Source organism: Thunnus maccoyii, chromosome 18 (genome assembly GCF_910596095.1).
Source record: "Thunnus maccoyii chromosome 18, fThuMac1.1, whole genome shotgun sequence".
Taxonomy (NCBI): domain Eukaryota; kingdom Metazoa; phylum Chordata; class Actinopteri; order Scombriformes; family Scombridae; genus Thunnus; species Thunnus maccoyii.
In genome coordinates, this window is record NC_056550.1 from 19,104,646 (window position 1) to 19,245,412 (window position 140,767).

The following is a 140,767-nucleotide window of genomic DNA, read 5'->3' on the forward strand; positions in this document are numbered from 1 at the left end:
AAATACATACAATACAAATCAAGATAAAATGAAAAGAAAATAACAATGGACACTTTTTAAATTCATAAAGAAAAAAACACAAAAAACGTAGGTAAAATGGTAAAGAAGATAAAACAAAAAAAAATGCCATCTCTTATTAGACAATAGAGAGGCTAGCTTGTGGATAACACCATAGTCATGACACTACAGGTGATAGAGGCTAGATAGTCTCTAGCGCATCGTACAATAATCTTATTATAATACTATGATGATACATAGCATAATACTAATCAATATAATATAGTTTATCTACACTGATCTGTATCAACCATTCTTTGTAATTTACTGAAAATTATTAAGATGGAACTTAAGCTGTTTTTTTTTTTTGTTTTTTTTTTTTTTAATTGCATTCTGCCCTTAATTTCTATGCATGCGGGAAGTAAGGAGATCCATATTAACATATCTCTGTACATAATTATTTCCTTCATTGCGTTAGATTTAGTCATATGCACTGTAAAAAGCTCCATTATCAACGGCCTGGTAGGATAGTTATGTCTATTACGAGTATAATGAAGTAAGGTTGGGAAACACTGCTCCAGTGTAGGACGACTCTTTCCCCTCTCACCTCTGCAATATCGGGCATTTTCCTCATAAAACAAAGCAAAAATATAATTAACAATTTATACTCACGTTCTCATCTATGAAATTTTGTTTAAAACTCAGCATAAAAAATGCAGGACTCCCGGGTAAGTTAGACAACTAGAAGTTGATTTGAATTGCGAAGATATGTTAAAGCTCATTTCTGTTGTCATTTTCAGCCGTAACTGTAACGTTTAAAGATATATATAGTTAAACACAGTGGTCCGACCTATCAGGCGTTTCTTCTGTTCTTATTTTATGTACTGTGTTGCTTTGCTGGTGTTTTTGATAAACCAAACCTACCCAACAGCGACATCTGGTGGCTGCTTTTGTCATAGTGGGAACCGCCTTATCACTGCTATATTCATTCATACTTAGTTATGCTTACTTTTAATTGCTTTAATTTAATTGCTCACTGCTTATACTTACTTAAACTTATTTATATACGCTTCTTTGTTTACTTCTTTACTTGCTTAAACTTGTTCATCTTTTCTCCGCGCCGTTAAATTGTATTTACGTGACGAAGGGGGTTTCTACCCGGAAGTTATCGTAAACAAATATTGTGATTGGTTCTATACTTTCATCGCGACGTTGACGTCGCGGAAGTGTGTGTAGCGGCTCGGCTCTCACCGCTCCGTTCTTTGCGGTCCTGAAGCTAAGCTAGCTGAGAGGATGCCGTCGATTGAATACGACGAGTGAGTGTTTTTTATAAACATCTAATTATAACTGCTCACATTGGAGGCGTTTTATAGATCTAATATTGCATTTTAATCTCTCCCCCCCTAGCTCCAAGCCCAGCTGGGCCGACCAAGTCGAGGAGGAAGGAGATGAAGGTAAAGAGCTAGTTAGCTAATGTTAGCATGTCTCTTGTAGGCTAGGCGGCTTTCATATCCACGTGGTTGTCCGGCGCATTTCTCGAGCTAAACATATACATATCTGTGACGTTTTGGATATCTAACCTTTTAATGTCGCGAGACATACGTTTGACTGGTTGACATGAATGGACTATGTATTGATCAAACACTATATCGACATATGCTTTGGCCTGTGGGCAGTGACGTAAGCAGTAGCATTCACCAGAAAGACAGCACAGCTTGCAAGCTTAGCAAGGTAGTTTAGTATGTTAATAGTTAGAATTCAATGCAGTTAACGTACGACAAACTATAAATAATTGTGACCAATGCTGAAATGTTTCACTTCACCAATGCACACAGTTTAATTCAGGTGTAAAGTGAGTCCTGGACCAAGTCAAAACTGGAGATGTGATGGAAAGGTGGTGACAGCATAGAGTAGTAAAGTGTTCATGCCCAAAAGGAACTTGTATTATAATCATCAATGTGTAACTATGAAAAGTGTCCTTGGTGGAAAAGGTTTAAGTGTCCCAGAAACCGTTCTCATCTTTGGTCTAAGGCTGTTTGTTCATTTTCTATTGGATCGGAAAAAAAACAAAAGCCCCCACAAAGGAGGCAGGAAAGAGTTTCTTTACCTTACTGTCTTCTGTCGTTAAATCTAATTTGACTGAATGAACTGAATGTAATTTATTTTATATTCTTCTGGCAGGCACACTACCACCCCCCAAGGAAACCATCAAAGGAAATATAAAAACCATCACAGAATACAAAATAGACGATGATGGGAAGAAGTTCAAGGTAATTTTTGAGTCTTATTAAAGTAAATGTTGCATCTGTTAAGATTGTTCACAGTGCTTTCACCTGCAGGTTTGTATAGGGCTCCATCCCATGAGTGCAGCTGCGGTGGCAGCTTGTATAAAGGTTTAGAAATAATCTTGGCTTTCAGAGTACATTCATCCATGCTATGAGACTAACATTGTGGTACAGAGACATCTATTAGTTCATCTTTTGAACATCTGGACTTTAATAGTTAACCTCATACTTCATGCAGTTTTTTTTTTGGTTTTCTCTGTTTATTTACTTTATTCTAAGTATTGTAATTATCTATAAACTTTTGTTTTTGGCTTAAAAAACTACAAAAGCAACAGATTTAGTCATTAATGGATCTGTATATAATAGTTTCTCCACCACTTTTTTTTTCTAGATTGTCCGGACCTTCAAGATTGAGACAAGAAAAGCCTCCAAAGCTGTCGCCAGGAGAAAGGTCTGTTTTTAAATCAAATCTAACTGTAGCTGCATTCATTTGGAAATGAACAAGTAGAAGACTTTGGATAAAGTCAGGTGTCATGTAATGTATTGCTCTCTTATTTCAGAACTGGAAGAAGTTCGGCAACTCTGAGTTTGATGCACCTGGTCCTAATGTTGCCACCACCACAGTCAGCGACGATGTCTTCATGACTTTCATTTCCAGCAAAGAGGTGAACTTCACTTTTTTTCTGCTGCTGTACATGATGTGTAGCAATAAACATAATGCCTGCAAACATCCTTTAACAGTGGTATCTGTAATTAATGAGTACCTCGTCTTACCTCTTGCAGGACTTGAACGCCCAAGACCAGGATGAGGATCCTATGAACAAACTGAAAGGACAGAAGATTGTGTCTTGTCGTATTTGCAAAGGCGACCATTGGACCACCCGCTGTCCGTACAAGGACACTCTGGGCCCCATGCAGAAGGAGCTGGCTGAACAGCTTGGGCTTTCCACCGGAGACAAGGACAAGCCTGCTGGCTCTGGTATCATCAGCACACAATTCACACCATCAGATTTTGTTAGACTTGGTGGTTGGATGTTGGATGTTCTAAATTTTCATGACTGATGGCCTGCTTTTCTTCTCTTTCATCAGCGGAACCAGAGCCTGCACAGCCTGCGCAGAGCAAGACTGGCAAGTATGTGCCCCCGAGCCTGAGGGATGGAGGCACGCGAAGAGGGGAGTCCATGCAGCCTAACCGCAGAGGTGGGTTTAAGTTGCTGTGCTTGCTAGCTCTGTGCATCCATGCTGTACTGGAGTCACTGTGCCGCAGCAAGATTGTTCAGTGAAATCTGTAATGTAAACAACTGTGTGTGCTTGCACCTGACAGCCGATGACAATGCTACCATCCGTGTGACCAATCTGTCTGAGGACACCCGTGAGACAGACTTGCAGGAGCTCTTCAGACCATTTGGCTCCATCTCAAGGATCTATCTGGCCAAGGACAAGAACACTGGACAGTCAAAGGTCAGTGCTCATGTTGAGAATGCTTCAGTGATATTAAATGCAGTGTTTTGATACATTTGTCTCAGAAAAACAAGTTACAAAGACCTGAACACTTGAGGAATTGATCATTCTCAATTCTTAGACCAGAGAAAAAAAGTGCAGATGTTATGTTGACTGTATTTTGGGGGTTACACAACTGCTTTTGTATCTTTTTAAAAGTAAAAACTCCTCACTTTGTTTCCTGCAGGGCTTTGCCTTTATCAGTTTCCACCGTCGGGAAGATGCAGCCCGAGCCATTGCAGGAGTGTCAGGATTTGGATATGATCATCTTATTCTCAATGTTGAATGGGCCAAGTAAGTACCAGTAATCATCAGTTTTGTCAATTAAATGTAAAAGCCTGCTATTCATTCTTGCTGCCAACCTTTCTTACATCTCTTTGCAGACCGTCTAACAACTGAGGAAACTACCAGAATATTCCAGCAGGATGCCAGATTTTATTATGGTAAAAAATGGCTGTTACCTAAATAAAGACTCAATGTTGTCACGATTTACTTGTCATTGTTTTCTCTCTAGTTTGCACAACTTTCATATTTCCAGGTAACTTTTATTCTGACTTGAAACTAAAACTGTGAAGTCCTATGAAGACTTGAATGTCAATTGAGACGAATTGAGAAAAGGTGGAAGGCTCCATGAAGAGATGTAAATTTAATGTGGGGCACATTGAATTCTGATCACTCAAGCTACACCTGGATAAAGTCAAGGATGTATGCATGTATTAAACCTCCTGAAGAATACCTTCTTGGTGGTGAGGTGAGACCTCTGCACATTTCATATGTACATCATGAATGAGCTTCATTCTCATTTTTCTTGATATTCAACAGAGACACTGTTTGGCTTGTCCAGTTATTGAAATACGTGACAAGGTACTTCATAACATTTGATGCAAAATCTTTTAAATTCAACATTAACAGAAGGCAGTGTTTCTTACTGATTGTATTGACATTGCCCAGGATGGCCTAATACAACCAGAGATATTTAAGGAGATGCTACCTTTGTATTCTCACCAAGTGGACAAAACTCGACTTTATCATAACCCTGCTTGGTGTTCTGCAGTAGTTGCCATTTCCCACAAAAAAAGTTAATCAGGGAGATGCTACTTTTAAGCGGTCACTCCACATGCAGGTGTAAGCTGCAGCTTTCCTTAACTAGATTTAGATAACATGGATATTAGATTACAGTTCTGATATTGGCTAAAATTCTTTACTTAACCCTTGTGATGGACGGATGAAGTCGTCTTTAAACTCCACAAGCACATTAACATCTGGTGGTTTGCAAAACCAGCAGCCCTCCAAGTCTGAGGCTGAAGCACTACAACACTTCAGATGTTTAAGTTTCAACCTCTTATGTGTGCAATAAAAGTCAAAGAAGTATGTTATGTAAATCAGTAATACTTTTGATTGTAAATGCATATTATTGTGCAATATGCAACAGTAAAATAATGATGGTGTCCCAAAAAGCCGACAAACATTTTCGACACAGAAATGAATGTACCTTATTGGTGTGGTGTAGAGACATTGTCACACTGTGGGTTCTTATATTTTACCTTCACGGTTGATGTTAATGTGACATTTCATCAGTTGCAATGTGATGAATTGGAGAATAATATTCAAAATATTATATATTACTTGGTTTCAAGTGGAAATGTTCCCATACTTTAAGTGTATGTCACCATATTTAACAATTTTGCTCCTGCCTTTTCTGCAAAACTTTTCATGTGATGTTTGCATCAGACGTCATCGGTCACGTGGTAGTATTAATTTGACACAAGCTTCGTGACAACATATTAAACACTGCGTTCCAGAATTAGATCTTCTGCCCATCAATACTTGACCCTTAATACCATTTTACCAGACTTGACATAATCTTCCTAACAGTCCAGTGTTAATTATACACACACAAATCATCAATTTCATAAGAGCTTTATTTGAAATATTACATATAAAAACTACATACAATTTATTCCACATTAGGCGAACATTTCCCAACATCATGATTAAAGCACATTTAAAACTTAAAACATGGAATGGCACTGCACAGAATGTCCACGGTGGCCACTTAGTGACACAGTTGACTGCCAGCTTATTTAAAAGAAATGACTGCCTGACATAACAGCATCAGGATTTATAGATCCGATTCTTGCTGGGAAAGGAACAAAGGACTAATCAGAGACCTCCATCTTCTCTTGTTTGATTTTCTCTGTGGAGGAGAAAGATAATACGCATTAGTATTTCTGCTTATTCTATTGCTTGAATTAAAACATCATGTTATTCTTGAATGACATTGAGACAGATGGGAAAGTCACCTGATGCTTGGTCTTCCTTCATCCTCTCCAAGACACACTTCTTAATCTCCAGTCCTATGGCCCTGGAGAGTGGAGGGGGGACAGCATTTCCAACCTGGGAAACAGGAAGAAGCAATCAGGTCAATCAGGTCCTTAAAATTTCAGACAGACAGACAACACCTGCTACATCTCAGCTGTGGCCACTTAGTAGTAAAACATGTTTGGGGATCCTTAAAAAAAAGAGCCAAGTAGGTTGGCAAGTAAACCATGACACTGGCAGCCCAATGCAATGTGGTTACCTGTCTGTGTTTGTCCAGGATGTTTCCAAAGAAGCGGTAGGTGTCGGGGAATCCCTGAGAGCGTGCACACTCCCTCACACTGACCACTCTGTGCTGCTCAGGATGCAGAACACGGCCCTGAAATTAAAATGCAAGGATTAAGATCCAGATGCAGGAAATCTGTTAGACTGGGTTTGAAGGCATCAATACGGTTGTTGTCCTCTTAGTGTACATTTTTCCAACCACATTATAAGTCAGTTGATTTGAGTTAACTTTATAACATTCAAGCATCTCCCGAAATCTGGGGCAACTGAAATTTGTAACCAATGGGATCTTTGTGACCAGTGTGATTCCTCGTCTGATTTAATTCTGTCTGAAACTGTTCAGTCGGCTTTTTTAGGCAAATAGGATATAGGGAGGGATGTTTCACAGTATGAAACAAAGTGAATGATCTCTAAGCTAGTTTGTGTCAGTTAAGCAACATTTTGGCTGAAAATAGTTTTATTCAGAGAGTTCATGTACCTGTTTGCCCATTGGTTCAGGGTTGGTAACAGTTGTGCTGAAGAAGCCGTCCCACTCCAACCTGCCGTAGAGTCCGGCCCAGTGGTTGTGGCGGTTCCCAGTGTGAGGCAGACACCAGGGGATCAGGGTGTTAAACTGCCTGTCTGCGGGGTCGCAAGGCTTCCCTATGACGAGGCATAAACACAATCAGACATGTCTCCACACTCGAGATGTAGGTTCTGTAATTTCCACTACAAAAGTACTTGACTAAAGCTGCCTACCTCCTGCACAAGTACATACGCCTCTGAGAGCACCAGTGCTGCTGCGTCCGTTCTTTTTATCAGAGTGTGTGTAACGGAGTTTCTTGGTCATGGTGCTGTCTTTCAGCCGAACCTCAATGTTGGGTAGATCCCTCCAGTCAGAGCCTGGGGCCAAGGGGATGTGACGCATCCGAGCTTCCACCAGAGCACTCATGTCCTGAGAACACAAAGATCTTCATCAGTTACAGAAGTGGCATTTGCATTTCAGTCCTACATACTGGTAAACACAGTACATCTAGATCTGGTTACTATGTCACTATCGCTAAGTGTGGGACAGCTCACCTTGCAGATGTGATCTTTGAGGATTGGCTGATACTGTGTGCCTCTGATCTGCCTCTGGAACCAAGACTGAGGCTCCCCATTATAAGAAATCTCCAATGCCGCTGCACCATTGCGAATCTCTGGCAGATCTGACATGGTGTCTCTGACAGTGATGGTTCTGTAGATTCCTCCATTACCCCTATTGGAAGACAGGAAATTTAATCTAGTCGACAGTCACACTGAAGCATTATTAAAACCTGTTTGAGGGACTGAGGAGTGTGTGCTGTATTGGTATGTGATCTAGAATTACAGATCAAGAAAGAGGAAAGTGGATAATGTTCACATTACCGTGTGACATTACTGACGTATTTCTTTTCATCCACCACCACGCTCAGAGAGCAAGCTCTGGGAGCAAACACATGCAGAGGCTCAGGATAACGAGGCAGCTTCTCTCCAGGAGCAGCAGCCAGGATGATTGCCCTGCGGCGGGTCTGGGCAACACCATACTGACCAGCCTGATAAAGAGGGAAGCATCAAGCATGTTACCATCTAACAAAGCAGACTTCAGTCATAAAAATATGAGCATGTAGGGCTGTATTTTTTTTTCCTTGTAAAATCTGTCAATTTCATCTCTTCATGCCTCTAAATTATTCATTTCAAAACAATCTGGGAGGAACTGCTTCCTGTTCATATAAAAATACTGAGAAGGACTGCTTTGGGGAGAATATAGCCATGAGTCTCCTCCGATACACACCGAGTTGCCAGGCATTTTTATTTGCAGATGAGGAATTTTTTTGAGCATCACACATGCATATGTCCATGCTATTCACTCAGATCCCACACCTGATGAGAAATACAATACCGAGTAGAGTCAGACCCACCTGAAGGACACCAAAAGTACACTGGTAGCCCATTCGTACAAGACAGCGTAGTGTCAGTTTCAGGACCATGGACCTTTTGAATGACACGAAGTTCCTCACATTCTCAAGCAGGAAGAATTTGGGCCTGTAGTAGTCGCAGTAACTGCAACAAAGAAAAACTTATTCCAATTAGGCACACTTACATGGATATGTATGGTCTACAGTGCAACAGCCTGTTACTGCAACTCTAACAAGATAAGAATCTGCTCTTACAAACACTCACCTGAGATAGGAGACCACAAGTGAGTTCTTGAATTTGGAATAGGTGCGTGAGTTGAAGCGGTTCATCCCACTGAACCCTTGGCAAGGAGGTCCTCCACACAGCATCTCCACATCACCCTTCTGAGGCAGCTTCTGGCCAAGAGAGTTGGTCTTCTCTCCAGACATGACCAACTTCAGCAAGACGTTGCAATCTTCAGTGAATACTGTAGTGCCGGGGTTGTTGAGCCTAAAGGCCTGTGCTGCAGGCTCCCACATCTCTATGGCCCACTCAGTCTCAGAGATACCTTAAAAAAAAAAACAAGCCAGTCATAATTTCAGCATTGCATTGAAAAATAAAACCGAAGCTTTCCATATATGCCGACATTTGTGGATCAGAGAACTCATTTTATGGGTAGCATGGGACAAGCATTTACCAGCCTGGTGGAAGCCTTCAGAAAGTCCTCCGCAGCCAGAGAACACGTCCAGTGTGCGATATTTGAGCACTTTAGGTGTCTGTGGTTCATTCTGGGGTTCCTGTGTTTCCTGTACTGCTGAAGCTTTTCCCTTGCCCTTACCTTGTAGAAAATAGTAAAGTTGATGGATTAGTATTTTAGTGACCCTAAAAACCTATTTCAGTTTAAGAATATATTCAGTTTTTTCATGTCAGCATTTTACCTTTTCCTTTGCCCTTTCCTTTGCCTTTATTAACAGCAGAGCGAGCATGATTTGGAGGGTCTTCAAAGCTTTTTGATTTTGCATTATAGGCCTGTGACAGGATTAAAGATTAAACATGTTAAGATTAAACACAGCAATTAAGATATTTTTAAGTGTGGGCATTATGTTTTCCAATTTTCATTTTAGATGATACACACAATACTGTAGGAACAGTGTAAATAGCTGTACCTCCAGGAAATAGAAGCGATCAGGTCTACCACTGGAATAGTCCTGGACTGATTCATTCAGGTCTTCTGCATATTCTACTTCACAGCGACCGAGCACCTCAGACATGCTGACAGTTACTTCTTCATCACTCCAGTACAGCTGATTGATGTCTGTGTGGTAACTGCCTTTGACACCTTTGTGAGTGTTCTCAGGCCTGGGACATGAGAAAAAAAAGCCAGTTAATTTAAGAGTTGCAACAGTCACTTGTTACAGACTAACCTCTGAATGACAAATCAGATTCATTGCAATGCATTATACCTGTAGAACTTGTAGAGTCGCAGTTTGACCTCTGAACTGTCTGGTTTCCCATTGCTACGTCTATGACAGAAGATCTCCTTAATGCGCCCAATGCGGAAAGGCTGTGGGGCATCCAGGTTTGATCCCTTGATGTAGTCCGAGGACTTCCTGTAATACTCTGGGTACAACTCCTCATCAACGTCATCTTTCCGATGGGAGCGCTTCACTGGGCTAGCTGGTTTCACACTGAGAGCCAGGGACAGAGGCAGTGAGTATCACACATTTCTTGATTGTGCAAAGTTGACTTAAAGTTCACTTCACTCACCTGAAATTAAAAGCGTCAGGAGGCAGGTAGACACCGTCTCCCACCCGGAACTGCTCCCCTTTAAAGCAAGCCAGAGCATACAGAGCCTTGGAGTCATTGTCTTCATCATCCAGAGGTTCAAATGCACGAGGTGTTTCCTGTTCTTCCCCTTCTTTTGTCCTAGTACAGCTGCCACAGAACCTGAGAGCAAAATGGAGCACATTCATTATAAAAAGGTTAGAAGAGGAAACAGAGAGACTGTCAAATGTGCAGTATATGTGTGGGTGGTTCTTACTTGAACTTGCAGTCTTCTGATGGAGTGGTGTTGGGAGGTGTCACAAAGCGGGCAAAGTCTGTGTCATACCAGAACTGATAGAAGAAACTCTTCCCGTCATCCTCAATCACCTTGATGTCAACATCCATGCCACCCTGAAATAAAAAAACGTAACAGTGAAATGAATTTAAGAAAACCAAACAAAAACATAATATATTACAAATTAACCTGCCATCAATTTAACCTACCTCCATAAACCAGTTGTTAGATGGGGCCTTATACATGACGTTTACTTTGCCAAGCACGTAATTGAGCAGCATGTCTTCACACTCGTCCACAATGAAGAGCTCCAGCGGATCAGAAGACTCTCCCAGCACTGTGTGAATCCCACGAAGGAACCAGTGGGCATGGAACATCTTTCCATTGTTGTCCTCCCATAGTGCTGTGATCCTGATGGATGAAATATGTCATTAGGTTAATACGAGCCACTGTGAAAAAATGTTTTCAAGGAGTGTTTTTCAAAAAAAAAAAAAAAAAGAAAAAAAAAAAGAGCCATACCTCGCCAGATACAGAGGAATGGATGGGTCCTCTGACGAAACTGAGACACAGTCTCCCACTTCCAGCACTTCATCATTCACACGGACCTTACTGTAGTACTGCTTCTTCCCCTCAGTCTGAAGGGAGCAGGAGACAAGTTTGAGTGTGTGCATATATAAACCTCAATCCTCCAATAACCAACAGGGGCAGGAAGCAAATACCTGAACAGGCTCTCCAATCCATGACAGTTTGCACTGGGTCTGCTTCTTTCTCTTTGCTTGAGAAATCTTTTTGGGCTTCTCCACTGGCACATCTTCCTCTTCAATGTTCTCATCATCTTCAGCCTCCTTTACTGCAAGGTTTGGGCATCTAAACAAAAGGAATCAATATTGGATTTTGGCAAAAGTGAAATTAAGGACGGAAGATGTAGCTGTATCATGCTTGAAAAGTTCCTGAGACATTAAACATTTGTCCCTCTTCTTTTCCATCTTCAAGATGATGTTTGCTGGATTATAGTGTTATAATTTACACAATTCCCAATTCAACTTTGAGAAAACTCAGACTACAAAACCCTTTGTGGACATACATTCACAATGCTACAGACTAAATTGCTTAGAGACATCCTCACCTTCGCTGCTTACAAGCCTGCTTGCTTTTGCCACTTCCTCCAAATTTGATCATGTCCTTGCAAGCTGCACACTTGCCACAATCAGGAGATTGGCAGACCTGAAGACACAAAGAACAGCATGTATTTCCACTGTTGAACTTTGCAGAGCACATGATCTGTTGACTCACATGTTAAAAATGCTTTCTAAACAATGAGGCTTCACTTTCAGAATCACTCACCTCACACACACCACAGCGATGTCTTTTGACCCCTCCGCTTTCTTTATCATTCTGCTCTATCTGATCAGAGAAGAAGGTATCAAAGATCTGGTAAACCAGCTTGGTGGTAGTCGCTTTAGTTGGCCCCTTGCTGTCCTTCTCGATCTTTGTTGGGTGACGAATGGCCTGCCTTCTGGCAGCTCTCCTGTTAAAAAGAGTAAAGTTTGCATTCAGACGAGAGGTCCATTTTAATCAGCACAAATACCTGATGATATGTGGAGCGATAGCATTATGAAGCCCCTGGCCGTCAACACACCACAGCATCAGGCCATGCAACATAATAACAAGCAAACAAAACCAAAACAGACACATTAAAAGATGTACAATGCAGAGTTCCCGTTAGATGCAACTGGCTGATAAAATTCTTCAACATTCTGGCCTTTAGAGATAACAACAACACACTGACTCACACTTAAAAAAGGTTTAGTAAGTGTGCTTTGAACTAACCTGGACAACCAAGAAGTTGTTTTTCCCAATAAAGTCCATCAAGATGATTCTTCCACTCAGTTTTATAAATATTAAATGTTGTGAACATTTAACTCCACCTTCAGTGTTGGGCGTTTGTCTCACCAAATGTCTCCTTATTGACACGCACATAGGCTACAAAAAGGTTAGAATAGCTTAATATACTGTACTGCTGGACTGATAAATTGTTACCTAAAGCCCTCCACTGTTTCAGAAAGGGTGCAGGTCTTTTACAAGAAACTGGTTAACAGCCCTGTGGCATCATTCATCCTCTCCTCTGCCATCTTCTCTGTGGCAGTTACTGCTGGTAGAAAGGAAGCACTGGCTGGTTTCAACCAAGTCTACGAGAATTCAACTAATTTTGAGATATGTGGCTTATTTCAATCATTACATACAATTCGCAGTTGTCTTTAGCTTGTTCATAACTATTCTCTTTTAGCATAACAAGGACTGTATGACTGTAAAACATACTTGCTGTAGATAAAAAGGGGAGCAGGAGTTGACTGCTGGCAGAGCAGTTGAAGATGTCGCATTTCTGCACTGAACAGAGACTTCAAAGTAACTGTAAGTAACCCTAAATCCTACCAAACATTTTTTTGAATAGTGAATTGTGACAGAGTTCAAATTATGTCAAGATGATTTCTGGACATTGGTCCACAAATACACACAAAGTGTTTGGCCTGAATTAAGATATGCCAGATAACAAAAATAAACTACAATGTAAAGCCAAAAAACAAGAAAATTCTAGCGTGAACTCTGGTATGATGTTCTTGTCCATATAGCTTCTAAATGCTTCTCACTAAACACACCATACAAGCTAAGGATGCATTCACAACAAGGCCTACCTACCAGTACAGCAGCATGCTGCATTAGGAAATGTCAAAGGAATGTTAGACATTAGGGAGAACAAGGAGCGAGGAGCAGTAATACAGGAATACAAGCAAAATAAAATGGATAACTTCAAAAATCCAGAAGCATGTGTTGCCGAGGAGCTGCTGCTAAATAAATTCAGTGAAGCAGAGAATGGGGAGTGTTCATGTAATTTAAAAATATGTAGCATGTGCTCTGCTCATGTTTGTTTCCACTTTGAGTTACAGTAGCTATGGAAGACTTGCTTTTATGAATGATACAATAAATTGATGGTTTCAAGTATTTAGAGTCTGCAAACTATTAAAAGCCAATAGTCTGCAGGTTCACAAGACTGACCCTCCCCCCCTTTGACTACTTCCGCTGACATCACTTCATGGTAAGGAGGAAGGGGAAAAAAGTTTTAAAAATTAAAAGAAAGAAAAAAAAAAAAAAAAATCGTACCTCTTCCCTAGTGTGACTCCTGCAAGCTTGATCAGGTCTCTCATGCAGGGAGTAACAATGATGGGCTGCTCATCGGAGTCGCCAGCCTCATCATAGCTCTCCACCTGCTCCACCACGAACTGGGCATGACGCAGTAGTGTGTCTTCGGTGAAGCAGTTGAAGTTTAGCCCTGCAGGAGGCACCGTTGTCTGAGGGCGAGACGAACAAAACTTTCAGTCCAGGGGCCGTTTTCACAAAATATCCTAATGCGCTCCTAAAAATAAGAGGCATGTCACTGCTAACTTTACATAGCATTTTATCTCTAAAAAAGTAGCCCCTAAAAAGTCCTCCTGAAAAGTTAGAGGTTGTCCAAAGGACTTCTAAAGACCTGCTCACATTCAGTCAGTTGCTGCAGGTAATGCCTGATCGCATCACTGTTTTGGGGAAAATACAACGATACTGAACTTTTCAAAGTATATTTTGATTGGGGACACCCAGATTAAAAGGCATTGTAGCAGTGATCACAAATAATCCACAAGAAAAACAGAACCATGCTGAATATGGCAGAAATGTTCAATTCGCAAGTAGACAAAGACACTATTTCACACAATTCCTCACCTCAATCTTGTTGAGAAGGTCCTCATAAGTAGCGTCAGGGTTCTTCTGGAGGAATTCAACCACAATCTTGCTCATATAGATTTTCTCCTGCATCAGTGCAAAGATGGGCGCATACTCCTCACTGGAGTGCATCAGGATGTAATCAGCAAAAGCTGGATAATTGAGACATTACTGTTAGATCATGACATGGGTAAAGTGAATTCAAAGTCAGAGGAGAAAGCTTAAACTGTGTTACCTGTAGTGAAACCAATTAAAGCCTTTTCTCCACCATCAAACCCAGTGATCCACCAGGCATTAATGGGTCCAAGCTTCTTGGCAGGAACACCACCTGAAGGAAAAAAAAAATATCACAGGTATTCAGCTTCCAATTGGTTGTAGTGGTTCAAGGAAATAAAAGTGTATAGTTATCATGGGGTTTCCATGATTTAAATGTGAATTTTCTTACCATCCATGCAAGGGTTGTCATCATAGATGGGTTTGACAACACAACTGAAGTAGAGCTCCACATTCTTCTCAATCAGTCCAGAGTCGAATGGACAAAGGTGGCCACGCTTGTCATACACACTGCAAGACAAAACAGTTAATAAAACTGACACTGTGGTGATAATAGTAATCATACTTGCTTCTTTAGGATAAGCCATCAGTCTGAGGTTATTTTAAACTAGACAGAGAATCCTCACCTGAAGTTTGTAATCTTGTGCTGGGGCAGATCCTCATAACTCTCAAATCCATCCTCATTTGAGTCAAACAAGGAGAGGCGCTCATCTGTTAACATTTCTGGTTCATCCAGCTGAAGATGCAAACAGCAGAATTGTTTCAGTAAACAAAAGTAATTACATTAACATCTTTAAAACCTTTCACTTCTTGAAGGTACTCACTGCGTTATCAGGATCCCCTTGAAAGAACTTGAGGTCTGAGTCATCCAAGTATTGTCTACAGTCTGGACATTTGGGGGGTGGTGTCTGGGAGAAAAAACAAAAGACAAAAACAACAATTATAGACGGGCAATTATGCAAGTAGCATCAGTACTATGCATTACAAAAAAGTGCACAGCTGAATGACCCAATTCATTACCTTTGCAGCAGAAACTGGCTTAACCATCTCACTCTTTGATTCTTCTGGAGCATCACTGCATAAAGAAAAGTATTAGTGCGTCCACTTGTGCAAGTTCCATCACAATTATTTGTTTAAAAAGGGCAAAAGACTTACTTTTCATCTGACTCAACTTTGAGACGCTTCTCCTCCCGAGACTACAACAGATTTGAAAATTGAATTATGTGGTTATGTACCAGATACTGAGAATTATACAAGCTCTGACTGACATTTAAACATCATGAGTACATCCCAAAAAAAAAAAAAAAAAAAAAAAAAAAAAAAAAAAAAAAAAAAAAATTACCTCCTCAACATCCTCTTCCTGTTTTTTCTGCTCATTTTGTCCATTAGTGGCTTCTCCATTCAAGTCCTCAGACTTGCGTTTTTGACTGCAAGAGATTTACTTTTAAACAGAATGCAAGAGACTTTGTGTACATGAAAACTTTATCTTCTACTTAAAGAAAAATGTGAATGGAAAAAAAGAGAGACATATACGCACACTTTAGAGAACATTGACAAGATGGTTGGCTGTTTCCCACTGTTTCTTGTAACCCTGGTACTGACTGGAGACTCTAAAAAGATGATAACACGAGATTAAGTTCAACATTGTTTTTAAAAAAATTCATTTGCTGGTCATCTCCATCTTAGAATACGGTTATATGATAAATATTAATAAGGAACACTACATCACACACACAACACCAGTGCAAACACTTATGTCCTTTATGTTTGCACTGATTCCATCAGCCTGGCCGTGTGGTAATAAAAGAAACTTGAAATTTGGAAGGAATCTCAAACTAACTTTTAGTGTCAGAGTTGGCCTTGCTCCTGCGCCCACCCTTCCCTTTAGAAGCAGTTGGTGACTTGACAGCCTCCTCTTCCTCCTGTACGTCCATGGTTACATCCTCACTGTCCTCGTCTTTGTGGGAACCATTTGTGAAGCCATTAGTCTTTCCGTTCTGCTCCTCATCATCAGCATGTGAGCCATTTTCAAGATGAAGCTCCTTTCCCAGCAAGGCCTTTACTTTAGAGATGTAGACCTCCTGAGGAGTACACGGTGAACTAATGAGCAACAGTGTTTCAGAATTTGTAGTGTTTCACATATTGTTAAGAGTCACTAACCATTGAAATCTCTGAACTTTTCATCTTCTCCTCGAGGCTGCTCAGCAGGTCCTGAGCGTCAACGTGCAGGAACTCCTGCACCAGCTTGAGCTTCTCCTTCACATGATCCTGGAATAGCATTTTTAGGAAAAAGATGTACTCAGCAAGGCTTAGTTTGCCTTCAAGAAAAGAGAACCTTTAACTGTTTAAGGCCACGCTAACTTGATCAGTTGTAAAATAAACGTGTATTCATGATGCATGCTTAAAAAGTACAAACATACAATATATTGATTTTTTTTAATGTGTTGACAGACACTATTGCCATAAAATGCATCCTATAACAGAATCAGAGGCCACTTGCAGCTGGATTTTTTTTTTAATGTCAAACTGGTTGATAGTTCACAAACATGCAAAACCTAATAATCCCATGACAAAACACATTTTAATTGAAATGTCACTTTTTCCCTTTGAGTCACAGCTGCAAAGATGTCTGGACACATGCTTACATAAAAATCTGAAGATGACAGGATCAAGACTTGATCCGATGACTTCTTCACATGACACTTTTGGCAATTGGCTTATTGATAGTGTTTGACATAATTAATCCATTAATTCGGTAACATTCAGGGCACCTGTGGAGCAGCTCGGGTTAGGGGGTCTTGTGTCTAGATGGCATCATCTGTACGACTCCTCTCTTTAGCATTTATGTCACGGAGAGACTCAATCAAAATCATAGATTACAGTTGAGCAAGGCAACACTACAGATTTTGGATAAGGGGAATCTAATTGAGGCTTCTCTTTAACAGAAAGACACTATATTATGACCGTACAATCATGACTTAATAGTCGTCGGCAACAACAATTAACGAGCAACTGCAGCAACTAGATAACTTGCAGGTTTTCACGTGTAAGTTATCAAAGTAACGTTAAACACAGAACTCACCTCGTCTGAAAATCCATCTTCATCCAACACCTGCAGCCTGTGAACAAAGAACATGTCCAAACAACGTCAGGGTAAATTAGATTAAGTTAACTAAGGAGCTACATAGCGCAAACTATCTATGAGCATTATTTCCTGCGACCGGTGCGACAGGGAACAAGCAGAAAACATAGAAAGCAAAACTTTCAGAGTGGCGCCAAATCTCCCACGCCCCTCCATCCATTAAGGGGCTACGGTGCTAACTAGCTAACGTTTAATGAACGGGGCTAACGTTAACGGTATCGGTGCTGACTGTCAGGTGGCAACAAGCTAACGCTAGCTGCAACTGTCTAGTATAAACGATAGATTAAAGTGATAACCGCCAAGCCCAATCCCAAATGCACCCAGTTATCCGGGGTTTACTGTTACTATTATCGGCTTTTGAATCACGACAACAAGCTGCATGCATGCTACATCTTCAGGACATTATTAGCACTCCGGTTATTAACGACAACGTACCTTTTCCTGACATCCTCTGGCAGAGACAGGGAAGTCCTGGCTGGCATGGTAAACAGCTATCTAAACGTTCAAGACAAAAGAGATAAAAACGACTTTAAAATCCGTTAAAACCCGCCGCTGTTGACAACAGTGCAGCTCTGCCTGGCGCGTGCTGTTTCTGCCAATGGATGCTATAAGCAATTCGGGCGCGCGGGCCGTCTTTTCGCGCGGAAACCCGGGTGTTGTGGACTGTACCACTGCAAAGATCTATGGGTAAAAACAGTCGATCAAAGGGTTATAATATAACGCTGCTGAATGCCTCGTTTTATAATACGAAACACATTTTGTATGTTTTATATTTATAAACTATAACTATGACTGATATGTGGTTGTATCTTAGGAAATGTAATTTTCTTGAAATGTCAAACTAACTTCACCTACCCCTACTGTTTGCCAGATGTTGTAGACAACTGACCAAGCGGAAGCAAATCTGAATGTTGTTTACTAATGAGCAATATTAGCAATAAATCTCTGCCTTTCAGATATTGTCTGTATTTACGATTGAAAGCATTTCATATATGACGCAATGCTTTCAGTGAATGACGGTGTAAATGTGTTAGTGCATGGAGACAGCGGTAGATAACTGTATAGTGTGATGTGTGTTTATGATTCACCTGGCTGGGTAATGTTATCTCTCTATCTCTATCTTTTATATGTAGTATATATATGTATAAATTTGAGCGATGTTTATGATTTCATTTGGCAGACGTGTAGTTTTAAAAGTATATGGAGCAAAGATCCTTCAGATATGTCTAGCCATGTGACTTTTTCACCACGAGGTGGCACTATGTCATCGATAACTTGAAAACAGTGTGAGTCTAGCTTTCTCATGTTCCCAAATCATGGCTTTGAATCGTCTCCCTCATATTGTCCATGCAAACCCAAATATGAATACGTTTACCATCATTTTCCTTAAGTAAATTCAATCTACAGACCTACATTAACTGAGCCGTGATCATTCTTACAGTTTATTATAGTTAATTCTCATACTGGCCACTCCTTTAAAGGAGTACCTCTTGCGCTTGTGTGTATGTACTATATATACATAATCTAACAGAAATTATTAAGTGTGTTTTTTTTTTGCTGTAAACTATGAACTTATAAACTCACATTGGTCTAGTGTGCCATCTGGCTTGAATGTTTTTGTGTATACAACTTCACCTACAGGTTTCTGAGTCTGATGTCACATCCTGCAGGGCACTGGAAAGACTTGGCAGACTTCCTAGCGGCGCAGCCTCCTGGGGCTGATTCAGCCAATGTTCCCACCCAGGAATCCTGGACGTCTGACAGAAAACAGACCCAACTCTCCCAAGGCCACTATAAGTCAGCCTCTCCCCTCACTCCAAAGTCTCCCCCTTATCCGAAAACCTCTCCCGGGGCCTTTCTTTATGCTTCTCTCAGACAAACTATCTTACAAATAGACATGCTTCTTCACCGCACCCCATGTTCACTCTCCCTGCCCTCTGCCCAGCTTCCCATCATAGCCTTGTCTTGCTTTGGCCTTTGAGCAATTGGGACAATTTTATTAGGTAAGACAGCCATGATTAATAGCCAAGTAGCATTTGCATGTACAATTTCAGGCTTTCATGTTGAAGCTAGTTGTTTTCTGACCTTGTCTGAGCATGTTTGGATTAAATGCTTCATCTTGAATACTTCTCAGATGTCAGTACAATAGGGAGTCATTCCAGGACCTGCACATATACTACAATTAAATGTTTTTAGGCTTTACAGATCAGAAGTACTAGTAAACTCAAACACACAAAAACAGATTCTGTCAGTATTTTTTTTTATTTTATAAAAAGGGAATGCAATTAACAAACGTTTATGTACCTACATTAGTGTTTCAGATTGTACCGATTTAACACAGGCAGCGTGCTACTGGACACACAAGGCTATTGCACACAGGACATTTCATACAACACAAATTATACAAACTGTACAAAGATACGTACAACATACTTACAAACATACATAGTTATTTATATATTTATAATAAAAAAACATAGTCAGGCAACACAATGAAGTGATAGGTACACAGATTAAAACACCTCTCCATCTGAAAAAAAAACTGGGAGAAAGCAAACGTCACTGAAGCTGCCAAAGTGCTTTTCACCATTTCTACTTGGCCATCTAAATGTAAAAGTCAACAAGAAAACACTGAGGAAGAGAAGAGTTTTTAAATGTGTGTCTACAGGAAGAAGGCTAGTTTAACCCTGAACAACAGGAACCGGACAATGAAAAACAGGACTTCCTATGACTGAAGGAAGTTGCGTGTTGTAGGAAGTCAGAGAATGAGGATGAAGCTGACCTCCCAGGGGGCAGACCCCCCCCCCCCCTTTGCCTTGCCTTTGAAACCGGATCTTCTCCCATTTTGTAGGCGTCTTTGGAAAGATGAGACGTATTAACACTTTTAGCTGCACAAGGCATATGGCTAGCAGATTAAACCAGGATGTTCAAATTCAACAAATTATTGTTTGTGGTGCTATTTAAGACTTCACAGTGAGATTGACGGACCCTGTTCATCCCACTCTTTGCTCACTTGGTAATTCAAAATGATGATCAATAATACTGTCAACAATGGAGCGCCTGCCCCAAACACTTCATACATACATTCAGCCTAATTCCCCAAGAGGAAGGCACAAACAGAAACAGTACATTGCCAGTACGTTGCTACAACACTGTCAGGACATTGGTCCCATTAGTCTGGACAACTGTCATTGAGTAAAATTCATCAGTGCCAACTCACTTCAGGAAATGTGCTTTCTGATTAGGCCTTCCTCAAAGGAAACTGTTAAGATACAAAAGACAACAGTAAAAGCAAGAGGGACAGATTATGAGGACAAATGAGGGAAGGGGTGTTAGTGATGGAAGCTGGAGCTGGAATATATCTTAAACATTAGCACTAACAAATGAGTTAGAATTTCATGCATTAAATGTAAGCAGATTATGTAAGTTTGTTGTACTTAATCAAATGATTTTAAGCAAGGTTATATAGGGAATATATAGCCCTGGTTTTATTGAGGGAGTAATAATTTGGCTTCTATGGAATGCAGTGCTGAGTGAAGTTGATCACTGCCTCCGGTTCTGCAAAGAATTAGTGATAAATATGTAGGCCTAATGTATACATATATCAGTGAAAGAGTACTGTGGTTAATTCTTATAAAGGACAACAATCTCTGGAGAAATCTACAAAGTGTGACTTTGCGACCTTTGTACTGATGCAGATGCATAGGCCCAAAATAGTTCACCAGAGGTGTGATATCACACACATTATAATTCTGTTTTTTGGCTTCTAATATGGGTTTACATGTTAAGAAAGAAAAACAAAAGCAAGACAGGCATATACATGAAAATGGTTTGCAACTCCATGTTAATTTATCAGAGTACCCATGACAAAGCTATTTTCACATTTCTGAAATTTGAATGTTTTTTACTCCCCTGCATGGGTGAGTCGATTAAACGCTGATTGTGGATTCACACAGTTTTGATTGTAATACGAAAAAGTCTGGATTGTAGAACACAATGCCAGACATCTTTGTTCAGGATGTGCTTGCTTCTTTTTTTTTATATCTCTTTGTCTCATCACAGTCTCTCTACTTGATACACACACACGTGCACACATACATACACACACGCGCACACAAGCACCCTGATGCGTTTGCACCACATCAGACACAGGTGGTACAATCTTGCATGATGGGTGTGGTCTGGTGTTCATGTTTGTTGGTGCAGTGTTCCAGAGAGCTGGAGCTCCTTAGAGGGACCAGACAGCGGTCAGCTGGTCGTCCACTTTGCAGCACCCCCCAGCAGCACAACACACGCAGAAACTCTTTTCTCATGTCCTTACTGCGCAGTGTGTAGATCACTGGGTTAAGTGCTGAGTTCAGAGTGGCAAAGCCAAAAAAGATGTCTGCTTTGGAGAGGATAGGGCATAACTGTATCCTGCAGGATGAATCTAGGAGGAGGATGGTAAAAGCAGGCAGCCAGCACATGATGAAGACACCCAGCACTATGGTGACTGTTTTCAAAAGGGCATAGGCCTGTGAGTTGGTCGCTTCCTGGTGGCTGGAGCGTACAATCAAATAGATCCTCACATAGAGAATGAGAATAGAGAGTAGTATCAGGCTGAAAATGGTGACAACAAAGAGGATGTATTTCTTTGAGTAGAGTGGCAACACGGCTGAGCATTCAGGAAGGTTGTTAATACAGTTCCAGCCGATGATGGGAAGTCCTCCAAGCAGGATGGAGGTAACCCAGCAAGCTCCTATAAGGAGGAACATGCGGCACGTTTTGTTGGAGCCATACACCTTGACCTTGGTGATGGCAATATATCGCTCTATAGCTATCGCCAGCAAGCTCAAGACTGAAGCTGCCAGAGCAATAAATGCCGTGCCCTCCCGGATGAACCACTGCACGGGTACCAGCTCAAAGGTCTTTGACCCAGATAGAAAAATGTTGGCTATGTAAGCCGAGCCTGCCAGCAGATCTGAGAATGCCAGGTTGCCAATGAAGAAAAACATAGCAGAGTGGAACTTCTTGTTGCGGCAGACAGCAATGAGGACCAGGAGATTCTCCAGAATGATGATGGTGCAGAGTACCACGATGACAATGTTGAGGTTGGTTAGCACCTTTTTATCCTCACTGCGTTTGTGCAGGTCCTGGATGGTCATGTTTTTAGCAAATGCATAATAAGAGGGGATCAGAGTCCGATTGTAGTACTGGGAATACTTGTTCTTCATGGTGACAGGGTGGTAGAGCACAGCGGCTTTACAGCAAAGATTCATTCACACAGTGGAGTTATGCACAGTGTCTAAGCCGATAATCATTGCCTTTAAGGAAAGGACAGGAAGAGGGCCAAGGCTGGGAGGGAGACTGCCTGTCCCACAGTCACGTCTCAGGAGCTCTATGTGGGTCACCTGCAGACACACAAAAAGGAAGAAAAGGCTTAGGTTACTGACAAGGGAAATTTTGTTGCACTAATGAAATAAACAGTGACAAAGCAAACATACATTTTTAGTAAAGCAGTGTACTTGCCAAAGTCAGTCCTCTAGCAAAACAGAGTATCCAGGCAACAACCTATTCCTCAGTACTCTGTAATCTGTACTCTGTACAGTGGAAACTTAACATATTTTTAAATGTACTTGAAGAGGACTCCATTGTAATGACCCAAAGTGAAAGGGTGGAGGAACAGCAATAGAGCAGAGCTGAAAAACAAAACCCCCTTGATATCATATGTCCTTGAGGCAGTTTAACAGATAAACAGGTTTGAAAGATTTGGCATTTACATTTATAGTAAATCTCAAACCGAGCACCCACACAGGAAGATAGTTGCAGCTTGTTGCAGTCTACAAGGAATGGAAAACTAATTATTCATTGGCTTACAAGAAATTTGTATTATTATCATAAAAAATGACTCTGGGGGGAAACTTTATTTTGCTCTGAGGGTAATCAACAATCAAAGATCTTCCCTGCACAGGCAGAGATCATCTTCAGGTAGAAGAATAACTGCTCTATGAGGCAGAGTGCTGGTGCTTAGACAAACGGCTCCACTCGCAGACTGAAGAGGACATTCCACTAACCCTGTCCGAGCACTCGGCTGTCAACACACAGCATTGTTGCGGGGAGCAAACCATTCCACTCCAGTGAGCTACCTCTTGAAACTTCAGCATAGCTTGTGGATCAGCCACATCTCTTCATCCTGACCTGCCCATTTCAGCCGGTTCACAAAAGCAAAGTAACAGCAAATCAAATAGATACTTGAGAGGCAAAGGTGGGAACTTCTCTGACAGCATGATCATAATAATTCCTACACACACACACACACACACACACACACACACACACACACACACTCACAAAATTAGATTATGTATTCTGGTGCTTTATGTTGTTATAAACACTTTTTAAAAATCATCAAAATCTACAAGCAAACAAGTACATAAACAAGCTTACAAGTGTGAAGCCAATGCAGGAAACCTTTGACCTAATAAAATGTAAACTTATATAATTACACAAATCTTGTGAATCACTAATGTGGCTTCAAATTACTGAGACAACTGTTTTAAAAAGGAGAAACCTATAAACCAAATGAAATAAAAATGGACTGCAGCTACAGGGCTGAAAACAAAGGAAAGTTGGAGGCTCTGGAAATCTAATTAGAGGTGGAGCTGGTGTTTTAAACCTGTCAAAAGTAACAGGATCCCTCTGCAGGCTAGCTCCAGAGGTAATTCAACACTGATGCTTCCACTGCTTGTCTTCACAGCTACACTGGATGGCTGCAGCAGCTATTAACAGGAAACCTTTAGTCAAAACTGCATGCTGCATGAGGCAGAACCTCTACTCTGTCTGTTCTGCTAGGCTTTGACTCAAAACCCGAGAGACTGAAAGATGGAGAGGGAAACGAGACAAAGCCAGACAGAGAGCATGCATGTGGAACGGCATCTGGACACAAAGGCAGGAATCTGAAACATCACTACCATGACGTGCCCACACACACAAACTCATCCATGTGACGTGTGGCACCACACAGAACTTAACTCTACACGTGCACAGACATCTCTTTTTCACACCTATTGCTAAATGTGACAGATGTAGACTAGTGTAGCAAAGCCCCTGCATACAGGCGAATTCAACACACAGCTGTTATTGGTTGCCAGTAATAAGCAGCGCACTGTTTCCTCAAGCAGGAAGAAAGAACAATAGTCTCCTTCAGCGTGCAAAGCATTGCCCTTCAGCCTTAATAATGGGACAGCACACTTCCATTTGGCTGCTGTGTCTGTATCATAGCAGATATTTATTTACAGTTGAGCTCTCCCTTATCAGAGCTCCTGTATCAGGACGGCTGGTCTACCCCCCATCCTCTTAGCTCCATTAATAGACACAAATAGCAGGCTTGAGGCTGAGCACATGTGCCAGCTGCACCAGCGTAATTACATTAGGTTGCATTATTGCAATGTGTAATGATTTTATTAATGTAAAAGTCATCTGATATAGACCAGCTCTGTATCTCCACAGTCCCTGCTGAGGGAAAAACACGCTGGATTCACTTCGTTTATATTGGTTTTTCTCTCAGCTCTGCCAGGTTTTCTCAGGAAAGTGGACTTTCCATGTGTTGTGTAGACAGCTTGAGGTCCTCCTTTCACCAAGGAGTCCTTGCAGTCTGTCATCAAGGGATTTCACAGTGTGTTTGTATGTGTGTGTGTGCATGTGTGTGTGAAACCTGATGGGCTGGTTTGCCTAGAGCACTGTCTCGTCGCAGCCCTGCCCCTCTACCTGCCGTGTGCCATTCAGATGTTTCAATGGTGATTGGCTGACAGAAGTGTAGACTTCCTGCTATGTAACCCCCCTCTTTCCAAACCCATCCACAAAATTGTGCCCTGTGTTCGACCCAGACATCACTGTCACAGTTCCACAATAGACATAATACATTGTCAAACATTTTGTCACACTGTGTCAACCAATGACTATTTCCTCACTAAGACAATGGACAACAACAGCAGTGCAAATCCAAAATAACCTCACTTCACTATATCAACTACTTCAGGTATTTAAAAGAAATTGTATACTACTGCTACTGTTTATAGAATACTAAAAGTATACTTAGTATTTTATGAAGGTATTATTTCAAAAAGAACTAAAGGTATTATTATTTTAATTATGAAAAATTTTGCACCTCAAAATTGCTCAAAAGTACATTTAAATAAATTCATACATTTCATATCAAATGCTGTGTCTCATAATTATTTTTGGAACTTTCTACTGTATATGCTTTTGCATTTAATGCATATATGCATTTAAGATATACTGTATTTCAATGTAACTTAAATATAATTTATGTGCAATTAGGTTGCATTAATAGTTTTTAAAATTAGACTTAAACAATACTTGAAATGCATTACTTTGTGACAGCATATATAAGCGCAGCTTGATTATTCAAAACTGGAATTTGTTCTCAAGTTGTTCCATAATGACTTAAACATCATGTAAATATAGCATTTACATAACCATAATAGAGCAATGCATTTACTAAATATATTAAAGTTGTATTAAGTTGTTCCAAAGTAATACATATATGTAAGCATATAGATGTTGGAAGTGAATGTATTTAAAGTACTTTTTAAAATTGCAAACAGGAGTTTTGTTTGTTGCACAAATGTCATAGCACTGTGATGTAGGTGGTAGTGTAGGTGGTTGTGTAGACGTTTAGTTTCACAAATAATACAATATCCTGTCAGGATTTCATAGCAGAGCTTAGGTGCTGTAATAGAACATGATGAAAGAAATAACTGTGGACAGGAAGTTCAAAACGGATGACAAAGAGACAAAGGATGTTTAACAAGAGATACGGATCCGTATCATAATAAAATCTGCACCTGTTTGTCATCATTTGAGAAATAGTTCAGAGATACTCTTGTAGTGCAGGTTCACATGAACACCATCTACCAGCTTCACAGCCATGCCTACTTTCACAACCACATAAGCGTTGCCAAACATGGAACCACAGTTGCATAAAGGTGCATATAGTGCACATATGTTTTTGCAAAAACAGACCCAAAAACAGATCCAAAAACAATTGATGGTTGCTGCTGAAAGCTGACCCTTATTCTTTCATAATCCTAACAAGAGACAGAGCTCCCCTCTCCATCATGGGAGTGAGGGTTGCACAAAAGCCACAGGTGTTTTTCTCAGAAACACCTGATAAGCCCTAATTAGCAGAATGTCTGCTCACCAAAAACCAAGGCAACGCTGTCCCACTACAACACCTGCTACCTGTCACACTCTACTTAAACCTGGCTCTACTTTCTCTGGGGGAAAGCACTTAAAACAAAGACACAGCATGCATGCCCATATTTCTGTATACTAAAACATTTTGGTCTACACTGTCATAAATTGCTGGAAAAATAAGGCCAAATTCTAACAGTAAAGTACCGTTTCTAAATATGGTAAAATACCGTAAATTTTGATGGTTTTGTAGCCAAAACCAATAACAGATATTAACAGTAGGCTACTGTAAGATTTGACAGTAAAATACAGTATTTTCATTTTCACTACCGCAGTAATGGAGGGACAGAAACCACATTCAGCCATCAACATCATTTCATCACCATTCATCCCCCTCTGTGGTATCAAATAAAAAGGTCAGGAACATCTCACTCAGAAAACAGAACTACATTTGTTCATCAGAAAATTTTCATGTAGTTTTCTTCAACAGCTGGAAGTTTGAATTACTGGTATTTAAACATTATTTTCACTGCTGTTTGCAAGTCTAGTTTAAAGATTATATTTGGATGACTGTTTTCTCTTACACTACATATCAGTGAACGCTAACGTTAGACCAGCCTGATCTATACCTATACCTTGTTTATCCCACTTGCATTTCATAATTAATAAAAGATTTCTATGTAAAGCTCATAACAGTTGAAGTTGATTCAAATATGAAACCAATTTGGTTAAGATATTTTGGCTGCTGAGCCCCGAAAGACAGAGTGGAGTGGTTATATTGGTTATTTTAGCTCAACCACAAGTGTTTTTACGCTGTTGCTAGGTCGCTGAAAGGATTCTGTAGTTTGTTGCCAAGCTGTGCTAAAACCTGGGGCATAATAGGTGATTTCCAGGCAATACTGTTTACTCATACAAGTGTTACGTGTTGTTTTCAGGAATTTCAGCGCGGGAAAGTCATTCCTAAGAAGACAAACAAGCTCACAGTGAGCTCATTACCACTCTTCTAAAGAACTTCAGAAAAAGTTTGTTAGGTAACCTTTTGTAAAATATTTCTCTCTGCCATTAAATTGTTTAATTTCTCCTTCTATGGCTCTGTGCTTGATTTTTTCTCACTCAGTGAGCTGTGAGCCTGGAAACCTGGATGCTGACCTTCTGCCAATTAAAACAGAGGACATGTTAAGGCATTAGAAAATTTTTTATCCTGCAATCTGTTTATTTGTGCTTTTAACAGTAGTTTGCAAAGCAGTTTCTGTTGATGTTTTGCTGGCAGCTCAGGATATTCTAATTAACAGATTTACATTGAGAATTATATTTTTAAACATACTTAAATATACTTGACATATTTGAAAGCCTTTGAATAAATGTTCATTTCCAGATGTTAAGGGTTGCGCATTTTTAAATGGAACACTGAGCTGATCTCATTACTGGACCATCAAGATTGAAGACATATTGTTAGTTACAGTATTTGTCTGCAAATAATAGTTGTTTTTATTAATATGAATAAGAAGAAAACCTTTCAGTTGTTTACTGTAACATTTACAGTAAGAAACTATTAATGTAGATTACAATACAACACTGTAAAAATACTGTATATTACTGCAGGCCCAGCTACACAATCAAACTGTAAACCTCATATTCCACAGCAGAATACTGTTTTGACAGTAACTAAATTACGGTAGTGACATTGTAAAAAAAAAAAAAAAAAAGGTACAACACTGGCGACCACAAATGCCAGCTGTAGTTTACTATAACTTTGTGGGTAAATTTGTTACTGTGATAAGAGCGGTGCCAGTTTACAATAGCTTATCTTGTTTCCATTTGAATTTGTTTGCTGTTTGTATAAGCAGAAGAATCACTTTTGAGAAGCTTGTGGTCTGGAACATCCTGTAACACATCTTTTTCCATCTGCCCTTCACACTCCATGCACAGAAGCCGCTGTAGTGGCAACATTGTGAGACAGCATGGCCGAGTGTTTCTTCACAGAGCGTGCTCTAAAATGTCAGTAGCATGTGACTATAACAGAAATGTCTTTGTTAGGAAAAGTTAATCATATATTTAAGGAGATTTAATGACTTCCTGCACTCTCTACGAGACAGTAGGCCTTTCTTGGAATAGAGACTTCATCTCTCCTCGGTTTTGAGAGCAATAGATATAGATCATGGATACACAGAAAGCATCTGCTGCTGTGATTTGTCCTTTCCTGTTCTCCTCTGCTCCCAGTATCCACCATCCTCTAACTGACCTGGCCACCAAAGGACACACTGTGGGGTGCTGCTCACTCAACCATAATGACCAGCACTCATATGAGGAAGAAATATAAAGACTACAGGGAGATTGCAGCTGTGTGTGAGGCATGGAGATTGTCTGCTAAAAAGCAAAACAATGCTTTAATTCTTAACACTAAAATAGGATATACTTTTAAAGATGTCCTCTGGGGTATTCCCACTGAGGTAAACCAAAAGGTTTGAATGTATCTACATATAGCAGAAGTACAGCAGAAGAGCTGAACCTTCAGAGAGGAAAATTCCGTATGCAAAAGACAGCAAGGTAATCAGAAAGTTTCCCAAGTCAAGTGTTGACATGTCAGACACACAGGAGACAACACAGGTAACTATTTCCACCACAAAGTTTCACCACCGCTACCACAGTAGCTTCATTTCTAAGGAAATGATAATAGCGAAAGATGCAACACCCACAGCTTTTTTTTCCTCTTCACTTTTCTGTGTCTCTCACTTTATCAGTGTTGACATACTATACCTTCTTATATTTAAACAGCCAGTACAGCCCTCCACTAAGCTGTCAAACGGCACTGCATACATGGATCTGTTAAGGAAGGCCCTATTTTGCATTGAGTGGCTCCATGCAGTCATGCTGAAAACATAGGCACGGACTGTATTTGCTGGCAGGTGGCTACAGCGTCTCTCTGCCGCTGTGTCTATCGCTGAGCCCCGGGGCTCTGTGTGTGGAATCTTTTCACATTAGCACAGCAACACTATTGATTGACCGCAGTCAATTTCCAGGAAAAAAAACATTAATGTTTCCAGACCTAGTATAACTGGGATGAAGAGGATTCATGTTGCTGCTGTGACATGACTGAGCACAGACTAAATAGTCACACGTAGTGTCTCTCATTTAGTAGTGTCTCTTCAGTATGGTCGAAAAAGGCCCCGAACAGTCCTCACATCCTCAGTCATGACTGTTGAAACTTATCTTGAGCTGGCTCTGTTATCTATGTTACGTGCCTCAATGCAGACAAGCGCACTGATAAAACTGATGCCAAAATCAGTAACGATAAAAAAGGACAGCTGACATTAAAAAACAGTATTTTTAAAAACAAATCATGTTTGAGGTCAAACTGAAAGCATCAGCAACCTCAACTTCCTACTGTGGTACAACGTACCATTTGCTATTCAGAGTACAAATACACGCACTTCAAGACCTCAGGACCCAGACCGCTTCATTACCAGCACTACGGTACTGTACTACAGTACAGCACTACTACAGTCATCCACAACACTAAATGCCTCAAAAAGCAGATTCATAAATGCTCTCTTTAGCAATGGACAGGCAGCATTAGAGCAAAGAACTTCTGTTCTTCCTCATCTGTTTGACTAGATAATTACAGGTGTTTACTCATATTTTCTGCACACAGGAAATCAAAGTAGTAAAATCTAGAGACACTGACAAATTCTGGCAGTGATTTCACTCACTGCAGCCTTGTACTGTAAAAAGGAAAGCGTGGGCAGTGTGCGGAGGAGTAAAAATACTGGCATATACGTTGGTACAGTCTGTTATTTTGAAACACCAGCAGTTTATGAAATCACCAGACAAATAAAAACTAGGAGTTTCAAGGGGAAGTGCAAACGAGAAAGACGAAAGCCTGTTTTAGTGTCGCGCTGAGACTTGCACAGTCGTGAGGCAGGACAGACAAGAGAGATATGAGATGGGGGGCCTGCAATATCTCACAGTTCCTAGCTTGGAGAGGAACTGAACAGGGGGAATAACAAATTTAACAGAAAAAAAAGACTTGGCAAAGAAACGTCTGTAACTTGCCAAACCATGTCCCAGACATACACAAATCAGATCCTTTTTTGTGACTTCAAAAAAATATATAAATATATAAAGAAGTATTATGCTATCACAAATTTGCATCAGTGTCATGATAACAGCATCATGGCATGAGATGAGCAGCAAAGAACAAACAGTTCCTTTTTATTGACAGAATAAATGGTTCCCTCTTGTTTTTTCCACTCTGTTCTAGATTTAATTTTAGCATCAAAAGCAATCCCTCTTCTGTCTTTGTCCGTTATATGCTAACACAATCATGCTTCATTAAAACTGTGTATAAGCTGCTAGATATAAGGGGAGTGGGTGTCCCCAATACATGTGGTTTCATCATATAATTAGGGATTACCCTTTTGCTCGTCAAACAGTTTGACAGTTTGGGTACAGCCTCTCGTGAGGGTCCAGTCTGTCAACACAGTTCTATCATCAACAAAAATGTTTTTTATTGTGTGTTTCGTGGTGACTCATCTCGTCCTCTCTTCTTCTCCTCAATTGGTTCATCTCTGCAACTTTGCAATGCATGTGTTTATTTATGGCAGCTGTTCATGTGCTGTGGGGCTCTTAGAGTAGCGGTGAGAGGAGCTGCAGACAAAGAGCTGCATAAAGAAGGGCATCATAGAGCCTCAGGAGCCAAAGCCCGCATGACCAGCAGACACCCTCCTCCCCCCCCCCAGTCTGTCCCACTGGGGGTGGGGGGATCTCCAAGAGTGGCGCCTCAGAGGCAATTACTATAATATCTTCACCCTCTGACCATTTCTGTCAACTTAAAGTCACCGGCTTCCAAATTATTCATGTTTTTTATATTGCTCTATTTTGCATATTTCCCTTTTATGCTGCTCTTGGATTTGCAGAGCCACACCGTCCTCACTCTAACACCCCCTCCTCCCCTCGTATATTTTCAACTTCACCACAGACATCAAAAGACAAGGCCATAAAGATGTCATTAAAACATCAAAAAGGATTTATTTAGCACACATCTGGGGCAGACATGTTCTTATACTCCCCTATTAAAGACTTCATTACAGCACATGCTGTGTGCAATCAGCTCTCCATTCAAGAAACTCTGGAGCTCTGCAGCAAGAAACTACTGCATGTGCATCTTAAATCCTCTTGTCAAAATGTGCAAAAATGTGTGATGTTTCATGCAGCTTTACTAATAATTTTTAAAAAAAAAAAGTATGATTATCATCCCTATCATTAACGCCTGAAGACACATTTATGTATTTCTACAGCATGCAGAATGTGTAACTGATGTGCAAACTGACCTGAGATTTTCTCATCACGAAAAGTGAAAGGTTCTCAGAATTCAAGCTTAACATGGTACAGCAGTAAACCGCACATAAAGATGCTCTGCTGAGAATCAGACGGGTTTGCATGTGTAAAGGTGTAAGCTAGAGTTAACCACATGGAGCCCTTAACACTGGTACAGGACATGTGCACACAAACTGTTATGATGCAAAAAGAAGTTGGGTCAGGTGTGGCTTGCCTGCATTAGAAACCTCAGGTCTGAGGGCTGACGTGTGCTTGATTCAAGTTTCAGTCACAATGTCCTTCTCACACCTTCCCATGTTCTTGTCTTTACAATGAGGTCTCCCCTAATGAATGGCTTTGAACCCTCTGTTAGGTCTCTTTTGTCCTCCTATTCTACTCTGTAGCAAGACCTTGAACTCCACCCCTTCTCATGTTCTGTTGCCTTGTTGGAAAACTGTGAGGTTGCCGTGAGAGAGCTTGTGATTGTTTGTTGCAGGCCGTGTCAAGAAACACAAGACATGACAACATATATCCATGCAACTGTGTATGTTTGTAGCGAGGAGAGTTGCTGTGACTGTGACACTCAAGTTTGTTCCACTCATGTTGCTGTGATTTCCAGTGGATCGTGACAGAAAGTCACAGGACAGCATGGCAAAATCAAAGACATAGCAGAGGAGAGGGCAGGAGAGAGAAGACACTGTCGACAAAGCAAAGCACCACACAATGGAAAACGATACCATCTACACAGGCTAACACACAGGGGGCACAAAGCCGCCCTGACTGCCTCTGCCTAGCACCCGCTGATAAGATGTTAAATTGATGGAGGCCCTCCATCTCTCCTCATGGTCCAGCATAGAAAAACAGCTCCAGACTACTCTGGCAAACACAGATCCATTAAACACAGCTCTGTTGTTGGAGAAAAACATGGTTGCCTGGAGAGGGAACATTGTTGTGTCCACACATTTCACAGTGTTTCCTCTATATTTTATACAATTTAAGGATTTCTTGCTTTAAAGAGCAAATTTATTTCTTGAAAATCTCTTGTGATGTCAACATTCATAGGTCTCTTTGTGAATGTAAATATAATATATTTGCACACAGTTACGACTTGCACTTAAAAACTAGTGACTGTATGCATGAAAAGAGACCTGAGGGTATTTAAAGTTCGAGAGTTTTGGAGGCAACAATTTTCCTGGCAACATTAAGTGAGTAAAAAAAAAATGTAAAGAATTGGGCCCACAGCAGCTAACTTTTTTGTGCGGATTCACTGTGCCTTATGCAAGGTTTGGGTAGAGTGACTTGCCAAGGGACATTTTGCAACAATAACTGGTCAAAAGTGAGTATTGCTGTGTGGCTTTTCAGTGGGTATGAGAGAGCAGCTACTTGACTTTGACCGAGGCGCGGCTCATCTGAAATGTTTGAGCAGTTGTCATATTAGTTTAAAGTAAACAGCATCCACTTCCACTCAATCTGTCTGTTCCAATGGAGCAGTCTGGCCTCTATCATGACCCGGCTTGTGTTTGGCTGGAGGTTAATTCCATCATGTCTTTAAGCTTGGAAAGACTAATGCCGAGGCATTTGCAAGATAAACAATCTCAATGGCTATTTCTAACGAACAGGCTATCCCAAAACAAGGCTTATTTTTAAATCTAAAAGAGCTTGTTAGAAGGAGAGATGTTAACTTTCAGCAATTTCCACACGAAACGAATGGCTTCAACAGGCCCTTTAGACCTCTGAGCTCCAACTGGCTGCATGGGACAATTCAAAATCCAAGAAAACTGTTTCCAGCTTACTCCTGGTTTTTTGGGGAGGTGGGGTGTTGAAGTAATCCTGTTGAGTTTTCCAGCTGCACAAACAAAGCTGACTGGATAACAAAGGCTTCCAAGAGAGAAAAAGAAAGAGGAGGAGGAGTTCTCCAAAACCACAGCATCTCCATGTGTACCTGCTCCAAGATTGCTCTGGGGTGCAGCGTTGAGAATGACCAGAAATAAGGAAACCACGACATGACCACACTGATTAAGCCCGCCGCTAGAACAGACAGTATGAGGTTGTTCCCATCCAGTTCATAAATCACACTGTATAACCCAAAGAGAGGTTGCAAAGTGCCGTTGATCCCATCCAAAGCCACAGTAGTAACCAGAGACCTTCTATTCAATGTATTTGTCAACTGTATGAAAGATTATGTGTAACATATAGAGCAACGTCGCAAAAAGCAAAATGCCAGTCAGAGCTCTACAAACCATTTTCAGCATTATTTCCAACTGGCAGCATTTCGGAACAAGAGCTGGCCCAAGCTTGAAATGTGACAGAAGAAAAACAGCCTTATCCCCACTTTAAAAAGCATCAGGAAATCCTGGCATGCTGCTACAAGCATCAGCGCCTGGTCATGGGGGGGTCTTATAGTTTGTCCAAGTCCCTCAAGTGGAAAAGGAATGTAACAGGAGACTTTAAAGCTAATGGAGTCTTTCATTGGGTAAAACACCTTCCTAAAAAAAAAGTCCACCAAGTATCAGCTTATGTAAATGTTTATATGATAATCCGAACAGAACTGACATCATCTTCATGCAATTCAGAAAGGTTGTTTTGAAAAGGAGAGACAGATAGGTTAAGTAAGTGTGCATATGTATTCCTTCTACCTGCCAGCAAAGAGCAAGCACAGTCTTTAGTGACATCCTTTTCCTCAACCGTGTTCACTTTTTTTTTCAAAGGAGATATTCGCATATCTAACTATCTCAGATGCAGGTGCCTTGGAAAGTATCACTTCAGTCATGGGAAAAGGAAGATTCTGCACCCTGCTCTTGTTCAGCATATTAATGTTTCAGTCCCTCTGGACCTTCTTCAAGAGTATTTGAGTATAGAAGAGTTCCTTTCTCAAGACTCAAGCGTGTTCACAAAATGGGTAAAAAGCAGCAGAGGACGCCATATTTATTTCTCCGCTCTGAGACACTCCCAGCTCTTGGCTGTGAATCAGAAACTACATGCTGTCAGCTGTGTGTTGTGACTTGCGCTTCGGCAGCTTGTGAACAGAAGGCGTTTATTTTGCTCCAGCTGCCACACCCAAGGAAAGTGTTTTTCAGGCTAAGGGGGGAGTACCAGCTAGAGCAACTCTTGAGCCTGTAGAACACAGATGGCTGTCCAGGCACAGTACTATTAATATCACAGAGAAAGGGCCAAAAGCAATGTAAAAATATCTTCATTGTCTCCTGTGATCTTCCATGCTTCCTATTCTTAAGTTATGTATTGACCTCTGACTGGTTTCATTTAACCAGGTAAAAGCCAGGACGCCTCTGGCAAGTCACTCCTCTGATCTTTCAATGTTGTTACCCCTCGGATCAGGCTGAATAAAGTGGTGCGTGTAGACAACAAAAGAGAAGTCAGTCTCCCTATGGAAAAGCCTTCTCGCTGCTTCCTATTAGCAGACCGCTCCCAGGCCCAAGCTGAAACCCGAGCATCCTTCAGGGATCGACACCACCCACCCGCCACCCATCTCCGCCTTCAACCCCCTAGTGACCTGTCCCAGTAAAAAAAAAAAAAAGTCCCACAAATCCAGTTCCCACCATAGAATTATCATTAATTTATTTATCCATCCATGCACTTACACATCTATTTATTTATTCAACTCATCTATTTGTCTCCATTTCTCACGCTATCCCTGGCAGTTCCCATTGACAAGGGTCTGATTACAGTCATCTCGTAGAGGAAAGCGGGGCCACTGAGCACAGTGAGCTGGGTCAGCAACACACAGATCCTCAACGCATGATGTCATGGGCCGCTGGAGTGAGCCAGTCTCCCTGTGCCCTGACAGAAAAGATTTTAGAGTTCCTCTATATAGACTAGTAAGACTAAAACCATGTGTGCTCCCCAACTCTGCGAAAGACTTGCATCTGCCTGGAGCTGTGGGGTGTCTGGCCAATAAGGCTGCATGGATCTATTCGCAGCACCCTGGGGTTTCTCTCATCCTGGCCAAGGATGGTGAAGAGTGTGAACGCGTGTGTGAAGAAGCCTAGCTGTGGTCAGGCCTGGTGGAGTGGCGGGTGTTGTTCTGGTGCAATGAGCCATGTGGTCACATGGGCCAAATGCAGACGGCCGGCTGGCTGTATCATGCCCTGTATCATGCCCTGTCTCCATCCGGTCCAAGGCATGCTGGGAGAAGCACCTGAGTCCCAAGACAGCCGTGTACACCCCAAACAAACCAAGCTGCTCTCACCCAACACTGACATCAGTGAACCTGCTGACAGGGCCTTCTGCACTTGATAGTTCTCTCTTAACACTGCTGAGCATGCTTCCTCTCCTCCCCCTTTCATGATGTTATCAAAGATAACAAGATACTTGCTAGTCTAAATTTAACAGGCTTTGTAGCATCCGTCTACATTTCACAGTCTGATTTCTCACCCACTAACCTCAACCAGAACTTGAGATAATGTCAGCACATTCGCAAGCCTTACTGCATTTAAGACAACCTGCTTATGAGTTCCACACCATGCAGGCTGAACCAGACCAACCACAGGATAAAGGATGACGGATGGAGGCTTTTATCTGGGCAATAAACATTAGTTCCCCCACCTTATCATCTTATCTCACCGTGACTTGAGGATTCTCCAACAACAGGATGCCTCACTGGACTGCTGACACCTACCTCTCTGCAGGGTTTACTCTTTAGGAAACACCAAGCAGCTGTTTAGTCAGTATGACCTTATAGTGGTGATGAGATACTGAACTGGGAAGAGATACAGAAAAGTTCTGCAAATATTCGCAACAAATTTAATTTCAATACTGTAAATATACAACTACAGCACATCATTATAATAAAAAAATGCATTGTATTTAAAAGGTGTATTCAATTCTTTTTGCTGGTGTTAAATCTCTGACAACAATATACTGTAATCTCTTAAGACTTTGCATGTTAAAGCTCTGTGCTGCCTTTCTCTGGGGAGCCCATCTCCAACCCAAGAGATTTACTTCGGTGCATGAGGATAATGGGGGCTTTTGTCTTATTAATACATCCTTTCAAAACAATGCCTTCTTTAGAGTGACGGATGAACAAGCCTCAACACCATCGGAGGGGTCAGAGCGGGGGGGGGGGGGGGGGGGGGGGGGGGGGGGGGGGTGCACAGCATGCTGCGCAACGGCTCTAAGGAACTATGTGTGTGTGTGTCTGTGTGTGTGTCTGTGTGTGTGTGTGTGTAGTGTGTAGTGTGTTTGGAGGCCCCTGCGAGGACGCGCCTGCGATGCACGCAGCTCACCAGCCTCTGACAACATGATGCAGCAGACTGCACTGACCCCACCGTATGATCTGTGCTATAACCCCTGGGTGTTAATATTTAACACCGCACTATGTTATTCATTAAAACACACACACTGTGTTTAACAAACGCAGCTGTCACATCTGAATCCAAATATTCACCCTGGCTTAAGGCTGCAGTGTTTCTACTTGTGTTGCCATCCCGCTGTCATGGGTGCTTGAGAGTCCACGGCACATTTTTGAGTTTTTGAGCGTCAATAAAGACATTCACTTTATTAGTTACTGGTCGTTGATAGCCTTATCAGGGGGAACTTCATAAAGCTGACGTGTAAAGGTTTACATGCTTGATTGAACAAATTAATAATAAACTGTGTACGTTTAATAATTTTTTTTTACAGTAATACGCAAGACGCACTAGATCCTTTTGTTAGGTTGCTGCAGCACATGTATATACACTGTCATACACAATATTTTTGAGAAGGTGCCATTACTTACCCCATGAGAGATACGGGCTACTACAGCAGCGAATATACTCTCAGACAAATGTTTGTCTCCAAATGTCCTCACATGTGGTCACCGGTTTCCACATAAAGTTTAGCGCTTTCCCCTGCTCCGGTCGAGAGGCACCGATGACAATCAAAACTTTGGTGGCGGACTAGACGGCGTGTCTTGTCTAGTCAATGATAAATCCATACCGGTCTGTGCGCCACCGCGGAAACAAAGCAAAAATCACTGAAAGCTCGAGAGAAAAAAAAACCCAAGAAAGTAAAAAGTGGATGTGTGATGATCGCACTTTCTCTCTTCTCGCTCTAATCCAGCAGTCCGTCTGATTGTCCTCCTGGCTCTCTCTGGGAACAACAGCTCCACGGGGCTGTGGAGCGTCGGGGAGGCGCGCACACAATACGCGGTCACACACACGCACACACAAACACACACACAAACACACACCCACACACACGCGAGGCACAGTATGGAAACGTCATAGCCTATGCCCATAAATCGCCTCAGCGTTTAAAATCTAAGGTTGATGCGGATTTGTGGACAACAATTAATATGGAAAATAGTTTTAAGCCTATTTCTGGACCGTTCCCCCCACTTTGGAGCACACAAATGAAGTCCAGATGTTCCACCTCCACACTTCCTCTCTCTCTCTTAGCAGCATGAACCAGAATCCTCACTTTTCAACTCATCCTGGCTCAGTTTCCCTTGTGAGCAGTGGCCAGCTGTAAATGCATAACCTACCTATAGCTCCATGACAGAAATAAACATCAGCATTTAACCTGCGCCTGCTTCTTTAAGATTTTTGTTTTCCTAGCTAACCACAATTTTATTTATTGTTTCTGATGAGTCATTCCTGTAATTTCTACATTTATCCCTCAGGTCTGGGTAGCTATAATAATGAGGGGTGAGGTGAAGGTAAGTCAGGGCTTGTTAGTCATCAGGGCTGCACCTAGACATACAGCGGTGCAGGTGCTGGATCTTGTGAAAGAGCCTCTGTCCAACCCCAGAGGAGGTAATAATGTCTTCACAGTCATTACGCTGAAAGCCAAAGTCATCCCAAGTGGCTATGATGTCATGTGTCTGTGATAAGAAGATGGAGCTGTGTAATGTTGTTATAGTTTATTACTTAGGCTGTCTAACAAAACATATAGGAGCTACCTGGCTTCTGTGTTTAGCAACATTTATTATGTGAGCAAAAGAAATAATCAAAAAGAAATAAGCGCTATTAGATTTTAATTAGGAATTGTGTGCAAATTTGTGTTTTGTTTTTTCAATAATGGACAACTCATGCTTGAAAAAAAGGTGAAAATGAGAACGGAAACTGGAAGACTTTGATGAAGCAGTCGGCTGTGATGATACAGAGCTGAACTTTTTGATATCTGTCCTCTTACGATGACCACAGTCAAAAGAGCGAGAAGCAAGAGGGACTTCAGATTCCTACATGTAGCCTCTCTGAATGAGAGCAATTACCGACGGGAAAACACCTCACTGCTCATCAGACAGTTCATTTATGAGAGTGAATGACATGAAACATCCCCAATAGCCCAATAGAAATAACCAGTAGTTCCCAAATGAGTCTTGGCGCGTCTGGTCTCCACTGAAGAGTTTCGACCACTTTGACTCATGTCTGCTGGTGGTTGACAAGGGTGAGAAAGGACTGAAGATTGTGAAATCCACTGTCATCGCACTCATCTCTGTTGTCCCTGCAGCAGCTAGTATGTGGCAAGTACTCATTCTGAAGAAAAGAGAAGAACTTTTGGGGGAGGAAAAAAAATCATAATCTTTGCACTTTTTCTGTTGCGGTTAGCAAAATTTGTCAAACAGCACTTTAATGGTGCGATGTTTTTGTTTTCTACACTCTGTGCTCTCAGCTGAAGTGCTGGCAGGTTGAATAGGCAGTGTGTAATGGATGTGTATCAGACAGCCTTTATGGACTGACTGCTCACTGTCAGCAGTTTATGATGGGACACTTTTCAGAAGCCGCTCCATTAAAGCTGCCCCACTGCTGTGTCTCTCACCAAGTTTAGGGGAGGGGTCGAGAGCCCTGACCTCACTTCCTGTAGGGGCTCCTCACAAGCATTCCATTGTCTGTGAGAATGTGCACGGGCTCAGGGGACTCTGCACATCTGGCAGCTGTTATTAACAACCTCCTATACCCGCCCCCTCACCCCCTGAGGAATATTACAACATCTGCTGGTGGATGTGCACCCCAAAATGCACCTCAAAATAAAGTCTCTCAGATGCTATTTTTTCATGAGCCTCTGCTCAGGTAGAAAGCTACATTACATTCTAGAGATTTCTAAAGCTTGACACCAAAAGGAGCAACATGAAAGCAATAGTTCAAATACATTTATTCGCTTTCTTGTGGAAAGTGAAGTGAGAAGACTTATACTTCCTCACTGTTTTAGAGCTGTATCAATTTTCTCATTTCACTTGGCAAGAAAGAAATCCCTTCCAAATGTCACCTTTACACCACACAGCCTGCGAAACGGCCTCGTTTACTAGACGCATACAGACAGACAGACTGCGTTCACATGACCTTGGTTTGAACTTACCGCAAGTGGGACAGTAAGCAGATTTTAAGTCAGAGAAATGAAAGCAGTGACATAAAGTAGGTAAAGTAAGTTGTACATCAGATGTTCAACACATAAAAAGACATTACTATTCATCTCTATTGACCTTTTTTTCAAAGAGCTCAAGACCCAAAAAGGCAAAGCGGTCTAAATATTCTATGTTCCTACTTTTAGACACAAGATTACACTGGGAAAGTCATTAACAGTAAACTCTAAAGTTCTCAGGCCCTGTGTTTTGTAAGCTGGGAAATTTTAATGCACAGTAAGCTATCCATTCAAAGCACATCTAAAGATAAAACTGTTTCCATTTCAGAACAGAAATACATATAGAAAGCGAAGGGGAAGATCTTCCTTTGCTTCCTCTGTTTCTGTTTCCTCTTTTCCACACAGATGCTTTGACCAAAGTTAAAAGAGTATTTTTAGCTCTGTAAATGTTCTTCAGGTCATATGCATCAAAGTTGTCCAAACAGTCAGTCAGAAATGATGTGATCCAAATGACTTGATTCTCAGAGGATTGTAGGTCACGTCAAAGGAAATGAAATATGCTCAGTTCGCATCTGTGAAGCTGTTGTCACCACTGTTTTCTGCAACACAACGAGAAAGGTGTTGAGAGGTTTCTTTTTTTTGATTCAAAAGATTCACACCAAACGCTGTCTCTGCATTTAAATCAGCATTTGCATTTACTGAGAGTTGGTGATGAAACAAAAACCTCCCTGCTGTGTTAAAATAATTAAAATGCATAATCTGGGGCACTGTGCGTCGAGCTAATTGGCACAGACAGTGCTTGTGGCGGTAGAGGTTTGGTTTTCTATCTCAAAACTGAAAAGCAGGAGTTCTGCCTCTAGTCATGATGGCTTATCTCTCTCTATACCTCAAACAGTGGGCTTAAATGCTGGCTGTGCCACATGTCTCTCCTGTTCACAGGTTTAGAAGAAATCCGTTCACCCTGCATTCCCTCCCCCCTGAAACCTGCAGTGTTATTTTACCGCTTATCTCTAGACCATCTTTTTTTTTTCTTCCTTCCTGCACAAAAGAAGTCAAATCCTTTTTATATTTGATCTGTTTACTGTGCAGAGATTAAGTTTGAATCACTGTCAGCATTCAGGTCACTCACAGAAAATATAGGACTCATGTGTCACTAATGAATAGCCACTTGATAGAATATCTTTGTGATCATTTAAAAACCATTGTGATTTAACTCTCATCACTGGAATCTTCCTATGTGGAATTTTACCCTGGGTGCCTATAACAAAACATATTGTCTTTTGGATATGACTGAATGTCTCTACGGTGCTTTTACAATATTTCATTGCTCCACCCCTCTACTGAGGCGTCTCTCACAGGAGTATAGAGTTACCTTATTTTTACAGTCAGGCCTGAAAGGACTGCTCCCATGGTCCACTAATGCAACCGTCTGTGTACTGGTTACTATGCGTGAGTATTAGTATTGAGTTGTGTTCACTGTCCTCTGCTCTGCCGAGGGGTAGAGTGTTAGTGGATAGTAAAGTGCGGGGCCCCACATGGTTGGGGGGGACGGGGAGTCATGACTTCTGTGGCTTCCTGCAGATTAGGGCAGTGTTTATAGAGACTTGCTGAAGTACCCTTAGCAAAACATATTCAAATCCACACATTCATTATTAGTCTTTTCCATTAACATTAGAACTGAGAGCGTGTGTTTTTGTAGCAGCCATAGGAGAAGTGATGCAACTGCTATCAGTTCTGTGGTAAAACGGTCATTTGGCAGTTGGAGAGGTGGCAGTTTAGTGTTGGGCAGAGCCACAGGTAGTATCCCTGTCATTTAATCTTCAATCTGTTGTTTTGATCTGAAACCAAGGCAGCCATCAGTGGCAAAGAAACCAACTCTGACATTTCTTCATTTCTTGGTGATTAATTGACCAGAAAGTAAGTTCAAAAGGTTAGTCATAGTCGTGCATGTGCACATGTGCGTGTGTGTGTGTGTGTGTGAATCTGTATACTCAGATTGTATAAGACAGTCATGGGATGCTGTTTGCTCTTCTGTTACATCTGTAATAGCTATATAACATCTGCTTTCACTCTTTGACCTCAGCGGTTTGCCGATTCGTGCAGTTTCGCAGAGTGCTACGTGCTCGTCGAGGTAAGAGTGAGAATTAGTGCACAGATGTTGCACAGCAATCACTCAGCACAACAGGAAAAACAGACCTGTTCTTTTTTTTTGTGTCCGTTCATGAGAAACACAGGAGACAAGGTAAAGGAGTCAAGAAGGAAATAGAAAATGGATGGTATGTGTGTAAGCAGAGGAAGTGAAATGAAGTTGGTCAATAGAGGGTAAAATAAGCTTTCAGTAAGCAGGTCAAGCGTGCACCTATTGGAATCTTGCCTGGAGAAGCTTGCATGCTAGCTGTTGGTTGTATGACGGAGAAAGGGAGGCCAGAATGAGTTGATCTCAGTGTATTTTTGCTCGAGGCAGAGCGCTGAGTATTTGTTTGTAAAAGTATGTTTACAAAAGGCTGTTAGTGCTAACACATGCGTCAAAGTTGCACATTTCTCTCCTCGAGCAGAACTTATCTTCTCTTTCCCAAAGGGAAACTGGCACTTGGCTGCTGGGGTCAATGCTGGGGGTCATAAGATAAGAAGGATCAGGGTCAGGCCGTATATTTTAATCCAACTGTTTGTACCAGCCTCTCTCGTGATCAGGACTTTTCTCCATGCGCTCGGTAAAAGAAGACCGTCCACAGAACCAACATGTTGTCAAAGTGGTAAAATGTATAATAAAAAGAAGAGTGTGAGGAGAGATGGCAGGAGGGCAGCAGGGGTCTAAACCTCACACTCTTCTGATAAAGCCTGAAGCACAAACACACACACACACACACACACACACATAGATCATGACCTTAGGCCTGGATGTGGCCTAGACAATCATTTGGTCACGGAAGTGGGAGACCAAAGTTTCAGCAGGGACCATGACAAATTTGCAATGCCGGAATGACACAGAAGGACTTAAAAAAAAGAGGATAAAATAATAAGAATGTAAATTAATAAGAACAATGAACAGTGAACTGCAATAATATGTTGATAGTGTTTTATAGTGTTTTTTATTATGTCATTCCGAGTCACCTTTGAACTGGTGAGAAACCCACCCAAGTTTATTGACTGCACACTGTTGTGTCCCCTGTGGTCAAGCTCCACACACCACCCGGGAAGTGATGCTTTGATCAGCACACTGAACACATTCTTCCCATCACCATCTCACTTCCCTCCCCGGTGTTTATTATTGGCTGCAGCTGGAACACCTCCAGTCACTGAGACCTCACTCCACCAAGGTCGTGCTAACAAAATCCCACTCCGCAAAGCTGGAACAGCCCACCTCTGTTTGACTTTAGCTCAAGTTATTATATGCAGTCATAGCAACACGGAGGAAAGTTTCTGTACAGGTCCAGATCAAATGTGTCATTGCATTGTTTCAAGAAAAAGTCCATTTATTGTAACCTGGTCAGTACATTGCACGTAATGGGAGATCATTTCTTCCCCTTTCCACTAATATTTTCAAACAGTTTTGCTTACCTGTTGCTGCAGCCACTCATTTCCTTTTTCCATGACCTCTGACCCATGTGTGTGAAGGGCAGCAGTGATAAGGCTCCAATTGTGAGTGATCAAACATGTTATCTTCATGTTTAACTAGTGTGAAAGGAAATAAAGAAAGAAAGAAAGAAAGAAATGAACAAACACACAAAAACATAAGGAAAGAACTGCACTACACAGTCGGTGAACAACCCTGTGTTATTCTGAGTATTATAGGTTTCTTACATAGTTCATCAGCTACTCCAGTCAAAGTTTACAAAACACACTCATTTCATGCTTCTCTCTTCTCACGGTATCTGAGTCATTTCACATTTCAGTTTTAAGATGTTTAAGCCTTGAGCTCTATTTAGATACAACTAATCCAGTGTTGCATAACTGCACAGTCAAATTAAAAGCCCTGCATACAATCAATGTTTGAACATTACTATAAGCACTCAGGATTTGTGTTTCCAAAAAGAAAGTTACGTCACAAACTGTACAGATAAGTTTGTGACATTTTGGCATTGTTTTCTCGTAGGTGTTATATATACATGCACTGGGTTGGTGGGTAACTTGAAAGTGCTTCAAAGGAACAGCAACACAAGATCAGCAGCAACTTTCCCACTATAGTAAAAGGTTAGAAGGTGGAAAGGAAAATTACACTGTGGCCAAGAGAGATTGATGATATTCATACAACTGTTCATACATACATTCATACATGATTACCTCACTGGCCACAGCCAGTCCAGTTCAAAATTACTTATCACCCGCAGCCAAATCTATAATAACCATAGCAATAAAAGGAAAGTTACCAGACACCATAGAGAGGGAGCCAAATTGCAAGTTAATTCTTTCATACACTGCTGTAGAAACACAACATAAATAATACTTTAAAAGACCATTAACTCCAGCTTCAGATTCCACAGACTTGCTTAAGAGCTGGCAACTCATCCCACAAACAATATTTCATCACAAAATAATCAAGACGCTTGTTAATGACATCCAGCTGTCACTTTTTCCCCGCTGAAGTCCACAATGAGCCACGATGACTAAAGTGCGCCGCCCTCTACTAGATTTCTCACCAAATAAATTGCAAGGAGCCCTAACATCAGTGGATCTGTCAGCCCTTGGTACACATCTGTGACTGAGGTTTTCACATGATGATGAGTGTTAGCTCATGCTGCTGCTTGCCAGCTGGGCTGGTTCTGCTTGAAGATGTATGAGTCATACCATTCGAGTTTAAAGTCTGCCTGGTGGAACAAAGAGTCTGCTGCATCATTACCAGACTAATCAGACTGCAGGTTTGATAGGGATAGCATCCGCTGTGAAAAACATATAAACAATCACCCCTCTGAGCGATTAAATGAGCAAGAGTGGATGATGGGAAATACAAAGACGGAGGTGCGCATGTATACATATGTGCGTGACTTGGTTTCCACATTCGAGCGCTCAATACTAAAATGCAGAATTTGGCAACATCGCGGCTGCCACAGAGAATGCTCCATAAAACTGACGACTATCGCTGCTGGATAACAAAAAAGAAATCTGGCTTTAATTAACAGCTCACACGAATTCTTCTATGACTGGCAATAATCTTGCTAACCTTAAACAGATTGACTTAGACTTTCTTTCTTATGATGAAGCAGCAACAGGACAACGGTTTTTCTATATTTGAATATTGTTACTAATCCAGACCTGTTACGCACACATGGACAATCAAGTATAATCAAGTATACTAATCAAGTACATGTGCGTATAATTTTCTAAACCAAGACTTTCAATTGTTTACAATCCTTTAAACACTATCACATGTTTTCATTTTGTGGTGCTAAATATTTATCCAGTCGAGGTGTCATTTCTTAAAATGGTTATTATTTAATTTTTCACTGAGGCTACTGAAATAAATTCACACTGCTCCCGGTGGAAAAGAGCAGGAGGGTCACTCATACTAACTGTGGGGCTTTTATCACTGTTTAGACAAACTCCTTGCCCCTCAGTTCCAACTTTCTTCTTCAACATTGTACTTCGGATGAATGCTATTCACTCAATGAGTTCCAATAACATGGCAAAATTGTAGGTCTCCAGATTGGAGAAACACCCTTTCAACCTCCAGGGACTCAGACAGGCCTTGTAAGTCAAAGAAAGTTGCAAAAGGACAGAATGTTCATCGGTTCTCTAGCTTGGCTCCTACTGGAGGTGAATTGATTTAACGGCCTGAGTGAAATATTGCTCTTATCCTAGCCTTGGACCACTCTTGCCCCCTAACCCTTTCCACAGCCCACCCCCCCCCCCACCCCCCACCCCTTCAGAACAGCCCCGAATTCCAGGAAAAAGTTGCAGCAAAGTTTCTGGCTCCTATAAATCACTGTTCCACTCCCCAGCCGCTCCCTGCAGAGCACCGAGGGAGAAACATCATCCCCTTCCCTTTCCCTGACCCCCTACAACTCCACCCCCCACCCTTCTCTGACTGTTTTACAGCAGTGTAGAGTGGCAGATGAGAACTTCCTCACCATTTTACCACAACCTCAACAGGTCTCTGTTTCTCTTGACTCACTCGCTGTGCGCTCAGATCTTTATGGCCCCGTCTGTCACACCACAGTGGCGTCAAAGTCATGCTGCTTCAATCAGTCTCCATGCTTTATTTACCTGTTAGCGTTTCTGCATGTGGTCATGGTGTCGTTAGGCTTTTATTGCCCACAATCCACAACAACGGTGCCAGTCAAGTCTGACTGCCTACTAACAGTAGTTTTTACAGTGAGCACAGAGGCAAACGACAAAAAAAAATTGACCAAAAACCCCTGCAGCAGAATTGCTAGAGGGAGGCTTGTGTTGCAAAAATTATAGAAATAACTGACAAAGACAAAGCTGCAAAATGTTCCATGACACAACACACTCTAATGGAATAAAAATGTGTTACACAAGCATTGTTTTACGGTACTGGTGGAAAAGCTTTTCATTGATTAGTCTGCGATTATGCCTAAAAAGAGCGTGTGAGTGCAGCGCTGTAGCCCAACCCATGTGAGGGATAGACCTGTCTTTGCATGCCCATTAGAAAACAGGAAACCTGATTAATACACAAGGTTGAGTTTGCATATGAATGACATATCCATCACATGACAGGGTTTCTGGGACAGTCAGGCCAAAGGTTCTGACAGGAACTCTTGACACAGCTCTCATGAATAGCACATAAACAGAGAACATCCGTAAACAGTTTAGAAGACCCGTTTGGACTTTGTTCCAGAGGAGTGGGTGGGAAGGAGGGATGTAGAAAGGGGACTGGGACAGGAGGGGTGAAAGAGTGAAGTACTGCAGCTGATATTCCCTCTATGGCGGCCAGTTGGGAGGAGCAACATCAGGCTGCCTCTGTTCTCCTTTGGGACGTTCCGCCTGTACAAACAAACTGATCCCGGGCCTCTGGTCTAATGGGAACCAGACCTGCTCAAGGACCAAATCCCCTCTTTCTTCGTCCCTCCTCTTCTTCTCTCTCCCCCTCTCTCTGTACCGACACACACTCCAGCTGAAGGACGCACTTCAATTATCCCAAACAGACCTGAAAATATTCCCCTGTTCTTTTTCTCAGTTTTCCCACACAGCAACGGTTCATGACGTTCCACATTTCTACATCAGCGCTGACCTTCTTGACCTCGGAGCAGCCAGACTCCTGTGACCCACACTTATCTCCATGGACACACTTTCTCTCACTTTCAAATGCTTTCACTATCACTCCTCCTCTCTTCCACTTTATTTCCCCTCTAAATGACACACAAAGCCTTGCATTGACTCATGTTGAGACCTTTCATTTTTTTTCAGATCAATCCATATCTCTATATCTTTTCAACAAGCTCTGTTGAAATGTGTTATTTTTAACCCAGTTTCACATGACAGTTAGGGGCATTTTCCATAGAAGTACCGGCATAATTAGATCTCGAAAGTGTCCCTAATCTGTGGTGTAAAAACGGACTGGAGGCATCATGGTGACCTGCTGGGTGCTGAGGGAGAGTAGCTCATCCCTGGCTACAAAGTCTAAATGTTCTCATTGTGAAGGTTCAGAGTTTATCAGTGAATGTCCTCCCAGTCTCACTGCAGTCTCTATCTGAATGTTCTGTTTCACGAAAGTATGAATATTGGCATAGAGTCAGACAGAGAGGAAAAAAGGCTCTTAAAACACATAGAGCCTCCACATTGACGGCACGTCTGAGACAGAAAGGCTGATTGTGATATGGCCTGGTGACAGTGGGCCTCACAGACATGTGGTGCTGTTTAAATTGCATCACTTTATCACTACATTCTTTTTCCTGAATGATAAGTCCAAGATAAAAATACATGTTAACGCTTCCTTCTGTTACAGCTTTTACAGTTTTTTTTTTTTTTACAGTGCACGGCTAGTGTGCACTAGTGTGTGTGCGCGTGAATGCTATTTTCAAGGCCAACCTTTTATATGTGCGTGCAAGAATCAGTGATCAAGTCACTGACGCCAAGGTAGCTGGAAGCCTGGAAGTATGGCAGATTTATTTAGGAGAATGGACCGTGTCTGAAGAGTTGGAACAAATTCACAAACACTGGATAGCTCTGTCTCCCTCCCACACATCTGGGCACAAACCCGTCAATGTTCCCATAGGCAAAGATCTCTGATGAGCTGAGTTGCTGCCCAGCACACAGTCATTTTACATTCATCAACCCACCCCCCCCCACACACCCAAACCCTCCATTTGTTTTTTGCCTGGTCTTGTGAGCTCCTCCAGGGTTCTCTGTATTGCTCTTTTTCTGCGTGGAATGGCTGTGGGCTTTCTGGCAGTGCTTACGTCTTTGTGCCGTGCAAGCCGGGAGTGGCCAAGCCCAGACGCAATCCTCTGGAACTGAAGTGTTTTTGTGCAGAGTCAGCACAAACCTAGACCTGCCGGTAACAAACGTGTTGCAACTCACTCACTTTTGGCTCCCTGAATGAGTGGGAGGTGTGTATATGAGATGTGAAAGAAATTAGTCTCAAAGTGTGTTTTCAGCTGTGAGTGCTTGGACAACATATTGTATGTTGGGACTAATATATAATCTGCATGTGCTTTTGGTAGTGTGCATTTGTGAAACTGTGTGTTTGCATGATATAGCTCCAGGATACATTAAATTGGGGCTTCATTGATCCACTGTAAACATGTACTCACATGCCACATGTTTGAAAATGGATCAATACAGTAACAGAAACTCCCTGAACAAAACATGCAGCAGTTTTTTGCTCTGTACTTAGTGTTTATGTTTTGTCACATGTGGCTTTGCCTGTCTTTACAATTTCAAAAAAACGTAATAAAATCTTACAACATAACCACAAAAAAATAACACTAGTAGTATGCTAGCCTTGATAGGACCAGGTGGGTGTGTCCAGGCAGGAGTTGGTTTATATTCTCACTGATGTCATTTGTTGAGGCAACAGTACTTTGGCAGGAAGGGACTGACAAACAGTCAAGGTCATTGACCCACTTCAGGAAAAAAAGCCACCAATCTGTTTGCGTGTCCCTGATGTTTCAAATTAATGATTATTCCCTGATGTAGGACCACAGGCAGGGGAACAGAGCAGTCTTTGTCTATTAATGGTCATATACATATACCACATCTTTGTCCATTAATGGTTAAATATACACAACCTCTTTCGTCATTTGTTAAAAGATCCTTCCTCTTCTGCCCTTTCTTTTCCAATCTGACCTCTTCCTCCACATTGTTCCACTGCCACGTTGCAGCCATTTGGAGCTTGGGAAGTAGAGACACCTGGATCTAGCTAGTTTTCCTCTGAGATTGTTCTCCTTCCAAGGTAGTATAAGCCATAGTCGGTGGTCATGTGATGACAATGATGATGTGGCAGGGTCTGATTTTGAAAAACAAGTGAGCATGGGGACTCCACACCCCCGTAGCCCCACAACGCTCTTCACTCTGCTGAATCAAATATGCAGAGATGTGTGGGATTACTCTCACAGGAGGAACTTGAACCCCCTGACTTCCTGCCCGCTGATGAGGTCACTGGTCTCAGTGGGAGTGTCTGTGAAATGCCTGCTCAATAACAGCCGACTGATGGTAGGGCATGGTGGGAGAGGAAGGGGGGACAGAAAGGAGGAATGGGACATGTAGTGGGGGTAGGTTGATGTAGGGGTAGAGGAGCAGGAGGAGGGGGGAAAGGATCATCCAGTGCCTGTCTCTAGTGAGCCTGAGGGTGTTGGCGAAGCACAGCATGTGTTCATGATATGGAGAGGACTCAGCGCTCTCCCTCATAAAAAATTGACAAAGGGGGTGGGGGTGTGAAAACTACACGGCCAGGAAAATCTCACAAAATGACTAAGAATGTTCCCGTGCTGTCTGACAAAACTGTTTTTCATGAATCACATATGGACCACTTAGTAATTGCTATCCTAGGCAGTGAATAGACCTAAAATCTGACTTTCTGTATTAATCTGTGACCTCAGATAAGGATCAAGACTTCATATGCCAGAATGCTCAGCTTTGCCCTGAGGCGGCATGGCCTCATTTATGACCAACAACATGGCCATAAATGAACCATCAACAAGCCAGATGAGCATTTACAACAGTTGTACTGTCACAATATATTTTTGCACAAAAGGGGAGAGTCTTATATGTGGCATAAGGAACGTCAAACTTGTGGTAGCACATGCTGCTCCCTGTCAGCTGGTCTGTCTCTCTCTGGCTCCTGGCTTATGTCAGAGCACTCTTGATTAAAGAGCAGACTGTCTTTAGTCCCAGTGAAGGTCAGGTTGCGCTGAGGTAACTTCTTCTCCCTATAAGTAACAGGATTTGAGCTGCTGTGAGGATAACGAGGGGGAGCACCTGGTACGCAATGCCTGAGGCTGCAGCCCTATAGGTAGAGGTCAGGGGAAGGAAGGGAGGAGCAGGATGGCGATCACACATACAAAGCCATCTTGTTTTAGGCCAGACTCAAATGGAGCTGCTCTGTTGCCAAGGGTCCAGAGCTCTACATCCTGCTACCCAGTGAAAGACTCAGTCTTCAAACAAGTTGCATGAACAAAGAGCCATACAGGCTGTGTGCTGTGCCGCACATATAAGCACCCATACACCACCCCTCCACCATGAATAGAAAGAGTTTGCTGTGTTTCTCTATCTCCCTTTATCTTTGTTTTTACTTCCAGATGCCACCCTCATTCAACTCCAAGTATTTCTCAAGAGGTCACGGTTTCATAAACCTAACTCTCACAAAACAATGTAATTAAGTCATTCTCTGTAAAACACACACAGCTTGGTCAAAACACCCCCCCCCCCCCCCCCCGTCATCATTTCCCTGTGTTTCACCCTTGGGTAGGAACAGCATAATGCCTTCCAGATGTGCAGATGCTGTACTCTACAGCCTCACCAAACCTTGGAAGTCAGTGCCCCTCTCTCATGGTGTTAATGGTGCCCAGGAGGCCTCTGGGGGTGGTGGGTGGGAGGGTCACAAGACCTTTCAAGCTCCTACTGAGCCTACAAAAAGAGCTTGGCATCCTTTCCCTTTCACAGGGTAATCGCTGATCTGTCTCCTCTTTTTCACTGATCAGCAGGGTTTCCAGTGAAAAGCTGCATAAGGACCATGGGTGTGGTTTAAAAAGACATCCTGGTAATGTTTGAGAAAAGAACATGTGCTTACAAACAGGGTAACAAAGTCCTTTGCAGCTGTTGTCCATCCAGATGGGTAGTGGTGGTAAATAATATTAGGTTTCATTTGTCTGCATCTTCGGGTTGGGTCTGTGGGTATCTTGTGTCAGCTGCTGCTCATCAACTTATCACAACCAGCCTGTCTCTTCTTTCCCTTTTCCAGTCTAGTTCTATGAGCATCAAGTGTGGAAAATCAATGGCTACTCTCAGGAGCTAGCTTGTGTTACTGCCTTCCCTCCTTTTCCTTTGATTTTTACTAAATGATCTTGTGTCACAGTCTCAGATTTATGCTCCATACAATGTCCCGAGCTGTGTTCTATTAATCTGTAAAAGGCCGACCATTAGGGCCCTATCCGTTTCACAGTATGGATCCTAAAACGCCAGGGGACATGGTAGACAGCCACAGTCCCTCAGGCCCTGTTTTTTAAATGCTAATCTTTTCTTCCTCACCAGTGCTGGAGCTCAACTAGCTGTTGTGAAAGGTATTTATCAATGCTCATTTGTTACAGTAGTTTTGTGGTGGTTAGATGATATATTGTGACACAGGACTGCTTCCAAAGATGGTTTGGGGTGTTTTTGTTGTGTTGGCAACTTGCAGCAAAACAATAGCAGACCATTCGACATATATTAGCATGGCTGGGGCAAAGGGACACTAAGCGAGACGACACAATAACATTTTGGCTGGCCAGTGGATCCACTGAGGCCATGAGTGAGCCCCAGACTCAAACCCAAAGAAGAGGGAGTGAGCTAGAGAGAAAAAGCTCCAGGCTGAGGAGCTCTGTGAGAAAGTGTCCATCTGCAGCACATGTTGGAGGCGGCCCAAAACAAACAAGTTAAAATTAAACCACAGAAAGACAGCCAATCTCCATGTTTAAAGTTCTTACAAACAGAGGATTACCGTGTTAAGATTTCAAAGGTCTGAGAAATTGTCAGTTTTGTGGTTTTCCCCTACCACAATACAACCAATAATCTCTGTAACGGCTACACCACTGGCTGAGGCACAGCTGGTTGACACAAAACGTTTTGAAGAAAATGAAACAGGTACTAGATTAAGCAAGATGTGAGTCATACATACAATGATGGTAAAGAGCTATATCTCACTTTCATTTCCTTATGTGAAGTATTACTCATTCCCTGTATCAAATGCTCACTCGATACTGCCACCAAGCTCTCAAAAAAAATCTGTGCATGTGTGTGCTAAAGGAAGGCAAATGTCTGTTCCATTGGGATACAACAAAACCAAAATAAGTCACACCAAAGTTTTTAATGACAGGAAGAAAACTGTATTGTCTCCTTACACACAGAGGCTGATGAGCTACGAATGATTGATTCAAGTTAAATCTGTCAAACAGGGATCCCACGTTTTAACCCAGTGGGCTTTGACCTTGCTAATTGAGTTGTCCCAGAAGCTTTGTTATGGCTTTAGTGGTCGCTGTGGTTGCCTCCGCTGAGGTTTCTCAAATCCATATGATATGTTTGCAGCAGCCCCCTCTTTCACCTTTGCCAGAGGCCTTGTCTGCCTCTCAAATCTCTGCACAGCCATCCTTCAGAGAGAGAGAGAGAGAGAGAGAGAGAGAGAGAGAGAGCGCAATGGTGTAGTAGAGAGTATACACAGGAACCTCTTTTTCTGATAATTTTCAGCACACCCACTTATCAGCCAAAAAGCCATTGAAATATATGGGAGAGTATATTCACTTTCTCCATAGTGATATACCCATCTACCTAATAGTATACTCACCTCATCGACTGTAACTACTGTAACTACAGACCTGAGAGAGAGAGAGACATAGAGAGAGAGAGAGAGAAAGAGGAGATCAAATTTGTATGATGGTTAAAGAGTGTGTGTGAAGTTTTGGCTTTTGAGTTGACACTATGCTGCTATCTAGTGGTGACTAACAATTATCAGGCACAGTGTTGGTGGTGTGTCCTTGAAAAAATACTATAAAATAAAGGAAAACTGCAGCCATTTCAAATGTTTATTTAGTTATGCCAACATCAACTAGTTCAAAAAAATGTAATTAAAAGAATCTTAAATGTGTATCTCAGAGTGAAGACATTTAAAGCGGTGGATTGCGTCCTGTGATTGTCTTTGGGATCACTTTGTTGAATTCAACACATGGTGGAGCCAGAGTTTAGTGACATCATGAACTTCAGTGCAGTGGCTTCTGCAAGTAAAACACTCAAATATAATCCCCTTGACAGATCTTCAACAAAGAGCCAAAAGATGAAACATGCACATATGTTTTTTTCTTTCTCCCTATGGATGCATTTAAACTCATGAACAGATGTCATTGGTAGTTTTGGAGGACATCATGCAAAGGGTTTGTTTGAAATCATTAGATTTCTTCTTGGATCAATCTCACCCATATGATGTAGGAGAGTCTTTGCAGTTCAGCTGGAAAATATTTATATTTATTACTCCCAAAATGCATGAGATCATCTTTTACAATCTCTTCACGCAGCACATGCCCCGCCTAAACCCTGTTTTTTCACCTTGGGTAAATAAAACTAATCAAACTGAGGCTATTGCAAATCTACATGATCACTATAGTTTAGTATTCTTTAAAAACAAAATGAAACTCTTAGTTTGGAGAAACTGAATAAGGTTCGTTCAGAGCGCTTTGTGTGTCCCCCAACATGCAGCCTCTAAACGTTCCCATATGGCTATGATGTCAAGTTTTACGTTGCAGTGCAATGATCCTCTCTCGGGACCATCAGGCTCAGATAGGGCAGTTAGACCACCCCTCAACAGGGGGATCTGGGTTTCAAACCTGCTGTCAGCAAGCGTCTGTCCTGCTGGGTTAGGGTTATTGTTAGGGTTAGGGTTAGGGTTAGGGTTAGGGTTAGGGTTAGGGTTAGGGTTGTTCTTGAGACAAACATTTTATTTTAAAGGGTGTTCTTTTATTTTATTTTTTTTAGATTTTCTGAAATCCCTGGAATAGGGCATGGTAGAAGTAGAAAACATTTATTTCCACATACAAGGATGAGTCAAGTACTATACATATGACACATTTTCTCTGGAATCCATGCAGCATTGTACAAATCTGTATGTTTCTACTCTAGACTTCTACAGCTGTAATCAGGCAGCTATTTGGCAGATCTTCTGACTCATCCTCCCCCACCAACTGAGATTCTGGATGTATCTGATTATTGTCAGTACACACTTGCAAAAAAAAAGGCAGGGATGGGGGAAGGGGCAGATTGTTCTTGAAGAGGCCTACTCATATGCCTCAGCTGGACAGGAGTGAGCCTCCCTTCACAAAACAATGTAACAAAATGATGTAATTACTGTGAGGTCTTCAGCATCGGCCAACCCCCAATGGCTCTCTACTCCTTCATTTCCAAGTAACTGATGCAACTGTTGCATTCTAAAGAAAGGAGCCGACACAAAGTGGAAAGTAAGGGGTGGGGTGAATTAAAACAGGAAACTTAAGACAAGAGACTGTGTGCTAACTTCATACTGGCAGGCAGAGATCCAAATTTACTTACTCATATTTGCGCACTCAGTAAATAGGATGTATTATCTCAGCAAAGGTGAATTAAGCATGATCATTTCAAGTCAACTAAAACAATGCAATCAGGAACTGACAAACAGAGGATACAGTGATTGAAAGAGGAGGGAAATCCACTGCATGTGGAGATTATCTGATAAGAAATGGGATCGAGAGAAGAGTCTGTGGCGATCTTTGCCAAGGCTCCAACTCTCACACTGATTTTTAGGACACTCTTCCTGTCATTAGTGGACTCCTTACTATGTCCGCAATGCATTGGATGTTTCCTGTTTGCTAACTGGGTCCTGCACTTATCCTGATAACATTGAAAGTTCACTAATTATGTGTTATACTGTTTCAAGTTAACTGACTGACCGAGTTCATTTTGGCACAGAGAACTTAAGGACATAAGGACATGCCTAAATATCCACAAAAGAAAGTCAGTTTTTTTTAATAACTATACATTTTATTGTTTTCTCTGTACTCTGCCAAAATTGACATACAATTGTATAAGTTTTGCAACTTGCTATTTTAGCATTGTAATAATGCAGTTGTTTAATATTCTCACACAAAAGTTTGAATGTGTTTGCATGAAATCAGATATAATGTATATACAGTATCCTTTCTAAAAGCACACACGCATTCCACAAATGACCTGTACTCTGTTTAATGATTGAGGAAAAGAATGCAGTCCTTGACAGGGGAATTCATCTTTCTCAACGTTTGTGGTATGTAGAGTCTCAACTCTCATGGGGGAGTTTGTGCAGTGTGAGGTCAGGATGGAAATCAAGAAAAGTGTGTTAAGTGAATTCAAACTATTTGGACACAGAGATAAATGGCTTCCTTTGCAGCCAGTTGAATCATGAAAAAACAAGTTGTAGTCTTAAGAGCTTCCGATAAAGCTGGGAGGGGAATTAGATAGAGCTGATGAGTAAGAGATCTTCTGGATGAGTAACTTAACCTGTATTGTTTGACTTAGCAGCTACCTCTCAGTAGGTAAGATAAAATGACACTGTGTGTCAGACAGAGCCATATCTATGATTTCCCAACCAAGCAAACATTTTAAGGAAATCATGTTCATTTGAATCATTTCTCTTGCACAAGATACAGAAAAAGGCTCAAAAATGTCAGTAAGAGATACAAGAGACACAAGAATCTGTGGACACAAAGAGACCTCTGTTCGACTCATGCATTTTCCATGATCACATTACAGTAAGTGTTGCTTCAGTGAGTAAATGGTCAACACTCACTCATTGTTGCAATGTGAGTGTCTCTTGTACCATTTTATTTATGCACAAATCTACTGGTTGAACATTGAATAGGCACTCAGTTTTAGAACACAGTTACAAAGCGGATGAGAAAAGAGCATCTGGCTGCTAAAGCTGATGTGGCTTTAAAAGTCTCTCAAAGTACAAGGTCACCCTATCAGTGTTTTGACAAGTCGTTAGTCTCTGGATTGGGTCCCCTCACCCCTCATTCTTTTACATGTTGTCATGTGTTCTTCCATATCCTTTTCATTGTTATATTTTCATTCTCATTTCCTTTATTTGTCACAGGAAATAATATGTCCACAGGGTCTTGTAATTAACTTCTATCCACAGCCTTGTTCCTTTTACTCCCCCCCCCCCCCCCTCCCACTCACAGCAACGTTTTAGTGCCTTGGCATGTGTACAGAAAACATGTAGATCAGTAAGTAGCACTGTTTACCAAAAATGAGACACTGAATTTTGGAGGTTTTCATGAGAGTCACATGGTTTATTCCCTCTGTTACTGATCCACTACCCCTTTGCCCCCAGCTTAATTTCCATTCTTATGTGACTTCTCTGTTCAGTCTTATAGATAATACATAAACAATAATAATCACCCTTTTGTGCAAGATTGATGAGTGAACCAAACATGGAGAAACTGATATAAAAGTTGAATCATGTCATGTTATATATAGTCCATTGTCTTTCAGATTTCTCTTACTCTGTGTAGAAACAACTCAAAAATGCCTACTGTGCTGCTGGAAATGGTTCAACATTATCACATCATCAAAACTAACCCTAAGCCCTGCACTCCAGCTGCTATTTTTTTACACCATTAATTATTCTGCGGCTCACTTGTGTAAACATCTGAGCATAGTTAATCCAAATGAGCTCCATAGGTGGGCTAAAAGGGTCTTTGAGGTCATGCCCTACATGTCTTTGGATACGAACAGGAAATACTGTGGAAAATAAAGCTGATAGTGATCATGACACAGACTTGATAATACTTAAAACAGTCGAACACTGAGCATTTCAGTTATGTTTGGCACTACTCTGTTTAGTTTTCAATTCTTCTGTGTTTGTTGCTGGGGAACACAGACCCCTTGTCAAGAGATGAAAGTTTACTACTGGCGAGTGACCAATAACAATATAATGAAATTTTAATACCAAACTTCTCTGTCTGTAGAGTAGAGAGTGGAGAATAGTGCATGTGATGCCTGTTCTTTTTTTTTTTTTTGTGACTAGGGAGTGTTTCACCAAACATGACTGGAATCTCAATGCTTGTTTTCTTAACTGAAGTCCCCTGTTTGTCTTGCAGGACCTCCCTTGTTGGATATCGTCTTCTAATATTTCCTTCTGCTCCCATCTCATGGATTGTTCAAATAACCTTTGACTTTAATTGTATTAAAGACGACTCACAATACTCAGCTGTTTATTCTCAGCAATCTCTGATTTTAACTACAAACACATTGTTCTAGTTTCTGTTCATCATTTCTGTGTGTCACAAGAGTTAAGAGAGGATGTGATTGCATTACATATTCTATGTCTTCCTACAAAATCTGTGTCTAAGCCTCCAGATTTATTGCCGTAGTTATGGTATGTTTCTCATGAATTTATCACCCCAAAGTGACTCATCAGCAATCATCAATCATCAGCAAGCTAATTTCCTCCCACTTCAATGAAATTGTATCCCGGAGATCTTAGAATAACCTGTACTTCTGACTTTGAATAAACTAAAAACAGGATGTGACTGTATGCTGCGTAGCATGGAAATTCCAGAGTTAACATTTTCTTCTTCCTGAAAATGAATGGTGTCGTCTTGTGAGTAAATGTTTTTGGGAAATAAGCCATGTCTGTTTTATTAGGAACCCCTAATTATTGATACTGTGCTGATAATGGATCTCAGTCAGAACATACATATGAGCCATATCTCATCTCTGAAAAACTTTTTTTTTTTAATGATTTTAATGACTCAACAATGATCCATGAATAATAAAAAAGAATGTCTTATTTTGGTCTGCAACACGTCGGATAAAATATGGAAACATGACGTTGGTGGATCTGCAAACATTCAATCTGTCTCCAAATGTGGGTGTGTGGGTGTGAATCTCTGTGAATCGCTGGTGACCTTAAGAAGTGTGGGCATAATGAAGTCTTCCAGCATGCATGCAAAACATTTTTGACAGTTAAGCCTTATTGAGAAAAGGAGCATGATACCATCACTGTCACCAATGTTGTTTCTCTTTTTTTTTTTTTTTTTTAATTATTTCTAGGCATAAAGCAGTCTTTTACATGAATTTGTTTCAATCGTGTGGTTGAATGAAATGTCATAATTAAGATAAATTATGCAGTCATAAGGAAGTATTTATGTATGCAAGTAAAATTACTCACAGTGAAGGACAGTTATGGATTATGCATCAGGTGCCCATGTCATCCAAATACCTCCATCACAGACTGCATGTAAGAGGTATTTTAATTGTGCTACCCAATCTATTGCTGAGTAGTTTTAATTGTAAAAGTGCATCAAATTTGCATCAAATGACATATTTTGCAGTGAAAATCTCATTCTGCAAACTAACTGGTAAACAGTACAGTAAAAATACTTTCTTTTCCATTCTTTATGTTATTGTTTTATGTTTCCCCTTTTCCCTCATATTCCACATCCTTTCCATACAGTGAGATATGTAATTTGCATCAGATTGTTTAAACAAATCGGGCTGTTAATGTGTAACATTACATCAGTAATATTAGTAAACACAAAACAGGCCTATCATTTCAATTACAATCACTTGACGACCACCAAAACAATTATACTGGAGATGACTCTCTTGAATATGCAAGTTCAGCTCAAATTTATGTCTTCAATAACAAGGATTGGGACTTTTCCAGTTTCAAATCTATTTGCAATTTGGCTTGCTAGGAACAGAGAAAGTATGAAGTTATAGCAGTTATATTTTAAAGTTATATTTTATATAGCCTAATTGTTTAATTTGTCACCTAACAATCTTAAAAGAAGCATCTCTAAATCCTAAACCACTCCATCTTTTGCATAATCCCACATAACTAACAGACTCACATATAATGAATATAATATAGTTAAATACAATTACATGACTCTGTTTAATGGTGCAGAAAAAGACACATCAGGACAAGACAACTTGATGTAACATCGCCTGACTCATGAATAACAGAGAAACCTCACACACAAACCTCCATCAGCTGCCACAGAGAAAGTGTGTGTGTGGAAAGTGTGTGTGTGTGTGTGTGTGTGTGTGTGTGTGTGTGTGTGTGTGTGTGTGTGTGTGTTTGTTTGTTTGAGAGAGAGAGAGAGAGAGAGGGAGAGATAGATAGAGAGAGAGAGAGAGGGAGAGGGGGCATGTAAGCAACATTCACTCTCCTCTAAATGTACTCCGTCGGTGTACTACCATTCAAGACAGCCCAACCACAGAAGAGAAGCTGAGCAGAGCTGGAATAAACGACAGGAGGGACATTGTTCGGATGAAATGAGTGAAAGTAGGACATCATTTGTTCGACTCTTCTTGGGGTTCTTCCTCAGTGCGACAGGTAGGCTGTTTTCATTTTCTTCGCTTTTCTTTATAGAGGAAATAATTGTATAGGTTACTGTTTTTAATGTAAGCTATAGGTTAATGTATATTTTGCGCCATATTATGTATTTTTCACAGAGCGCTAAATGATCAACCGAGAGCTCCCTGAAATACATTACATGATAAAAACGTGGTAAGAGGTAATCAAAGGAGCTAATTAGCAGGTAAAAGTGTAATTACGTGCCATATAGATGCAGAACTTTGTTTTAACCACAAGGGAGCAGTATCATGTGTAAAGAAACTGTCATATTATTATACACTGTGCGCTGTTCCCAACGATGTTATTAAATCTGAGACTGAAGCATCTTTTCACAAGTCCTTCAATAAATGTGATCAAGAGAACATTGAAAACGATTGGTCAGTAAAATCGACTGGGGGTGCATTTAAAGGCTCTTCTCAAAATAATCTCATGGAAAAGTTTGAGTTCCCCCAAACTTTTCCATGGTGGGGTGGGGGTGGGGGGGTTCGGGTATGCAAATGTGCGTAACACATACCCAGTCACACACAAAATTCTGTTTAGATAGAAGATGTTAAATGTGTTTAAATGTGTTTTGAAAGTTATTAGAGAAGATGACGACTTCAAAGTTGTACTCAGTGAATTCCAGAGATGAGGACCTCTATATTTGATAAAACATTGATGATTGGAAGTGCGACAATAAGGTAAATGAAAGTCCTTTTAGCGCCTCATTGAATAAGAGTGAATGCCTGACGATAAAAGGGGAGAAAATGAACTGTATCTCGAAGGTTTTGCCTGGGATATATGAATTTGAACATAAACACACATCTTAGAAGAGTAAGAATAAATTGACAAAAGTTTAAATTTCCTAAACAAAGGTGCAGATGGCTCTTGGCTAGTAGAATTTGAAATCATTCTTTAAAAAAAACCTTTTTTGGATTAAAAGTATCTGATTGAGGTGCGAAGGATAAGTAGCAGCCCAAACAATATTACAATAATTGATATATGGATAGATTAGACTATAATACAGTTAAATAAGGCTACCTACCTATCAGCCAAAAAGCAATTGAAATATATAGGAAAGTATATCCACTATCTCCTTAGTGATCCTCTATTATAAGGATAATATCAAGGCTACTAAAATTTCAGTCTGATTTGATCGCTTTGCTGAGTAAAGTCTACATAGTCAACATAAATATATTTTTTAATCTTCTATATTTTGTGTTACTAAATAAGGCAAGTCAAGAGTGATTGAAACATTCTTTGTTAATCTGATATTTACTTTGCCTGTTTTTGATTATTATAAAGTTTGCTGCTCATTGGTTTTGTTAATAAAGTTGTATTGTAAAAAAAAAAAAAAAAAGTTATACTGGAACGTTTCAGGGAAAGCACACGACGTAAGCAATGCTAGTGAACAAGTATTTTTGATGCGACATCAAGTCGCCAGCAGTAACTGTTCACTCTTTCCTGCCCAACTGTGGCTTCCTGTGCCACCCTGTCTTTGAGTGAGGCAGTGCAGCAAAGTGAGAAGTGAAAGTTTTAAGGTCAAGTCGAGGACAATCTGGTCATGTCCTTCTTGCATTATGAGATATTGTATATAGTCCGGGATGACTATTTGTTTTTCCTTTTAATTCTTCACTATATATCCTTACTGTGGAAGCACCATAGTAAGAGTAAAAGTTGTAAAAGCCATCAGTAAAAGTTGGTCATGATAAAGATAAATGCTCATGAAAGATAAAGGCTCTGTCAACATTTTGACTCATTAAGTCAAATGCTATGCGATAAAAAAAGTCAAACTTATGAGAAATAAAGTCAGAATTGACTCAGTAGCTTAAGCTAAAATTTTGAGGTAGTAGGCTAAATCAAGATTCTGAATTTGTATTGCATAATTTTGACTTATTATCTTGTAATTTTGACTTTTGTCCTCGTAATTTTGACTTATTCTCTCACAATTTTGACTTTTCTCATATAATTTTGGTGTAATAAGTCAAAATTTAGACTTTTTTCTCATAATTTTATCTTACTATCTCATAGTTTTGACTTTTTTATCTCATAATCTTGACTTAATACGTCAAATTTTTTGACATACCATGAGCACTTAAATAATCATGACTAACTTTTTTTGCTTTTTCTGACAGAAATGGGCTTCCACAATACACTGTATAGTTCCTCTGATTAAGAAATATAGTATGTTGGTGATATTTTAAAGGTCCTCTTCAACCTGACACATTAAGAAATTACCACATTAGCCGAGATGATTAAGGGTTTTACAAAGTAGGCCTATTGCATAACTGCAGAAACAAGGATGAATAGCTAATAAATCTTCTGTTCAGCTCTGTGACTGAACTATAATTAAGGTTTCCATGAGTCTTTGAAAAACAATGGGCAATCACTCAAAACCCACATGGGAGTTTGATGAAGTGCCTTCCTTTTTTTTAATTAACTTACTGTCAATAGGTAAAAGGCTAACTTTGTAATGAAATGTTTCTCTTAGGGAAATTATACAAATATGACACATGCTCATACACTCACACTGCAGGTGCCTGCTGTCCCATTGAGTTGAGCCAAACCAGTATTGTGGTGCGATATGGAGACCCAGTCTCAGTCAACTGCAGCACATCAGAGACTATGCATGAAGGAATGGGCTGGGAGGCTTCAAGTGGAGGCGGAGGTTCAGAGATGGTCAACCATTTGCCCTGGACTGTGGAGCACCTCACAGAATGGTCCATCGCACCCACATGCTTCATCAATCTACTTCGAAATAGTACAGAGGAGCAATGCACCAAGACCTTAAAAGTTGTTCTATACAGTAAGTCTGGTTTATTTTTTCATATAACAGAATGATGCTATGATTGTGTCTGATAACTTCTACTTTGTCTCCAGCATTCCCACAAAACATCAGTATCAACTCCGATGTTGAGATGGACAAAGGGGAGCAATATAACTTCACATGTTACATTGGCAAGGTAGCACCAGTTCAAAATCTCACTGTGAGGTGGTACAAAGGAGATACAATCTTCCACACACAAACTTTTGACAATCCAAGTCAGGAACCAGTGGATCAGTCACCTGTCCTCAGCTTTACACCTACTGAACAAGATCACGGAGTCAAGTTCAGATGTGAGGCACATTTGGACCTGGGGCCAGAAGGGCCACAACTTAAAGTATCTTCAGAGGAGTTTACTACTATCGTTAGGTGTAAGTATATCATCTGTACTTAACTATATTTCTGAAGGGGAGGTTTAAACATATTTAGGTTATTTATGGCCTTTAAGAAGGTCAATTTCAATCCCTGTTGTGTCAAAGTCTGAATTTCAAAAATGACATTTTATTATATTGTAGTGCTAGTGCTAGTTTTTCAGGGAGTGCAGCTGTAATTTATTTTGGACCAACAAGACCAAATAGTGGACTACATGTCTAAAAGGGGAAAACACCAACATTTCAGCCAGTTATCATGCCTCATTTGTGTCTTAGCTGCTTTTCATCTAATAAACAAAAGTAAAATTGCATATATGGTTGCTGTCTTTGCCCCTGTTTAGTTGGACCAGATATACAATGTTCTTTTGTGGAGGTACTCGAGGGGGGAACTTTGTGGGACCAATGCCCTGTGGCAGGAAATCCTGAACCTTTCATCCAGTGGCTGAAAGATGGAAAGCGTGTAGACTCGAGCCAAACTATGACCAGGGAAAAGGCAGGGCAGTACATCATCGAAGCTGAGGGTAAAGCCGTCAGCCGAAAGAAAATCCAGGTCCTTGTGATATGTGAGTGTCTTCCCTCTTTACAACAGTAAAGCATGAGGAGCATTAAAATGGAAAAACATTTTGTTTTATCAACGTGGAGACATGCAGGCATTCAATATCTGACATTAAGATATAAACAGATTTATTCATTTGTTTACAGATGGACCAGAGTTGAAGTGTCCAAGCAATTATACCGCACTGGAGAACGCTCCTCACAACCTCACCTGCACTGTCGAAGGGTACCCTGAACCTAAGACGATCTGGTACAGAGATGGTGACGAGGTGGAACTCCCAGAGAACCTCACAAGAAGTGATGCAGGGCAGTACTTGATCACTGCTTCGAACCGTTTCTCAAGTGTCAATCACACAGTGGAGCTTGACATCTTATGTGAGTTATTTTGATGAAAATCCTAAATATCTACTAATAGCACGGAATATGTTATACTGGTGCACTTGCTTTTGCTCTGACATGTACATTCTTTAAATTTGCTGTCTCTAGACCCACCATCACAGATAGTCGAGCTTGAAGACTCTGAAGTTGAGGTTGGTTCTGCCGTGTGGCTCAAGTGCTCCTCCACGGGAAACCCACGGCCGACGTATTCGTGGTCATATTACCAGGCTGGCAATGTGATAAATGAAAATGACGACGGAGTGTCCCGTCTGCTAATCAACAATGCTACTGCGTACAACATGGGCTTCTACACGTGTCAGGCCTCGAACGAGAAAGGAAATGTCTCTAAGACTGTCAGAGTCACTGTAAAAGGTAAGATTAATGTAATGTATCTACCCCTTTAATGCAATAAGAAGGCTGATGCAAGAATTGAAATAGCTTGTATATTATTGGTAGCCTGCTAATCATATTATTATGCATAATCAGATAGAGTGAGATAGAGATACAGTGCTTTAGACTTTTTTTTTGTAAATGACCATACTCCTAATATTCAATTGTATTTATGATGAAATGTATCCTCTTAAATAGCTTATGACCCCTTAAAATGAATCTGTCTACTTGCAACTTCTCATCAAAGGTTGCATATGTCCACCAAAGAGTGATTTTCCTTAAAACATAATAGTGAGGTACAATATCCATCTATCAAGTAGTGGAATGCAACTAGTGTATTGCTCCAGTAGGGTGATGTCAGATAATCTTTGACATCAGGTATAATGGGACATATACGCTTTTAGGAACTGTGCTCTTTAAAAATTAGCAGCCAGTCACTGAAAACGTCTTTGAATTGTTGCTACAATACTACTTAACATAAAACAATCATTTTGATCGGTCTGTGGTACCCAGGAAGTGTGTGGTAAAACCTTCAAGGTCATCAGGCCAGGCAAATCGGTCGGTAAGCGCTGTGACATATCGAATTTTACTTTTGCAGAATAAGGGTGCTAAACCAAAAACAGACTATTTAACAATTGGCAGAACTGTATTATGATGAAGTGTTTTAGGAAGTCTTTTAATTATAATAGACATATTTGCCAAATACACATTGTTTTTTGTGAATAAGCATTTGAAGCACTGAACAGAAGTTTCGGCTAAGTTGGGACAGTTGCTTAAGTGTTAATATTTGCAATAAGATTGTGATTTAATCAGTTATTATAGGCATCTTCTTGTATTATATTGACCATGTCACACATTTTGCCTCGCACAGATACACAATACGCTAGGCTAATGTATATTAGACTAGGCTAATGTAGCAATAACAGTTGATCAGAGTTTATTCATTCATGCTAGCTCTGTTCGCTTGCTAGCTCTGAACAGTTTAGTAGCCTAAAACTAACATTTTACATTTTACCCCTGTAAGGTCTGTAGGAGAATGTATGGGGACAAAAGTGACCCCAAGGCGACAGAGAACTGGATTAGCTGTCAACAGTGCCATTGCATAATGGAAGATGAGGGGTTTGTCTGCAAAGACTGTGTATAATTTCACAGTAGCAGTAGGCTATGCGCAGTAGGCCTATCAACGGTTTCATATCCAGTATTCTGGCTTGTTTCACTGGGCCCTTTTAAGTTTTAACAATTAAAACTAAAACTCAACTAAAATAGTAGGATGAAATATGATAAATATGAATTATGAAACATTTAAGAGGTTATGTTAAGGTTTAAGGTTAAATCAATTGTTAATTATTTTTGTATTCATACAACACCTGATTCCCTATTTTACTCTGTTCAGCCCTTCTATTACTATGTTAAACTGTACAATATACTATATGTTCAAATAAAAAAAGATATTTGAACTGAAAATGAATGTCCCAATTTACCTTACCAGTTGTCCCATTTCACCTGAACATGCCAACAACGTGAGAGAAGGGGTCTTGGTATGTTTGAAGGTCTGTAGTTTCTAAACAACATAATTTCAAAACAGAAATACTGCAGAGAGCCGTGATAACTTATAAAAACATCAGTGAGTAACCAGCTTTTTTGATGGTCTCCTGGTAATTCTACCAAAAGTGTCACAAATTACCTGATTCCACGCTACTGTATTTAAGTACAATTTTAAGGTACTTGTACTTGAGTAGTTATGCGTCTTTATACTTTTTACTCTGCTGCATTTATTTGACAGCTTGCTAGTTACTTTGCTGATTTAAGATTTTACATTCAAAACATATAATCAGTTTATACAACATGGTGCATTATCATAGGTTAAACTGCCCCACAGCATATAAAGTAGTTGACAGTAGCTTCACCTCAGCAGCTACAATTTGAAAATGCAATAAGTAACAATAATTCGATAAAATGATATATAATGATATAAGTCTCTGAATGGAGCTATTCATGATAATTTAAGTAGATTTTGCTGTTTGCTTTACAATTAGGCAAGTAGGAAACTTGAAGCTTCCTGTGCACATACACTGAGAGCACACTTTTCAGTGAAGTAGGAGACATCTTATGACCTGTGGTTAACTTTTGAAATGAAAAAATATTTGCAGATTCACGTATTCTTGATTTTCTTTTTTAATGAGGGAGAAGGAGTACGTCATTCAAGAAACAAAGTGAACTTTTTTTTCAATGAAACTGAACTTTTTTGGGAGGGAAACACATATCAGTTATAAATGATTACTCCAAGCAGAGATTTATATGTGTATGTGTATGTTTGGGGGGCGGGGGGCATTGTATTTTTTATGTCTTAAAACACGCCTGTAGGGGGTTTTTAAGTAAAGAACTGAAAATATCTTCCACCCTGTTATGTATATATGTGTCTATCTATCTATAGCAATGTTCCTTCTCTGTGTCAAAACGCTCCAACTTGGTACATTTATAGACGCAGTTGGGGTATGTGTGTGAGTGTGTGTGTGTGTGTGTGTAAGTATGAGTGTGCCCACTGCCCACTGCCCACTTTTGGTGGGGGGGGCTTGGCAGGGCTGTTTCCCAGCTTCCTCTCTTGCTATGTGGAGCTGGAAGTTGTGCAGTGCATGTAGCCATAGCTTAGCTTAGCTTTCTCCCAAAAAGTCAACAAATCGCCGCTGGCTCAACCCATGCAGCTGAGGGGAAGCGAGGGAGACACTACAGCCGCTCAGAGTAACGGAAGAGAGGCGACAACTTGTTGGAAAAGCCGCTGAAACTTTAACCCAATGGAGGGTTTAAACTGGCTTCGTCTTATTTCAGCCCTTTTGACTTTAGAGCTGCTATCGCTGTCTAACGGGACGGAGTCGAGTAAGTTATAGACGTCATGTTTGCCTCTCTGTCGAGATTGAAATGGCTCGTTTAAAGGCTAATATTCTTATAGTTTTGTTTTGGCCTATTTATGTGGCCTGTTGAGGGATGATGAGCAAACTAAAAACAACTCAGTGGTATTTTAAGAGGTTTAGGAGAGACAGGAAAGTCACATAGACATGCTTAATGTCACATAGCCTACACTTTTAATAGGCATTGTGACGTGAAGTGAGTGTTTGAAATACTAGTGGAAACTCAGAAACATTACTTAGGTGGTGTAAGGTGTGTCTGGTGAGATTATAGTGAGATTTTTTTTACCTTTTTGTTGTTATTCTAATACTTTAAACCACCTCTCACACCCTATTGACATTAGAGTTTCCCTATAGTACAATATATTTCTATTTTAGAGTTATTGTACTTTGCAATAGAGGGAAAAGGGCTTGGTGGAATGTGACGCATTTTACTGAGATGTTAGATATTGCAATAGGGTACGGCACAAAGACCGGTGGGCAGCAAGTGCAGACTTTCCTATGGGAGGGGTATCCTTCCTGAGCCTTTTCCTGTTGCCTCTTGAGACTCCGCCGCGTTTGAGCTACAGATATGGAGCTTTATAGCTTTACTCCACGGCTGGAGTAAAGGAAGTGGAAATGATTGTGTCAACATAACAGATTTATATTGACTTTTACTTGAATAACACTTTACTTTACTCTACATTCCACAGGTGCCAAGCAAGCATGCCCTATCGATATAACTCCAGACACAATGGTGATATCCTATCGAGACAAACCCAGAAATGTAACATGCACACCAACATCTACCATCTCCACTAATGTCAAAAAAATACACTGGAAGGGCATCGGGAAGACCAACAGCACAGTTTGGCGTGTTAACACCTATACAGACTGGGACCTGACGCCTGTCTGTGCCGCAACATTTGAGGGACTAGAACCATGCAAGAAACCCTTAAACTTCATCCTCTACAGTGTGTATTGGGAACTTCTTTTGCACTTATCTAAAAAGGCTTCTCAAATTGTGTAACTATCATGATAATTTTTTTTTAACTCCCAAGTAAATTACCTCCCCAGAAACACCAGACAGCGCCTCCATCCGTCCTGTGAATAACACTAACTTGGTGGAGGGGGAAATGTACCAGCTGCAGTGTGACATCATCAACGTTGCTCCTGCTCGAAAGCTCACTGTGCGGTGGTACCTCGGGAATGAAACCATTGAACCACCATTCAAAGGTGGGGAATCTCTCTCAACAAACTGGATAAATCTATCAGCGCTAGTCTAACTTCATCAGACATTTATTAACATGGTATAATTGTTTTATATTCATGAAGAAGAAATGACAGCTATTATGGGAAAAAAAGCTACATATACACAGCCCCTAAGTGCATTTATTGTGATGATAAATTACTATTAAAGGATAAGGTTGGTCTTTCTTATTGTTAACTAATCCTATGAAAAGACCAAATCCAACAACGTAGTCATGTTCCCCTTGACAAGTCCAGTAGTGTGTACATGTCAAATCAAGACAGAGTTAATGTTGGCAGAGCGGTATATTTTATCAATGATTGCAGCCCTGAACTGTCATCTGTTATCAAAACTGCTTCACTGTCATCGTAAATGGAAGGAAAATTTCTGATGCAAAACATTAGGCGGTATCTTCCTTTTCACCAAAATGTTCTTTTGTCTATGTTTATGTTCTTTTATCAGAATCACTGCGAGTGACTGGCTGCCAACCTGAGAACACAGACTGTATGAGCCGCCGGACCCCAGTGAATGTGTCATCTACCATCAGTGTCATTCTGAACAGAAAGCACAACGGAGCGGAGTTCAGATGTGAGGCTGAGTTGGACCTGAGACCAGAGGGACCCCAGCTTCCTTACTTGAAGTCCAGTCCTTTCAACATCACTGTCTATTGTGAGATCATATTTTCCTTCTAAATTTTTTTTTTAAAACAACAGGACAAAGTGTTAAATATTGAATACTGCTCTGTCGGCCTTCGTTTCTCAACAGATAAGCCGGTCATCAATAACACAAAACTTCCGAAGGCGATCCCGGTGTTCAGCGGTTATCCTGAGAGGCTTGTTTGTGAAGCTGACGGTCATCCACCTCCAAAGATCCAGTGGCTTTACAGCTCAGACAAGTTGCCACGTGTTTCTGGAGGCGTACTCAACGTTTCGGAACCGGGCTCCTACATCTGCAACGCCAGTAACGAAGTCGGTTCCGTATCCCATGAGGTCGAAGTGATTTTAAAAGGTAACAACACTCTAAATCTAAACTGCACTGTATCTATCTACTAAAGGAAGAAATGTCTGTCTGTATGTCTGTGTGCTGGGGGGACAAAGCGAGTGCAGTGTCGAATTTGGTGCAATTTGGACACGCGGCACGATTAATATTTATAAACTTAAGCTCTGAATAAACTAGCGATCAGCTGCTCTTGGCTCTGTGACTGCACTTCATGATAAGAGCTGTAAAACCTTGCCATGAGAGAGACGAAGGGGACGACATCTCTCTTTGTTTGATAACCTTAAAAGTTACGCTTTGTTGTGGGTTTCCTGACTGATTTTGAAAAAGAGAGAGGGCAAGAGAGCTAAGAGCACGAGTCAGCGTGAGAGAGACAGTGCTTCTCTCAGAGGGAAAGCCCGTGAGTGACAGTTGACAGTGATTGTTTCAAGGCGGTTACATTCCAGAGCACAAATAAACAACCATCAAACACTCAACAGGTGATTTACTGTGGAGACAGATGCACTTTTGGTGCAATTTGGACACGTTTAATATTAATAAGCTCTGAATAAAGAAGCGAACAGCGAGCCGCTCAGCTCTGTGTCTGAGTGCAGCGGGGGACAGTTTGATATCCACCGCCGCATCACGGCAGGGCTTCCGGGCTCTCACTCAGCTTCACACTTCACACTTGTCGGATGTACTGCTAAGGACAGAGGGAAATGCAGTGTCAAGTGTGAAGTTGTCTGAACACGCGATATATTACATTAATAAGCTTTGAATAAACACACGAACAACGAGCCACTCAGCTTCGGGTCTGAGTGCAGCAGGGGCTGTTTGATTTACTGTCACATCACAGCGGGGTGGGGCTTCCGGGCTCTGACTCGCTGAGCGGGACAATGGCATGTAAAACTAACCAATGGGAGCGCAGACATGTTTGATTGGCAGCAGAATCAACTAATGGAAGGTCCTAAACTGCTTCTACGGTTCAACCTCAGTTTCGTCTCACTGGATAAATCTCTGTCTGGATTGGTTTTAATTGATACATTTGTCAATTGATACATGTATATGTGATTCTCGAGAAATAATAAGCAATTGGCCCGTTCTGAACAGGTGCATTTCAAATGGGTGCTGCGCTAGTAATTTTTGAATAAAATTTGCACCTATGACTAAACAAATATATAATAGATATTTTCACTAGTAGTAAAACCAGATCTCTGACAGGAGATTTATGATATGATATGACATGATTGATTTATGGATTACAGACACAGAAACAAAAATCCAAGGGATAACATGTTAAAGTGAAAACACTTATTTCCATCATGGTCCCAAGATTTGAAGCCATTAAATGTATACTACGCTCTGCTCCTCCATATACAAAATGTATAAGGATTATCATGGGTTAATGCTGCTCCAAACTTTCATCTGACTAAAGGTTCAAGCACATGTAAATGATTACTCGGTCATTTCCTCCCACAATTTCTCTGTGTGACTGTGAAGTAGAAAATGGTCAGTAGAGCAAAATAGATGTAATATATTCTGAACAGTAAATTTAGGTTGAGCAAAAGACAACCAGCTTCAACCAGGGTTCTGTTCACAGCCATATACATTTATTTAAAAATGGCAGCGTTTGATTTCTCTGAGCAGAGCGATACAATGCTGTGTGTGTACAGAGACAGAAAGGAGTTTGGAGTTTTGGGTAAGTTTTGTTGAAAAGGTTTAGCTTCTTTTTATACACTGACTTGTTTTCTGTTGTGCGATATAATCAGAAGGGCTTCCATGTTTTCATAATACTCATACAAATAGCTTCTTTCTGTCTGAGCGTAGGTTATGATGTTAAAATCATAAGTAGACAATTATCAGCCTTTTCATCTTTGCATCTTTATACATTTTCATTGATCTTCTTGTGGTAGAAAATGAGAAACAACTGGAATGTTTGGAGTAAATGACTGTAGATGTAATGTTTAACTGATCTTATGCATGTCAGAAATGGAGAGACTTGTGTGTAAAGCAGGTCATTTACTTTTTTAAACATTAATGAGTGATCTGTTTGATTAATTTTTGTTACAGAGGACTACCTGCCCCTCATAGCTGGATTTGTGGCCGTCACAGTAGTGGTCATCTCCGTCATCTTCATCTTCATCTACTCCATCTACTACAAGAACACCAAGATGCGCCGTTACAGTCTTAAAAACCCCAAACTCAGCACCCACAATGGCAATGTAGCTCACAATGGCTGGGACCTGCAATTTCCTATGACCAAACTGTCATAGCAGCACATCTGTTTACCACTCTGAATGAGCTGCACCTCTGCGCCACCAGAACAGTGGTTAAAAGGCTGAATACCACTGAGTCAGCTGGCTCACACTGGATTCTTTGGAAATCTATTTTATTCCTCCAAACTTCACACAGTCTGTTTTTCTCACATCTGTTCTCCACATATAACTTAAAATATAACTTTAAAAATTAGTAATCTAGGCTTGATCTTCTCAACTCAATATTTACTACTGGATTTGACCTGTTTTCACTGGACAGAAAGAAGGAAGAAGGAGAAGAAGGAGGAAAAAGAAGGAATCAAAATCTGGCTCTGACCTGCCAGAGGAACTGTTATGCTATGAAGAAAAATACCAAAACAGTATCTCTTATTACTTTTAATAAGCACAAAGGGAATTTAATATGATATGAATGTTTTTCTTGACTTTGTTTCATGGATGTTTTTTCTGTCCCCCATAACGTTCACTCAAACTTAGATCTGTGTATGTAATTATTTTACAAACTCAACATGAATTTAAGTGTGGACCCTGAGACTGCAGCGGAAATGCACTATTTCTCTTTCTTTTGCTTATTGGCTCTGCTTGAAGTGTGACATTGAATCTGTGAAGGAAGCTGTGGTGAATTTGTTAACACTATTTTTTTGTGCATACCATTATTTGAGCCCACTGTTGTTTCACTTCACTTTGTAAGCCACTCTGCACTCCTTTCTGAGTTTGTAGTCTTCTCTGTGTCTGACTCTTTGCTGTGCCACGCTGCGTCAGGCTCTGAGTTTATGGGGGACATTGTCTTATTTGCGCGGTTGTATGCTTTTCTATGAATGTCTGCATCAGAACTGTATATTCAGTATCATATTTTATGTAAATGTAAAACCTTGTATTTATTTGTGGGAAACAGTGATAATGGAACAATTTAGTATTGAAAATGGACTGCATACAAGGATGTAAATGTTGCAAATATTGGATCAGTTAGTGGAGTTGAAGTCCTACTTCACATATTAGGGGGCATGAGGACATCAAAATATATGTGAATACTGCTGTAAATATTTATGACTGATGTAAAACAATATTTTAATATTAAAAATTTGGCTTTTTAAACAAATTGCTTTGTTATTGATTGTGCACTCCAATAGGGTTAAACATATCAACAAAAAGGGAAAAATATATCATTTAAGGACTTTATAAGAAAACATGCTTTACCTGTGGCTTTAAGTTGGGCTTCAATTTAATAATTCACAAAAATACTCTGAGTATGTGGCTGTAGCTGAAATAATGGTGAGAATTAGATCAGGAAACCTTACAGTCCTGAATATGTCTGACATGCATAAGTTGATGTTGTCATTAATAATACTGTACAAGGGGGATATGACAGGGGGTCCAACATACCAGTCTAAACTGGGATAGTGGAGGTCAGATACTGAGATTCTCTTTGTCCTATTCTGTCCTGCAGAGTCGGGTTTAATGTTGCTGAGACATGTGGGAATCTTGAAAACTGTTCCAAATACTAAACAAAAGGCGCCAAGATCATTGTGTTTTGTTAGTCCTCGGAAGTTTGTTTTGGTAACTGTAACCAGGAACCAGCAGGTTTGGCAAGTGAAGTATAAATAATGCTGCTTTCAGCTGCTGTCGGAAATAATCCAGTTGCTCATAAAGTTTCGACTTGGGTGAGTGGGAGTTTTATGATGCTGTAATCATCAAGACTGGGGTGTGGATCAGACATAAATTGTATAAACATATTATGTGTAACATGTATCATCTTCTGGCTGTAAAATTAATGTATTTGCATGACGGTGAAAACTCTAATTCGCTTTATTGCTGAAATTTAATTGAGAAAATCCATGGATGTATTATAAGAGCTGGATACCGGACTAAAAACGGCGCCCATTCAGTCCTATAGGAATTGCTCGCTTGGCGCATACGCCAAAACAAGTTTCTAGCTTCCAGGTTTGCTTACGCGTTGTGCGGCCCACTGAACATGCGCAGTAGTGTTTCCCCCGCTGGCCCCGCCCGCGAGCTCCCGCTCCGCCCATATAATTTACATTGTGATGACGTCACAAATCGCTTTTCTCGGTTTGAGGAAAGTTTTACAAATATAAAACCTCCATGAATCAAAAGTTCATAATAGAAAGAGTCATAATTGACATTGTTTGCAGTTTGAGGTGTCCTGTCAACAGTTTTACAGACGTCTGTTTTACAATGGTGGTCTATGGGGAAAATCCTTTTTGGGCCGCAGGGGGATTTTTCGCTGCTACATCGCGAATGGCCACTGGGAAAAATTGGCTGCAAGGCTGAGCAGCAGCGCCCTATCCAGCTCATATTATACATCCATGAGAAAACCACAGTACACTTTCTAGTTTCCGCTGGTTGCCTGGCAACTGGACGCTCCCTGTTTCCTGTCTTTGTGCTAAGCTAAAGCTAACCAGGTATCCAGCTAACTTACATGAGACTGGTATCTTCTCTCGGCGGGTAAGCGTTTCTCAAAATGACAAATAAGTTATTCAAGCCATCTTTCCTCAAGGCCAGCCCCCGTCTTGGTTGCCCCAAAAACTGTCCTGACACGCCACTCCGACCAGATGTGCTTCAGAGTAGTGCAGCAGGAGTTTACGAGACGCACGTTAACGCAGCACGAGGCTGGCACAGTTTGTTTTCGGGACTTTTTATGATCAGTCACCAGGTGTTAAAGGAAAGACGACACGTATCCGCGTAAGGAAATACTCGGAAATAATCTTTGTTCAGCCGGAAAGTTTCTAGTTTTCTTTTAGCCGTGAAAGTGTTCCTGGTTTACTTTTTTGTCAATATCACCATGCTGTTCTTCATATTCGCTGGCTTAATTGCGTGTGCAGGTAAATCTGTTTTCTGTTCGTTAACTTTTTATTCAGTGACATTATTGTGTCATGTTCGCCTAAACGTAAAGCGTCGATGTCGGTCCGGCCTACGCCCATTATTTAATTATCGTAATCTGCTTTTACATTCGAGGATCACAGTTTAACAACCGCATGGCACCGTTCACTTTCTCCTGTTAGGGCAACTTGGTGTTTGTTTACCTAACTTTCACTCGCTTCAGTAGGTCATTATCCCATATTTTTTAACAAAAGGTACGCGGAACACAAGAACTGGATTTGTAGTCAATTAGTTTTAATGTAGTTTTTTCACCATAATTTGATATTTATTATGCAAGTTTCTTTTTAATGAATGTTATACTTTATTAATGTGAAAACGTCTTGTTTTCACATTAATAAAATATAGCTTGGGGACACACCCAGAATTAAAGATTGCACCCAGGGGACCCCATATTACAGTTGCAATGAACAGTGGTGGAAGAAGTATTCAGATCCTTTACTTAAGTAAAAGTACCAATACAAAAATGTAAAAATACTCCATTACAAGTAAAAGTCCTGCATGAAAAATCCTACTTAAGTATCTTTTGTCAGCATGATGTGGTTAAATTATGAAAGTGGAAGTATTTTCTGGTCCCTCTGGCTGATATGGTTTTATATATGAGATCTTTAGATTACTAATACTGAAGCATCACTGTGTTAACAGCATGTTGTAGCTGCTGGAGGTGGAGCTAGTTTGAACTACTTTACATACAGTTTGTTAGTTTAGTCTAGTGGTTTCCAACATAGGGTGGGGCCCCTCGAAAGGGTCACCAGATAAATCTGGGGAGTCATGAGATGATTAAGAGAGTAGAGAAAAGAATAAGTTTAGAGGGAAAAATCACTATTTGGTGGAGCTGTTAACAACTCAGACATCTGAAAGGTGACCTCGACTACACACTGCTTTTTGTAAGACGTCAACAGGCAGAAAAGTTAGGAAACCACTGGTTTCATCTTTAACAATGAGTTGTATTTTAAAAGCTTGTTATATTATCCATTGTTTCAAATGTTCATCTGAAAAGTAACTAAAGCTGTCAAATAAATGTAGTAGAGTAGAGAGTATAATATTTCCCTCTGAAATGTAGTGGAGTGGAAGTATAAAGTAACATCAAATGGAAATACTCAACTAAAGTACAAGCACCTAAAACTGTACTTAAGTACAGTTGTTGATTAAATGTACTTTACACCACTGGCAATGAATAATCACCAACTATTAAATAAATCACCAACTATTTTGATAGATTGTTTTGAGTCATTTTTTAAATAAAAAATGTCCAAATTAACTGATTCCGGCTTCTCAAATGTGAATATTTTCTTGTTTCTTTAGTCTTCTATGACAGTAAATTGAATATCTTTTGATTGTGGACTGTTATGGACAAAACAAGACATTTGAAAACATCACCTTGGGCTCTGGGACAAGTGATAGACATTTTTCACCATTTTCTGACATTTAATGGACCAAACAACTAATTGATTAATCGAGAAAATAATTAGTTAGTTGCAGCCCTACCACATATTAGTGCAAATGCTTTTTTATAATTAAAACACGTGTATTTACAGTGTTCCAAGTCTGTTTCATATCATTCCGTCTGGGACATCAGGGGAGATACTTCATTAACTGGTGACCACTCTGTAACCTGTTCACCTGCTATGAGCCACAGCTGGATCAACATCCAGACAATGCAATAACGCTGTGTAAAACACTGCTTTATATATGCCTGCTTGCACTGGAAGCTATATAATCTGTACTATGTGTACTTATAGGAAAGCCTGTGAGTGCCTCCTGTCCAATTGAGATAATTCCTCCTAGAGTTGTGGTGAGATATGGAGACCCCATCTCAGTCAACTGCAGCTCACCATCGAACCAGATAGAAGGAATGGGCTGGGAGTCACCATATGAAGGCGTTCCTCTGACACAGGGGGTCTCTTTTCTTCCCCTACAAATAAAGTCCTTGAAAGCCTGGGAACTAGAGCCAAAGTGCTACATCAATTTCAATTCTGGGGACCAGTGTTTAGAATCCCTATCAGTCACCGTTTACAGTAAGTAACCTTTTACTTAATCTAAAGTTGCAAAACCGGCCACTTGTAGTTTTTGATCATTCGATACCACAAATGTCAGGACTTGTCGTAGGTTTTGTTAAACACTTTGGCACTTGTCTTCTCTTTTTTATTTTTTTACAGGAAAGGCAGACAGTGTGTCTATGACTCCGCCAAGTAAAACGGGCCACATGGTGGAGGGCAAAAATTATCGCATGCAGTGTGACATTGCTAATGTTGCACCAGCAAGGAACCTGTCTGTGTATTGGTTCAAAGGAAATGAGATATTAAGAAATGAGTCATTTGACAAGGAGTCAAATCTATCTCCAGTCAATCTGTCATCTGTCCTCAATCTGACGGCCCATAGAGGTGATAATGGAAGTCACATCCGGTGTGAAGCATGGCTAAACCTTGGGCCAGCGGGACCTAATCTTGTGTTGCGATCAAAGTCACATGATGTGACTGTACTCTGTGAGTTTTTAATGGCCTCTTCTTATAACAATCATAGTATTAGGACTGAGAGAATATTGGGTGTGTTTTGTCTCGACTACTAACCTGACTAGATCCTTGCTTGTGTTCCTTGCTCTCAGATGCACGTCACTTTGGATAAAAGCGTCAGCTAAATGAAATTGTAAATTGTTTTGCCTTTCCCTGATTGTATTTTAATCACCTTTGTTTTTCTGTCTCTGTCTGTATTTTAATTTCATTTATATCCTCAGACCCACCAGCCTTCGTCAAACCTGAAAAAGAGAATGTGACACTTATAGCTGGTGGCAGAATAAGTTTAAATTGCACCGCTACAGGAAACCCCATGCCGTCTTACAGTTGGCAACTCTCACATGTCATTCAAGAGGAGAATAAGAATCAAGATGAGAATCAACCCACTTTGACCATCTCCTACCCAGGGACCTACAACTGCACAGTGTCTAATACCCAGGGCACCAAAACCAAATATTTCACTGTCACCGGAGCTGAAAGTAAGATATAGTTACTAAAGTCATTAAGTTTCTCAGCTTGTTCTACTCCGTCATTGTCTTGCATTGTTAATCATTCTATAATTCCTCCATGCTGTTGTTCTCCAGCAGGTCAACCTGGGACCACTGCTGGGATTTTAATAGCTGTGTTCTTTGTTTTCATTTTTATTTTGGGATGTATGGTTTATCACAAACAGAGAAACTCTCCTGTTGCAACGTCTGCATAGGTGAGCTCAGAGAGACAATAACATAAACTCCCATCTCCCACAGGGAATTACACGACCCTTGCAGCCATGATCGGAGTATTTCTGACCCTGGCAGCCCTGCTCTTCCTTGGCGGGTATTTTTTCGTGACACAGGACGGCACATTTTCCTTCTGCAAAGGCAGCTATATCAGAGGACAGCCTACCTCGTCAGGAGCTATATGAGGAACTCTTTTTTTTTCTTTTTTTTTTTAATTCAATTTTGCATGGCTTTGCAATGAAATGGTACCTTTTTTTTAAATGTTTTTTTGTGCTTGGAGAAGCACGATAAATTATGGTCTGTTCCGCATGCTCAGCTTGTGGGTTGCTGCTCATGTTTGTCCACTGTCACTTTAGAATGCACGATCCTATCAGCTGTCTTTAAATCTCAACTAATCCGTATTGTTCAATTAACAAACATTATGGTAACACGCACTCAAGAAACCAGGATATGCAGATAATGGGAGAATTTGTTTACATGCACTGAAGTAACCTGGTTACTGTAATGCATTTATACATGCAGCAGGTCAGTAATTCGATTTCTCCATTACACCAACCTTATTTCCTGACTTTCGCCTTTGGTGTACAGTACCAGTCAAAAGCACACTCTCCCATTCCCTTGAATGAAAAAGTGTGTCCAAGCTTTTTCACTGGTATTGTATGTGTCGAAGCAGAGGACAGACAGCTTTCCTTGACAGCGTGAATGTGTCTGCATTTCACAAATAGTCAAATGTTCATCAGAGGAAATTGACTCGTGGAGTTCAGAGGCTACTTGTGTTCATGTCAGTTTGGGATAAAATTACTTTGAATAGGAGGATGCATCTGTGCGTGTAGCTGTCTCTCCTTTGATCCTACTGCGCTGTCGTCACAGTGATACTTCCCTGAACTCTTTCTCATGCCCATGCACAGTTCACACATATTAAAAGCAGCTTAGAAACTTGGTTACACACATATATGGTCAAGAAATTGGCTTTCTCAAGGATAAAATCTAGCTAGGGGAAGTCGGGTTTCTTTAATCCTCTACTCCAATTACTTATACTTGAAAGCCAGCTGTAACCCAGTTACGCAAGTGCATGTAAACACACTGAGTGAATGTGTCATTGTTGTATCCAGAGTATTAACACACTACTCTCTACTGAGCTTTTTAGCTTCTTTTAGGTCATTGTTTTGGTTTTATTGTCTGCGTGTTTAATGTATGGTTCAATCTGAAGTGCTCTGCAGCAGCAGCAGGCAGCTGTTTCAGACAAACAAGGCTCTGATAAACCCACTGCGCACCGACACCAAATACAAGACACAGTTAGCGACTAAATGGTGATGAAATTTAAACATGGAAAAGGCCCACATAGCCTATATTTGTAAGGAGTTGGTATAGATCTTAGACTGCATGGTGGAGACTAAATCAGATATGAAAGGAGTATGTGTATTGGACACATTAGCCATAATAGGTTTTAGAAGGCCACAACAGGTCAGGACACTGGGTTTGTCAGCTTGTTGTAGAGTTCTTCTGCTTCCAAGGGGCCAAAATAAAACACTAATGCTTTGCAAATGCCTTTTTGGTCAGTAGCTGCCCTCCTCTGGAAAAAGGTCTGTTTTTTATTACTGAAAATGTCTGATGATAAGTCATAGGAAATATATTAGTGGGTATTTCTTGACTGTACTGCTTTAACAGCCATTGTTGTCTTATTGCTTGCATTATTTCCTTGTTACTTATCCTTTTTTTCTTTCTATAAGCAACACAAGAGCTCTAACCCCACACAAAAACAAATTTAAAGGTAAAAATTGATTTTCTCCTTCTCATGTTTTCATCCACTCAGGTAAATGGTGCTCATTTTTTACCGCATGCTTACCAGACACTCAATAATACAGGTATAGTAAATACTTGAGAGTGTTCTGAACTATAATGTATTTCTGTTTAGGTGTTTGTGTGATTATCATTTTTGGTAGATGTACTTGGGAAAACTTATGCTCATTTCTAGCTGTGTAGAATTGTTTTAGATTTAAGATTTTTATGCGCATTGGTACAGTTTCTGGGATGTTTAATTATTTTTTGCACTGAAAAGACTGACCACTCTGTGATGTGCCTGCAATTTTAGATATAGACATTCAGGTGTTTTATTGAAATTACCTGGCTATGAGCCACCAATAGGTGATTTCCATCAGTATGTTTTTGTTGTTGTGAAAGTTGAATTGATTGAAGAAGGGAACGTTTGTGTGAGAGAAGTTTTACGCGGAATTTAACTTAAAATGTTACTCTATTGTGTGCATGTGCAGCTTGAGCATATACATGAGTTGTTAAATTAAGCCAACTTCTCTGTCAGAATACTGATTGAGGCAAAGTCAAACCAGTGTCTTTCACTACTATGTTTCCCTGCCATCTTTTGTCAACCCCTTGCACCTCTCTTTCCCTCATTCAATCTGGCTTACATTATACAGTTCTGGGACCGCCATACTAATTAGCAGTGAACCAAGTGAATCTAAAGGAGAGTATTTGCTATCCTTCCTCCAGTCACTAGTATAAAACAATTTTTTTTTTTTTCCTGAAACCGTGTTCTTTATGTTCAGTCCCTGTCGCTGACACCAAAGGTCTTACCAGAAAGCACTGTTTGTTTATGCTCTGACTGTGTTGCTATAACAACCTGGCAGAGGTTACTCAATTTGTCATGGAGTTTAAAAAAAGAAAAGTTTTATTATAGACGCATAAGCTGAACATATTTCTCTGGAGAACTTGAAGAAGGAGTAGCATATTCAAACTGAAGTGAGCATGTAATCTGTACATTGAGATTCCCAGCTGTGTTCTCCATGAATACACCAAAAAAGAAAAAAAAAAAAAAAAACCAACTGATTATTTGCTCGCTTGCACTGCAGTTGTGGTCAGAGCTGATATGCTGTGTAGCATTCTGGTCACAGTGTGAGTCCTGCAAGCTACAAGCTGCACAACACCAATACTCCTGCCTGCTGGGATTGTACAAAACATGGAGTTCAGAAGCAATAGGAGACAAGTATGCAAGCAGAAGTGAAAACAAACTTTTGTTCACAGCCTGTCATGATTTGACAATCAAATAAGAGGCAAATCATCATCAGTGGTTTTACAGCATATGATGGCTACGCTTCAGGATGGACTTTAGAGTGCAATGAAAACATCGAACACTTGACAGCATAATAAATAATTATGTGGTTTATCTCCATGTTCAAAGGTTATTCTGTCAGTTTAAAAAAGAAGAAGTTTGGGCTACAGAAGTATTATGATTTGAACTTGCTATAAATTGTAGTGTTTTGTAATTATTATGAATATATTGAAGATGTACTAGTGCGATACTTCAAAAGTGCCAACTATCCCTTGTGTCAACCACATTTTGCTCTGCTTAGATAACAATAAAGCGGATACTAGTACTGTGTAGTGTTGCCTGTCTTCATTATTTCTGTTTGCTGTGGTATTTGTAGGCCATGATTTCCTGCCAAAAAATGGCCAAAGGCTCACTGAACTACAAAGGACTGGGCTGTCTCTTTTTTTTCAGAGGCCTACCACCTGTTAAATTTCCCTCTTTCCCTTTTACCCCCACCCCCAAAGTCAGCTGGGATGAAGGGGGCCCTTTTGTTCCAACATAGTTCCCTGCAGAGTTGCCAAGCTTGTTCAAGTTGGAATTTTCTTTCCCTGGCTCCTTAATCGACGGCTCTCTGCAAAAAATAACATGGGAGACAAGTTTCTGAAGTGGATTCTGACGCTTTGCATGTTTTACTCAGGTAAGACGTTGGAGGCAGCGTGTTTTTTCCTCACTTGTTGGAGTTATAGATGACGTTTGGTACAGTAATTGTCTTATGAAATAGTTGTGCAGTGATAAATGGAAACGGAAGGAAAACGTGACATCCAGTCGATGATAATATTACGACCATCAGTGCAATAAGTTATTGTCTCTTTAAAAGACAGTCCTCGCATAATTTGATCATTCTGAATTATTTGGTATTTATTCTGGAGCCATGTAGCCTAAAATAGGCCTATTTGTGTTTAAGTGGCTGCACTATATCTGCACCTAAAATCATAACGGGACTACCGGTTAGTTAACGGTAAACAACAAAAACACACTTTGTATGCACGTTTGCAAGTTGGACTTTATGTGTTACAGCTAAAATAAACAAGGTGAAATTCTGTATAGATGAGTCAGGCCTACTAAGTAAATCTTCACTAAATAAATAATTAGCAGAAAGCTCTAAATTCACTGTTGTACACAGATGTATTTTATAAACATTAGGCCTATTCTTGATTTACTATTTGCTATGTTTTAACAGGGTTACATAATAGGCACAAATAGCATGCTACAATAAACATGATGGTGCTAGCAGTGGAAGGTGGTGGTGATGACACCAGCTATGATGATAATGATGATGATGATTGCAGCTGTTTGTCTCAGTGTCAGGTGATGGTTGCTCCTTAATCCTCAAGCCCTCCAGGGTTGTGGTGGGCTTTGGGGAGCCGGTGTCAGTCAGCTGCGAAGCCGCTCGCCCAGTACGTGTTCTGGGCTGGGAGTCGGCCATCAGTGCTGCACACACTCAGCAGGAACTGTCTGTCCAGTGGAAAGTAGACAGTCTCATTGATTGGATAGAGGAGCCCATCTGCTATGGGGTGTTCTTCACAGCTCCACGACAGTGTGAGGAGAAACTCAACCTTGTCCTCTACAGTGAGTCAACTCCTGCATAGTGTAGAGATAGACGAGTGGCATGACCCTGTTTGAATGACATGACCTTTGTGTATTATTCATTTAGAAACCCCAGACAGCGTCTCCATCAGGCCTGTGAACCACACTGGCCCCATGGCGGAAGGAAAAGAGTACCAGCTGCTCTGTGAGGTTCAGAATATTGCTCCTGTGCAGTACCTCACCCTGAGGTGGTACAGAGGGCAGACCGAGGTTTATAACCACTCCTTCTCTGACCTTACATCTTCCTCGCCTGTCCAAGTGTCTTCTATCCTCCTGATCACGCCAACCAAAGCTGACAATGGAGCACAGTACAGGTGTGTAGCAGAGCTGGAGCTCGGACCAGAGGGACCACAACCACCTCCCACTGTGACCTCGGAGCCTCTTAATGCCTCTGTGTACTGTGAGTCATGAATGTTGAACTCATGAAGCTATTCCTATCTTAAAACAGGCTCTCATGTGTTTGCAGAGTGATGGTACATCTAATCTTTGTGATCTTTTCTCCAGTTCCCCCAACGTTCCTCAGTCCTGAACCAGAAATAGTGGACCTTACAGTGGGTAGTGAAATTACTTTAAACTGCACCGCCACAGGAAATCCCACACCTGTATACAGCTGGCAGTCCTCCCATCCCATGCAGGAGAGGATGGAGGATGAAGCTGTTCTTACCTCCTCCTCACTGCTCCCAGGGACCTACACCTGCACCGCCTCCAATACGCTGGAGAAGAAGAGCAAGCAGTTCATTGTCAAGGCCAAGACCAAAGGTAAGAGGAAACTCTGAAGTGCAAATGTGCAAGTTGTCTTGATACACCGCGTCCTAACCAGCATCTTCTTTTACTTTTACTTAGGGGTTTGAAACAAGCGATCCTGAGACGGGATCAGATACCAGGAGAATGCAACTACGGGGATTTTACTGTTGCATCTTTGGAGAAGGAATGAAAATGAGTGCATTCATGACTCAACAGATATTTATAAGGGTCTTGTTATCAGCACACACTAGATCTCAAAGAAAAACACCTGAATAAACTTTTTTTGGTAAATATCATTTTAATTTGTCAGTATTTTAACATGAATGGATTCTGAGATGAGGTAGAGTGTTGGTTTACGATATAGTGGATGTTGTTCGTGTGATATTCTGTTTTGAGAAATCTAATTTATATTGTCTTTTGCTAGACTTGTTTTCCATATTAATGAAATCACATTGTGTAACATTACAAATGTGTAGCTACTCTTTATATAGCGATAATGACTACATTATCATTAATGTATGTGGTAAATTTAATTAATTAAGGCCATTACTGTAAATATGAACTGTTTCTTAATTTGCTTATCTTTATGAATAAAAGTTGAATTTAAAACATTGTTATATGTAACATTTTTATTTCTATTACAGTTATTATGGTATATGACACTTGACACTGTTTTTCAAGTGACAAAGTATATTTTAAAAAACCATGCAACGCTAACATTTTGGTCACATAATAATGTAGAACAATTTATCATAATGTTTATATTAAAGCTTGGATTACACGTTAAAAACTTCTGGTTCAAAGCAACTTTTTGTGCCATTAATTTCTTCCCAGTATTAATGGAGTTTGTACCATATTATTTGACTTTGATACCACTGGGTGTCGCTGTTGCACTTTTCCAGAGATTCCATTGGCTCGCTACACGTCACGTGATCAAAACATTGCCTAACAGGAGGAAGTAGCATTAGCGGCTACCATACTTTCTTCCTACAACTAGCTACCCTCAAACGACAAAGGTGGCTGTCAGTTTTGTGTCATTTGATGCTTTACCTATTCTGCATTAGTCCAGCGCCCATTATAGCGGCTTCTGAACATTATTGTCTGCTTTCTTTCAGGCATGCCAAAGAAAGACCCGTGTCAAAAGCAAGCGTGTGCAATTCAGAAGTGTTTACAAGGTACAGCACACTTCAATGTCATTATAAAGATTTTAAAGCAACACCCACATTATTTTATTTTTTTGTTAACTTCGTCCCCTTCCTGCAGCTAACAAATACGTGGAGAGCATGTGTGAGGATGTGATCAGAGAGATGAGACGGTGCTGTGAGACGCATGCTGCCAACTCCATCTGCTGCTCCGGCTTTAAGGACTCAAAACCCACGGAGAACACAAGCAAAACATAGCCTCTTGCATGACGGGGACAATGTCAGAAGGAAATACTGTGTAAATGTTGTAATAATTATCTAACATTGTGTGTATAAGGCTGAACAAACAACTGGAATTTATTGTTTAAAGTCCCCCTCCACTCAAAATGATGTTTTTCTTCTTGTTCCTTCAATGGGATGTTTGAGCTTCAACCGTGCAGAATGATGTATGTGCAGAGTTTGACACCAGAAAGCTGTTTTCATATTCATCTGCTGAAAGTGGAAAGTTGCTCTGTGCTCACTGAAAATCCAATTTTAAGAGATGTGAGAGGTTGGAAGCCAATACTGGTCCAATATTCAACTTACATAAGTGTGATGTGGAAACTTGAAGCCTCCAGTGCACAAACACTGAGAATTGACTTTACAGTGAAGTGGGAAACATCTTGTGTCCAGCAGTTAAACTTTTGAGATGAAATATATTTGCATATTTATAGATTCTGGGATTTTTAATGAGGGAGGGAAAAGCAGATGCTATTTGAAGGATTTTAACATGATAATTTGATTAATTTTTTTGTGGAAAAACTATCAGACATAAATTATTATTCAAAGTAGAATATTTTACATACATCTTAAAACATGTCTGGAGAGGATCTTTAAAGCCACTGGAAACCCAAATCCACAATAGCCTTGTAACTACGTAATTTAGGGTCTTATGTATATAATAGCAATCATCTAAAAAGTATTAGAAATTAGTTTCAATCCAAATTTGAAATTTTGTCACTTAGGTTTTAAACTTTCCTGATACTAAGTTTGAATTGGGTATGGTTATGCTTGGACATTTATTACAAAAATTAAGCAATAAATTCGGCAAACCAATCATAAACAAAATAAAATTGGGAGAATTTGATGTTCTAAAAAGCCTTAAAAATATATCAGATTGTTTAACTGTCTGTCATGGCAGGCATGTCAGTTTTTGCATGTCACTGCAGGAAAGACAGGTATTATTAATGACATTATAACCCACCTATTTGAAGTGAAGTCCATGATAAGGTTATTAGTTCTACCTGTGTTTGATGAGTGAAAATGGCACAACTCTCTTACACAGTCACAACAAAAAGTTTAACATGATGAGCTGACAAATGAAGTATTTATTATAAAGTAGTTGTTGTTTCAAGCCTTGTTATCAAGTATGAGGCACACTTGTTTGTGCATGTCAGCGCTGAGCTACACACACAGTCAAACTGCAGATGTGACTTGCTGAAGGCCACGCACATACCTTTAGTATCAAATGTAAATACACATTTGATTTTCACTATGTGATCACCAAGTATAAATATAGAAAGTCTGCTGTTTTAGCTGTCTGTCCTTTCAAATGAAGTATTTGTTAAAAGGGAGTTTGACAGAATTATTCAGCTTTTTGTGTCACTGCATGCATGTCTTGTTATCAAGTATGAGGCACACATGTTTATGCATGTCAGCGCTGAGCTACCAACACAGTCAAATTGCAGATGTGACTTGCTAAAGGCCCTGCCCACCCACAGTAAACTCACCCAGGAGATCTAGATTGTTTTGGCTGATTAGAATAACTGAAAACAGGTTTGGATCTTTACTATCAAATGTTAAAACACAGTTGATTTTCACGATCACTAAGTATAAATATAGAAAAAATGCTGTTTTAACTGTCTATCTTTCAAATAGGTTGGCATCATTAGGCGCCTCTGATGCAGGATGCAGTTAATAGACCTATTTTTATATACAAAGATCAAATCACTGAAAGGCATTAGTTAACCTTATATGAGAAACTCATTTAGTGATACATTTAAAATGACCGTCATTTATAGATGTCTGTATAGGCGATACATGATGTAGAGAGTAAAAATATTCCAGCTTTTGTTTGCAGGGCTCAAACATGCATGTTACAAAAAACACATGTTCAGCGACAGGAAATGAAGAAAATGAACTGAAACCGAACTGAAAATGAAATGACTGAACCTTGAGTGTCACCACCATCACATTAACACCATCAACATCATCCGGTGCAGTAAAACAATGTTTCAATCCATTCATAAGAACTGGCCCAGCTCTTACCTTATCAGTGTCTGATCACTAATAAAACTAAGGCATTTTTTTCAAGCATAGATTTTTCCCACCTGAGATATGTTTTTAGAAATTCAGAAAAGACATTGATATAAATTGTACATTTTGTTGTAATTCCCCTGAGATTTCTGTTCATTTATTTTGGCACTGCCCTTTTGTGAGACTTTTTCAGAACAATTTTTGTGCTTTTATCAACAGCCACAATGATGAATATGGATATTTTGAAACATATAATTGAATGTAATATAATGAAACATGTATTGATACATGTACTATTTGATATCCTAAAAGATAATACAAATTTGAATTCTCAACGGTATATTACTAATCTTTTAGTTTTCTTCTCATCTTTCTAATTTTATTGGTTGAATTTCATATTCATAAATGCAAATTTACTTCATGAAGAAGGTCAAAAAGTAGGTTACACTCAGGCTATTTTTAAAAAAAAATTATTTATTTATTTTTTTTTAAGGCCGTGAGAACTGTTAATAGTTTGTTTGTTTTTTAATCTTTACATCTATTAAAATTCCCCTAGCTTGGACTCTCTAAATTATAGGAATTATACTTGAATGGTTATTTTGTCGTATAAGTAAATTGCATTTGCTCCTTTGTGCCAATCAAGAAGAAGGGAGTTAAAAAATACAAAATAAAAAAGCTCCTCCGCCTTCCGGCGTCGTACGTCCATGTGACGGAGTGACGTCCCGACGTGCTGACGTCTAACGGAAATTTGCAGCAGTTCTTTCTAGAAGCTTGTAGCAGTCTGACGCTAGCTCACTCCAGAAAAATCTATTTAAGTTACTCTTGGCAAAACGCAGCCGGCCGCAGCATTGAATATAAACACACATTTCAGTGCAGCGTCCTTCTGTTATATGCTTTTTGATTAAACACTCGGGTTAGCCTCGTTTAGCCCACTAACTTAGCCGAGTCATAACCCAAGCTAACGCTGTTTGCGTTAGGTTGTTGCTGGCATAATGTCCAGAATAGACTACAGCGTGTGGGACCACATTGAGGTGTCAGACGATGAAGATGATACCCACCCAAACATCGACACCCCCAGCCTCTTCAGATGGAGACACCAGGTACAGTATTAACATACGTGACATAAAGATGTTTGTAGTTGACATTAACATAACATTAAGTGTATCATGTGCTCACTTTAGTGCTATATGAAGTTGCAGACGGTCATGTTAAAGTAGGCTAGGCACGATTAGGAAGTATACACTTTTTGTAGTTAGACGTGAGAAAGCAAGTAGCAGAGGTGCATTAAAAGTTAAAGACTATGGTGGACATGAAGTACTTGTAGATTGTGACTGGTTTTATAATATTTTCACCTCAGGCACGTGTGGAGCGAATGGAAGAATTTCAAAAAATGACTCTTGATTTAAGCAAGGGACTCAGTGAATGCCGGCGTAAGCTGGCTGAGACACAGAAGAAACTACAAGAGCTGAGCATCTCAACAACGGATGATGCCAAAGCAGAGCTGAGCAAAACCCAGGCTGAGGAGAAGAAACTGAAAAAGGAGGAACGGGAGTGGGAGAAGAAGTTGGAGAAGCACCGCCGGGAAGAGAAAAAGATGCCATGGAACGTGGACACGCTCAGCAAGGATGGGTTCAGTAAGGTGAGGCAGATGTAGGGTTCTGCTAGAAGCCACAGCAAATTCTGGGAGTCTGATGTTGTCTTGTTGGCACACATACACATCAAAACATGACATACAGCTTGTTTCTGAATGGGTACCCCATAGTGATACACTCCACACTCCCCTCCTCCCCAACCACACACACACACAATTCATCATTCAACCCCTACCTCCTACTGATTCACAGTATTGAAGCCACATACTTAGAAGATTGTAATAACACGGTATTAACAGGCAAATTAATTGTTAAATGGTGACAGTGACATTATTTTATAGTTTTATAGTCCCCAAAGAGACCAATCAACAATGAATTTATCCTGGTAACAAGTATCATCTGCGTAGGAAGAGTCTGATGTAGTCTGTGCCTTTCTGCCATATAAATGAGCCAACATATTTCTTCATTATGAGGAATATGGCCAGTTTACAACACTGCCATGTTTCTTGATCTCTGGAGAGTAGCTTTTTGTAGAGCAGACGTCACTAAGTGTGCTCAGGGAGACAATTTTGTGTGTACACCCCTGAGATGAATAAACTTCACTGGCAGCCCAGATGCAACAATATGTCTCCGTTCTGTGTCCCAGAGGAATCAACTATAATCAAGCTTTGGCTACCAAGTCAATACTTATCACAGAGATAGATATAGTGTTGGTTTTTGGCATGTTTCATGAAGTTTGTTGCTAATAATGAAAATATGAGGCCAGACTTATCCTTAAAAGTCATACTTTTTGGCATACATTTTCTTCGGCGGACCCTAATGATTGTAAAGGTTTAGCAAGTGATACCTTGCAAGGTACACATTCTCAAAGCAGGATATACCATTCCCAGCAGGAGTGTCTAGCTAGCCCTCTCAAATGCTTAAATACATGGTCTGTAATAAGGTAAAAAAACAAAAACAACAGATATATTTTCAAATATGCAATATGCTGCGATTTATAGGTGATTTAATATGATGTGGTTGTCCAGGCTCTGTATTATTCAACCAAATCTGAAACTTTTAATAACACTACATGGACGCCTGTCTTTAAATAGTTTACTGCTTCAATCATGGCCTCTGATCAGAAGGTGTTAGGGCAAGTGTGCTTTGGAAGTAGCTTTAGTCGCTCTGTTGTTCGCCTATAGCTGATTCGTGGCAAGGTTAGCAGTGCCACTGGTCTGTTTTATGTAACTGCTGCATGTTTTGTCTTCCATGTGGGATATTTTTGTTCATTTTCAGAAGTGGATTACTGAAAACAGATAACCCTGAGATGGTTCTTGACAGCTCATATTGATTTTTCTTTGGTTCAAACCTGTGGTTTTGTAATGTTGGACACATCTCTCACTCCTCGTCCAATTTTCTGATACACATTAGTTAATACTTCTACCCCAAATTTCCAGTGATGTCTGATATGACTTTATCTATTGTTTCATGGCCATAGTTTCTAAGGATTATTTTCTGCTACTTTGTGTCATCCATAGAGCATTGTTAATGTCAAACCTGACAGTGCTGAAGAGACCGAAGAAGAGAAGGAGCAAAAGCATAAAACCTTTGTGGAAAAATATGAGAAGCAGATCAAACATTTTGGTAAGAATAATCGACATCCATTCACCATTGTTCTTTACTGCTACAGGATATTAGTAGTTGAAAGTATTGATGATCTTTAATTGCTGTTTTACTGCAGGTATGTTGCGACGCTGGGATGACAGCCAGAAGTACCTCTCTGACAACCCTCATCTAGTATGTGAAGAGACTGCCAACTACCTGGTCATCATGTGTATTGACCTTGAAGTTGAGGAGGTAAATACTATATAACAGAATTTCTTCTTCACTTTCTTTTAAAGGCACTGAAAGTAGTCCATACTTTGCATGCATTTTAATATTTAAATATACTAAAGTCAGTTTATGGGCTATAACTCTGGGATTTGTTTTATTCTTTATTTGCCACAAACTGTTTTCTTCACACAGACATCGTGACCTTTAAAATCTGCACATTATTGAAAAAATGCTTCCTCTTTTTGTAGAAACACGCACTGATGGAGCAAGTGGCTCATCAGACCATCGTCATGCAGTTCATTCTGGAGTTGGCAAAAAGCCTCAAAGTGGACCCCCGCGGATGCTTTCGTCAATTCTTTGCCAAGATTAAGGTGACTTTGTGTTTGGATGTAGGACTGCAACTATAACGATTATTTCCTCGATTAATAGATTAGTCTAGTTTGGTATATAAAATGTCAGAAAATGGTGAAGAATGTCAAACACTGTTGCACAAAGCCCAAAGTGCAACCTCAAATGTCTTGTTTTGTCCTGATCAACAGTCTACAACCCAGAGATATTCAGTTTACTCTCATAGAAGACTAAAGAAACCAGAAACTATTCCCATTTAAGAAGGTAGAATGAGAGAAAATTTGTTTTGTTTTTTTCTTAGAAAATAACCCAAAATGCTTAATCAATTATCCAAATAGCTGGCGATTTATTTTCTGTTGATTAACCAATCAATTAATCAACTAATTATTGCAGCTCTATAATTATGCTTCATCATCTAATAAAATTTTGAGTTATTGAAGGTAACTTTGTGTTCCTCATTAAAATGCGGAATGTACACATGCCTTCATAAAGCATACTCACACTCCAAGGACGAGAGAATTTAATCTTTTCTTTTCCCATCCCCCTGTTCAAAATAACATGAAAACAAACACCAATTGATATGTTCAATTAAACGTTCGAGCGTAGCCACTCACACACCAACCATGTGTCCCCACAGACATCAGATCAGCAGTACCAGGACGCTTTCAATGACGAGCTGGAGTCATTTAAGGACCGGGTTCGTGGCAGGGCGAAGATCCGCATAGAAAAGGCCATGAAGGAGTATGAGGAAGAGGAGCGACAAAAGCGCTTGGGACCCGGAGGGCTGGATCCTGTTGATGTTTATGAGTCCCTACCAGCCGTAAGTTCATTTTCAAGAAGCCTCAACGTTCTTCTTTTATCTCTTCCTGTTATTTAAAATGTCTCACTTTGGTTTTTCTCTTTAATTGCAGGAGATGCAGAAATGCTTTGATGATAAAGACATCCAAATGTTACAGGATGTGATTAGCAAAATGGATCCAACGGTAGGTTACTTTGTTAAAGACTACATTTTCTTTTTGTGTGTGTGTGTGTGAATGGACAGCAGACTGTTTTGAGTAATACAGTGACCTGATATGTATAGTTATCTGATTCACATGTGTATTTTTTTCCTATTTTAGTTCAGTTAATTGATGATGAAGTGATTTTTTTTTTTCACACAATTTAGGAGGCAAAGGCCCACATGAAGAGGTGCATAGACTCGGGGCTCTGGGTCCCCAACTCCAAGACGGACGACGGGGATGAAAAAGGGGAAGATGCTACCTATGAGGAAGTCAAACAGGAGCAGGAGGAAACTAAGAAAGAATGACCAACATTGACCCTATGATGTGTTGTTTGTGCAAATGTATTTACCCACTGTATTGCAACTCCACTGTGTGTATGACTAGTTTGCCAATCAAGGAACAATGAAATGACTTCTCCAATATACTTAGCTCAGACTTAAGGGATTAGCATTCACCTAACTGCACAACTATGTTGCATCTGTAACTCCTGCTTTGAAAAGAACTGCAGCTTGTGTGTAGGTCTTTTATTTGCTTTGACATCACTAAAGCTGTATTCTTACACCTGTCTCGTTTGTGGGGGTGTGTATGTGGACATATGCCTGTCATTTGTGTGGTTGTATAGCTGAAGACCATTATATGCATTTTCAGGTTGTGCTTTTTTTTTTTTTTTTTTGTCATTTCCAAATTTAAGAGTTTCGTTTTTGACTTTCAGGGCTTGAGCAACCAATGTATTCAGATGGTTCTTTCCCAAAAGTGAAAATTTTCTACAAACTTGCTTAACTAAAATTTGAATTGTATTCAACTTCTCAAAAACAAGGCTGGTTGTGGTTTTGCGTGAGAACTTGAGGTGTGGCTGACATACTTTTCAGACAATGAAACTGGATGCAAAAAAATGTGAGTCATATTTTGAAAGGAAATGATGCATTTGTGAGACCTGTGGTTGCATTAACCACTACTTTTTAATAAGCGTTAACAAGCGCAAGTCTGCATGGGGTTTTCTCATGAAGCATCTGGTATGTAAAAAGGACATTTGCTCTGCATAGTGATTCAGTGGTGGGTAAATATGTGGATATGCTATGACCTTCAGTACGTTACAAATATGTTCGTAACGATGACAACCAATGTTAAACACAATTCGTCGCTCACACTTGCCCCACCATTAGTATATAAACGGATATATCACTAAGGAGAGCCTTGCGGAGCTTGGTGATGATTGACGGCTTATATGGAGCCCACATGTTCCCACCTTGGCCAAATTAGAATCCCTATCAAGTGAAAAAGGGACAATGTAGGTCATAAGAATGATTGTAGTTGGAGGCTTCACTTTCAATGCTTTCAATGCCTAATTGGAGTTCTGCTTGATATCACAATGATAAAAAGAAACAATGCAGTGAAACAGCTTCTACAAAGACATTATTTGACAATCCTGGAAATCACTAAATAAAACTGCTCAATGGATATTATTGCCAAAAGCTATTGTGCCCCGCCTGTGATGTCTGCCAGTCAGGTGTGTTTTCTCTCTGTACTGCTAGAAATGGGCTTGAGTATTTTTTTCTGCACACTTTTGTGCAAAGGAACTGTATGTGATGAAGGACTGGGAGCATCTGATTATGAAAACAGGACTACCTTGCAATGCAAACAAACTAAGTGAGCCAAACCTCCATTTAGTCTTGACAAAAAGCAGAATACACGAATCGAAACCATCGAAACTTAACACTACACCGACAAAGATGTCATGAAATAGCCACCGTGCTGTATTTCAGTCTGGGTTAAACTTCTGAATGAGAACAATATTAAATATCAAACACTTGTAAAGCCAAATGTCCACTTTAAATGTTAAAATCATGACATCTAGTGATTGACAATAGACCCACACCATAACATGAAAACTGGTTGAACTTGGTTAGTACAGGCATATTTGTGGAAGGTTTTTTGTTACACTGTTTTTTGTATGTTTTGATAATACATGAAATAGCAATGTGGGCCTATAAATGCTACCTCCATACTTCCAAAATGTTCAGGACAGCAGCTTGATCCCCTCAGTAACCTTTGTAGACCTTCACTTGTCACAGCAGGATGAGCACAGATGTGACTAATATCATTAATTGTGGCTCCATGCCATTTAAGTGTCATCTTATCAATTAAACCTGTGCTTTTCATCTTATAACCAGTTAAATGTCTGCTCTGAAGGACATGGGACAATACACTGAGATCATTTAAAACAATATAATACTACACCTTGTAATATCTTCTTTCTTTGTGATAACCCTTCAGTAACTTTAAATGCTGTAGGTGTTGGAATGATTCATTTGAAAAGGTGCTAATGTATTCTGTCCCACCCATGTATGTAAATGGGGATGGACAAAACATACATATGACGCATGTATCCAAAATACTGCAGAAACAGAAAACATAAGAGGAAAGAAAGGGACTAAATTGCTAAAGCACCCGTTTAAAAAAAAATTTTCTTTGGTTGAGTCTGTTTGCAAAATTACTGCTGAAGAACCACTTCCTTCGAGCTCAAGTGGTGCTTCTGACGTCAGTGCTGATGATGAAAATACATCTTGTCCTTGTGGTGATGGTGATTATCACAAAGTGAAATTACTCAACCTGTAGCATTCTCATGTTTGGAATAGAACAAAGCCAGGAAACAACACCTTTTACAACAACAAGCATTTGTAGCCAGAATTTCATGCCAAGGGACCTGAAGATGACTTTTTAAAATATACAGTGCTGTGCAATTTTTTTTAGGATCTAAAAGTAAAGTGAAGATGCTTTGAAAAATTGTGCCATGTCAATTAACTTCATGCCAAGTGCAGTAGACCGAAAAAACCTAAGTCAAATAAACATTTGGTGTGACCACGCTCTGCCTGTAAAACAGCACCAGTTCTCCTCCTGCAAACAGTTTTTTCAAGGTACTTGGCAAGTAGGTTGTTCCAAGTGTTTTGGAGAATTTGCCACAGTTCCTCTGTGGATTCAGGTGTCTCAGCTGCTTCTGTCTCTTCATGTAATCCCAGACTGACTCCATGATGTTGACATCGGGGCTCTGTGGGGACTGCATCGCTTGCTGTATGATGGATCATAAATCATATTTAAGTACATACAATTTTTTGTCACACATTGTCACCTCTTTACACAAATTGTAGAATATTGTGGAATCTGCAGGTTAAGAAATAAAGAAAATATGATAAAAGATAATATCCATACCTTTTCCCTAGTCATACATGAGACCACACCTTCAAGTTTTATTTAAGGAAATATATTATGTATTAAGTTTGTTGCATAATTAGGTTTGTAGTATTTTCAACTACCTACCTCTATATTTTATAGAGTGTATAGTATTGTCCAAGTTGGTTTAGTCTTGGTAAATGAAACTGTATATGCCTGTATCACATTGCATACAAAGTAATAAAGAGAATCAGATTTATTAACCCCCAAATGTCAACAGAAAAAGCAATAAACATGAACACAAACATAACAGTGTAAGAAAGACAGGGACAGTATTTAAAAAAGATTCCGTGTAGTGGGGGTGGACTACGTGCTTGCATATTGACATGATAAAATCTGTGTTTACAAAAAAAAAAAACAGAACATAAACAGAAGTATAATGCCAATGTAGATATAAATATATATTCGAGTGTAAATAAACTATGTTTGTGTATTAACAGGATATATTAATCAGTATATAATATATATATATATATATATATATATATATATATATATATATATATATGCATCTACACAGTGCAGGACAGACAAAAACACATATGAAGTTGAGTGATATATGGAGGTGAAGTGTAGTTGCTGTGTTTATGTGTTTACAGTCTGTTACTGTCCTTGTTAAAGATGGTAACTGCCTGGGAAAGAAAGCTGTGATGGTAGCAGATAGTCATGGTTCTGTGGGCTCCCAATCAGAACGGCATTAAACTTTAACTGCTTAAAATCCCAAATGACCACAATGAGCACTATTCCCATCGCTTTTATAATATGCGTGACGTTTCTTTTAGCTATGTGTACGTGCGAGTGCGTATTCCCCCCGCCCACCCTGTCCAACAATCTGCATTCTGCAAAGACCCACCCTACTCTGCCTCTGATTGGCTCTGACCTTAATTCTAACCAATCACACTCCTCATGGCTTAACCTAAGTAACGTAAGCAACGAGTACTAGCCAATCAGAGGCGGAGTAGGGCGGGTCTTCTCTGAATGCGGGTGGGGAAAGGAAATACCGCCTGCGTCCTGCGTGCCCGTTTGGAGGGCGTGTCGTTGTTGGGTTCGGGAAGCAGTGGTTTTGTGTCATCACTGTTCATAAGAATCGGAGCGAGTGGGCGATTGGGGAACTACGCCGAAACGCTAATGAAACCTGGCCGTCAGTTTCTTCTCACCGTGCTAGGTTGTTGTTTTTTTTAATGTAACGCCTTCAAAAGCTCGCCGTTAAATGGTAAGAAATTTGCTCGTCATACATGCTGTTAAGTTTATGTAAATGCCGTTAATGTTAATACATTTCTGTGTCATGGCATTGGATACTCAATAAAGTAAAGAAGGTTTCGTTTTTGGGCCACTCGGTGACGCAGTGTGCATTTATGTACAAATTATTATATGTTGATGTGCCACACGGCGCTGTTGAGTAATATGTATTGTAAACAAGTTAGGTACAATGTAGTCCCCGGAAGGCCTTTTGACAAATTGATCCGATTACCATATTTCTACTTTTTTGCCATTTGCTAATCTACCAAGTTATGTTTCTAAACTTAACACCATGTAAAATGAGAAATACTGGATAGGTTAGTTGAGAAAAGCGTAAGGTGTCGCTTTAAATTGCTCTTTCATTTGTACCTACGTAGGCCGTGGTACGTACGTGATTGCAACAGTCACATAAGTTGCTGTGTACCTTTACATATGTATATATATATGTGTGTGTGTGTGTGTGTCTCAGTGATTTGGCTGTCCCCACCATGTCAAGAAGTGGATGGTCCAAGCGTTCAAAATCAGGGGCTTTACCAGGCCTGGGTGAGCCTCCTCAGGGTAAAGGCATCCATGTTTACCTCTTCTGGACCCAGGAAGGAGAGAAGTATTTGTCCCACACATCTGGAGAGGTCACAGCGGAGGAGCTGTGCATCTCCGCTGCAGAGGCTGTAGGTGAGAATGGCAGCTTTGACCATATAAGCCCAGACAGATCCATTCAGATTAAATCAGTTGGTATTGAGTTTCTTTTCATGTGGTGTATAAACCTGCTGGGAGAAAGTGTGCCTGTGTAACCTCAGAGTCTTTTCCCCAGGTATAACGCCTCTGTGCCATGTGTTGTTCGCTCTCTACAACCCGCTGTCACGCTGCTGGTACAGTCCAAACCAAATTTTTATTCCAGAGGAGAACTCCTGCCTCATACTTCACTACTGTATGAGGTTAGTTGATGTTATTATAACAGTGTATTAATGAATCAGATGTAAAACTCTTATCATGTTAACATTGGCTGCCACAGTTTCCTCAAACAGCTGTTTCTTTGAACCAGGTTTTACTTTCGGAATTGGCACGGACTCGATGAGAGGGAGCCAACTGTATCCCGTTGTGCTCTCAGATCTGGAACAGATCAGGGGGGTTCCCCTCTGCTTGAAATCACCTCCTTGGAATATTTGTTCTCCCAGGTTCGTGTTTAAATATGATGTTTCTGGTTTTCTAATCGTTAATTGTATCCATGTACGTTATTGGTGGTGCTCATACTACTAGAGCAACCTCTTTGCTTTCTTTGTCTCCTGTAGGCTAAATATGAATTTGTGAACGAGGTTGTACCAATGGAAGACGTTCAGTCAGAGGACGAGCTAAGTCGCTTCAAAAATGAGAGCTTAGGGATGGCTGTACTTCACCTATCACATCGGGCAATACAAACAGGCTGTACCTTACAAGATGTTGCCGAAAAAATCAGGTAATGACTTTGGATGGAAGCATATGCTCTTTCAGTTATGATGGTTATCATCTATACACCAGAGAGTAACAACGGTTAATTACACTGTAACTTGTAAATCTGTAATCAGAGATATTTTATGGTCTATTATATTTGAATAAGCTCTGATGATAGATATGTTTTGGTTTCATTTTGATTATGTTGTCTTTTTTTGTACTGTTATTTCAATCCTATTTTCTGCTGTTGTGGTAATCCAGTTTTCCCCTTCGGCTCATTATAGCTTCTTCTAATCTGATTTATTCACTGGATCCAGGTAACATAAAGGTGTCTCGTTTTTTTTTTCTCAGCTTCCAACGCTGCATTCCGAGGTCTTTCGCCAAACACATCTCTAAAGACAACTTCCTGACTAAAATCAGGATCCGACGGGTGTTTGCGGACTTTGTGCGGACTTTCCAGCAGCACACTGTAGATCAGGGACGGCTGGGCGCTCAGGAGATCATGTATAAGTACATCTCCACACTCGAACACTTGGCGCCACGTTTTGGCACAGAGACCTTCCCCGTATCCCACCTGGAACTGAACGAGGATGGGGATGTAAGCAGCTCTTACTCCAACACCACCCATGCCCAGGGTGTCTCAAAAGACAACTTCAGAGGTCCAGCCACACATGAAATATTGGTGTCTGGCACCAAGGGGATTCAGTGGAGGAAGATGTGCAGCCAGAAGGTTTGTCAAAACACAATTATACCTTTCTGCTGTCTGAATTCCATAGCATGTTGCATTTCCTGCCAGCGTGGACTTTTCGTTCATTCCATCTCTTTACCTAGGCGCAGGCCAACACTTACTTAAGAAATGACTACATGAGCTACAGCAGGAAAACAAAACAGCCCAGCCAGGCGAATGGAAACACTCCCAATGAATGGTCCTCCTTCTGCGATTTCCCTGAAATAAGTCATATAGCCATCACTGGAGATAATGTGTGCATTAGCACTCAGGACAACAACTGCATGGTGAGAGTACTTCTTTACCCATTTATCTAAAAGCTGCAATAAATTAATTTACTTGGTAAATGTGGTCTTGTGATGCATTAGTCTAATTGATACACTGTGTATTAGCCATTCTACTCATCAGATTCTTTAAAGTCCGTACAGTCTGGATGTATGCCTAGATTCTCATATATTCTCCAATTCTATATGTGTGTGACTATAAGAGCTCTGGGTTTTCTTACGCTTTGGGCATTTTATTATGTTTTGAATTTGTATGTGTCTGTAGGTGGGAGCTCTGATTGTAAGCTAGTGGTGTTTCTGTATGTGTATGTAGGAGGTTCAGATGAATTCCAGCCAGGAGGCCCGTTCCTTCATCTCCCTCCTAGATGGATACTACCGGCTGACTGCAGACGCCCACCACTATCTTTGTCATGAAGTGGCTCCCCCAAGGGTAGTGCTGAGTGAAGCAAATGGACTACATGGACCGATGCAGTGAGTGTTTTTTTTTTTTTCCCCTTACACATGCACATACAGACACGCACCGGCTATAAAGAAACACAGTGTGTTATATCACAACTCTGGTGTGTTTCCAGGGATGATTTTGTGCTACTGAAGCTGAAAAAGGAGGCAGCAGAGGAGGGAGCTTTCCTCGTACGGTGGAGTGCTCTCGACTATCGCCGCATCATCCTAGCTGTCCTGAACAAAAACGAGGTAAGTCAACACCCACGCTCTTCTCTTGGATTTATTGCAGTGCAGTGATGGTGGAAATTTATTTTGTGTGTGTGTGTGTGTGTGTGTGTGTATGTACTTGTGCCCAATAGAATGAATCGACACCAAGCCACAAGCAGTTTCGGATTCAGCATAAGGGTTCGATGTTCTGTCTGGAGGGCTGGGATCGAGAATTCTCCAGTGTGAAGGAGCTCACAGACGGCCTCAAGACCTTTGTACTCAAGTCTGGTTCGGACAGCTTTACTGTCAAAAAGTGCTGTTTGCCAAGACAAGGAGGTTTGTGTTTATAGGATCTCAGTTTTGCTGCTTTATGCCAAATTTTTCCAGTATGTTTTAAAGTTGCTGTGTGATTGAATGGCTGTGTTGCGGGATATTTAGGTCATAGGTTTGTATATTTGTGTTTGTGTAATGCAGAGCCATCCAACCTTCTGGTGATGAGGCAAGGTGTCAATAACCGTATCCAAAACGACTCCTTGTCCCTGAACCTGACACAGCTACGCTTCCACCAGATCAAGGACAAAGAGATCACACAGGTGATGAGAACCGCTCGCCACGTCCATATGACCACCTGTTTCACCTGACAAGTCTTGTGTTCTCTGCTCTGTGACTGATCCAGTGGGTGTTTTGTATTTATGAGCAGGAACAGCATTTGGGCCGTGGGACCAGAACGAACATCTACTCAGGACGTCTGCTCCTGCGCGGAGGAGGAGAGAACAATGAGGACGATGAGTTCAACAACAACAACTTGGCTGATCGCAAAGGGATCCGAGTGGTTCTCAAGATTCTGGATCAAACCCACAAAGATATTGCACTAGTAAGAAAAGCAACATGACAAACTCACTCAGAGGGATAACAAAAGTAGTCGATTGAATCCAAGCAGATATTGACATATCCAGTCATCATCCTAACTCTTTGTTTATTTGATCTTTGCTGATTCAATATTCCCTCCTTTGTCGTAGGCATTTTTTGAAACCGCAAGTCTCATGAGCCAAGTATCCCACAGACATCTGGTGTTTATACATGGAGTGTCAGTGAAAGGATCTGAAAGTAAGGGCACTAACACTGTTCACTTTCACTAACTTCTATTTTCATACTTCCTCATTTGCTGTTTCCCCATCACACATAATGAATGGCATTTATAGGCAAATTTACAGTTCTAGCATCAAGTGAATCATGAAACAAATGCAAAACCTTCACACGCAACACACCCTGTTTTACTTTGACGAGAACGCTGCTTCTCGACACGTTGCGTGTGGCCATATCAGAGCTCTCAGACTTGTTCCTACCTTTACAGACATCATGGTCGAAGAACTTGTGGAATTCGGGCCTCTGGATGTTTTCCTGCGCAAAGAAAGGGCATCAGTGACTCCTCAGTGGAAATTCATTGTTGCAATACAACTTGCCAGTGCCCTCAATTATCTTGTGAGTTCAGAAACTACTTTTTTTTTATTTGTATGCCACAGATTTTAATTCAATACAATTCACTTTAACGACCACGCAGCTAAGTAGCTAAGTGGCCATTAAAATGGATTGATCAGAATTAAGTAGTAGAGTTTATCTCCAGATAGTCTTACACTTGAAAATCATTTACAATCACCTGCTGTAGGTCAGTTGGTAAAATATTTAGAACATCAGAAGCAGGTGGTGTATGATTCAATGCATGTGCAGCTTTTTAACTGGACACTTAAGTTTTGAATTTGAGTTGCTGCATTCAGATAGGAAATGAGATACATCTTATTATCAAAACAAGCTTTAAGATAAGTGCTGCAAGTGAAGTTCATTTCTGCCTCATGAATAACAGTGTTAGTAGTTTGTGTTTTAACTTATTTTAACAACACTCTGCATCCCAAACGGTTCTTTCCTGCACCGTTTATATCATTGTAGGAGACCAAAGGGCTGGTTCACGGAAACGTCTGTGCCAAGAACATTCTGGTGGCAAGGCGTGGTCTGGAGCACGGTACCACTCCTTTTGTCAAGCTGAGTGACCCAGGAATTTCCCTGAATATCCTTTCACGGGAAGGTTAGTAACAGCAATCAATTTTTTAATTAGCCTCACTTTGCACAAACTCTTAATTAACCTCACTTTACAAGAAAGTTGCTCAACTTCAGATGCTCTGTATTTTGTATGCTGTTCAGACTCATTTTTATCAGATTAATCAGGAAACTTCAACCAGACCGCTTCCTTTGACCTATTCCCTGTCGTCATGCAGTTTTATCTCATAGTGTATCATTAAGGCTGTCAAAAATAACACAATCTCTAATCAGTGATCAATGCAGAGGAGTTACTTCAACCGATTTGGTTCATGTTGTCTAGAGTGTATGAAAAATGACCTGATATCATTAAGTGCTATTTTTTGCAGCTGCTGACATTGAACATGCATAGATAAACAACTCTGTAGATTCTTTAGAAGTGCACAGCATAAGATGTTTGGGAACTAGGTATCTTTCTTTTCTATGTTTTGTTTAAAATGAAAGCAATAAAAGATTCTTTGTTGCTCTTGTAAAATTGCTATTCTGCACTGCAGAGCGTCTTGAGCGCATCCCATGGATCGCTCCCGAGTGCATTGACAGCGGAGCACCCATCGGCAACGCTGCCGACCAGTGGAGCTTTGGTGTCACGCTGCTTGAAATCTGCAACAACGGCGATCTTCCCATGAGTGGCAGCACGTTATCCGAGGTAGGACCAATGTCACAGCGTTAAGCATTCAGCTGCTCATTTTATCCTTCTGACCTCTTAAGTGTAACACCGGATCCTTCGCCCCTCCCTCACAGAAAGAGTGCTTTTATCAGCAAAAGGGCCGATTAGCTGAGCCATCCTCCCAGGAACTCGCCCGCTTCATCAGCATGTGTCTGACCTACGAGCCTGTGGAGAGGCCTTCATTCCGCTGCGTGCTCAGAGAGCTCACAGAAATCATGATCAAAAGTGGGTTCTTTACTCGCTCGCCTCGCTTTTTGTTTTTCTTTCACCCTGTCTCAGTGCATTTAACGAACAGGTGTTTTTTCTTTCTTTATCCTGCACACAGATCCTGATATATCTCCCAGTGAAACTCTCCCTGACACAGACCCTAGTGTGTTCCATAAACGCTACCTGAGAGAGATGCGGGTCTTGGGAGAGGTGAGTTCTGACACTACATCACCAGTAGCTTTCTTTTTCCCTCTATGTCACAGAGTAATTCATTGCCCGTTATTCTGTCTTCAGGGTCATTTTGGAAAAGTGACTCTATACTTGTATGACCCGGCCAACGATGGGACAGGAGAACGGGTGGCAGTGAAGGCTTTGAAACAAGAAAACGGTCATGTGCCTGAGGGCTGGATGAAGGAGATTGAGATCTTAAAGTCCCTTTATCACAGCAACATTGTCAAGTACAAGGGCTGTTGTACTGAACTGGGTGAGTCCTCAACTGTTATCTGCCTGCTTCAAATATGTAATATAACTGAAATATAGGTCAGCATACAGTGTTTGTGCAAAGGAGAAGTCGGTCAGTACTTCTCTTTTAACTCGCGGTGCTCAGTAGGTAATTCAGGGAATTGATTTTAGGATGCTGCTGTTCCTCTGTAAATATTGAAAATCTATTAGTAGTGCAACACTGTTTCCATTGTATGTCAATATTTTGAGCTTTCATCACAGCATGCTGAGCACCACAACCTCTTCAGTACTCGTATAAGAAACAGGACATTATTTCCTTTGAGAAAGTAATGGAAATAGGAGGATTAAAGCAATGTTACACTGTTCATTGACAGGAGGACAAGTGGTGCAGCTGATAATGGAGTACCTTCCCCTGGGGAGTCTGCGAGACTACCTTCCCAAACGCAAACTGGGTGTTCCTCAGTGCCTTCTGTTTGCCCAGCAGATCTGTCAGGTGAGTTCAGTTGCTTTTTTGTAGTTTGTGATATTCATCTATTTCCACATGATCCTATAATATTTTTGTTGTTGTGTGCAAACTGCAAAAAACGTCAGGTTATGTTATCCTGCTTTAGGAATGACCTAAAAGTAAAGTATGTTGACTTCAGTGCACTTGAAATTGCCTTAAGTAGATATTGCATCACATGAAACTTTAATTTCGTTTTTCAGCACTCTAGGTTTCTATGTATTGTCATTAATTCATTTTGTTATGTTGAGTAGTTTTATTGCACCAGCATTGTGTTACACTGTGCTTTCTCTCAAAAATCTCACAAAAATCTCCACTAGGAAATAATTCCTCAATGTGTGCTGTCTTTTGTCAGCGACTTTTTCCATTTTGTCAGCCAGTCTGCTCATTTCAAGGCTTGTCAGGCTTGACATTGTAAAATTGTCATATTGTGATCGAATTTACTTTTTATAATTAAGTTTTTGGTTTCAAATTCACATATTGTCTCCTCTCAGAAATGTTATCTATTTTTTATTTCTGTTTTTTAAAGGGGATGGAGTACTTGCACTCAAAACGGTACATCCATCGAGACCTAGCTGCTCGAAATGTCTTAGTGGAAAATGACAGTTTGGTAAAGATTGGAGACTTTGGCCTGACGAAGTACATCCCCGAAGGAGAAATTTACTATCGTGTCCGTGAGGATGGGGACAGTCCAGTGTTCTGGTGAGTTCATGCAACTCTTAAAAAGTACTCCACCAATTTAGCATTGCACTCCCATAGCACTGTTGGACCGTTTAAAGAAAGAAAAGTATCAAAATTGATGCAGCAGAACCAGAACTTTAGTCTTAAGCCCCAAGTTAATTTTTTTGACACATGTAGTAGCACTCCCCAAGACCTGTAAACAGACTTTGATGTCTAAAATCACCTTTATCATACAAACCATCTTTAACAGTGTTATTTAATACTTTGTTCCATGACTTTAACTTACTTACTTACTAAACTGTATTTTTTGTACTGTATAGGTACGCCATTGAGTGCTTGAAAGAAAGCAAATTTTCCTTTTCCTCTGACATTTGGTCCTTTGGCGTTACGTTGTATGAGATCCTGACCCGCTGTGACCAACGCCAAAGCCCTCCTAACGTACGTCATCACTGACTTCATATATCAAGCTCAAACGTGCATATATTTTCATGTGACAACTAAATTACTTCTTTTTTTTCTTTTTTTTGGTAGAAATTCTTCGAAATGATGGAGGCGGTCCAGGGACAGATGACTGTGATGATTCTCATAAAGCTGCTGGACAAACAGCTGCGATTGCCTTGTCCCAAAGAATGCCCACATGAGGTAAGATTAACATAACACATCCATATACACAAAAAAGAAATTTTTTTGGAATTATGGATAGCCTATTTTCATACATCTTTTTTAAAATTAACAACAGGTGAAGATCATAATGGACCAGTGTTGGGCTGCAGATCCTGGACAGCGGCCATCATTCAGATCCCTCATTGAGAAGTTTGAGGCTATTCGCCGAACATACGACTGGCAGCCTAATATAAACTTTTCCTTGGCTCAGATTTGCTGATCAGCACTCCGTGAAGGGCTACTTGTCTACATATCATCACTTAACAACCATATATTACAGAGTAGCCAAGAGTGCGTTTCCAAGCTGTGCGATGCCTGCTGCCTCAATTTACGTGGCCCAAATCAGAATTTATCAGATTCCATGTGATTTATGCTGTTCACACTGTTATGAAAAAAACAGATATGAGTCACATATAAGCAAAAAAAAGTCAGATTTGGGCCACTTTTGCCTGCAGTCTGAACGTAGCCATAGTCTTTATAGGCTTCTCTTTTTATAAAAGCACACTGCTCTCTTCTCATATGTGATATTAACACAACAATAAACTCAACCTGTGTATTTGAGGGGAAAAAGGTGATGTGAGAGCGTCATACTATGTATTTCAAAAGTTAAAGGTTTGCAAATGTCACAGTAAGTATTAAGAATGTATGTAAGGTTGGGAGAATACTATCTTTTACGTTAAGTTTATTTTTTGTACATTTTTGACTGTAGGTTATATACAGTATATGCATTTAATTTTGTATAAACCAAAAGAACAAATGATCAATCTAATAAACCATTTTCCAAATGCTCCTTTCATTTGTGCACATCAAAAAAAATGCATAAAATTGTATTACACAATGTGCCGGTCCGATTTGTGTGTCACCGGGTGTCCTACATTCAACAAAGCACAGCTACATCTCTGTTACACAAGAACTCATTGATCACCAGCTTAGGGATGTACTGTAACAAAAGTAACATATGCTAACATTTTTTCTAGGTCTGTTCAAACTCCACTTGTTTAAAAAAAAAAAAAAACAAAGTTTATCCCACTTGAAGAGTGAAAACAGGTAATACCACTGATTGCACCACACCAGTCCATATTGGCAACAAAGCACCTACAACCTTACTGCAAAGTGAAAAGAAGATCAACAAGAACACGTCTGCTCTGACAACAGATCAATTTAAACACATTAACCACATTTAAATTTGTGGGTATGGGACTGGCTGGCCAATTATCCAGATGCATCACAGACCAGCATAGAACCATCTGACACAGCACCTATCCCGTCAATGTCATATAGAAATCATTCAGAGTTATAAAACAGTAAAAAAAAATGAAGTTCTAAAACAGATAAACATGCACATGCACCTAATTAAAAGCAAAACTAAACAAAAATGTGAGTTTGAGTTTATTCCGAAAACGGCACAATGTAGATGCAAACCACAAATCAGCTGGCAGGTTGCTCCAGCAGGCAGGTTGAGGATAAGCACTGAATGCTCTGTCACCAGATTTTGAATGAACTCTGGAATTTGGAGAAAAAGATTGTCCTCAATATGTCAAATATACTGTATGTATTCAGGGGCCAGGCCAGTGTTTTATAGACCAGAAGCACAGCCTTAAAGTCACAGGTAGCCAGTTGAACTGTTTGACAACTGGAGTGATATGTTGTTGTTTTTTTCAAGATATTGGCATTTTGAAAGCACTGAAGCCCTTGAATGGCTTTTACAGAAAGACCAGTGAAAAATGGTGTTACGGTTGTATAGTATGCTGGTGATACAGGCATGGACAAGTGTTTCTGAGTCAACCTGGGGGAGAAAGCAACAGATTTTGGAGATATACTTGAGATGATGGAAGGCAGTTAAAGTGATATTGCTGGTGTGTGACTAAAAATTAAGGTATCTCCAGGTTTTTGACTTGGTCAGTCCAACAGTTGACAGCAGCCAAATACATGGTATTTTCAAGTTAGCAGGTGCTTGAACCAGTGATCCACATACACACCTGGAGAAACACCCAGACCGTGCTGCGAAAAGTTTCTCCACCAGACAAGGCTGATTATACTGCCACAGTGTTGTACAGTTCAAATGTACAGTCATAGAAAGTCCTCTGTTAAGGCAGGGGCTTTCCAATCACACTAACATCACAACAAACCAGCTGCAGGTGGCTCACCATGTCTTCAAAGCAAGGTGCCAAAAGGACCCAAAGGCTAACATGGGGAATATAACACTGAAAATGTCCAACACCCAGGAATAGTCCAGTGGTGTCACCATCAGCTGAGTCACTGAGTGCATACTACAGTACAGCACTATAGCAGTACGCTGTTGTGCATTGTGGGAGCATACTGCATGGCTGGCTGTCTCCTGTCTGACTCTCTCAAACAAGGAGGATTAGTAGAGGATTGTATTAAAACGACAAAAGCAATAAAAAAAAATTACAAAACACCCTTACAAGGATGCATTAACAATTAGAAAAGATTACCCATTAAAACATATTTAAACAAACACCCATATCTTTCACCTATGATTAAAAAAACCCTGTAAAGTTCAAGTTTAAGTATAATAAATCCACCATTTATTAAAGTTACTTATTATTATCATCATCATTATTATGATTATAGCCTGGATTGTGTTATTTAACATGTGTTTTTCTCTTTATCCTATTAATCTAGAAAACAGGGTAGGGGAGAACAGGGTTGGTAGTCACACTTTTTACTTTCATTTGAATCCCTCAAAACCTGTATCCTTAATAGACTTCCTTTCAATCTGTAATGGAAGAATGAAGTGTAAGGTAGGAATGGAGTGACCTTACTCTCCTTAAGCTTATTCTGTTCAAAAGATGTGGACTGTCAAATACGTCTTGTGCACTTGTGACAACCATCCCCATCGTGGGGTTGGTAGTCACACTCTATGGGATTGGTTGTCCCTATGTTATTTTAATAGGGGAAAATAAAATAAAAATAGAGGCAATCTTAAAAATGAATTTAAAAAGTTTAATTTCATGTTGAATGTTCATGAATGTGACAAGCATCCCCCCAACTGGGCTTTTTTTGCTACTGGTAAAGCTATCAGCCACGTAATAGCGAAACTAAGGAAAAAACTAAACTATAGCTCTCCCCTCACACTTTTTGATGGTAATAATTGTTTTATTATAAACCCATTGTGTAAAAGCCTAGAGGAGAAACACCGAAGAGCTGGATATTTACATTTTGACATGAAAAACACCTCACCTCACCTCAATGTGGAGTGTTTTACTCCTGAAATGACCTTGTAGGTGACCTCTGACCCCAATTCTGAAAATTTCATGACCAATATTTTTTTTAACAGGGAGCGACATCTAATGAATGCGACAACCAACCCTGTTCTCCCCTACTTACAATCAAGGACTATTCAAGTCTGACCTAAACATATTCATCATAGAAATGCAGCAATGTTCACAGTTAAAGGTTGGGAGACAATTATATGTCGCCGTCCTCGTGCATAGATTTACTCAGATGTAGTCTGTCTAATTAAAATGCCCCTAAAGTTATATTTATGGGGCCCCACTGACTCTGAGACTCAACTGTGGAGATCTTCAGCATTTCATATCCAGCTTTGAGTGTTTTTCAGGGAACACCCGTAGCCCCACCCCCACCCTCCGTTACGTCGTAGTCATGGAGAATGCGTCCCCCTCTCGTCCAATCAGAAGCGGCGCTGGGGCCATGTGTGTATTGTTTAAACTGCTCAAATCGGACCGAGTTCCCAGACCGAAAAAACTTCCACCAAACTGAGTGATGGCGGCCGTCGTGTCTGTTAGCACAGCTGCCAGAGATGAAAGCACAGACACAGGGCTCAGTTTCGCCTCTCGCCCGCTTCATGAAAATTACGACCTCGCCGCGGATCATGAAAACTGGAGAACCGGAGACCGCCGGCACCCTGAACTCGAACCCGGCGAAGAGGACGCGACACCGGGACGCGAGTGTCAGCGGAGGGTCGACGAAGACTTGACATCACTGAGCCCCGACGAGATCGAGAGCCGCTTGGAGAGAACTCGCCGGGAGTTTTACAACCGTAGAAAAATCATCATGAAAAATCTGCCCTCCGACGTTAGCAATCAGGTATGTGTGAAAATTAGCAAACAGCCGGAGGTTTAAATCTGTGGATGATTGATTGATTGATTGACGGGGTTCGGCTAACGGCAGCCTAGCTCCACTATGCTACCTATGTTAGCCTGCTAGCCATTTAACTCGTTAGCTGCCTTTTAAACTTTAGTTGATGCTATATTTGACTTTTTTATATCTCCAACTTGTTTAAAAGCTAAAACACCGTTAATTGACACCTATTGTACACAATGAGTGTAATATTGTGTTCAATTTGTTTGTGTTAGTTGACTTACACGGCTTAACTGCCAGGTGGTCAGATAACTGTCACCTATGGTCATCTGTGGCCTGTATGACCTGCCAGTCCGGCCTTGTAGGTAGCAATTTGGTAACTTTGATATTCGTGGTGTAATTTCACCAAACGACTGTCTAAACTAAGCTGTCGGTAATTATACGTTTTACTTGAGGGTTACAGGTGCATAGAATACTTTTCATCAGCCCATCAAAGCTCTTGTTTAGTTGTATGAACCAGCCTGTGATTTACTCATGATGCCACATTTTTTTTTTGGGAACGTGCCTGACTCGTGGGGAGCGGTGGGCCTGCGGGCGGTACCATTGTTCAGAGAGGTGGAGGGGGGGGGAGTAGTGGCAGTTCGAGATGTGAGTTGCATTACAACAAAAGGTGGAAGGCGTGGAGACAAAACGTTTCAGAAAATGCTAGACAGCATCGCCATTTCGTTTGTGAATGGGCAAAAGCAGCGCAGAACAATTTCTCCTACAACAATGAGTCAGTTATTCACCTCCCTCATCCCCCCACAGGTGCACTTGCGTTGCTTGTTTCCCAGTGAACATGAATGTGTTATGTGATTTACCAAAATCTACAAATGAGCAGTGATGCTCAAAATTTACAACTGAGAAAGTAATAGTTTATGTGCAGAATGATACCCTGTTTACAAACTGCATTACATCACTTTAATGATTATTTTAAATGCCTGGATGTGACTATTTTCTTTCACTATTTACAGGAGGTCCATGAGCTGTTGGGCAACTATGACTTGAAGTACTGCTTTGTCGACAAATACAAGGGCACAGGTTGGTTTAACTGCTTGTCCATCATGTTAGACGCCGCATGTGCTTTGAGTTCAGATACAAGGAGTAAAGGACATATCACAGAGAATCTAACTCCATAAAAACAACACAAACTTGATAGTTTGTTCAAGTAACCCAGGATGTCTGCATTTAGATAAGTTCACCATTTAGAGTAAAGTAATGGAGCTACAGTCCTCTCAATGTGGAAGACTTACTTCTCAGTTTATAGGGCTACGTTCATAATGAGGATAAGGTTCTTGACTACAAGCAAGACGCTGAACAAAATGAACAAACAGCATGTGGAGGAGATGCTTTTTGTGTCGAAACATCACTTCATTTGCAGCTTCAGTAAAGATGTAATCTAGATGGTGAATGTGCTCCAGTATTTCATCACTGGCGGTGACTAGATTTTTGGCCCTTCACTAAATTACCATAATTATATCCTACTTACTCCATGCTGATATGTATCCTAGCTCTGTGGAGGTGTGACTGTAGTCTGTGATGTACACAACAGTGTGCTAACTCTGGCAGCACTGGCAGAGATAGCAAGCTGTTGTGAGAGTCTGCTAGCAAGGAAAGTTGTCCAGCTAGCGATCATTATTCCAGTGAGTAATTTTCTCCAAGTGTAGCTTGGAGAACCCATGTTGTGAAAGTAATCTATCGGTTAAAAGTTTGGGGGAAAATTGTTGCAAAGTTTATGTGGCTGGACTACATGAAAATATGCTCTCAAATGCCTACATTGTAGGAAAAGCTGAACAGAATGACTTGACAAAATTGGAGGAATAAGAATTTATTCCAAAAATATTCCAAAAACACTTTTATACCTTCTGACAGATACTTCTGACATGCTTATGACCTTTTCTGCACATTGTCAGTTACTGATCTGTCTTTTGTTGACAGATGTTGAGCTCAATTGTCAGAACATATTTATCTATTTGTATGCATGAATGCCATCATGATATTGGGTTTTAAATAATCCTGAGGGGACCTTGTATTGCCCCTAACTGTGAGCTGTGTCTTAATCCAAGGCGGTTGCAGAAAAGACAAACAAAAACTGAGCACCAGAAGTCAGCTTAGACTAAGCATGTAAAATGTTTTTACACATTGGATGATGGCATGGTCTCCCACTGAGAAGTGGCTGATTTATAATGGGTCAGATGGTAATTTCAGGGTTGGTTTCTACAAAGCTGTTGTGTTAGATAACCAGTCACATTTTAGATGTGTTTTTTTGTAAACTGTCTCGCCAGTTGGCTGGTAAAATATTATCTTTAAAACACAACAAATCTTTTTGCTTCTCTATCAAAACATAGGTAACAGGATGATAGCTGTACTTGAGCCGCAGCACACTATTGGGCTCTAGTATATTTGTCTGCTTTGTAACAATAGTCTGTAAAATAAGTAGACTTTCTAAAAGTTGGTGCCAATAACATTAAAACTCATACAGGTCTAGATGTGACTTTTTAGCTGTCAACAGTGGAGATGGAATGCCTTTGATTCTTGTCAGGCCCTGTGACAACCATTGTAGTTTCAATGAGGGGAAATGTTGCAGTGACATAAAAGCTGTTGTGCGGTGACATCGTGCCACCAGCATTGTCTTTTTTATCAGACCTGCTAAAGGAGGAATGAGGTCACAACCAAGGTTTGCTCTCCAAGAGTAAAATCGATCTTGCTCTTAGTGCTGACTGAACAAATGTCACACTCTCACTTGACACCGAATTGTGTTTTTTATTGTCCCTCTTCCTCCCTCTGTCCCTATCGCCCTCAGCATTTGTGACACTGCTCAATGGGGAGCAGGCACAGTGTGCCATCAAAGAGTTCCACCAGCATGTGCTACGGGACCGGGAGATCTCTGTGCAGCTGCAGCCGACAGACGCTCTACTGTGCATCGCCAACTTGCCCCGCGCTTTCACCCAGCAGCAGTTTGAGGAGTTGGTGCGACCCTTTGGAAACCTGGAACGCTGCTTTCTGGTATACAGCGCCTCTACCGGGCATTCCAAGGGCTACGGCTTTGTGGAGTACATGAAGAAAGACTCGGCGGCCAGGGCCAAGTCAGAGCTCTTGGGGAAGCAGCTGGGCTCCCGCATGCTGTACGTCCACTGGACAGAGGTGGGCTCGCTCACATACCCGCTGCTGCACTCCAAATGTCTGTGTGTGGACCGCCTGCCCCCGAGCCTGCTGACTGCCCAAGACCTCCGCAACGCACTGGCTGACACCCATGCACCAGTCTTCTGCCAGGTCAAAAATGTACCAAATAATTGTCTGTGGGGATGAGTTATAAATGCCAGGAATGATATTGTAAAGTTTTATTCCATATTTGATCTGTCAATACCGTTCACCTTTACCCCATATTTCATGTGGCCACTCAAAGTTTCTATGGCAATGAGCATTGCTGGTTTCTATGGTGATGACCACCTGACTCTCCCAGGTGGTGTCATTCAGCAGGCTTTTCTGGAATGAGAGAGAGGGGTGTCCTTTTAGCACGACACACATAGTAGTACTTTTCTGCTGGTTCCAGGGTTTTTTAGGATTGTGGCAAAAGCGGTGATGATTAAGGGTCATGTGATAGTTTAAAAGAAAACGTTGAGTTTCCCAACACTTGTTTGAACAAGCTTCAGCTGGCCTGGTTTTGAGGGTATGAAACATGGTGGTATTAGATCATGAGGCCACTCATGATAGATGGTGAGTGGAGGGCCTTTTTAGAGGGAAATTTTAAAAGCTACATGGTCATCATATTCCCAGAATAGTACCTATATTTAAGCAAAAGAATGCGAAAGAAATATTTTGGATGGACATTTTGTCTTTTTTAGAGGAAGTCTTGAATAACAGCTGGTTTACGAGAAACGGGCAGTGCCACTTTTTCTTTCTTTTCTTTTTTTTTCCTTTTTTTTTTTTTTTTTTTAAAGGGAACCTGTATTATTAATAAACAAAACCCAGAAAAAGAATCTGTTGAGATTTTCAACATCACTTTAAATTTAGTTTGAGCAGTGATTCCAGTACATTCCAGGGGTTTTACAGGACATAAATATGCTTTTAGATAGCTGTTGCACTCAAACATGTGCATTCACGGTGTAAGTGGAAAAAAACGCAGGCCTGGCAGTCAGCCCTAACTTGTGTGTGTACAGTATTTATTGGCAGCAGAACTTTGGCTGATAATGTTTCCGTGAGATTAAAATGACTTTTTCTTCTCCACCTCACCTTGACAGTTGGCTCAGGGACAAGATGGAAGTTTCCGGCGCTTTGCGGTTTTGGAGTTCGCCACGGCCGAGATGGCCGAGGAGGCACAGCGACTCACTGACGGCAGGCTGCTGGGTGGGACACACATCAGGATGTCCTTCTGTGCTCCTGGCCCTCCCGGAAGAAGCATGTTAGCCGCTCTGATTGCTGCTCAAACCACGGTATTCACGTCGCATATTTCTAATGAATATCCAGATTCATTTAGCCGTTGCTCTTGTGCTGAATGTCTTGTCTTGTGGCCCCTCTCTCCAAGGCTGTGAACAGGGGTAAAGGTCTCCTCCCTGATCCCACAGCCATGCAGATACTCACAGGCCTAAATAACCCCGCCACCCTCAAAATGCTGCTGAACCCGCTCTCACAGGGACACAAACAAGGTGAGGAGTCCTCGCTGGCTCTGCAGATACTTTGAATAGTGTTTTTAGGTTTTGTTCTGTCGATCCTGATGTGCTCGCTTTGTATGCAGGCCTTCTCGGGGCAGCCCCTACGATGCCGCTGCTGGCCAACCCCGCCCTCTCCGCTGCCTTGCTCCAGTTGCTCCTTCAGAACCAGGCCAAGGCCCAGCAGGTAACGCTGCCTTTCTTCCTTCTTTTTTTTTTTTTTTTTCTCTGACATCATCCTCTCAGCCGCACAGCCTGTTTTGACTCATCCTCTCCTACTCATACACCCTTCCCACCCCACCCCACCCTCCCTACTCTGCTCTTTCCCACTTTACCATTAGCATGCCTTTCTGGGAAATCATCTTCTGTGGGCTCAGGTGCTACACAATAAAGAAACCCCTCTAGTGCCTTGTGTGAGTGATAATGGTGTTTGTGTTTGGCTATCAGTGTGAGGTGGTGGTGGTGAAGCTAGACAGATCCTGGTCTTTTATGTGCTTGGTGATAGAAAACGCAATGCCTGAGTGGGTAAGCTCTCGCTAGGAAGTAGGTTTTTGTGTGTGTGTGTGTTGGGTGGGGGTGCTTTTGAGTGGTGCTGACTGATGTGGTAGGTGTTGTGCTCTATTGTGCGCAAAAAGTGTAAATAACTATTCTGTAAGGACTTCATTTCATATGTGGTGAGTAAGCCTCAGTGCTGATTAAGTGTGCTCGTGTAGTTCAGCAGTTTTCCGCCACTTAGGTGTTGCTGCCAGGTTGTGTGACCCTGAACTCTGTTCTCTCCTTTGGCCAGCAGGCAGGACTCATTGGGGAGAATCCTCTGGCTGCTCTGCCTGTCCAGCAGGGAGTCCATCTGCTCGGAGACCTGCCCCAAGGTTTGGCATCCGCCGACTCCAGCCGTAGCTCCTAGAGCCACAAACTGCATGTTTTTGCTTTGCTTATGATGCTAAACATCTGTAACTCTCTTTGCCAGTTAATCATGCTTTCTGATCTTTACAATAGTCATGATATTTTGGTCACAATGCTAATCAATCTTAATGTCGCATGGTAGAATTCAACAGATGTATTGTTAACATTTATGTTAACATTTGTGGTTTAAAAAAAACAATCAAAAACAAATTTTTGCAAGTTTGATTCACAAACGTTTATGATAAACATGTATTCAGGGTAGAAAAACAGATAAAAAAATGTAAAAATTTAATTTAATTTTAATTTACAGTCCATCTCTCTTATTCCTTTTAGGCGGTGTTGTCCCAGGTCTAGGTCTTCAGGCAGATCCTCTGGCCCCCCTAAAGCCAATGCCACTTGGCAGAGCCCTGGCAAGGGAGCAGGAGTCTCCCACTGCAGCGTGCACCTTCCCCCAGACTTCCTCTCCCACTCTGCAGGGCATCTCCATGCCTCTGATGGGTGGCATGATTGGGGCAGATGGCCTCACAGCACAAGGGGTGAGGTCCCAAGTAATTTACATAATAGGCTTTCTGCCTCTTCTCATCCAGCTTTTTGGTTAAGTATAAATGAGAAACTGTCTTCTTTTTATATCAAAATTGAGTAACTTTCTCCTCTCTCAGGTATCCATACTAGGAGATCCTCCCAAAGAGGTGAATCTTCCCCAGAACGCCTTTCTCAATGTCAGCAATGTTTTTCCTTCAGGTGAGATGCTCTTTTTGTACTCTGCCGTTCTGGTTTTCTTGCTCAGCAGTCGGTTTTTGTTTGCTGCATCAACTCAGGTATTCAGGCAAAATATATCCAGCATCTTATGTCTGTCTGCTCTCCCCCTGTTCCAGGAGGAAACTGCAGACCTCACCCCTATAGGAAGAGGCCTACACTAAGCAACGTGTCCAACCAGCACTCACACCAGAGCATACAGCCAAATTACAACCTGCGCTACCAGGAGTCCTACAGCCCAGAGTACCCTCCTGTACACCAGGTAACCACTGAATTGCCCCTCTTCGTCCATAGGAAAGACTCACTCACACTTTTTTAGCTTTTATTTTAACATTATAATGCACTGCTTCAATTGAAATTACAATGCAGTACACACCATACTGTTTTGCTGCTTATTCAATGTGCTATATGCTGTGATCTGGTCTAATGCCCATCTGGTGTTTGTCCTCAGGATCCCTTGACCCACTTGTATGAACAGCAGGAGAACCTTGATACCGGGGCCCTGGCAGGATTCGGACAGCAGGTAGTGTTTAATCAACCATTACGAGAAGACGTGAGCAAACTTTTAATGCTATTAATTTAAATGCGTAGCGCCCTCCAGTAATGCAGCTGTGGACTTGTTTGTTTATCTCCGCAGCTCTCTCGTCACCCCGAGTACAGTGAGCGGTTTTCCCACTACAGTTACCCTCCCAGCCCTCCCCTGTCCTCATATTTCAGCTCAGGGCCTGAGACCCCCAGTAACGGTAGCCTCCCTTCCACCCAGCTCAACAGGGTAAGACAAAAGCTTTGGACTGATTTGGACTTTGTGAAATGAACCTTTTTTTTTTTTTTTTTGTTCCAAACTATTCATTACTTGTCTGTGCAAGAACATTACGGCAGTATTGGGAACAGATAAAAAGTAGAGGGTTAGATTCTAAGAATAAGCCAATGTTCAATAATTAATGTTGTTCTGGGTGAATAAGTCTTAATAAAGGAAGTTTTAGCCACTGAAAGTTGGTTGTTTTTCCTCAGGCTGTGGGAATGCCTCCTGTTAGCCACACCACTAACTACCCTCCAGGCCTGGGGAACGCCGTGAGGGTAATTTGGACATTTTCTTGTCTATGCTTACTTTTGCGTCTCAATTTTTGTGCACATTATTTGCTCTATATTGATTTCTCTCTCTTTTTTTTTTTTTTGTCTTCTTTTTCTTTACAAATTGTAGACTCCCATCGGTAGCCACAAGCGTGTCTTCTCCCGTCTGATCCCGTCTCCAGAGCCAAGCCCCGAGGGCGGGTACGTTGGCCAGCACTCCCAAGGCCTCGGTGGCCATTACGCAGACTCCTACCTTAAGCGCAAGCGTATATTCTAAATACAGCTGAGTGCTTCTTGCTGTATGAGTAGCCATTCAACAGCCAGGACACAATGGAAGCTCCTCCGGTCTCCCTTAGTGAACTCTTAACTTGGCAGTCCTTGGATTTGTCTCCTGTGTACTCCTGTGAGTGACCCCTGGAGGGCGCTGAGGAGTGCGGCCTGTTTGTATCTGGACAGTTGTCACTCCATGGGAATTCTTGGTGGTTGTTTTTTTTTTTTTTTTTTTAATTTTTTTTCTGTTTGTGTGTGTGTATATATGATTTTAGTGTGTTGGTAAATTAAGTTTTTACCCTTTTTTTTTTCTTTTTTTTTTCTTTTAATTTGCCTTTAATTTCTTGTTGAAAAACATGTACAGTGACGAAAAAAAAAATCAGTTAATTAGCTAATGAAGTCTTTACTCCAAAGCATTTTTTTATTCCTGTGTTGAGTGTGGTGTGTCAGCAGAGCTACAGATAGTTTGGCCAGTTTTCAATGGCAGTCATAGGCTGCTTTTTATGATGTTTGACATCTCACTAAAGTGATGCTGTCCACAATTTCAGGCAAAGGGACTTGCATAGTATAAAAACAAGCTTTATTTCAAAGGCTCTACACTTTTTTTTGATAGCCTTCCTTATTCCATGTAAAAAGTTCAGTAGTTTGTTAAATGATATGGTGTTCTTTGTGTTGTTGTGGTGTTTTCGTTCCCCTTCCCTCCCACAGGGTTGTATATTTTGCTGTATGCCTCTTCTTTCTCGCTGTGATTCAGGCCTCTCCTCACTGGTTAACATTCAGCTTTCCATCCACCAATGACAGCTGTGTGTACCTGCCTGTGTATTACGAAGGTGAACCTTTTTACCAAAACCATTCTGGCATATTTTTTCTCAAGCCTAACTTTTCCACGTTGTTCGTCTTTTGATCCACACCCTCCAACTTGTTCGCGGAGTCTGTTGTCTTCACTGGTTGTCGAGTGACTTCACTCTGAGGGTGCAGGTCATGATCCTAATCTGTTCTCAGCTTTATAAGATGCCTTTTTTTTTTTTTTTTTTTTTCTTTTTTTCTCTCTCTCTCCAAGTCTCCTCTCACTCATATGTTGAATATTTTCTGTGTTGATGTGAGTTCTGTTTTTTTTCGCTAAGTTAAATTTTGAATGTCTTTTTAAAAGTCCAAAACACCACACCTCGGTGGTTGAGTTGGGGTGGGTGGGGTGGTGGACATGCGCTGTGTGCCATTTCTTGAGCTGCCAGCAGATAGTGAATACAGGAATATTTCCCATCTCTCTTCTTCAGCGAGAGGCTTGACTCTGTTTAATTGGCTTCTCTAGACGGGTAGATGGCAGTTGGAATGATGGAGATGGCCCAAGTTTTCCAATGATGGTGGGACTTAAGTCTGTCTTAGGGAAATACTAATGGAAGCTACTGGCAGGTGATTAGTCAGTGACATAATAGTCCTTGTTTTTTCTTTTTTTTTCTTTTTTTTTTGTTTGAATAATTATCTGGTTGACAGTTTGATTGTGAAAACCCATTACCTCTGACTTCTGCTAGGAAATGCAGCTACACCTGAGCCTTGACAGTGTTTTCTGTGATCTCATCCTGCCCTGTGTTGGCTTCCATCTACATTTACCATTTCTGTGTTTATTTGCTGTGTAAATAGTTAAGCTTGATATTTTTTTTTTTTTTTTCGAGTCCAAAACTTTTGTTTTCTTTTAATCATACCTGCCTCTGGTCTGGTGTTTTGAATGAATTTGCTGCTCGTTGTGTTTTTTTTGTCGTTTGCGTGTATGTTTTTTGAAAGCTGACGTGACCAAGAGTGGCGCCACAGCAGACTGCTCATGTTGTGTATGGACCATGAGATGAGATACAGCTGTACTGTATGATCGTCATTCATTTGAGTGATCTGAATCAAACTGCTATCCTCTCATCTGTACCGCCATGATTGTCTCTGTATGTGTGTGTGATGTGAGCAAGTAAATGTTATTTAAACTCATGTTGTTGTGAGTTCCTCATTTAAAAAAGAAAAAAAAACACTGAAAATATACTGTGGCTCTGTGATATCTGTATCTGACATTTTTGGGTTAACGTTGGGAAAATGTTGCTGTATTTTGCCCTAAATGCCTCACATAACGTTAGGACCTGCCCCAAGAAACAGGATAAGACTTCAAGAGCACACAATATGCTCTTTGACCACAAGATCCTCAAGCCTTTAATTTTGGCATGTGACACAAATTCTTTTAAGGGTCACTTTAACAACATCGCTTTAACAGATTTGCTTCATATGGACTTGAATTTCTGCCTTGAAACCTTGATTGCAGGATGCAGAATGAATGTATAGCCATCTACATTACAAATATATCAAATGAATTAATGATGTGATCATTTCACATAGAACCGATTAATAAACATTTTGAAGAATGTAATTTACTGCCAATAGTATTAAAAGCAAAAATAAATCAGCACGTGTGGTTAAAAATAAAACTTTGTGTCGTCTTTAGTAATGAAATCTTTTTATTTTCTTATCTTTAACAAGTGACTCATCCAAGTCCAACCTTTGCTGCTGGTGTAAAAGTGAAAAAAGCAAAAAAAAAACAAAAAAAAGGTAACTACAACCCTAAATTTATTGAACTCATTCTCAAAATTTCATTGTCCAGCTTATAAATATTTGAATCAGCAGATGAAAGTTCCTTTAAAAGTCCTTTTAAACAGTTGAAAGCTGCAAAAGCCACACAGAAGTGATTTTATATTTTAGCACGATTATAGAAGTAATGAACCAGATGTGCCTCTTGTCAATTAAGTCATTCAATGCACAGCCGGCTGATGTTTTCCATCATTGGATGGGTAATCATCTACAAAAAATAATGCTTCTGCACCCTTTTAGACCAATCTTCAGGAACGTGTGTGGCAGAAAGAAACCATTAAAGAGGAGGATACTCATTGATAGTGTGCAGCATCTTTTTTTTCCCCCCAATATGGAAATAAACTGGAGGCTAATAACTGCAAACAATAGTTGTATTAGTAATAATAATAACCAAGCTTGCCTCTGCAGCTATTACATCTGTGTACCTCAGTTACACAGGCAGAAGTCATGTGTGGCTCTAATAAGCTCCATCAGTACAGTTTATAGTTATGAATGCGGCCTGTAGGCTATGAATGTTAAGCAGGTTATTGCTGAGAAGATGGATGAATAATTATTTAACGACAAACTCAGTCAGCTATAATGGCTGATAACAGGTTACTCAAAAAAAACAAATCTGAAGAAATATGTCAAACTGAGAAGTGAGTGAATATGCATTTGATTTTTAATTAAAAAAAAACTAAATTAAGAATAACTTGAAATGTCAGCCGTGTTCATATAAGCTCTGTTCAGCCACCCCTGAAGGTAACGGCAGGTCAATTGAGGGTTTTATCAGCCAGAAATTGAGCTTAAAGTCATCTGCCAAGATGATTGGCTGTGTGGCACTAAGCCCTTTGCATTACTGCTCCTCACCCTTCAAACTGAGGTGCTAGGTGGCAAGAGGCGGTGAAGAGATAGCTCGTCTTCCTCTCGGCGGGCATCAAGATGAAGGGTTTTGATTAGATGTTATTCTTGTGGTCCCACCGAGCCTCGAGGAGCAGAGCCGCTGATGGAGCTTTCCCCTGATGGACGAAAACACAAATGCTACACACTGGTTATAAAACTCTCCTTTTTAAAACATTGATGTTGTTTATGACATTTACTCAGCAAGCAAAAAAAATGACTTTATCTTTGGTTCTGTCAAGGCACGTCACTTAAGAAATATGTCTAAGGGAGAAATACTGTTGTTTTTATTATCAATCCGTAAAGGACAATGGAAATGAGAACGTTGTGAATAAATGATGGGGTTGTTTTTTAGACCTGCCTGACATTATATTAATGTGTTTTTCCCAGCCGCTGGGTTTATTTCTGTAATACTTGTCTGTAATGCTTCAGGCACCCCTGAATTATGTTCTCATACCTGCAGCCAGTCTACCCAGAGTTCTCAGAAGGATCCACCGAGGCTCTGTGGACGCTGTGTCAGACACATTTAGATTTCTGCCTTTCATATTTCCACCCACACAGTCACCCTGCACAGTTGCTGGTGAATGCTGCTGAAACCTGCAATTTTCCCAAATACAGAAAGGAAGGAGGAAGAGCTCTGAAGGCAGATCACTGCAGCATTATTTATCACAAATAATAAACATACAAATAAAAGAAATGTTGCGTTTCTTATGCTTATGTGTGTGCTGTAAATGTAACAGCTCCCCTACCACTTTAGTGCTCATGTGTGAGCTGAATGGAAATGTGCGTATTTAAGTTGACAGTAATCAACATGTAAAACACACACACTGAGTTCTGATGCGTAATGATTTATTACAGCTTTATTCCAGTACACAAGCAAAAAAAAAAAGTGTAACCAAATAGAGTATGTCACCAGAGCTGTTTATAGCAGGATTAGTCATAGAAAAACAGCCCACTCCCCCCTCACCCCCCCTGTGAAAAACAGTCTATAAAACAGTAGAACATCTCAGTAGCCCAGGAGATGGCTACTAGTTTCCCCTTTTGCTTAACTCAAAAGAAGGGAAAGCCACTCTGTTTGAATGGCGCTCCTGCTTATACACCCAAACAAGATTATATTATGGTTCGGATTTCATTTCCAAGCCAGAACACGTACCCTTATCCCCCTTGAAATAAGCTTGGATATTGTTACACTCTCTTCATTTTCATCTCTTCCAGTCGATCTTCTGTGTAACTGTATTTATGGAACATAAAAGCAATGACTCAGAACTCTCAGCTTTATAGTTTCTGTCTCAACCAAACTCCACTCTGTTTGGCTCCTTCAATAACTTTGCTCATGGTGAATTTGCACATCTTTATACTCCTACTCTACTTCATTGCATCTATACAACTTCAACAACTTTGCACACTTGTCTACTGTATATAGTATGATATCCTATTCTATCTATCTATCTATCTATCTATCTGTAAGCATTGTACATTCAGTCAGTCTCACTTTTATGGCTGAAGATGTGTGCATTCAGTTTTTATTATGAATTAAACGTCTCCTGTACACACGTATAGTAATCCAATTATTCACTGCAACAGTGAGACGGTTCAAATGTCTGTCTGGCTGAGAGTTTCAAATTTAAAGCAAAGCCTCAGAGTAATAATATAAAGAGTCCTGAAATTCTACCACCATACAGGTAAAAAAAACAAAAAAACAACTAATCTCTTCAAGAAGTATCTCTTGTCCTCCTCTCCCCTGTTGAATCATATCCCCTGTCCCATATCATCCTCCTCAACATTAATAGTCTACACTTGAAGTGCAGCTCTTCTGCCTCTTATTTCCTTTGCTGCCAGTTGTCTCTTATATGATCACTATTAAATTACAAGATATTGTAAGAACGCTGCAACTCTAGCCATTTTGCTCTCTAGTTTTGACTGCTTCATGTATGCGATATAAGAATTGTAGTGCTTTATTTCCCTCTGTTAATCAGCTATTAAAATACCTAAGATCTGAATGTAAAACTAAAAGGGTTAAAGGTTGTTTTTATACATCTGTATTACCAGTTATGCAACACATTTTTATTCATAATTCACTTTCTTTAATTATATATTTAATTATATGTGTTGTTTATGTGGTCATAAAAAATGCTGATTGGTCCTTTAAAGCTTCATTTATACAGTTTTCCTTAGTTTTCATGGTGCCTTATGTTTAATCGTTAATCTTTTTTCCACCAGTGACCATAAAAGTACATCGCAGGAGCATGTTTGAAAAAAACCCAACTTGCGGTCATCCTGACACTTGACTCCCATCTCCAGTTGCCATTATAGATCCACAGTGTCATTAGTGAAACTTTTTAGAAGCCCTGAAATCTAGTTATCGCATCATTTGTGGTCTCACTGGTCCTCAGCTTGTCCCCAAAGTGAAACACTGCCTCGCCTTCCTGATGCAACATTACAGCCTTTCCCATCTAACTCCTCCCCCGCCTTCAGCTGAACAGACACTCATCGAGATCTCATTGGTTTGGAAAAAAACAAGAACATATCAAAAATGAGGTGAAAAGTGGTGGCTCGACGCCAGCTGCTCCCAAGGTCCCACATCCCAGAGTCACTGCTGAATAATAATGCTTTAACATACATATTGCTCAATGTGTGACAGATTTCTGCAGCTATACTAACAATATTATATTAACTTTGAGTCTGTGAGTCTTTACACACATGCACACAGCATGCACAGGAGGACAGTCCACCGCCTCCGCTGCACCTCCACAGAAAAAGACAATCTGAAGTTATTTCAGGAATCCTTTCACCACTTAATAGAAATGACCTGATCGCCTGCTGAAACACTGTTAAATATTACTGCAACCACATTCAACATGAATTTATTTCACCATCTCTCTCACTCTCTCTCTCACACACACACACCCACATTCTCGCACGTTCCATTTACTTTACATACTGTATGTGTAAACACAAACATGGACACACACACGCGTGCACAGTAGCTGCTGGACTATTGCTCACTGTCAGGAAAGAGCTGCGGATGAATATTTCATGGCCCTCCACTGGCAGAAAGCGGATCCCTTTCCCAGCATTCCCTGATGCCCGATGTGTACACTCAGTGTCAACCAGAGGCCAGACAGTCGTTCTGTTGGACATGCACGGTTCACCTTCCTCTGTGATTGGCTGTTAGCTGTGACGGAGAAATCGTTCACAAGTTCAGTTCTTTCATTTCTACGTATACTCTGTGCACACTCTTACCCAGGATAAATATGGCCGTCCCCTCCATATAAAATATAATATATTATACTGAGTAATGTAGTAAGACTGCTTGGCAGTTCAATTATTCTTCACAATATGAATGTATAACATGGGGAGCCATTTGGCGAAGTTGATCATAATAAATCAGAAGCTCACTATGAAGTGTGCAGCTGACTCAAGCAAGAGGAATATTTTTTTCCACACCACAATGGAGCACTCCAGTCCGCACTGTGCTCCGTGGTCATTCACGTCATCCAGTTTACCTCACTTTCACCGCTTTCTGTATTCAGGGAACGTTTGAAAAATACAGAACTTTTATATTCAAATATTTGCACTGTTATATATTGCTGCAGATGTTAATATTTGAGATTGTTTCTTTGCACGAGGAGTGGGATAAAAATATGATCAGGTCACATTCCCATGGTCTGCATGGATTTCTTCTTTTTTGTTTAAGGGTTGTTTTTTTGGGGGGGTCAAGGTTTTGTGCTGATGAAGGTTGTGAGATTTCAAGCTTGGGTATTTAATGAGGGTGGAATACAGCAAAGTGTGAGCATTTTTTCCTTGGTGCTTGGTCAAGGTTTTTGAAATTAAATGAAAGCAAGGCGTGCAAGAATTAAGAACTCCTGGAGTCTTTGTGCACTCGCTCACATTCTGATGAATGTGCTGAAATTGTTCTTCAGAGAGGAATTCCTTACAGGGAAATTCAGCTAAGATTAAAATGCATATTTTTATTCAAAAGGTTTAGGTGTTTCCCATAGAAATAATACTCTGATCTGTGATTCTGATAAACAGCCCAGAGCGGCTCATTTAGGATTTTTCTGAACTTTTTCCGAACCCAAAACACAACAACACTGTTTCATATGCTTTAAACAAGAAAATGCAATTATTTCCACATATTCTCTCTGGGTCCTGTTTCAGCCACCTTTTTCTTTTTTTTTCTAGTCATTTTCTAAGGACGTTGATGTTCTCTGACTGACAATTCTTTCAAGGAGACAGTATTGAATGTGCTTTAGTGCAGACCTTGCTTCCCTGAAAGAACAGAAAATTCAATTGCAGATTTTTTTTCTGTTTTGCAGGAGGGAAGTAAAGTAAGAGAAGAGAGAGATGACATTTAAACTATAAATTTGGCTGAACACGAATTTGTATACTTATGATGTGGGATTTTGGAAGTAAGTTAGAGTCGTCTCACGCTTCAGGTCAGGATTTAAAAGATGCTCTTTTCATTTTTAAGTCTCAATGGGTTGTAAATTGTGTGCAGATGTGTTAGCTGATGTGTGAATCCTGAGGAGACGAGCTTGTGAAAGGGCGAAATTTCTGTTCTAAAAAACCCCCACAGTTAAGTTTCTGATCATTTTGATGTTGCTTGAGTCCTCAGATATTCCTGAAAGCTATCAAAGCAAGACAGGCTCTGCATACCTGACATCAGGGCTGGCTCGATATTATATCGATATCATGATATGAGACTAGATATCGTCTTAGACTTTGGATATTGTAATATCGTGATGTGGCATAAGTGTTGTCTTTTCCTGGTTTTAAAGGCTGCATTACAGTAAAGTGATGTAATTTTCTGAACTTACCAGACTGTTCTTGCTTAAGAGGAAGCTTAAAACTTTCCTTTTAAAGGAATAGAATAAAGCTTACAGTTAGGGCCAGCCCAGGTTCGCGTTGGACCAGCCCCTAGTTAAGCTGCTATAGGCCTAGACTGCTGGAAGACTTCCCATGATGCATATGAGTTCTTCTCTCCTCCTCTCCCTGTCCATCTGTAGGCATTCATGTACCATTAATGCATGTTACTAATTTGGCTTCTTCCCCAGAGTTTTTGTGCTTTCTCATCTCACAGGCTCCTGTGGATCATGGACCCCCTTGTTATGGATCACAAGCTTCCGTGGGTCATGGCTGCGGACCCCGTGCTGATGTGGTCCTGCTTGAGATCCACGCCTGATAGTATTATTATTATTATTAGTCATATTTCTATTATTATTGTTGTTGTTATTGTGCTTCTCCATGTCTCTCTCCCCCTCCTTCTTTCTCTCTCAACCCAAAGGGTCAAGGCAGACAGCCGCCCACCAAGAACATGGTTCTGCTCGAGGTTTCTTCCCATTAAAGGAGAGCTTTTTCCTTGCTGCTGTCGCCAAGTGCTTGCTCATGGGGGAATGTTGGGTCTCTGTAATTAAAGAGTACAGTCTAGATGTGCTCTATGTGAAAAGTGCCCCAGAGATAACTTCTGTTGTGATTTGGTGCTATGAAAATAAAATTGAATTGAATTGAATTGAATATCGATATCAAGGTATTTTGTCAAAAATATTGTGATATTTGATTTTGTCCATAACGCCCAGCTCTACCAGACAGATAACATCTAGATTTTCTGACTGTGAGTACAAAGCAGCTACTAGATGCTCAACATCTTGACATCCTCAGCTTACCATATTTAACCCATTTTAAAAATGCAACAAGCACAAAAAGAAAACAAGTTCTACTGTGTGTGTGTTTTTATTCAGCTGAGAAAACACTTCTAAAATTAGGCCTGCCCTTGCTTTTAAAGACACAGATGAAATGATTAATGCTTTTCTTTTGCGCCTGATCTACTGCAGTGACTATGTACGTGCCTTCACCGAGATTCTGCAGCTCTCATCCAGTTATGATGCGGCTGCTTTTATCTGAGAGATACCACAACATTTCCAAATTAGTTTAAGTGGCTGTCAGTTTTGTGGAAAGCATTTTATGATCGAGTATACATGTGAATACTTCCTCAAGACAACAGCTCCTGGTCGTCAAGTTATTTAATGTACCACTACAAGCTATGAATGCCTAAATCTGACCACATTTGGATTAATCAGTGCACAGAATATCTACTATATGCTACTTTTCATAAAAATATCACTTGAACCTCTGCACATTTTTTAGTCACTTAAGTCATATGATCTGTTGCAGCCTCAATGTCATTAATCATTACCTTCAAATTCATTATTATTGTATTGTCTGTGTTTAATTTCTTGTTCTATATGTGCTTTGTTCTATTGTGTTTTTACTGATATTGGTTTGAAGTTTACAATCATACCTCAAAGCAATATTTCTTTGAAATCACATCCAACAGAAAATGCATCAGCAGTATGTTTTTGCTTGCTGTGAAATACTAAGAGCTGGACGTGAGCACAAAATAAATAATGATTTAATTTAGACGGAGGCAGGAGAAGAAAAGAGAGAAAAGGCAGGGTGACAAGAGGGAAACAACTCTGGTGTCAGTCTATTTCTAAAGCCGGTAATTACAGTATAGATAGAACCCAGACTAGAAGTCTATAACCATGGTTGCTACCCTGTGAGGCTGTAATGCTCATTACTCACAAGAAAACAGAATAGTTGGTTTAGTCGTTTGGGCCAAGTGTCTGTTTTTGGTTGTGCACTTGTTTCTCCACAAATTCTTAAGATATGTGAGGGTTTACATAATAAAGATGCTATCAGAGTATAGGGAATGTTTTGAGGAGATAGAAAACAAAGTGTTTATAGGAGATCTCCTGATATGCTCTCCATTTCTTTCTGGTCACGTGCCTCCATTCTGTTTCAATCTATCAGAGAGGAGGCACCGCTACTGCGGAGAAATGAGGGGATTGTTTTCAGTGAACCCCAAGGAAAAAGTGGATTTTTTGGTAATTCTTAGTGGCACCACTGCTTTCCCATCACTGCTTTTCTCCTGCGACGCCACACTACACACGGAGGATGGCAGCTCTCGTGGGCTCCGGCTAATAAAGCTCGACTCGCCTGAGGTGTGAGGCTCGAGGTTGGAGCTGCCTGTCAGCTGTAGTTCAGCCAGTCAGCGTTGGATGGAGCCAGTGGGCGGGAATGTAGCGGACCTCCACCAAGATTCTCCCCAGCACCTTACAGTGGATTGAAAGTTACTACAGTCTGCAATTCATGATGTTTTTACATTTTCTGTTTATGTACTTTGACACCTTTCTGGTTTGGTGTCATGTGTTTTTCATGCATGGCCCAAAATGTATGCGCCCATAAATTTGTTTCTAAGCATCAGAGGACACATTGGCACCAAAATGTTCAGTTCAACAATTTAAAACCGTCAGTACCACTGTTCATATTATTCAGAGCGTCACTCTCGAGAGCATTCAGAGTGTTGGCAGGGAAAGAAGAGCAGCAGCAGCAGCAACTTTCAGAAGTTTACAGTGCATCCAAACATCATTCTGTCTATTCTTTAGCATCTTTTCTGTGTCAGGGTCACCAATGGCAACAAGCAGAGCAGCCCAGGTGCCTCGTTTCCCAACAGCCTCCTCCAGCTCTTCTCAGGATATCTCTTTCAGGTCAGCTGAGGCCGAGGATCTGTAATAAGTCCAGCCAGCATGGTGCTTCCTGGTGGGCTGTGCCACCAATCAGAAATGTCTGGTAGGCATCTTTTCTTAGTGGCACATCTTCTCGGCGCTCAGCAGCAGCATCTTGACTCAGAGGTCCTCCCAGAACTTTTATTAGCCAGGGCAGGAGACAAATACCGTACAAGCGCATTGCTTTGCTCGGCTCTGTTTACCACCACTCTGATTCAATGCTCATAATATTGCAGACACTGATTCTATTTCACACTCTCATAATCATCGCAACCTAGTCAGCTGCACTCCGGTGCAACGAGGACAAAAGGGTGACAAACAGCAGAGATAATGTCACTGAACTAAACACTGTCTAGACTGCAGCTGCATCCTGATTATAGATCGACACAAGTGTTTGACACTTATAATTTATAACAAGCTTGATTAAAATAATACGAAGACAGCTCCGACTGAGCGATCACAGTTCAGTCGTGGCTAAAAACTGTCAAAGTAACATCCAAAAAAGAAAAGAAAAGATTTGCATTGCATTGTTGGAAAGTGCAAGTGAACTGTACACTTTATAAGCAATCAAAAGGTCATGTTGGTCTATGTTTGTTGTGCATTTACTACATTTCCATTTATGTCAAAGTGGTATAGCAATCAACTTGCAGATCTTGAGACTTAATTATATATAAATATTCCATCACAGCCTGAGATGTGACTCACAGTGAGGATCATGTCTACCCAAATTTACTTGATGTTGATGTGTACATTTCAAGTCACAACAAAATGACTTTTTAAAATACCTCATTATGTAAACACAGATCAAAGGCTGCCCTGATGGCTGGCAGTAATTTAAATTTTTTTTTAAATCAGTTAAAAAAGTGGAAGAAGATGGGTAGTGTGATTTGGCTGAAATAACACATTCCTTCCATTCCTACTCAACCAAAATTGAAATAGTAATTTAGATTACACCACAGAACACAAAGTACTGAAGCAAACAGCGATCACATGACCGACAGAAATCAGCACATTGTGACAAATGTCACTTGGTGCTTTCATTTTAAGTGCTACACAGTAGGCCTACCATTAGCTACGTTTGGGAGATTGAGGTGTGGGAATCAAACCTTTTAACCAACAATGTGAGTGCCATGAACAGCTCCCAGAGCAACAGGATGTTTCACTTTTGTTCATCATCTAAAAATACTGCATTTAAAAATACTGCACTGGGTGCAGGAACACTACGAGGAGGACTGTTGTCACTCCAGGGGGCTGACTTATGAACTAGAGCTTGGACAGGGTGAGTCAAAGTGACAATTTTCAGCTACAAACAGTGGCGTTTTAGATGGCGTGCCTGATCTTGTAAGCCTGTTTTCCCAGCTGACATCATTTGAACAATTTGTTATATTTGTTCTCTGTCAAGGAAATGCGCAGCGAATGCAGGCACGGGGCAAAACATAACGGATGAGCACATAGAAGGTTCAAAACCCTCCAGTGCTGACAAATCACCAACAGGAGAACAACCAACCAACCACCATAAAGACAGACTGGACTTGCCAGGAGAGAGAGAGGGAGAGAGAGAGAGAGAGAGAGAGAGAGAGAGAGAGAGAGAGAGAGAGAGAGAGAGAGAGAGAGAGCGTTTTGTGGTGAAGCAAATATTTGTCGTCGAACTCCAGCAAATATGAGGATGGGAAAATAATGGCCCACACTGAACAGGATCACTGAACCTCCACAATTATCAGTCTGTCGCCTTTTATGATGCATTCTGACCAAACAAAACCTGAAGAAGAGAGTCTGGACAGCAAAGAACAAAGCATCGCATGTGATTTTTTGGACATGTCCAACCTTTCCTCAGATCATCATGATTTGTTGAGTCCAATTTGACATCTTTCCTGAAATTATTGGATCAAGCATCTCCATGGAGGAATTACTGGAGACTTCTGCGGCGTGTGAGCGCACAGGGATTCCGTAGCTCTACATGAACCGTGATAGATTGAGTACTTTTATGGAAATTGCTTGGAAATTTCAGCTCCGCTGAGAGATACACGGGCAGCAATAATAGCACACCACACGCACAGAAGCCAGATCGCCGGCGATCTGGGTGTCTCTGCAATAAGTGGCTGATAAAACAGCAATAAAATCTCTAAAATAAATACAGTCATCCGGTTGTGCGCCATGGGCGACGAGGCGTCAAACTTCAGGAGAAGCAGCAGGACCGGTGTCTCATCACCAAAACCCAGGACTGGTGAGGATCACGGCAGGACGGAGATTATTAGCTAAATTAAAACTGATCGTGAGTGAAAACAATGAGATTAATGATTTTTGGATGACTTGTCAGATCATCACTGTGACAGTTTTTGATGTTATTCAGAAAACAAGCTTCAGATCTGGGCTGTGCTGGACTTGGTCACTTTGATTTGTACGCTAGGAAATCAAGTGGCAGAGAGGGACATGAAACGATTTGTTTTGTGCTTGAAATAAACGAATACAGCCATATTATTTAAACAATAAGTTGAAAAGGGATCTCTACCTACATCTTTTTTTTTTTTTTTTTTTTTTTTTGCACTATGATGGAACCACCACCATGCTCGAAGAAGAGCCTGTCCCTGTCACTCCCGGTTCCCCGGGAAGGACAGGCGACTCTGAAACCTCCGCAGCATCTTTGGAGACAACCCCGGACCCCGATAAAAATCAAACACCGGGGGTACTCAGACACTGACCGGCATCACCACCGGCACATGGAGCGCTCCGACGCCGTGGATACGAGCGACCGACCGGGACTGAAAAAGTCTCGAATGTCCTGGCCATCCTCCTTCCACGGGACCACAAACACATCCATCGGAAATTGTGTCGGGAATAAACGGTAGGCGAGAGAGGGGCGCAACCATCCCAATAATAGCCCATGACAGCCCACAAGGCATATGCGTAAACTGGAGGGGAGGGGGATGGGGGGTGGTGTGTGTGCGTGTGTGTGTGTGTGTGTGTGTGCGTTTGTGTGTGTGCGCGGTGGGAGGGGGGGTTGGGGGGCATTTTAATGAGTGCGTAATAACGCAGTGTGCCTTAAGGGTTAACTGATATGAAGCCTTTATATCGGGAGGCGGGACGCGTGGGTTTTCGGTGCTGATGCGTTATGCGTCTTTGGATAGACTGTGTCAGATGGGTTTGAAGCGCAAACCAGTCCGCCCACTCAGAACGCAGGAGCAGCATCTGTAAATACCAGTAACATTTTTAGGAGAGTCCACATGTTACGTGTAGTTGACAGAAGGAGCTGTCATCTTAATGGCACCAAAGGTCTAGTGGGTGCGTTCATGCGTGTAGGACTGAGATATTGCTACCATGCGCACTCCAGTCCAGGCCTTTATCAGCCTGTTTGCAGAGGGTGTGTGGCCCAGTGCGTAAATGACCAAAAATTTAGAGCCAGCTGTTTTACAAGGATTCACCCTTCTGAGGTGTCTTTTAGCAAGTCTCTGACTCCATGAGGTGCAGTTTTGTCACGATCCTGACCTCTGACACCTCTGACACCTCTGACACCTCTGAGGTGAGGTGTGAGGGGAGGTTGAGAAGAGAATCTGCCTTCAGGTGTAAATATATACCACAAAGTTATAAAGTGTTGTCTGGCTGGACAGGTGCCACAGGACTGTCACATAGATGCCTCCAGACAGCGTCTAATTGGCACAACACGGTTGCTCTCTGATCAGATATGACAGTAAAAATCCACCGCATTAAGGAGAGGACACTGACCGACACTGGAGACAAATGTAGCAGAATTATATGATACTTAAACTCCACCAGCTAACAACTCTACCAGCATTTAAATCAAATTACACGATGCACATTAATCAAGCAGATTAGATTAAAGGCATTTCATTAAATGAGTCATGGAACGATACAATTTTGATACGATTACTTTGTCCTTACACAACAATTTCTTCATTTATCCTCTGTACTGCAGCATCTGGTTGTTCTTTCTTTATCGGTAAGCAGCTGCTTTTCTGCACAGCACAAGAATTTACAGCTGCTCAGCATGGACAGGAGTTTGGTTGGTTGGTGACTAATTTATGTTTTTTTTGCAAGAGGAGGTATCACTGTCTTTCTAAGAGATAGTCAAGGCCATAAATACTGGTTTTTCCAGGTTGCTCCCTCCTCCACTTTGTCCTTTGCATGACCTAATATCCCCAGATGTTCTTGTTCAAATGAAGGAGTTAGTATACATATTGGACTGTTTCTGACTCACATTCCCTTATTATCCCCCTCACCCTCTCCCAGCCACTGAGGACAGCAACACATTAAACAGGGTGATTATTAGACCTAATAACATGTCCCTGAGAGTGTGGTGGGTCTAGAGGGGACTGTCGGGGTCCTGCTTTTTTTTTTCTTTGCCTGTTATTATTTGTTTTCTCTTTTTCATGTTTCTTTAAATGCCACAGACGGCCTTCCCGGCAGGCCCCTGGGAGAAGGGCCAATTCCAGCTGACTGGAGGAAGGGCTGATTTGTATTTTAGTCCCCAGGACACGCTCTGAGGCAGTCCAATCTTTAGCGCATTGGGACTGACTCTGCCTGCCCTTCTCCTTCTGTGGGCGGCAAACCATGAGAGGGCACAGAGAGAAAGAGGGAGAGAGATAATTCGATTCCAACAAGCTCAGTTCTGAGAGCGCACCAAGCTGGTTTCAACTCTGTGTGTGTGTGTGTGTGTGTGTGTTCATGTGAGTGTGCGCCTTAGCACATCCATGAGGTGATGTGTGTGATCTCTGTGGGTGTTTGTGCTACACACTGGTCAGGAAGGAGGGCGCATGGAGGAACAGAGGCTGGTAGATGAATGTTGTGTGTCATGAGTAGTGGTGAAATGCAGCGTGCACAGGGTGTGTATGTGTGCGGAGGTATTTATGAGTGGGCCGTGCACAGGTTAGTGTCTGACCTGTAGCCCATATGGATTGCAATAGGCCTTGTTTTATCTGTTTTCATATCAGTGGGAGGCCAGAGGGATTTCCGTTGTGCTGATATTACTTTCATTCTTTTCACACATTAGAGCGACCGTATATTCTGCCTCTTTGCTTATGTCTGAATAACGGATGCTTCGAACTTGATGCCTCATCTTCTCGCTGGATTTAGCAGGCTTTATGAACATCTATGTGGATCCAGCAGCTCTGTGTTTAGCTTAAGGCTAACTTGCGTTGAGCCCAGCCTATAGAAGGCAGCCTCATGCACATTTGCTCTCACTACTGATCTGACGGATCCTATTTATTTGCAGTCAATGTCTGGAAACATTTTTTCACTAAACTCTAAGATATGGCAAAACACAGGCAACAACTAGGAGTTGTTCTGGGACCACAATGCTAAACAAACATCAGTAACCAACAGTTTTAAGCAAAAACTTGGGCTGAGCATCCTCCTGCCAATGTTTTTAGCTGTGGGCAAACATGTCTTTGCATTATAAAGACACATATTGCAAGATCAAATTTATCAGTTAAGGAAAATGAAGTGACTATTGTGGGAGAGTGAAAAGAGTAATTGGTCCTTGATTGGTTGGGTACCGATCGACCCAGTGGATGACCTTAGCATCTCAAGGAAGCAGACCGTTCAATCACTGAAGAGTTGGTCAAGACCTCATCTGGAGGTTAGAAAGATCAATCACCCTGAGAACTGCTGGTGAAATTGTTTCGGATGAGGTTCAGAAAAAAACAGTTTGTACCATGTTACTGTAATTGAAACCCTTGCTTTTGAAAATGAAGCACTGCCAACAATCATCAGTCTAGGGATGAAAATTATACAAGAGGGATTCTGGGTGTTGTTTTGCATAATTATTTGAAGAATCATTGTCTATGACTGTTTTCATTTGTCTATTTTTGTCTCTATGATGTATCTCACAAAATGGCAGTCTTAGTGGCAATCAGCTCACCCCCCCCAAGAGTGTTAGTCTGCCTCCTCTTTCCACCCCCGGTGTCTTTTGTTCGACCATCTTGTCAGTCCTTTTGTCAGAAGATGCTAATATGAGCGTATCAGTCATCAGGTCCCATGCCCAATATGCTCTGGGAAGTTCCAACAAGAAAAATGAATGACACCGAACGGGAAACGGCTCTTCCCGCAATTCTGTTGCTATGGTTACTTGTTTTGTGCATTTGTAGAATAGATTTCATTTTCCCAAAAAGGCAAAGCTTACAGGCATTTCATGGGCTTGACTGTATAATTTGTCAGAATGTAAGAGATCCCACTGGATACGCATCATGACTTGTATGTTTATAGGGTGAGAAAGTGAATAATTATGAGCAAACTGAAGTCTGCTGGTAGTTTAATCACAGTACAGAGACAGTTTCCTGTACAGTCCTCTGCAACAGTTTTAAGCAAAGCCTCCTTCCCTCTCTCACCTACCACTTCATGCATTCTTTACACCTTTTTTCCCCCAGCTGGGAACCGGGGCTGATTTGTAAGCTGTAGCAGCTCTTTTCCCTGCCTGACTGGCCAGCTGCCATAATAATTTAGCTCATAATGAGGTACAGCTACAGTTAATTACCACAACAGCTGTATTTTGTTGTTGATCATACGTTTACATCTACACACTCTAGGAACAAAAAAGCCTCATATAGAGACTATTCAGGAATTATCCCAACAAACATGTTTTAATAGCGTTAAGTAATAGACCTCTTATCTCATTTGTGTAGTAGAACCATCTGTTTAAGCTACAGATTGCACTCCTCTGTGAATACATTGTGCTTTCTCGCTACTCTCGGCACTAATTAGTATCTGGAGGCAGTTCATGTGCTGGAACGATGCTCGCTGTGGGTTAGCTCAGGCAGATCCCGGAGACCTTCAGGTAAAACCCCTCCGAGATCTTTCAGCAATGACACCAAACAGGTCGCTTGCCCGAACGGGATGTATACGCTCACTCTCGTCCAAGGTTCCTCATTGTGTTTGTTCTCTGCCCGTCACTTTGTCTTACTGAATGAGGCCACAGGCTCTCACAAGCTCCTCAGACACTCAGGCTACTGGTAACCACTTAGTCAGTCAGAGTGCTTTGTGAATCGACTGGCAACATTGGCATCTTTGCATTTTAATTAATTACACCCTGAATACTCTTACACTAGGCATTTTTATTTTGTTTGTTTGTTTTTGACAAGTGCGGGTGGGCAAGTATCCCAGAAAGATGAAACAAAATGAGCTACAGCACCAAAAAATCCAAGATGCACAACTAGTCCACCTGTTCCCCACAGACACTTCCCTGTTTGGTACAGCTGGTCCGCTTTCATTTTTGTAATAACACCCAGTCATTATTCCTTTTTCATATCATGTTCACATTCATTAAATTGCCCTCTTGAAGCTGTCTGCCTCAGTTTATAATGCAACAGTTCCCTCTACCTCTCTCAAGATGTCCATTGTGATTATGATAAGCCTCATGCTGGCTTTTTTTTTCGCTCTCTTCTTATCTAATAATACTATTTGAATCACTCTTTTGGCCATAAAAATTACTGTCTTTGATTGTTGGTTTTCTCTCTTTGTGATCCTCTATCCTCTCACTGCTTCATGTCACTCCAGTGTAAATGGAGAGTATTGATTCCATCTCTCATTTTTGTTCTCTGCTTTTGTCTCTCTATTGTGTGGCTGCCTGGTTCCCTGTGGCTTCGTAGATTCTCTCTGATAGCCTCATTCTTGCTTACAGAGGCATTAAGCACACAACATCCATATCATAAATCCATCATTTCATCCCACTCTCCCTCTCTTGTCCACTGAGATCATCAGCTGCTTGCAGAGTCTCTTCCCCCCTCTGAGCCGTATCTGAATCTCGAACCTTCATGTCCCCCAGTGGTGGAAGTGAACTGCCCACCGCTGATAGTGTACAGTGCTTCATCTCCTCCTATAATCTTCTCCTTGAAAAGGTATTGATGTAGTTTTTCATTCTTTACATTCTAGCCGTTTTCTTGAAAATCACGGACCGGACCTCAAGGGCGCAGCAGACACAACCACCATCATCATACATCTGGCAATCAGCTGCCATTAAGGAGAGAGTTCAAACAGACCTGTGCATCAAAGAGCAGTCTATCTGAGGGAAAAACTGTTTATAATTATGCTGTTAGATGAGAACACTCATATCTATCCAAAAATCCTCCTGTGTGAATTCAGATTTAACTTGCCTTGGATTTATTGTTCTTCTGGCACAAAAATAAAGATTTTTACTAGCAGTACTAATGGTAATGTATTCTTCAAGCCCATGGGCACTAAAAGGAAAAACCTTTTTAGTGTAATCAAGTCACCCACTTCAAACCAAGAAAAAGGTCTTCACTGGCGAGACTCTGGAGAATTTAAATGTCAAAATGCGCAGGTATTCAATTTCAAAATAAGTGGTAGTTCACCTCTCAGGCAAACAACTCTGCTTGAGAGAAAACAGTAATATGATTCTCGGTCTGTGTAAGATTTCCTGACAAGTTAGACGTGTGAATAAGGATATTGTGCCGGTGTTTCGTCCCAGCAGTTGACACAGACCACCAATTCAGCAACAGCTGGCGGTCTCTGATACGGTGGCACACAGTGAGGGGATGACCCAGCTGAAATGCGCTTTAGGCTGCTGTCTTAACGCAGATCTGTTTGAATGACTGAGACTGACAAACCCCTCTGTCAGCTGTGTGTCAGTACAGCACACACACACACACACAGTGCAGAAGAAAGAACAAATAGCATACACCTGTCGAGCGGAGCGCCACATCGAGGCGTATCAGGGGAATGTGCAGAGTGTCTTGTTCAAATCTAAACTCGCTACAAATCAGAGCTGAAAAAGATGAAGGGGCACACCAAGAGACCATGCTCGGCACGGACAGACACAGATGAAGACTGTGTGCTCGTTCAACTGCCAGGTGCAGCCTGCTGATGCCAATGTCTCATCTGAGGTATCACTTCCACACCTCTTGTTCTAGCACAGCATGGATGGCTTTAATAGTTACAGTATGTCTCAGAGTTCCTTACTGTACACTATGGCCCAGTCCCAGGAAATCTGACCAAAGCTTAGTTCAGACTTTTGTTTGTATTCTGCTTACAATATAAATCATATGCACATATGCTGCCTATATATACTGTATATTATTTTGTGATAAGATATAAAGTAGCCTGAGACAGAAAATATAGCAGGAAGTTATTTTGTTTTGCCCTTTCTCGGTATGACTCAGCTGCACTGTTTTTTGTGTGAGCTTGATTGGAAAAATGCTGCAAACAACAGCAAAATAACATTGTGTCGCCAACAAAACAATAACAGCACAAAGGCTTGCTAAATGCTTGCTTGGTAGTTTCAAGATTGCATCAACTTTCCACTTGATCTTGACAGCGTTTTGTTCAGATATTCAGCAATACTTTTAAAAGTTATGGATGGTACCCGCAAACAGGGATTTTTTTGTGGATCTCCCCCAGCTTCGGCCTACTTCAGCTCTAAGCATCTTGAATTGCCTTGTGGCTGAAATGTGCTGTATAAACAAACTGACCTTGCCTTGCCTAAATCCTGCAATAACCTGAAGCATGCATTAGTTGTATGCTTGGTTTTATCAAGATTGCATTAACTTTCCACCTGATCTTCACAGTGTTTTGTTTGGATATTCAACAATACTGTTAAAAGTTGTGGATGGTACCTGCAGACGGTGATTTTTTTGCTTCGGCTTACTTCAGCTTTGAGCCCTGCAATAAGCTGAGCTCCTGCTCACACACTATCACCCAGCAACCAGCAACAAGCACTGCAGGTACAAAGTCTCATCTTTTCATTTCAGTTTCATCTGAAAGTTTTCTGTGAATCTTATCTCTCAACATGGGCCCCAATCAATCAATCTATGGTACATGAGCTACTTGACCAACAGAAATTATTCTTCAAAGACTTGATGGATCAACAAGAAAAAAACTAAATAATTCATCCAAATATTTGTTTACCTACCTAAGGGATGACAACATTTTGAAAGAAGTACATGATATTAAAAATAACCTGCAGTATTCTCAGAAGGACATGGATGAGTTAAACAACAGCTTTTTGATAACTCTGCCAACTTTAAGATCATCTCTGCTTGTGCAACCCTCTATTGACAAACTCACTGCTAAATCTAAATATCTGGAGAGTCAGTCAAGGAGGAACAAAACTCTCATCGATGGAGGACTTAATGAGCAAAATGAATCATGGCAAGTCACAGAATCCAAAGTTAAACAACTGCTGGCTGATCAAGTCAGAACTTGACCTGAAACTAATTGAGATCTAACGTGCACATCACAACGGAAAATATGATGATCAATCCAACAGGCCATGGACAACTGTCATGAAATTACTGAGATAAAGAGGAAATTCTTATGAGAGAATAAAAACTTGCAGCATTTTCCATCTACTTAAATCTGTTACCCTTCTGTCGTGCTGATCCTGATCATCATTTCAATGTTTTTGATCAGAAGTTAGATACTTGCAAATATTTTAAAATCAGTGTGTCTAGAAAAAAATATATAAAAAACTTCAATTGCTTTACACTATTTCATCTGAATGTTAGGAGTATGCCAAAGTACTTAGAGTCAATAATTGACTGTTTTGCCCCACTACCTTTACATTTTTCTGTTGTGGTTTTACTGAAACTTGGTTAAATGATTCTAAAGTGTCTCTCTACTCAGTAAACGGCTACAATCATGTTTTCAGTCATAGGAAAGATAGACCAGGCGGTGGAGTATCCCTCTTTGTTAAAGACTCTATTAGATACACTTTGAGACAAAATTTAGTAATTGGTAATTCTAATACAGATAGTTATGTTGAATCCATTTTTACTGAGCTAATAGATGCACCTTGTTTTCCATGCCATGCTGTCATTGGCTATGTATATAGACCAATGACAATATTAGTTAATATTGTTGATGTAATATTAACTCTTTTGTTGATAATCTTGATGAACTTCTGAACACTATTGTCAAGGAGTGCAAACTCTTTTTTATATCAGGTGATCTCAATATTAATTTCCTGCAACCTAACTTCCATCCTCTTATATCACAAGCCACTAGAATCACTTTATCCAGTAAGTCATTGATATTATAACTAACTGTACAAATAAACATGGCGTGTCTGGTGTACTCTCTACCGATATATCAGACCATCTTCCTATTTTTGTTGCTTGCCATTCTATTAAGATTAAGCAAGTTGTCGTAAATACTTCCTCAAGAAATTTCAAGATGTCCAATGTGAAAAGTTTTGTAAAACTCTAAAAATTATTACAATCTATATTTATCTAAGGTAATCTATGATTATCTAAGGCATATAATCTTTTTAGTGATGAATTCTTTGGCGCTTTCAATGAATCCTTTTGATGTGAAAATTGAGCCATCAGACCTAAAGCTTGTAAATCTTGGTTGACTAAAGAGCTGAAAATGAATCTCTAGTAAACACAAACTACTGTATATAAAGACTAACCAATCTGTCTTTTCATAATTATTCCAAATACAGAAATAAACTTAATCATATGCAGAGAAAACCAAAAAGACAATATTATCAACATAAATGTAATATATTTTAAAATAATATGAAAAGTACAGGGAGTATCATTAATGAAATTGTAAATAAGCCCTCTTCATTTACTTTTTCTTCTGTAAGTGAGCAAGAAATATGTAATATTGTATCAAGTTTGAAGTTAACAGGTGCTGGTCATGATGAACTTAAAATGAAGTTACTGAAACAGCGGCTGCGTTTCATTAGTCATTCAACACACCCTCAGGGGAATCCCAACGTGTCATTCCATGTCTGTGACCCCTGTGACCCTTCGTGGGCTGAGGGAGCGAGTCATCAATGACGGTCACTCAGTGCTGAAGATCAACTACTGTGCACTGCAGTTTCTCATCATTTCTGCTGATGTCAACGAGCTGCTGATTTACAATCTCTAAAACAGATGTTCATGATTTGAACAAACAGAAAGAATGTCTGAGCAAACAATCACAAGTGTAAGTAACAATATCCAGATAATCATGTTGAAATTCAATTCTTAGTCATGCTTTGGAATTTCCTTTTGCAATTACTTCACTAAAATATTACAATTCCCCATTATTTGCATTTAGAGCTACCCATGTTATTGAATTGTGCTGTTTTGCACACCATTTCACATTATAGTAATGTTAGTAGGCTACGCAATAGTGACTGTTTGTTATTATGGTATTTAAGGGCTGACTACTGACTATAAGGGCAAGTGCATTCTTCCCCCGCCCACTTTCCCACTGCTTTCTAAGTGGCCGCCATGTGACGTAAGCCGTTACGTAATAATGAGGGCTGAGGGGAAGTGAATGAGGGGAAGTGGAAATACTAATGAAACGCAGCCAGTGCCTCCTTGCTGTTCAACAACCGCTGTGTTACATCCTCAATTGTTCCTTTCAAAGAGGTGTTGCACCAGACCTACTGAAATGGGCTGAGGTTATCCCATTAATTAAAGCTGACGATCCATCATTATTTTCAAATTATAGACCAATTTCTTTATCACCATGTTTCACCAAAATACTTGAAAAAATTGTGTACGATAGAATAAAAACAAAAAAAACAACAAATACTTAAAGGATAATAAGTTACTATATGTGAAAAGCATTCTACCTGTATGGCACTGGTACAATTCGCTGACAGAATCAGCTACAGCTTTAGATAACAAAAAATTTACAATTGGAGTATTTTTTGGTTTGTCAAAAGCTTTTGACACTGTAGATCATAATATATTATTAAATAAGCTACAAGCTCATGGTGGTATTGCCACTGAACTTAATTGGTTTAAAAGCTACCCGCTTAACAGGAAACAATGTGTCATTTGGAAAGGAATTAACTCATCATACAGCCACATAAAGTGCGGCGTTCCACAAGGTTCAATACTAGGTCCTCTTTTATTTCTTATATACATAAATGATTTACATTTGGTATCACAAGAAGTGCTCTTTATTTTATATACTGATACCAATATTTTTCTGACAGATAAAGATGAACATAGGTTGATAACTTGTGTGAACAATGTCCCAGATAGGATGGATATCTGGTTAAACGCAATAAACTATCCCTTAATATTAAAAAGGGTGCCTATATGACCTTCAAGCATAAAAATTCTCATAGCTAATAATGCACTTGAATGTGTTTCCCATGTTAAGTTCTTTGGTGTAATCATCGATGATCAGTTTAATTGAAAAAAACCCACATCTCTTATGTGTTCAATAAAGTGGCAAAAATATTGGTATTTTATGGAGAGTATGACATATTTTGTCAAGAAAAAAGTTTCTAGATCTATATTATTCTATGATTTATCCTTTCTTATATACTCTAGCTGGAACGCTCATACTGCCCCATTAATTAAAAACCTGAAGTTTTTAAACATATTTGACATCAATAAACTTCAAATAGATATCTTTCTTTCTCATCTCTTTTTACAGTTTCTTTTTAACTAGGTCTCAAATCCACTGTTATCACACCAGATCTGTTGATCTTCTGTGTAGTCAGTTCTACAGAACTAGATTTGGCCGGTTTTCAGTCAGGTACAGAGGTCCTGCCATATGGAGCAGCTTTTCTGCTCCCCTTCGCAAGCACTCCTCATTTCAGATGTTTTATAAAAGATGTTAAACAGCTTCTCTTGAAGGAGTGCAGTATTACATAAACGAGGTATGATAACAAGCAGTGCAAATATATGTTATTGTAATCTCTGTATTTATTTTTTATTTTTTTCCGTGGTCTTGTTGTTGTGTTTCATGTTTGGAAATTGTATTTTCATTTCTCTTTTAGATATTTAAAAATATTTATGCCTGTTTGCAAATTTGTGGCACAGCTGTCTTTAGGTGGGTTCTTTTTACAGGCCCTCAGGGGGTTTTTCATCCCACCTGTGCATTTTTTTTTTTTTTTTTTTGTATTTTTCTTCTTTTGTTTTATTATATTATATGCACAAAATAA

The 140,767-nt window shown here is 40.6% G+C and overlaps 10 protein-coding genes and 3 long non-coding RNA genes across 24 annotated transcripts in view; 9 read left to right on the top strand and 4 right to left on the bottom strand.

The window, feature by feature from the left end:
* The first annotated feature begins 1,195 nt into the window (after nucleotides 1-1,195).
* Nucleotides 1,196-4,270, top strand: eif3g (eukaryotic translation initiation factor 3, subunit G). Its single transcript, XM_042393733.1, has 10 exons — nucleotides 1,196-1,313; nucleotides 1,405-1,451; nucleotides 2,179-2,267; nucleotides 2,674-2,733; nucleotides 2,843-2,947; nucleotides 3,066-3,261; nucleotides 3,372-3,482; nucleotides 3,607-3,743; nucleotides 3,970-4,076; nucleotides 4,166-4,270. The coding sequence occupies exons 1-10, from the start codon at nucleotides 1,291-1,293 to the stop codon at nucleotides 4,179-4,181; spliced, it is 891 nt and encodes a 296-aa protein (XP_042249667.1). The 5' UTR covers nucleotides 1,196-1,290; the 3' UTR covers nucleotides 4,182-4,270.
* Nucleotides 4,271-5,686: 1,416 nt separating this feature from the next.
* On the bottom strand, nucleotides 5,687-17,908 carry dnmt1 (DNA (cytosine-5-)-methyltransferase 1). Its single transcript, XM_042393731.1, has 34 exons — nucleotides 17,729-17,908; nucleotides 17,234-17,270; nucleotides 16,312-16,419; nucleotides 15,992-16,232; nucleotides 15,689-15,761; nucleotides 15,494-15,578; nucleotides 15,307-15,347; nucleotides 15,172-15,226; nucleotides 14,976-15,059; nucleotides 14,778-14,887; nucleotides 14,543-14,661; nucleotides 14,333-14,425; nucleotides 14,098-14,249; nucleotides 13,501-13,688; nucleotides 11,686-11,869; nucleotides 11,468-11,565; nucleotides 11,061-11,208; nucleotides 10,861-10,976; nucleotides 10,551-10,752; nucleotides 10,324-10,457; nucleotides 10,050-10,229; nucleotides 9,746-9,970; nucleotides 9,449-9,641; nucleotides 9,221-9,311; nucleotides 8,980-9,120; nucleotides 8,568-8,850; nucleotides 8,306-8,447; nucleotides 7,773-7,939; nucleotides 7,446-7,623; nucleotides 7,125-7,320; nucleotides 6,865-7,028; nucleotides 6,364-6,480; nucleotides 6,086-6,179; nucleotides 5,687-5,979 (listed from the first exon to the last, which is right to left on the bottom strand). The coding sequence occupies exons 1-34, from the start codon at nucleotides 17,773-17,775 to the stop codon at nucleotides 5,942-5,944; spliced, it is 4,524 nt and encodes a 1,507-aa protein (XP_042249665.1). The 5' UTR covers nucleotides 17,776-17,908; the 3' UTR covers nucleotides 5,687-5,941.
* A 236-nt stretch (nucleotides 17,909-18,144) lies between these two features.
* Nucleotides 18,145-20,201, top strand: LOC121884755. The gene is made up of 2 exons (XR_006092405.1): nucleotides 18,145-18,389; nucleotides 18,935-20,201. It is a non-coding gene; the product is annotated as an uncharacterized LOC121884755 (long non-coding RNA).
* Nucleotides 19,537-38,079, bottom strand: s1pr2 (sphingosine-1-phosphate receptor 2). Its single transcript, XM_042393732.1, has 2 exons — nucleotides 37,542-38,079; nucleotides 19,537-22,683 (listed from the first exon to the last, which is right to left on the bottom strand). Exon 2 carries the CDS (start codon nucleotides 22,549-22,551, stop codon nucleotides 21,436-21,438), a length of 1,116 nt encoding a protein of 371 aa, XP_042249666.1. The 5' UTR covers nucleotides 22,552-22,683; nucleotides 37,542-38,079; the 3' UTR covers nucleotides 19,537-21,435.
* A 14,521-nt stretch (nucleotides 38,080-52,600) lies between these two features.
* Nucleotides 52,601-62,207, bottom strand: LOC121883821. Its single transcript, XR_006092269.1, has 3 exons — nucleotides 62,133-62,207; nucleotides 53,040-53,070; nucleotides 52,601-52,845 (listed from the first exon to the last, which is right to left on the bottom strand). It is a non-coding gene; the product is annotated as an uncharacterized LOC121883821 (long non-coding RNA).
* On the top strand, nucleotides 59,416-72,599 carry LOC121883818 (hemicentin-1-like). Of its 3 annotated transcripts, none has more exons than XM_042392249.1 (11): nucleotides 59,416-59,603; nucleotides 62,140-62,409; nucleotides 62,484-62,798; nucleotides 63,140-63,361; nucleotides 63,501-63,728; nucleotides 63,840-64,103; nucleotides 67,717-67,977; nucleotides 68,081-68,239; nucleotides 68,715-68,921; nucleotides 69,018-69,260; nucleotides 71,298-72,599. In XM_042392249.1, the coding sequence occupies exons 1-11, from the start codon at nucleotides 59,543-59,545 to the stop codon at nucleotides 71,498-71,500; spliced, it is 2,433 nt and encodes an 810-aa protein (XP_042248183.1). In that variant the 5' UTR covers nucleotides 59,416-59,542; the 3' UTR covers nucleotides 71,501-72,599. The 3 variants fall into 3 exon arrangements, with proteins under 3 accessions (XP_042248183.1, XP_042248185.1, XP_042248184.1); XM_042392251.1 differs by lacking the exon at nucleotides 59,416-59,603 and adding an exon at nucleotides 60,176-60,304; XM_042392250.1 differs by lacking the exon at nucleotides 59,416-59,603 and adding an exon at nucleotides 61,049-61,144.
* A 475-nt stretch (nucleotides 72,600-73,074) lies between these two features.
* LOC121883820 (hemicentin-2-like) lies at nucleotides 73,075-83,674 on the top strand. Of its 7 annotated transcripts, none has more exons than XM_042392258.1 (9): nucleotides 73,075-73,161; nucleotides 76,138-76,413; nucleotides 76,555-76,881; nucleotides 77,130-77,387; nucleotides 77,655-81,367; nucleotides 82,033-82,299; nucleotides 82,385-82,717; nucleotides 82,822-83,076; nucleotides 83,161-83,674. In XM_042392258.1, exons 5-9 carry the CDS (start codon nucleotides 81,316-81,318, stop codon nucleotides 83,166-83,168), a joined length of 915 nt encoding a protein of 304 aa, XP_042248192.1. In that variant the 5' UTR covers nucleotides 73,075-73,161; nucleotides 76,138-76,413; nucleotides 76,555-76,881; nucleotides 77,130-77,387; nucleotides 77,655-81,315; the 3' UTR covers nucleotides 83,169-83,674. The 7 variants fall into 7 exon arrangements, with proteins under 7 accessions (XP_042248192.1, XP_042248191.1, XP_042248187.1 ...); XM_042392257.1 differs by lacking the exon at nucleotides 73,075-73,161 and adding an exon at nucleotides 73,804-73,963; XM_042392259.1 differs by lacking the exon at nucleotides 73,075-73,161 and adding an exon at nucleotides 74,130-74,200.
* Nucleotides 83,675-83,967: 293 nt separating this feature from the next.
* Nucleotides 83,968-84,593, top strand: cmc4 (C-x(9)-C motif containing 4 homolog (S. cerevisiae)). Its single transcript, XM_042393508.1, has 3 exons — nucleotides 83,968-84,077; nucleotides 84,177-84,236; nucleotides 84,325-84,593. The coding sequence occupies exons 2-3, from the start codon at nucleotides 84,179-84,181 to the stop codon at nucleotides 84,459-84,461; spliced, it is 195 nt and encodes a 64-aa protein (XP_042249442.1). The 5' UTR covers nucleotides 83,968-84,077; nucleotides 84,177-84,178; the 3' UTR covers nucleotides 84,462-84,593.
* A 2,618-nt stretch (nucleotides 84,594-87,211) lies between these two features.
* Nucleotides 87,212-91,813, top strand: LOC121884961 (hsp90 co-chaperone Cdc37). The gene is made up of 8 exons (XM_042394090.1): nucleotides 87,212-87,598; nucleotides 87,856-88,137; nucleotides 89,611-89,716; nucleotides 89,814-89,929; nucleotides 90,154-90,276; nucleotides 90,891-91,073; nucleotides 91,165-91,236; nucleotides 91,419-91,813. The coding sequence occupies exons 1-8, from the start codon at nucleotides 87,491-87,493 to the stop codon at nucleotides 91,557-91,559; spliced, it is 1,131 nt and encodes a 376-aa protein (XP_042250024.1). The 5' UTR covers nucleotides 87,212-87,490; the 3' UTR covers nucleotides 91,560-91,813.
* A 3,703-nt stretch (nucleotides 91,814-95,516) lies between these two features.
* On the top strand, nucleotides 95,517-104,868 carry tyk2 (tyrosine kinase 2). Of its 2 annotated transcripts, none has more exons than XM_042393152.1 (24): nucleotides 95,517-95,695; nucleotides 96,185-96,393; nucleotides 96,533-96,656; nucleotides 96,764-96,896; nucleotides 97,011-97,174; nucleotides 97,501-97,879; nucleotides 97,981-98,163; nucleotides 98,474-98,631; nucleotides 98,733-98,850; nucleotides 98,961-99,144; nucleotides 99,283-99,401; nucleotides 99,509-99,682; nucleotides 99,828-99,915; nucleotides 100,163-100,290; nucleotides 100,753-100,888; nucleotides 101,394-101,545; nucleotides 101,641-101,791; nucleotides 101,892-101,983; nucleotides 102,068-102,257; nucleotides 102,610-102,728; nucleotides 103,267-103,439; nucleotides 103,739-103,856; nucleotides 103,950-104,060; nucleotides 104,158-104,868. In XM_042393152.1, exons 2-24 carry the CDS (start codon nucleotides 96,210-96,212, stop codon nucleotides 104,299-104,301), a joined length of 3,522 nt encoding a protein of 1,173 aa, XP_042249086.1. In that variant the 5' UTR covers nucleotides 95,517-95,695; nucleotides 96,185-96,209; the 3' UTR covers nucleotides 104,302-104,868. The 2 variants fall into 2 exon arrangements, with proteins under 2 accessions (XP_042249086.1, XP_042249085.1); XM_042393151.1 differs by having other exon boundaries at nucleotides 96,191-96,393.
* A 2,905-nt stretch (nucleotides 104,869-107,773) lies between these two features.
* On the top strand, nucleotides 107,774-116,890 carry raver1 (ribonucleoprotein, PTB-binding 1). Of its 3 annotated transcripts, XM_042393841.1 has the most exons (15): nucleotides 107,774-108,152; nucleotides 109,160-109,226; nucleotides 110,989-111,458; nucleotides 112,427-112,618; nucleotides 112,711-112,831; nucleotides 112,921-113,021; nucleotides 113,176-113,247; nucleotides 113,625-113,703; nucleotides 114,071-114,273; nucleotides 114,397-114,478; nucleotides 114,613-114,755; nucleotides 114,945-115,016; nucleotides 115,131-115,265; nucleotides 115,505-115,570; nucleotides 115,695-116,890. In XM_042393841.1, exons 1-15 carry the CDS (start codon nucleotides 107,829-107,831, stop codon nucleotides 115,839-115,841), a joined length of 2,274 nt encoding a protein of 757 aa, XP_042249775.1. In that variant the 5' UTR covers nucleotides 107,774-107,828; the 3' UTR covers nucleotides 115,842-116,890. The 3 variants fall into 3 exon arrangements, with proteins under 3 accessions (XP_042249775.1, XP_042249773.1, XP_042249774.1); XM_042393839.1 differs by lacking the exon at nucleotides 113,176-113,247 and having other exon boundaries at nucleotides 113,622-113,703; XM_042393840.1 differs by lacking the exon at nucleotides 113,176-113,247.
* A 2,202-nt stretch (nucleotides 116,891-119,092) lies between these two features.
* Nucleotides 119,093-119,934, bottom strand: LOC121883580. Its single transcript, XR_006092243.1, has 2 exons — nucleotides 119,790-119,934; nucleotides 119,093-119,451 (listed from the first exon to the last, which is right to left on the bottom strand). It is a non-coding gene; the product is annotated as an uncharacterized LOC121883580 (long non-coding RNA).
* Nucleotides 119,935-129,446: 9,512 nt separating this feature from the next.
* Nucleotides 129,447-140,767, top strand: part of pde4a (phosphodiesterase 4A, cAMP-specific) — a 43,612-nt gene continuing 32,291 nt past the window's right edge. The window contains exon 1 of the mRNA XM_042391892.1: nucleotides 129,447-129,742. Within this exon, the coding sequence (XP_042247826.1) occupies nucleotides 129,447-129,742 (296 nt within the window). The remainder of the gene's footprint in view (nucleotides 129,743-140,767) is intronic.

Excerpts from the sequence above, each read along its gene's own strand:
- LOC121883820 (XM_042392252.1), top strand. The coding sequence starts at position 74,301 with ATGCTGTTCTTCATATTCGCTGGCTTAATTGCGTGTGCAG. Across the intron at positions 74,341-76,137 it reads TGGCTTAATTGCGTGTGCAG|GAAAGCCTGTGAGTGCCTCC; the intron begins GTAAATCTGTTT and ends GTGTACTTATAG. Across the intron at positions 76,414-76,554 it reads CCTATCAGTCACCGTTTACA|GAAAGGCAGACAGTGTGTCT; the intron begins GTAAGTAACCTT and ends ATTTTTTTACAG.
- dnmt1 (XM_042393731.1), bottom strand. The coding sequence starts at position 17,775 with ATGCCAGCCAGGACTTCCCTGTCTCTGCCAGAGGATGTCAGGAAAAG. Across the intron at positions 14,426-14,542 it reads TGACAACCCTTGCATGGATG|GTGGTGTTCCTGCCAAGAAG; the intron begins GTAAGAAAATTC and ends TTTTTCCTTCAG. Across the intron at positions 6,481-6,864 it reads CTGAACCAATGGGCAAACAG|GGCCGTGTTCTGCATCCTGA; the intron begins GTACATGAACTC and ends TTTTAATTTCAG.
- LOC121884961 (XM_042394090.1), top strand. The coding sequence starts at position 87,491 with ATGTCCAGAATAGACTACAGCGTGTGGGACCACATTGAGGTGTCAGAC. Across the intron at positions 87,599-87,855 it reads TCTTCAGATGGAGACACCAG|GCACGTGTGGAGCGAATGGA; the intron begins GTACAGTATTAA and ends TTTTCACCTCAG. Across the intron at positions 88,138-89,610 it reads GCAAGGATGGGTTCAGTAAG|AGCATTGTTAATGTCAAACC; the intron begins GTGAGGCAGATG and ends TGTCATCCATAG.
- LOC121883818 (XM_042392249.1), top strand. The coding sequence starts at position 59,543 with ATGAGTGAAAGTAGGACATCATTTGTTCGACTCTTCTTGGGGTTCTTC. Across the intron at positions 64,104-67,716 it reads TGTCAGAGTCACTGTAAAAG|GTGCCAAGCAAGCATGCCCT; the intron begins GTAAGATTAATG and ends TACATTCCACAG. Across the intron at positions 67,978-68,080 it reads CTTAAACTTCATCCTCTACA|AAACACCAGACAGCGCCTCC; the intron begins GTGTGTATTGGG and ends TTACCTCCCCAG.
- s1pr2 (XM_042393732.1), bottom strand. The coding sequence starts at position 22,551 with ATGAATCTTTGCTGTAAAGCCGCTGTGCTCTACCACCCTGTCACCATG.
- raver1 (XM_042393841.1), top strand. The coding sequence starts at position 107,829 with ATGGCGGCCGTCGTGTCTGTTAGCACAGCTGCCAGAGATGAAAGCACA. Across the intron at positions 111,459-112,426 it reads ATGCACCAGTCTTCTGCCAG|TTGGCTCAGGGACAAGATGG; the intron begins GTCAAAAATGTA and ends TCACCTTGACAG. Across the intron at positions 115,017-115,130 it reads TGGCAGGATTCGGACAGCAG|CTCTCTCGTCACCCCGAGTA; the intron begins GTAGTGTTTAAT and ends TTATCTCCGCAG.
- eif3g (XM_042393733.1), top strand. The coding sequence starts at position 1,291 with ATGCCGTCGATTGAATACGACGA. Across the intron at positions 1,314-1,404 it reads CCGTCGATTGAATACGACGA|CTCCAAGCCCAGCTGGGCCG; the intron begins GTGAGTGTTTTT and ends CTCCCCCCCTAG. Across the intron at positions 3,744-3,969 it reads AGAACACTGGACAGTCAAAG|GGCTTTGCCTTTATCAGTTT; the intron begins GTCAGTGCTCAT and ends TGTTTCCTGCAG.
- tyk2 (XM_042393152.1), top strand. The coding sequence starts at position 96,210 with ATGTCAAGAAGTGGATGGTCCAAGCGTTCAAAATCAGGGGCTTTACCA. Across the intron at positions 98,164-98,473 it reads CTCAGGACAACAACTGCATG|GAGGTTCAGATGAATTCCAG; the intron begins GTGAGAGTACTT and ends ATGTGTATGTAG. Across the intron at positions 101,792-101,891 it reads CACAGAAATCATGATCAAAA|ATCCTGATATATCTCCCAGT; the intron begins GTGGGTTCTTTA and ends TCCTGCACACAG.
- cmc4 (XM_042393508.1), top strand. The coding sequence starts at position 84,179 with ATGCCAAAGAAAGACCCGTGTCAAAAGCAAGCGTGTGCAATTCAGAAG. Across the intron at positions 84,237-84,324 it reads AATTCAGAAGTGTTTACAAG|CTAACAAATACGTGGAGAGC; the intron begins GTACAGCACACT and ends CCCTTCCTGCAG.